General features: G+C 46.7%; 5 protein-coding genes and 1 long non-coding RNA gene across 13 annotated transcripts in view; 3 read left to right on the forward strand and 3 right to left on the reverse strand.

Annotated features, from left to right (window-relative positions):
• Positions 1 to 21200: 21200 nt before the first annotated feature.
• Positions 21201 to 26740, forward strand: LOC110505943 (enhancer of rudimentary homolog). 2 transcript variants are annotated; one of them, XM_036962852.1, is made up of 4 exons: positions 21201 to 21346; positions 25269 to 25314; positions 25528 to 25648; positions 26200 to 26740. In XM_036962852.1, the coding sequence occupies exons 1-4, from the start codon at positions 21344 to 21346 to the stop codon at positions 26300 to 26302; spliced, it is 273 nt and encodes a 90-aa protein (XP_036818747.1). In that variant the 5' UTR covers positions 21201 to 21343; the 3' UTR covers positions 26303 to 26740. The 2 variants fall into 2 exon arrangements, with proteins under 2 accessions (XP_036818747.1, XP_036818746.1); XM_036962851.1 differs by having other exon boundaries at positions 21210 to 21346; positions 25269 to 25356.
• A 1607-nt stretch (positions 26741 to 28347) lies between these two features.
• Positions 28348 to 72930, forward strand: si:ch211-168d23.3 (BRD4-interacting chromatin-remodeling complex-associated protein). 3 transcript variants are annotated; one of them, XM_036962835.1, is made up of 15 exons: positions 28348 to 28630; positions 30113 to 30336; positions 35160 to 35293; positions 35429 to 35471; positions 38704 to 38772; positions 40717 to 42353; positions 49589 to 49826; positions 50028 to 50594; positions 58066 to 59407; positions 61420 to 61652; positions 62283 to 62338; positions 62727 to 62875; positions 63208 to 63302; positions 67499 to 67601; positions 70669 to 72930. In XM_036962835.1, the coding sequence occupies exons 2-15, from the start codon at positions 30316 to 30318 to the stop codon at positions 72135 to 72137; spliced, it is 6156 nt and encodes a 2051-aa protein (XP_036818730.1). In that variant the 5' UTR covers positions 28348 to 28630; positions 30113 to 30315; the 3' UTR covers positions 72138 to 72930. The 3 variants fall into 3 exon arrangements, with proteins under 3 accessions (XP_036818730.1, XP_036818731.1, XP_036818732.1); XM_036962836.1 differs by lacking the exon at positions 28348 to 28630 and adding an exon at positions 34868 to 34978 and having other exon boundaries at positions 30118 to 30340; XM_036962837.1 differs by lacking the exon at positions 28348 to 28630 and adding an exon at positions 34868 to 34978 and having other exon boundaries at positions 30118 to 30336.
• Positions 72931 to 75603: 2673 nt separating this feature from the next.
• exd2 (exonuclease 3'-5' domain containing 2) lies at positions 75604 to 99631 on the reverse strand. 2 transcript variants are annotated; one of them, XM_036962435.1, is made up of 11 exons: positions 99513 to 99631; positions 98017 to 98684; positions 97746 to 97874; positions 94582 to 94709; positions 86491 to 86617; positions 85866 to 86194; positions 82222 to 82328; positions 81593 to 81728; positions 80813 to 80967; positions 80529 to 80739; positions 75604 to 79363 (listed from the first exon to the last, which is right to left on the reverse strand). In XM_036962435.1, the coding sequence occupies exons 2-11, from the start codon at positions 98452 to 98454 to the stop codon at positions 79147 to 79149; spliced, it is 1977 nt and encodes a 658-aa protein (XP_036818330.1). In that variant the 5' UTR covers positions 98455 to 98684; positions 99513 to 99631; the 3' UTR covers positions 75604 to 79146. The 2 variants fall into 2 exon arrangements, with proteins under 2 accessions (XP_036818330.1, XP_036818329.1); XM_036962434.1 differs by having other exon boundaries at positions 80529 to 80731; positions 80805 to 80967.
• A 7213-nt stretch (positions 99632 to 106844) lies between these two features.
• The window catches only part of numb (NUMB endocytic adaptor protein), a 109590-nt gene continuing 72255 nt past the window's right edge, over positions 106845 to 144179 (reverse strand). For 2 of the 4 annotated variants that reach the window (XM_036963112.1, XM_036963111.1), the window contains 8 exons: positions 141962 to 141994; positions 140003 to 140077; positions 130901 to 131041; positions 126856 to 127057; positions 126161 to 126469; positions 111842 to 112000; positions 109501 to 109668; positions 106845 to 107727 (listed from right to left, as the gene is read on the reverse strand). In XM_036963112.1, the coding sequence (XP_036819007.1) occupies positions 106958 to 107727; positions 109501 to 109668; positions 111842 to 112000; positions 126161 to 126469; positions 126856 to 127057; positions 130901 to 131041; positions 140003 to 140077; positions 141962 to 141994 (1857 nt within the window). In that variant the 3' untranslated portion in view covers positions 106845 to 106957. The remainder of the gene's footprint in view (positions 107728 to 109500; positions 109669 to 111841; positions 112001 to 126160; positions 126470 to 126855; positions 127058 to 130900; positions 131042 to 140002; positions 140078 to 141961; positions 141995 to 144179) is intronic. The other 2 variants (XM_036963114.1, XM_036963113.1) reach the window with 1 other exon arrangement.
• On the reverse strand, positions 132612 to 133373 carry LOC118944377. Its single transcript, XR_005039603.1, has 2 exons — positions 132876 to 133373; positions 132612 to 132830 (listed from the first exon to the last, which is right to left on the reverse strand). It is a non-coding gene; the product is annotated as an uncharacterized LOC118944377 (long non-coding RNA).
• The window catches only part of LOC110505940 (probable N-acetyltransferase camello), a 669337-nt gene continuing 659255 nt past the window's right edge, over positions 134098 to 144179 (forward strand). Inside the window, exon 1 of the mRNA XM_036963125.1 lies at positions 134098 to 134142. The gene's annotated coding sequence lies outside the window, so the exon portion shown is untranslated. The remainder of the gene's footprint in view (positions 134143 to 144179) is intronic.

The raw sequence follows: 144179 nt of genomic DNA on the forward strand, positions 1-144179 counted from the left end.
ACTGGTCTACCTGTAAATGACCACACCGCAGGTCACTGACTGGTCTACCTGTAAATTAACACCGTAGGTCACTGACTGGTCTACCTGTAAATGACCACACTGTAGGTCACTGACTGGTCTACCTGTAAATGACCACACCGTAGGTCACTGACTGGTCGACCTGTAAATTAACACCGTAGGTCACTGACTGGTCTACCTGTAAATTAACACCGTAGGTCACTGACTGGTCTACCTGTAAATGACCACACCGTAGGTCACTGACTGGTCTACCTGTAAATGACCACACTGTAGGTCACTGACTGGTCTACCTGTAAATTAACACACTGTAGGTCACTGACTGGTCTACCTGTAAATTAACACCGTAGGTCACTGACTGGTCTACCTGTAAATTAGCACCGTAGGTCACTGACTGGTCTACCTGTAAATGACCACACCGCAGGTCACTGACTGGTCTACCTGTAAATTAACAACGTAGGTCACTGACTGGTCTACCTGTAAATTAACAACGTAGGTCACTGACTGGTCTACCTGTAAATTAACAACGTAGGTCACTGACTGGTCTACCTGTAAATGACCACACCGCAGGTCACTGACTGGTCTACCTGTAAATGACCACACCGCAGGTCACTGACTGGTCTACCTGTAAATTAACACCGTAGGTCACTGACTGGTCTACCTGTAAATTAACACCGTAGGTCACTGACTGGTCTACCTGTAAATTAACACCGTAGGTCACTGACTGGTCTACCTGTAAATTAACACCATAGGTCACTGACTGGTCTACCTGTAAATGACCACACTGTAGGTCACTGACTGGTCTACCTGTAAATTAACACACTGTAGGTCACTGACTGGTCTACCTGTAAATTAACACCGTAGGTCACTGACTGGTCTACCTGTAAATGACCACACCGTAGGTCACTGACTGGTCTACCTGTAAATTAACACAGTAGGTCACTGACTGGTCTACCTGTAAATTAACACCGTAGGTCACTGACTGGTCTACCTGTAAATGACCACACCGTAGGTCACTGACTGGTCTACCTGTAAATGACCACACCGTAGGTCACTGACTGGTCTACCTGTAAATGACCACACCGCAGGTCACTGACTGGTCTACCTGTAAATGACCACACCGTAGGTCACTGACTGGTCTACCTGTAAATGACCACACCGTAGGTCACTGACTGGTCTACCTGTAAATGACCACACCGCAGGTCACTGACTGGTCTACCTGTAAATGACCACACCATAGGTCACTGACTGGTCTACCTGTAAATGACCACACCGCAGGTCACTGACTGGTCTACCTGTAAATGACCACACCGTAGGTCACTGACTGGTCTACCTGTAAATGAACACCGTAGGTCACTGACTGGTCTACCTGTAAATGACCACACCGTAGGTCACTGACTGGTCTACCTGTAAATGACCACACCGTAGGTCACTGACTGGTCTACCTGTAAATGACCACACCGTAGGTCACTGACTGGTCTACCTGTAAATGACCACACCGTAGGTCACTGACTGGTCTACCTGTAAATGACCACACCGTAGGTCACTGACTGGTCTACCTGTAAATGACCACACCGCAGGTCACTGACTGGTCTACCTGTAAATGACCACACCGTAGGTCACTGACTGGTCTACCTGTAAATGACCACACCGTAGGTCACTGACTGGTCTACCTGTAAATTAACACCGTAGGTCACTGACTGGTCTACCTGTAAATGACCACACCGTAGGTCACTGACTGGTCTACCTGTAAATGACCACACCGCAGGTCACTGACTGGTCTACCTGTAAATTAACACCGTAGGTCACTGACTGGTCTACCTGTAAATTAACACCGTAGGTCACTGACTGGTCTACCTGTAAATGACCACACCGTAGGTCACTGACTGGTCTACCTGTAAATGACCACACCGCAGGTCACTGACTGGTCTACCTGTAAATGACCACACCGCAGGTCACTGACTGGTCTACCTGTAAATTAACACCGTAGGTCACTGACTGGTCTACCTGTAAATGACCACACCGCAGGTCACTGACTGGTCTACCTGTAAATGACCACACCGTAGGTCACTGACTGGTCTACCTGTAAATGACCACACCGTAGGTCACTGACTGGTCTACCTGTAAATGACCACACCGTAGGTCACTGACTGGTCTACCTGTAAATGACCACACCGTAGGTCACTGACTGGTCAACCTGTAAATTAACAACGTAGGTCACTGACTGGTCTACCTGTAAATTAACAACGTAGGTCACTGACTGGTCTACCTGTAAATGACCACACCGCAGGTCACTGACTGGTCTACCTGTAAATTAACACCGCAGGTCACTGACTGGTCTACCTGTAAATGACCACACCGCAGGTCACTGACTGGTCTACCTGTAAATTAACACCGTAGGTCACTGACTGGTCTACCTGTAAATGACCACACTGTAGGTCACTGACTGGTCTACCTGTAAATGACCACACCGTAGGTCACTGACTGGTCGACCTGTAAATTAACACCGTAGGTCACTGACTGGTCTACCTGTAAATTAACACCGTAGGTCACTGACTGGTCTACCTGTAAATGACCACACCGTAGGTCACTGACTGGTCTACCTGTAAATGACCACACTGTAGGTCACTGACTGGTCTACCTGTAAATTAACACACTGTAGGTCACTGACTGGTCTACCTGTAAATTAACACCGTAGGTCACTGACTGGTCTACCTGTAAATTAGCACCGTAGGTCACTGACTGGTCTACCTGTAAATGACCACACCGCAGGTCACTGACTGGTCTACCTGTAAATTAACAACGTAGGTCACTGACTGGTCTACCTGTAAATAAACAACGTAGGTCACTGACTGGTCTACCTGTAAATTAACAACGTAGGTCACTGACTGGTCTACCTGTAAATGACCACACCGCAGGTCACTGACTGGTCTACCTGTAAATGACCACACCGCAGGTCACTGACTGGTCTACCTGTAAATTAACACCGTAGGTCACTGACTGGTCTACCTGTAAATTAACACCGTAGGTCACTGACTGGTCTACCTGTAAATTAACACCGTAGGTCACTGACTGGTCTACCTGTAAATTAACACCATAGGTCACTGACTGGTCTACCTGTAAATGACCACACTGTAGGTCACTGACTGGTCTACCTGTAAATTAACACACTGTAGGTCACTGACTGGTCTACCTGTAAATTAACACCGTAGGTCACTGACTGGTCTACCTGTAAATGACCACACCGTAGGTCACTGACTGGTCTACCTGTAAATTAACACCGTAGGTCACTGACTGGTCTACCTGTAAATTAACACCGTAGGTCACTGACTGGTCTACCTGTAAATGACCACACCGTAGGTCACTGACTGGTCTACCTGTAAATGACCACACCGTAGGTCACTGACTGGTCTACCTGTAAATGACCACACCGCAGGTCACTGACTGGTCTACCTGTAAATGACCACACCGTAGGTCACTGACTGGTCTACCTGTAAATGACCACACCGTAGGTCACTGACTGGTCTACCTGTAAATGACCACACCGCAGGTCACTGACTGGTCTACCTGTAAATGACCACACCATAGGTCACTGACTGGTCTACCTGTAAATGACCACACCGCAGGTCACTGACTGGTCTACCTGTAAATGACCACACCGTAGGTCACTGACTGGTCTACCTGTAAATGAACACCGTAGGTCACTGACTGGTCTACCTGTAAATGACCACACCGTAGGTCACTGACTGGTCTACCTGTAAATGACCACACCGTAGGTCACTGACTGGTCTACCTGTAAATGAACACCGTAGGTCACTGACTGGTCTACCTGTAAATTAACAACGTAGGTCACTGACTGGTCTACCTGTAAATGACCACACCGCAGGTCACTGACTGGTCTACCTGTAAATTAACACCGCAGGTCACTGACTGGTCTACCTGTAAATGACCACACCGCAGGTCACTGACTGGTCGACCTGTAAATTAACACCGTAGGTCACTGACTGGTCTACCTGTAAATTAACACCGTAGGTCACTGACTGGTCTACCTGTAAATGACCACACCGTAGGTCACTGACTGGTCTACCTGTAAATGACCACACTGTAGGTCACTGACTGGTCTACCTGTAAATTAACACACTGTAGGTCACTGACTGGTCTACCTGTAAATTAACACCGTAGGTCACTGACTGGTCTACCTGTAAATTAGCACCGTAGGTCACTGACTGGTCTACCTGTAAATGACCACACCGTAGGTCACTGACTGGTCTACCTGTAAATGACCACACCGTAGGTCACTGACTGGTCTACCTGTAAATGAACAACGTAGGTCACTGACTGGTCTACCTGTAAATTAACAACGTAGGTCACTGACTGGTCTACCTGTAAATGACCACACCGCAGGTCACTGACTGGTCTACCTGTAAATTAACACCGCAGGTCACTGACTGGTCTACCTGTAAATGACCACACCGCAGGTCACTGACTGGTCGACCTGTAAATTAACACCGTAGGTCACTGACTGGTCTACCTGTAAATTAACACCGTAGGTCACTGACTGGTCTACCTGTAAATGACCACACCGTAGGTCACTGACTGGTCTACCTGTAAATGACCACACTGTAGGTCACTGACTGGTCTACCTGTAAATTAACACACTGTAGGTCACTGACTGGTCTACCTGTAAATTAACACCGTAGGTCACTGACTGGTCTACCTGTAAATTAGCACCGTAGGTCACTGACTGGTCTACCTGTAAATGACCACACCGCAGGTCACTGACTGGTCTACCTGTAAATTAACAACGTAGGTCACTGACTGGTCTACCTGTAAATAAACAACGTAGGTCACTGACTGGTCTACCTGTAAATTAACAACGTAGGTCACTGACTGGTCTACCTGTAAATGACCACACCGCAGGTCACTGACTGGTCTACCTGTAAATGACCACACCGCAGGTCACTGACTGGTCTACCTGTAAATTAACACCGTAGGTCACTGACTGGTCTACCTGTAAATTAACACCGTAGGTCACTGACTGGTCTACCTGTAAATTAACACCGTAGGTCACTGACTGGTCTACCTGTAAATTAACACCATAGGTCACTGACTGGTCTACCTGTAAATGACCACACTGTAGGTCACTGACTGGTCTACCTGTAAATTAACACACTGTAGGTCACTGACTGGTCTACCTGTAAATTAACACCGTAGGTCACTGACTGGTCTACCTGTAAATGACCACACCGTAGGTCACTGACTGGTCTACCTGTAAATTAACACCGTAGGTCACTGACTGGTCTACCTGTAAATTAACACCGTAGGTCACTGACTGGTCTACCTGTAAATGACCACACCGTAGGTCACTGACTGGTCTACCTGTAAATGACCACACCGTAGGTCACTGACTGGTCTACCTGTAAATGACCACACCGCAGGTCACTGACTGGTCTACCTGTAAATGACCACACCGTAGGTCACTGACTGGTCTACCTGTAAATGACCACACCGTAGGTCACTGACTGGTCTACCTGTAAATGACCACACCGCAGGTCACTGACAGGTCTACCTGTAAATGACCACACCATAGGTCACTGACTGGTCTACCTGTAAATGACCACACCGCAGGTCACTGACTGGTCTACCTGTAAATGACCACACCGTAGGTCACTGACTGGTCTACCTGTAAATGAACACCGTAGGTCACTGACTGGTCTACCTGTAAATGACCACACCGTAGGTCACTGACTGGTCTACCTGTAAATGACCACACCGTAGGTCACTGACTGGTCTACCTGTAAATGAACACCGTAGGTCACTGACTGGTCTACCTGTAAATGACCACACCGTAGGTCACTGACTGGTCTACCTGTAAATGACCACACCGTAGGTCACTGACTGGTCTACCTGTAAATGACCACACCGCAGGTCACTGACTGGTCTACCTGTAAATGACCACACCGTAGGTCACTGACTGGTCTACCTGTAAATGACCACACCGTAGGTCACTGACTGGTCTACCTGTAAATTAACACCGTAGGTCACTGACTGGTCTACCTGTAAATGACCACACCGTAGGTCACTGACTGGTCTACCTGTAAATGACCACACCGCAGGTCACTGACTGGTCTACCTGTAAATTAACACCGTAGGTCACTGACTGGTCTACCTGTAAATTAACACCGTAGGTCACTGACTGGTCTACCTGTAAATGACCACACCGTAGGTCACTGACTGGTCTACCTGTAAATGACCACACCGCAGGTCACTGACTGGTCTACCTGTAAATGACCACACCGCAGGTCACTGACTGGTCTACCTGTAAATTAACACCGTAGGTCACTGACTGGTCTACCTGTAAATGACCACACCGCAGGTCACTGACTGGTCTACCTGTAAATGACCACACCGTAGGTCACTGACTGGTCTACCTGTAAATGACCACACCGTAGGTCACTGACTGGTCTACCTGTAAATGACCACACCGTAGGTCACTGACTGGTCTACCTGTAAATGACCACACCGTAGGTCACTGACTGGTCAACCTGTAAATTAACAACGTAGGTCACTGACTGGTCTACCTGTAAATTAACAACGTAGGTCACTGACTGGTCTACCTGTAAATTAACAACGTAGGTCACTGACTGGTCTACCTGTAAATGACCACACCGCAGGTCACTGACTGGTCTACCTGTAAATGACCACACCGCAGGTCACTGACTGGTCTACCTGTAAATTAACACCGTAGGTCACTGACTGGTCTACCTGTAAATTAACACCGTAGGTCACTGACTGGTCTACCTGTAAATTAACACCGTAGGTCACTGACTGGTCTACCTGTAAATTAACACCGTAGGTCACTGACTGGTCTACCTGTAAATGACCACACTGTAGGTCACTGACTGGTCTACCTGTAAATTAACACACTGTAGGTCACTGACTGGTCTACCTGTAAATTAACACCGTAGGTCACTGACTGGTCTACCTGTAAATGACCACACCGTAGGTCACTGACTGGTCTACCTGTAAATTAACACCGTAGGTCACTGACTGGTCTACCTGTAAATTAACACCGTAGGTCACTGACTGGTCTACCTGTAAATGACCACACCGTAGGTCACTGACTGGTCTACCTGTAAATGACCACACCGTAGGTCACTGACTGGTCTACCTGTAAATGACCACACCGCAGGTCACTGACTGGTCTACCTGTAAATGACCACACCGTAGGTCACTGACTGGTCTACCTGTAAATGACCACACCGTAGGTCACTGACTGGTCTACCTGTAAATTAACACCGTAGGTCACTGACTGGTCTACCTGTAAATGACCACACCGTAGGTCACTGACTGGTCTACCTGTAAATGACCACACCGCAGGTCACTGACTGGTCTACCTGTAAATTAACACCGTAGGTCACTGACTGGTCTACCTGTAAATTAACACCGTAGGTCACTGACTGGTCTACCTGTAAATGACCACACCGTAGGTCACTGACTGGTCTACCTGTAAATGACCACACCGCAGGTCACTGACTGGTCTACCTGTAAATGACCACACCGCAGGTCACTGACTGGTCTACCTGTAAATTAACACCGTAGGTCACTGACTGGTCTACCTGTAAATGACCACACCGCAGGTCACTGACTGGTCTACCTGTAAATGACCACACCGTAGGTCACTGACTGGTCTACCTGTAAATGACCACACCGTAGGTCACTGACTGGTCTACCTGTAAATGACCACACCGTAGGTCACTGACTGGTCTACCTGTAAATGACCACACCGTAGGTCACTGACTGGTCAACCTGTAAATTAACAACGTAGGTCACTGACTGGTCTACCTGTAAATTAACAACGTAGGTCACTGACTGGTCTACCTGTAAATTAACAACGTAGGTCACTGACTGGTCTACCTGTAAATGACCACACCGCAGGTCACTGACTGGTCTACCTGTAAATGACCACACCGCAGGTCACTGACTGGTCTACCTGTAAATTAACACCGTAGGTCACTGACTGGTCTACCTGTAAATTAACACCGTAGGTCACTGACTGGTCTACCTGTAAATTAACACCGTAGGTCACTGACTGGTCTACCTGTAAATTAACACCGTAGGTCACTGACTGGTCTACCTGTAAATGACCACACTGTAGGTCACTGACTGGTCTACCTGTAAATTAACACACTGTAGGTCACTGACTGGTCTACCTGTAAATTAACACCGTAGGTCACTGACTGGTCTACCTGTAAATGACCACACCGTAGGTCACTGACTGGTCTACCTGTAAATTAACACCGTAGGTCACTGACTGGTCTACCTGTAAATTAACACCGTAGGTCACTGACTGGTCTACCTGTAAATGACCACACCGTAGGTCACTGACTGGTCTACCTGTAAATGACCACACCGTAGGTCACTGACTGGTCTACCTGTAAATGACCACACCGCAGGTCACTGACTGGTCTACCTGTAAATGACCACACCATAGGTCACTGACTGGTCTACCTGTAAATGACCACACCGCAGGTCACTGACTGGTCTACCTGTAAATGACCACACCGTAGGTCACTGACTGGTCTACCTGTAAATGACCACACCGTAGGTCACTGACTGGTCTACCTGTAAATGACCACACCGTAGGTCACTGACTGGTCTACCTGTAAATGACCACACCGTAGGTCACTGACTGGTCTACCTGTAAATGACCACACCGTAGGTCACTGACTGGTCTACCTGTAAATGACCACACCGCAGGTCACTGACTGGTCTACCTGTAAATGACCACACCGTAGGTCACTGACTGGTCTACCTGTAAATGACCACACCGTAGGTCACTGACTGGTCTACCTGTAAATTAACACCGTAGGTCACTGACTGGTCTACCTGTAAATGACCACACCGTAGGTCACTGACTGGTCTACCTGTAAATGACCACTCCGCAGGTCACTGACTGGTCTACCTGTAAATTAACACCGTAGGTCACTGACTGGTCTACCTGTAAATTAACACCGTAGGTCACTGACTGGTCTACCTGTAAATGACCACACCATAGGTCACTGACTGGTCTACCTGTAAATGACCACACCGCAGGTCACTGACTGGTCTACCTGTAAATGACCACACCGTAGGTCACTGACTGGTCTACCTGTAAATGACCACACCGTAGGTCACTGACTGGTCTACCTGTAAATTAACACCGTAGGTCACTGACTGGTCTACCTGTAAATGACCACACCGTAGGTCACTGACTGGTCTACCTGTAAATGACCACACCGCAGGTCACTGACTGGTCTACCTGTAAATTAACACCGTAGGTCACTGACTGGTCTACCTGTAAATTAACACCGTAGGTCACTGACTGGTCTACCTGTAAATGACCACACCGTAGGTCACTGACTGGTCTACCTGTAAATGACCACACCGCAGGTCACAGACTGGTCTACCTGTAAATGACCACACCGCAGGTCACTGACTGGTCTACCTGTAAATTAACACCGTAGGTCACTGACTGGTCTACCTGTAAATTAACACACTGTAGGTCACTGACTGGTCTACCTGTAAATGACCACACCGTAGGTCACTGACTGGTCGACCTGTAAATTAACACCGTAGGTCACTGACTGGTCTACCTGTAAATTAACACCGTAGGTCACTGACTGGTCTACCTGTAAATGACCACACCGTAGGTCACTGACTGGTCTACCTGTAAATGACCACACCGTAGGTCACTGACTGGTCTACCTGTAAATGACCACACCGCAGGTCACTGACTGGTCTACCTGTAAATGACCACACCATAGGTCACTGACTGGTCTACCTGTAAATGACCACACCGCAGGTCACTGACTGGTCTACCTGTAAATTAACACCGTAGGTCACTGACTGGTCTACCTGTAAATGACCACACCATAGGTCACTGACTGGTCTACCTGTAAATGACCACACCGCAGGTCACTGACTGGTCTACCTGTAAATGACCACACCGTAGGTCACTGACTGGTCTACCTGTAAATGACCACACCGTAGGTCACTGACTGGTCTACCTGTAAATTAACACCGTAGGTCACTGACTGGTCTACCTGTAAATGACCACACCGTAGGTCACTGACTGGTCTACCTGTAAATGACCACACCGCAGGTCACTGACTGGTCTACCTGTAAATTAACACCGTAGGTCACTGACTGGTCTACCTGTAAATTAACACCGTAGGTCACTGACTGGTCTACCTGTAAATGACCACACCGTAGGTCACTGACTGGTCTACCTGTAAATGACCACACCGCAGGTCACAGACTGGTCTACCTGTAAATGACCACACCGCAGGTCACTGACTGGTCTACCTGTAAATTAACACCGTAGGTCACTGACTGGTCTACCTGTAAATTAACACACTGTAGGTCACTGACTGGTCTACCTGTAAATGACCACACCGTAGGTCACTGACTGGTCGACCTGTAAATTAACACCGTAGGTCACTGACTGGTCTACCTGTAAATTAACACCGTAGGTCACTGACTGGTCTACCTGTAAATGACCACACCGTAGGTCACTGACTGGTCTACCTGTAAATGACCACACCGCAGGTCACTGACTGGTCTACCTGTAAATTAACACACTGTAGGTCACTGACTGGTCTACCTGTAAATTAACACCGTAGGTCACTGACTGGTCTACCTGTAAATTAGCACCGTAGGTCACTGACTGGTCTACCTGTAAATGACCACACCGCAGGTCACTGACTGGTCTACCTGTAAATTAACAACGTAGGTCACTGACTGGTCTACCTGTAAATTAACAACGTAGGTCACAGACTGGTCTACCTGTAAATTAACAACGTAGCTCACTGACTGGTCTACCTGTAAATGACCACACCGCAGGTCACTGACTGGTCTACCTGTAAATGACCACACCGCAGGTCACTGACTGGTCTACCTGTAAATTAACACCGTAGGTCACTGACTGGTCTACCTGTAAATTAACACCGTAGGTCACTGACTGGTCTACCTGTAAATTAACACCGTAGGTCACTGACTGGTCTACCTGTAAATTAACACCATAGGTCACTGACTGGTCTACCTGTAAATGACCACACTGTAGGTCACTGACTGGTCTACCTGTAAATTAACACACTGTAGGTCACTGACTGGTCTACCTGTAAATTAACACCGTAGGTCACTGACTGGTCTACCTGTAAATGACCACACCGTAGGTCACTGACTGGTCTACCTGTAAATTAACACCGTAGGTCACTGACTGGTCTACCTGTAAATTAACACCGTAGGTCACTGACTGGTCTACCTGTAAATGACCACACCGTAGGTCACTGACTGGTCTACCTGTAAATGACCACACCGTAGGTCACTGACTGGTCTACCTGTAAATGACCACACCGCAGGTCACTGACTGTTCTACCTGTAAATGACCACACCGTAGGTCACTGACTGGTCTACCTGTAAATGACCACACCATAGGTCACTGACTGGTCTACCTGTAAATGACCACACCGCAGGTCACTGACTGGTCTACCTGTAAATGACCACACCGTAGGTCACTGACTGGTCTACCTGTAAATGAACACCGTAGGTCACTGACTGGTCTACCTGTAAATGACCACACCGTAGGTCACTGACTGGTCTACCTGTAAATGACCACACCGTAGGTCACTGACTGGTCTACCTGTAAATGACCACACCGTAGGTCACTGACTGGTCTACCTGTAAATGACCACACCGTAGGTCACTGACTGGTCTACCTGTAAATGACCACACCGTAGGTCACTGACTGGTCTACCTGTAAATGACCACACCGCAGGTCACTGACTGGTCTACCTGTAAATGACCACACCGTAGGTCACTGACTGGTCTACCTGTAAATGACCACACCGTAGGTCACTGACTGGTCTACCTGTAAATTAACACCGTAGGTCACTGACTGGTCTACCTGTAAATGACCACACCGTAGGTCACTGACTGGTCTACCTGTAAATGACCACACCGCAGGTCACTGACTGGTCTACCTGTAAATTAACACCGTAGGTCACTGACTGGTCTACCTGTAAATTAACACCGTAGGTCACTGACTGGTCTACCTGTAAATGACCACACCGTAGGTCACTGACTGGTCTACCTGTAAATGACCACACCGTAGGTCACTGACTGGTCTACCTGTAAATGACCACACCGTAGGTCACTGACTGGTCTACCTGTAAATTAACAACGTAGGTCACTGACTGGTCTACCTGTAAATTAACAACGTAGGTCACTGACTGGTCTACCTGTAAATGACCACACCGCAGGTCACTGACTGGTCTACCTGTAAATGACCACACCGTAGGTCACTGACTGGTCTACCTGTAAATGACCACACCGCAGGTCACTGACTGGTCTACCTGTAAATGACCACACCATAGGTCACTGACTGGTCTACCTGTAAATGACCACACCGCAGGTCACTGACTGGTCTACCTGTAAATGACCACACCGTAGGTCACTGACTGGTCTACCTGTAAATGAACACCGTAGGTCACTGACTGGTCTACCTGTAAATGACCACACCGTAGGTCACTGACTGGTCTACCTGTAAATGACCACACCGTAGGTCACTGACTGGTCTACCTGTAAATGACCACACCGTAGGTCACTGACTGGTCTACCTGTAAATGACCACACCGTAGGTCACTGACTGGTCTACCTGTAAATGACCACACCGTAGGTCACTGACTGGTCTACCTGTAAATGACCACACCGCAGGTCACTGACTGGTCTACCTGTAAATGACCACACCGTAGGTCACTGACTGGTCTACCTGTAAATGACCACACCGTAGGTCACTGACTGGTCTACCTGTAAATTAACACCGTAGGTCACTGACTGGTCTACCTGTAAATGACCACACCGTAGGTCACTGACTGGTCTACCTGTAAATGACCACACCGCAGGTCACTGACTGGTCTACCTGTAAATTAACACCGTAGGTCACTGACTGGTCTACCTGTAAATTAACACCGTAGGTCACTGACTGGTCTACCTGTAAATGACCACACCGTAGGTCACTGACTGGTCTACCTGTAAATGACCACACCGCAGGTCACTGACTGGTCTACCTGTAAATGACCACACCGTAGGTCACTGACTGGTCTACCTGTAAATGACCACACCGTAGGTCACTGACTGGTCTACCTGTAAATTAACACCGTAGGTCACTGACTGGTCTACCTGTAAATGACCACACCGTAGGTCACTGACTGGTCTACCTGTAAATGACCACACCGCAGGTCACTGACTGGTCTACCTGTAAATTAACACCGTAGGTCACTGACTGGTCTACCTGTAAATTAACACCGTAGGTCACTGACTGGTCTACCTGTAAATGACCACACCGTAGGTCACTGACTGGTCTACCTGTAAATGACCACACCGCAGGTCACTGACTGGTCTACCTGTAAATGACCACACCGTAGGTCACTGACTGGTCTACCTGTAAATGACCACACCGTAGGTCACTGACTGGTCTACCTGTAAATGACCACACCGTAGGTCACTGACTGGTCTACCTGTAAATGACCACACCGTAGGTCACTGACTGGTCTACCTGTAAATGACCACACCGCAGGTCACTGACTGGTCTACCTGTAAATGACCACACCGTAGGTCACTGACTGGTCTACCTGTAAATGACCACACCGTAGGTCACTGACTGGTCTACCTGTAAATTAACACCGTAGGTCACTGACTGGTCTACCTGTAAATGACCACACCGTAGGTCACTGACTGGTCTACCTGTAAATGACCACACCGCAGGTCACTGACTGGTCTACCTGTAAATTAACACCGTAGGTCACTGACTGGTCTACCTGTAAATTAACACCGTAGGTCACTGACTGGTCTACCTGTAAATGACCACACCGTAGGTCACTGACTGGTCTACCTGTAAATGACCACACCGCAGGTCACTGACTGGTCTACCTGTAAATGACCACACCGTAGGTCACTGACTGGTCTACCTGTAAATTAACACACCGTAGGTCACTGACTGGTCTACCTGTAAATTAACACCGTAGGTCACTGACTGGTCTACCTGTAAATGACCACACCGTAGGTCACTGACTGGTCTACCTGTAAATGACCACACCGCAGGTCACTGACTGGTCTACCTGTAAATTAACACCGTAGGTCACTGACTGGTCTACCTGTAAATGACCACACCGTAGGTCACTGACTGGTCTACCTGTAAATGACCACACCGTAGGTCACTGACTGGTCTACCTGTAAATTAACAACGTAGGTCACTGACTGGTCTACCTGTAAATTAACAACGTAGGTCACTGACTGGTCTACCTGTAAATTAACAACGTAGGTCACTGACTGGTCTACCTGTAAATGACCACACCGCAGGTCACTGACTGGTCTACCTGTAAATGACCACACCGCAGGTCACTGACTGGTCTACCTGTAAATTAACACCGTAGGTCACTGACTGGTCTACCTGTAAATTAACACCGTAGGTCACTGACTGGTCTACCTGTAAATTAACACCGTAGGTCACTGACTGGTCTACCTGTAAATTAACACCGTAGGTCACTGACTGGTCTACCTGTAAATGACCACACTGTAGGTCACTGACTGGTCTACCTGTAAATTAACACACTGTAGGTCACTGACTGGTCTACCTGTAAATGACCACACCGTAGGTCACTGACTGGTCTACCTGTAAATGACCACACCGTAGGTCACTGACTGCTCTACCTGTAAATTAACACCGTAGGTCACTGACTGGTCTACCTGTAAATTAACACCGTAGGTCACTGACTGGTCTACCTGTAAATGACCACACCGTAGGTCACTGACTGGTCTACCTGTAAATGACCACACCGTAGGTCACTGACTGGTCTACCTGTAAATGACCACACCGCAGGTCACTGACTGGTCTACCTGTAAATGACCACACCGTAGGTCACTGACTGGTCTACCTGTAAATGACCACACCGTAGGTCACTGACTGGTCTACCTGTAAATGACCACACCGCAGGTCACTGACTGGTCTACCTGTAAATGACCACACCGTAGGTCACTGACTGGTCTACCTGTAAATGACCACACCGTAGGTCACTGACTGGTCTACCTGTAAATTAACACCGTAGGTCACTGACTGGTCTACCTGTAAATGACCACACCGTAGGTCACTGACTGGTCTACCTGTAAATGACCACACCGTAGGTCACTGACTGGTCTACCTGTAAATGACCACACCGTAGGTCACTGACTGGTCTACCTGTAAATGACCACACCGCAGGTCACTGACTGGTCTACCTGTAAATGACCACACCGCAGGTCACTGACTGGTCTACCTGTAAATGACCACACCGTAGGTCACTGACTGGTCTACCTGTAAATGACCACACCGCAGGTCACTGACTGGTCTACCTGTAAATGACCACACCGTAGGTCACTGACTGGTCTACCTGTAAATGACCACACCGTAGGTCACTGACTGGTCTACCTGTAAATGACCACACCGTAGGTCACTGACTGGTCTACCTGTAAATGACCACACCGCAGGTCACTGACTGGTCTACCTGTAAATGACCACACCGCAGGTCACTGACTGGTCTACCTGTAAATGACCACACCGTAGGTCACTGACTGGTCTACCTGTAAATGACCACACCGTAGGTCACTGACTGGTCTACCTGTAAATGACCACACCGTAGGTCACTGACTGGTCTACCTGTAAATGACCACACCGCAGGTCACTGACTGGTCTACCTGTAAATGACCACACCGTAGGACACTGACTGGTCTACCTGTAAATGACCACACCGCAGGTCACTGACTGGTCTACCTGTAAATTAACACCGTAGGTCACTGACTGGTCTACCTGTAAATGACCACACCGTAGGTCACTGACTCGTCTACCTATAAATGACCACACCGCAGGTCACTGACTGGTCTACCTGTAAATGACCACATCGCAGGTCACTGACTGGTCTACCTGTAAATGACCACACCGTAGGTCACTGACTGGTCTACCTGTAAATTAACACCGTAGGTCACTGACTGGTCTACCTGTAAATGACCACACCGCAGGTCACTGACTGGTCTACCTGTAAATGACCACACCGTAGGTCACTGACTGGTCTACCTGTAAATGACCACACCGCAGGTCACTGACTGGTCTACCTGTAAATGACCACACCGTAGGTCACTGACTGGTCTACCTGTAAATGACCACACCGCAGGTCACTGACTGGTCTACCTGTAAATGACCACACCGTAGGTCACTGACTGGTCTACCTGTAAATTAACACCGTAGGTCACTGACTGGTCTACCTGTAAATGACCACACCGTAGGTCACTGACTGGTCTACCTGTAAATGACCACACCGCAGGTCACTGACTGGTCTACCTGTAAATGACCACACCGCAGGTCACTGACTGGTCTACCTGTAAATTAACACCGTAGGTCACTGACTGGTCTACCTGTAAATGACCACACCGCAGGTCACTGACTGGTCTACCTGTAAATGACCACACCGCAGGTCACTGACTGGTCTACCTGTAAATTAACACCGTAGGTCACTGACTGGTCTACCTGTAAATGACCACACCGTAGGTCACTGACTGGTCTACCTGTAAATGACCACACCGCAGGTCACTGACTGGTCTACCTGTAAATGACCACACCGCAGGTCACTGACTGGTCTACCTGTAAATGACCACACCGCAGGTCACTGACTGGTCTACCTGTAAATGACCACACCGTAGGTCACTGACTGGTCTACCTGTAAATGACCACACCGCAGGTCACTGACTGGTCTACCTGTAAATGACCACACCGCAGGTCACTGACTTGTCTACCTGTAAATGACCACACCGTAGGTCACTGACTGGTCTACCTGTAAATGACCACACCGCAGGTCACTGACTGGTCTACCTGTAAATGACCACACCGTAGGTCGCTGACTGGTCTACCTGTAAATGACCACACCGTAGGTCACTGACTGGTCTACCTGTAAATGACCACACCGTAGGTCACTGACTGGTCTACCTGTAAATGACCACACCGCAGGTCACTGACTGGTCTACCTGTAAATGACCACACCGTAGGTCACTGACTGGTCTACCTGTAAATGACCACACCGCAGGTCACTGACTGGTCTACCTGTAAATTAACACCGTAGGTCACTGACTGGTCTACCTGTAAATGACCACACCGTAGGTCACTGACTCGTCTACCTATAAATGACCACACCGCAGGTCACTGACTGGTCTACCTGTAAATGACCACACCGCAGGTCACTGACTGGTCTACCTGTAAATGACCACACCGTAGGTCACTGACTGGTCTACCTGTAAATTAACACCGTAGGTCACTGACTGGTCTACCTGTAAATGACCACACCGCAGGTCACTGACTGGTCTACCTGTAAATGACCACACCGTAGGTCACTGACTGGTCTACCTGTAAATGACCACACCGCAGGTCACTGACTGGTCTACCTGTAAATGACCACACCGTAGGTCACTGACTGGTCTACCTGTAAATGACCACACCGCAGGTCACTGACTGGTCTACCTGTAAATGACCACACCGTAGGTCACTGACTGGTCTACCTGTAAATGACCACACCGCAGGTCACTGACTGGTCTACCTGTAAATGACCACACCGTAGGTCACTGACTGGTCTACCTGTAAATGACCACACCGTAGGTCACTGACTGGTCTACCTGTAAATGACCACACCGTAGGTCACTGACTGGTCTACCTGTAAATGACCACACCGTAGGTCACTGACTGGTCTACCTGTAAATGACCACACCGTAGGTCACTGACTGGTCTACCTGTAAATGACCACACCGTAGGTCACTGACTGGTCTACCTGTAAATGACCACACCACAGGTCACTGACTGGTCTACCTGTAAATTAACACACTGTAGGTCACTGACTGGTCTACCTGTAAATGACCACACCGCAGGTCACTGACTGGTCTACCTGTAAATTAACACACTGTAGGTCACTGACTGGTCTACCTGTAAATGACCACACCGCAGGTCACTGACTGGTCTACCTGTAAATGACCACACCGCAGGTCACTGACTGGTCTACCTGTAAATGAACACCGTAGGTCACTGACTGGTCTACCTGTAAATGACCACACCGCAGGTCACTGACTGGTCTACCTGTAAATGAACACTGTAGGTCACTGACTGGTCTACCTGTAAATGACCACACCGCAGGTCACTGACTGGTCTACCTGTAAATTAACACACTGTAGGTCACTGACTGGTCTACCTGTAAATGACCACACCGCAGGTCACTGACTGGTCTACCTGTAAATTAACACCGTAGGTCACTGACTGGTCTACCTGTAAATGACCACACCGCAGGTCACTGACTGGTCTACCTGTAAATTAACACCGTAGGTCACTGACTGGTCTACCTGTAAATGACCACACCGCAGGTCACTGACTGGTCTACCTGTAAATTAACACAGTAGGTCACTGACTGGTCTACCTGTAAATGAACACTGTAGGTCACTGACTGGTCTACCTGTAAATGACCACACCGCAGGTCACTGACTGGTCTACCTGTAAATTAACACACTGTAGGTCACTGACTGGTCTACCTGTAAATGACCACACCGCAGGTCACTGACTGGTCTACCTGTAATTGACCACACCGCAGGTCACTGACTGGTCTACCTGTAAATTAACACACTGTAGGTCACTGACTGGTCTACCTGTAAATGACCACACCGCAGGTCACTGACTGGTCTACCTGTAAATTAACACACTGTAGGTCACTGACTGGTCTACCTGTAATTGACCACACCGCAGGTCACTGACTGGTCTACCTGTAAATTAACACACTGTAGGTCACTGACTGGTCTACCTGTAAATGACCACACCGTAGGTCACTGACTGGTCTACCTGTAAATGACCACACCGCAGGTCACTGACTGGTCTACCTGTAAATGACCACACCGTAGGTCACTGACTGGTCTACCTGTAAATGAACATGACACTAATAACGTTGAAGCAGTTAGTTAATCACTTGTTAACAGTCAGAATTTGGCACCTACATTATAGAGCAAGCCAAAAGTGTACTGTATATTTGTACCGTATAGTGTGCATTGGCTCCATTTTAAGGGTCAGTGTTTTTGGCACAGGTCAAGGCTGGCCTTGGGCCGATTCAAATGTGTAAAAGGCACAACTAGCTCATCGTCATCAGGTTAATCTACGTTGTTAACAGGTATGGATCGTCATAATGAGGTTAATCTAGGTTGTTAACAGGTATGGATCATCATCAGGTTAATTTAGTTCGTTAACAGGCATGGCTCGTTATCATCAGGTTAAATTAGGTTTGTTAACAGGTGTGCCAGTCCATTATTCTTTGAGGTGACTAATCACTTCAGTGTATTGCATTGGGACCAATGGAGTGGGTGGAGTAGAAAGTGTTGCTGGGCAAATAGATGTCAGTCCCCCAGGAAATAACACCATATATGGATTCTACAGAACCTAGTGATTAAGCCCAACCCCACTTTTACTTCTGCACCTATAATAGTTTTCTCTTTATACTGTAAGCCAATATGTATTTCATATACAGTGTATTCCCTTACGAAAAAATATTGCAGTCAGAGTGCAGTATAACTGCAGTTCAACTGTGTCTCCTGTCCTGTTAAGCATTGAAAATGTAACCAGTACTTTTTGGTGTCAGGAAAAATATATGGAGTAAAAAGTACATAATTTTATTTAGGAATGTAGTGGAGTAAAAGTAAAGGTTGTCAAAAAATATAAATAGTAAAGTACAGATGCCCCCAAAAAACAAGTAGTACTAGTAGTGTTTTTACGTAAGTACTTCACATCAATGCTTTTACTGCAGTTTTAAAACTGCAATCTTGTTGTTGTTGTTGTAAGGGTTGCATTGGGAGCATTGATTTGCCCTTGGAACATGTTTTAAAAGCCTAATTTTATTTTTTATTTTTTATTTATTTCACCTTTATTTAACCAGGTAGGCTAGTTGAGAACAAGTTCTCATTTACAACTGCGACCTGGCCAAGATAAAGCATAGCAGTGTGAACAGACAACACAGAGTTACACATGGAGTAAACAATAAACAAGTCAATAACACAGTAGAAAAAAAGAAAGTCTATATACATTGTGTTCAATAGGTGTGAGGAGGTAGGCGGATAATTACCATTTTGCAGATTAACACTGGAGTGATAAATGATCAGATGGTCATGTACAGGTAGAGATATTGGTGTGAAAAAGAGCAGAAAAGTAAATAAATAAAAACAGTATGGGGATGAGGTAGGTGAAAATGGGTGGGCTATTTACCGATAGACTATGTACAGCTTCAGCGATCAGTTAGCTGCTCAGATAGCAGATGTTTAAAGTTGGTGAGGGAGATAAAAGTCTCCAACTTCAACGATTTTTGCAATTCGTTCTAGTCACAGGCAGCAGAGAACTGGAAGGAAAGGCGGCCAAATGAGGTGTTGGCTTTAGGGATGATCAGTGAGATACACCTGCTGGAGCGCGTGCTACGGGTGGGTGTTGCCATCGTGACCAGTGAACTGAGATAAGGCGGAGCTTTACCTAGCATGGACTTGTAGATGACCTGGAGCCAGTGGGTCTGGCGACGAATATGTAGCGAGGGCCAGCCGACTAGAGCATACAGGTCGCAGTGGTGGGTGGTATAAGGTGCTTTAGTAACAAAGTGGATGGCACTGTGATAAACTGCATCCAGTTTGCTGAGTAGAGTATTGGAAGCCATTTTGTAGATGAAATCGCCGAAGTCGAGGATCGGTAGGATAGTCAGTTTTAATGCAAATGCAAAGATAGTTTTAATTTAATGCAAATGTCACTTAATATGAACAAATATGAATTATTGTTCATGTTTAGACAATTATTTTTCATACGGAATATCATGAATAAATACAGGTTAATTACACCTTTTTTTTTACTATTACGTGGGCGAGTTTTATTTTGAAATGACCGAAATTCCGTGACCCGGAAGTACTTTTTTGGCCGATACCGTTTCCTAGATAGCACAGCCACAAAGTTAAAATTTGCTTTATGTTAAAAATGTATGAAAACAAAAATAATTAGCTTTGTGGTCTTAATTTAAGGCTAGAGTTAGACATACGGTTAGCCGTGTGGTTATTAAGGTTAGGTATTAATTACAATTTTAAAAACATACATTTTTAGAAATAGGCGGGGTTTATGACTTTGTGGGTGCGGTAACTAGTGACGAGACGCTGATATCGAGTAGAACAAGATACCTTATTACGCCAAGACCTCGGTGAAGGAATTATCCAAAACATGGTTAGTTTTTGTTTGTTTTAAAATAGCATGTCTAAATTTGTGTTTAAGTGGTTTTCCAGAGTTTAAAATAAAAAAAGATTCGATTGCTAGCTAGCCTTTTGAAATGTTGCGTGCATGTCAATCAACGGATGCTAACGCGTTAGCTAGCTAGCGAGCGAAGTGTGTTGTTTTTTAAACGTCTTGGTTATAAACCAGTCTGACATATTACATGGTGTTGTATTAATCTTCAACTAGATGTTGTAGTCTGCGTGTTCATTGACATGTCTGTGTTAAATTCCGAGTTACGCCTAGTTCCAGTACAAACGTTTTTAAGTTAGCGACAACAATAATTGTATCAATGGGGGATGGTAGCGAAACAGATGCCTGGCTTTTGGTCCTGTGTTGCAGGATGATCCAGCTCATAACTTTAACTGAGGTCGTCTAGAAATATTAAGTTACTGAAATTAAAGCATTTTATTGATGCTCTTCAAAGTAATATACAGTTGTACTCGTCATTCATAGGTCGTGTTAGTTCAAAGGCCGGTAGATGGCGATGTTGAGTCGTGTCATTTAACCGTCCGAAGGGAATGTATGCAACCGGTGTATGCAGCCAACTTGATCGGTTGAAATATGACGATACCAGCGCTCACTTCAAAAAATGCCCCGTAAGCCTCACCCCAGTGGGCAGAGCTAAGCATGTTGCCCTGGGACACTTTTTAATATGGTGAACCGCATATCATTTTACAATGGGTCCGCCTTGGTTCTGTATATTCAGATTATGCTAATATATTTGAGACAAGTGTATTGCAGTTCATTTAGTTTTTGACTTAAGTCAAGTATCTGTGAGTAGTAGACCTAAACAGGGGAAACAACGGAGTCCCAGACAGTTCACAATATAATAAACCAGAGAGGGGGTGTTTACTACATAAATTATTGGGACCCTTATAAAACAAGAGAGCAGTTTTGAAAGTGCAGTAACTTCAGTCGACAGGTATTTTGAACAGACTGTAACTGTAGTGTACTGTAACTGTACTGTAGTGTAACTGTAGCTACACTACAAAATTTAATGCAGTAAAAAAAAACTTAATTTGGTTGCAGTATTTGCAGTTATACTGCACTCTGACTGGAATATTTTTCTTGTAAGGGGATCTGGTTCATCTGGAATACATTTGAAATGTAAATGGAGAGATAATTAAATGGTGTATTCTTTGAAAAGATGGGTCTGGTTGAGAATAGAACCTTCGGGTGGAGAATAGAACCTTCGGGTGGAGAATAGAACCTTCGGGTGGAGAATAGAACCTTCGGGTGGAGAATAGAACCTTCGGGTGGAGAATAGAACATTCTGTTTTCTGCCTGAGTGTGGTGGTGTTTACCACAAGTTTCTCGAAGTTCGTAATGAACCCCGTTGTCTTACCAACTACAGCAACAACTTTTATTATTTGCCCTTTTATAGAAAACCTTTTTAATGTATATTTATTGAACCTTTATTTAACTAGGCAAGTCAGTTAAGAACAGATTCTTATTTACAATGACGACCTACACCGGCCAAACCCGGACGACGTTGGGCCAATTGTGCGTCGCCCCTATGGGACTCCCAATCACGTCCGGTTGTGATACAGCCTGGATTTGAACCAGGCTGTGTCTTTAGTGACGCCTCTAGCACTGAGATGCAGCGCCTTAGACCGCTGTGCCACATTTCTTCTCATCTCAGGGATTTAACCATGGTGTAAAGTAGCTCAAGCCAATGCTTGGATATCCATGAGGAGAGGGATGGACGAGGGATGAGGCGAGGGATTGATTTCAGGGTGCTTCGTCAACAGACGGGCTGTGTCCCAATAGGGCACCTTATTCCCTATACATAGTGCACTAATGCTGACCAAGGCCCTTAAGGCTCTGGTCAAAAGTAGTACATTATACAGGGACAGTTGTAGGGAATAGGGTGCCCTTTGGAACACATTCTGCCTGTTGAGCCTCACCCAGCCTATAGGAAACCATTTCTCCATCCCATCCCCCCCAGTTAAGCAAACAAAGGGGGAGAGGCTGTGACTTAATTTAAAAAAATCTATATATATATTTTTTTTTTAAATTAAACTATCAATGACTATTTGATCAAGTTCCTTTTTTGTAGGTTTAATAAAACTGTGAATCCATCTTTTCATTGGTGGAATATTCAACGGACTGAACATTCTTGTACCAATGTGAGGAATTAGTTGCGTTGTGTTGTTGCTATTCAGCCTCGTCTAGCCTTGACGTGGAATAACGGAGTAAATACCTCTTGCCTTGGGAAATCGTTTTGGGGGAGAAAAGTAAACGCTCCCAGTTTGCACACGTCTTTATTTGCTTTGCTGTAATGACCGAGTTACAGACCCGTGTAAAAGCATACATTAAATTTCTCTAACAATGTCTTTTAATTTAAAATGTAAAGCATATTCTTCCTTCATTCACCATTTTTAATAAGGAAAGAGCAAAAGCAGTAATAATGGCCAGCAGGCTCAGACAATATCCATAATGACTATAGAGAAAGGACTAACACTGGTCAGATGGCTTTTCATAAAGACGTCATGGTCTTCATGGTTCTGGGTGTGTGGCAACTCAGTGACTTGAGGGGGAGAAAGAACCAATGGAGGCAGGTATCAGGTAGGGGGGGGGGGGGGGTATATCCAGGTGCCTGGCCAGGGTGTCCTCTGTCATGGTCCTAGTGCCTCAGCCCCCCTCCTGGAAGGGGAGACAGAGAAAGACAGTGTTGCTGTGGACACTGGATAATCTGACTCACAAACACACACACATGTTTGACCTGGCTGTGATACTGTAGTACTACTTATGTAACTTTACTGAGTCGAGTCGGGTAGCATTCAACGTCCTGCGTTTTGTGTTAACCATGGCAACCAGAATTGTAAATAAAAGAGATGTGCCTCTGTCGCCGTTAAATGTATTGTCCATGTCAGCCAGGAACATCCTTTTTCAAAGAAACACCATTTATTTAAATCTCTAGTTGAGGAAAATACGGTTTTTAGTTTTTGTTCTGATCACAAGGAAAACCTAACAAGCTGATTAAACAACAGGATCATTACACAGGTGCGCCTTGTGCTGGGGACAATAAAAGGCCATTCTAAAATGTGCAGGTTTGTCACACAACACAATGCCACAGCTGTCTAAAGTTTTGAGGGAGAGTGCAATTTGCATGCTCACTGCAGGAATGACAACCAGAGAATTTAATGTTATTTTCTCTACCATAAGCCGCCTCCAAATTCGTCCAACCTGCATTACTATCGCAAACCACGTGTCTGGCGTTTTGTTGGGAGCTAGCGGTTTGCTGATGTCAACGTTATGAACAGAGTGTCCCGTGGTGGTGGCGTATGGGCAGGCCTAAGCTACGGACCACGAACACAATTGCAATTTGAATGCATAGAGATACCGTGATGAGATCCTGAGGCCCATTGCCGTGCCATTCATCTGCCACCATCACCTCGTGTTTCAGCATGATAATGCACAGCCCCATGTCGCAAGGATCTGTACACAATTCCTGGAAGCTGAAAATGTCCCAGTTCTTCCCTGGCCTGCATACTCACCAGACATGTCACCCATTGAGCATGTTTGGGATGCTCTGGATCGACATGTACGACAGCATGTTCCAGTTCCCACCAATATCCAGCAACTTCACACAGCCATTGAAGAGGAGTGGGACAACAGTCCACAGGCCACAATCAACAGCCTGATCAACTCTATGTGAAGATGACGCTCCGACTCGGTACTGGTACCCCATGTATATAGCCAAGTTATCATTACTCATTGTGTATTTGTTCCTCATTCTTTTTTTATCTTTCTTTTTTCTCTCTCTGCATTGTTGGAAAGGGCCCGTAAATCAGCTTTTCACTGTTAGTCTACACCTGTTTGTTTAGGATGCATGTAACCAATAACATGAGATCATGTGTTGTTGTTGCAGTCTCACACGATCCTGTTGGTCCAGCCCACCAAGAGACCAGAGGGACGTACGTATGCTGACTATGAATCAGTCAACGAGTGCATGGAAGGTAAAATTGACAGCCAACTGAACTGACAGAGAAGGATATAGAACCCACATCGTCTGTGAGACAGTACTGACCCGCTGAGCAAAAAACAACAACGTGATGGAACATTTTTTAAATGCTGTTAGATGGTCAACCAGTTTAAACTTATCACTAATCTATAAATCTCTTTTCCAGGTGTGTGTAAGATGTACGAGGAACACCTAAAGAGAATGAACCCAAACAGTCCATCCATCACCTATGACATCAGTCAACTGTTTGACTTCATCGACGACCTGGCTGACCTCAGCTGCTTGGTGTAAGTCTGGGGGCGTTCCAGGAGGTGTTGCAACTTGTCTGTGTAGGCAACGTCTCCCAGTCCTAGTTGTTGTTCTTTCGTCTGAATGAGTCTGTCTGAACGATATCAAATGCCATACATTTTTTTAAATTAATTTATTAATAACCTGGTTGTTTTAATTTGCGTTAGAGTTGTTGTAAGGGTATTATGAATGCCTATAATGTCTTATAGTTCACTATAACACCAGCGTTAGATCTGCAGGTATTAAGTGAGGTGTCACCTAAGTGTGGAAACATCCTAGGGTTGAGGATTTCTATCGCCTCATAAGGCTCAATTTTGATCGGGACACTCCGTCTCTCTTTCTCCGCTAGGTACCGTGCGGACACACAGATGTACCAGCCCATGTTTTAATATATCGTTCCGTCTGTCTCCTCTAGGTACCGTGCGGACACACAGACGTACCAGCCCATGTTTTAATATATATCGTTCCGTCTGTCTCCTCTAGGTACCGTGCGGACACACAGACGTACCAGCCCATGTTTTAATATATCGTTCCGTCTGTCTCCTCCTAGGTACCGTGCGGACACACAGACGTACCAGCCGTACAACAAGGACTGGATCAAGGAGAAGATTTACGTGTTGCTGCGACGCCAGGCCCAACAGGCTGGGAAATGAGACCTACAGCCTCTAGTTCCAGGCTGACTGCACTGCGGACGCATGCCAGATAGAAACACATGTGGTTTGGTGTTTAACATGTCTCCTAACCACATCCATACAATACGGCAATCTGATGACAACTGCGTAGTCAATGACATTGGTTGATGCAGTGCGACTTATGCAATGTAGTCTGCCTGGAACGCGACCAATCTGTGACGGAAGAGGTGGGGGGGGGGGGGGGGGGGTTTGATAGGATTGGAGAAGGGTTGAATTATGTTATGAGTCCTGGATATTATACTATTTTATAAGTTGTCTCGGTGAGAACTTTTCTAGTAGGATGGGGTGAAGTGTGATTTTATTTTTTTTTTTTCTTGTTTGTATTTAAAATTGTTTCCCCCTCTTTATGAAGATGTCTTTTGTCTTTACTTAAATAAAATTAAACGGCAAGAAAAACTCTGGGTTTTTGTGTTAAATGTTCTGTACTCATATGGAGAGGACTTGTCCACTGTGGCCTACTTTGATTTCCTACTAAACTCAGAAATCAAAAAAGAAATGTCCCCCTTTTCAGGACCCTGTCTTTTCAAAGATAATTTGTTAAAATTAAAATAAAAAAAAATCCAAATAACTTCACAGATCTTCATTGTAAAGGGTTTAAATAAACACTTATCTGTGTTTGTTCAATGAACAATTCATGAACGGGCACATGTGGAACGGTCGTTAAGACACTAACATCTTACAGACTAAGCATTAAGGAATGAGCGTTACACCGAGGCCTGTACTCTGGAGCGGGATCGATTTGGAGGTGGAGGGTCCGTCATGGTCTGGAGCGGTGTGTCACAGCATCATGAGGCAATCTCATCGCTGTGCGTTTCAGGGAAGACATCCTCCCTCGTGGTACCCTTCCTGCAGGCTCATCCTGACATGACCCTCTAGCATGAAAATGCCACCAGCCATACTGCTCATTCTGTGTGGGATTTCCTGCAAGACAGGAATGTCAGTGTTCTGCCATGGCCAGCGAAGAGCCCGGATCTCAATCCCATTGAGCACGTTTAGGACCTGTTGGATCGGAGGGTGAGGGGTAGGGCCATTCCTCCCAGAAATGTCTGGGTACTTGCAGGTGCCTTGGTGGAAGAGTGGGGTAACATCTCACAGCAAGAACTGACAAATATGGTGCAGTCTATGAGGAGGAGATGCACTGCAGTACTTAATGCAGCTGGTGGCCACACCAGATACTGTTACTTTTGATTTTGACCCCCCCCCCCCCCCCCTTTGTTCAAGGACACATTATTCCATTTCTGTTAGTCACATGTCTGTGGAACTTGTTCAGTTTATATCTGAGTTGTTGAATCTTGTTATGTTCATACAAATATTTACACATGTTAAGTTTGCTGAAAATAAACGCAGTTGACGGTGAGAGGACATTTCTTTTTTTTGCTGAGTTTATATTGTAAGAACCTTAGGGATATTAACAGAATATGAATGATTGTTCACATCAATGGCCCTGTGAGAAGTTTGATGCTCACTTTGAAATAATATTTATTAGGGGGAAGTTCAATGATCTTTACTGAAATATTAATGTGCACTTATTGATGCATTATGTCAGTCATATGCCGTTTGGTTTATTGTGGGGGTAAGGCCTGTCAGTCAGTGGCTATTTGACGCTGTTTTAATTACGCTGCATGGGTCATTTATTTTCTCACCAGGCCATTTCTGGACATGTTACATTTGGAAATGTTTAAAATGTCATTGATGCCTTTTAACGAATCATTCATTGTAAATGTATGCAACATGATATGATTTTAGACCGTCGCTACTGGAATATATGAGAAATCAGACCGCTAGCTGAATTATAGGTTTATGAAAATTATATATTTTGTTTTATTTAACCTTTATTTAACTGGGCAAGTCAGATCTTTAGAGGACAGGTGTTTCCATTTGGCTTTCCGTAGTCCTCATACATGCATAATGAAATAGCTCCGAAAATGATCCAAGAGAGCTGGGATATTTAAAGCAGCGTTTGTAGAACGTCCGCATGATGACAGGAGCACACAAGAGAGAGAGAACATGCAGCGTTCCCATCTCTTCTTCACCAGTGAAGGACGTAGCGGCAGCTGGGCCACATCTCTTCTTCACCACTGAAGGACGTAGCGGCAGCTGGGCCACATTGCTGCCTTCTACTGTTTTCTACCTTTTGTGTTCTGGTCGGCTCTCTCTCTCACTCTTGTTTCGCGCACCCACCCCAGTCCCACCCCTCCTCTTAGCATCTCAAAAGACCACTGAGAGAGAATCGATGGCGCAGAGGCCCGCCTTGCTGACAGGACAATAAAACCACAAAAGAAGAAAAGGGTGAGTTTTTTTTTTCTAAGTTGAATTGCGGGAATTTTCTCTAATGGCAGAAGGAGACTGTGGACGAAGGAGTCTGTAGCTATATTTACACAGCATCCTTTGTTGTTTTCCGCTGTCCCCCCCCCCCTCCTCTCTCTCACCTCTCGAAAGAAATAAGCATCACCACCATCCATAGCAACTATCTGTACCTTATTTTAGATGTGAGATCCAACTCTCACCCCCAAAATGTACAGTGTATAGCCTATGCAAAATATAACGACAAAAACACCAGTGTATTATTTAAGACATATATAGATCAACGTTTAAATTGTGCGGGATGGTTCGAGGTCGGTCGTTTTTAATTCAATGCTCGCTGCGGTAACGTTTACCGTTTACCGCGGCGGGTGTGTGTGTGCGGGTGTGTGTGTGTGTTGTGGTTGTAAACAAAAAAAAATATGACAGATCGGTGGAGGAGGTCGGTCTATTTTAAGGGACCTCCCCTGGAAATTGAGCGAGAGGGGTAGGAAATGGAGCGAGTAGCCTAATGTTGTTACAATGTGTTATGGGTTAATTCGCACTCGCTTCTCAAGACTGCTCGCTTAAAGGGAGGGGGTCTCCACCGTTTTGGGGGTCTCCACCATAATCGCCCAGAATAATCTGTTTTCAAATAGGATACTATTTTTCTCACCTACATTTTAAAGCCCATAACATAGGAAAATGGCATATAAACAGAATCATATGAACCATTTCCCACGACATAAAAGATGATGTTGAATGCCATTGATATTGCCTGTTATTGTGTGGCTACTATTTCTACATGCCATTGATATTGCCTGTTATTGTGTGGCTACTATTTCTACATGCCATTGATATAGCCTGTTATTGTGTGGTTACTATTTCTACATGCCATTGATATTGCCTGTTATTGTGTGGTTACTGTTTCTACACACCATTGATAGGGTCTAATGGACACCCATTCATGTCTGCAATCACCCTACACATCTGTTGTACTGGGCTGTAATGTATCACATGTACATCATATAACACAGCAATGTGTTGGGGCTCCCGAGTAGATCAGCGGTCTAAGGAATGCTAGATGTGTCACTACAGACCCTGGTTCGACTCCAGGCTGTATCACAACCGGACGTGATTGGGAGTCCCATAGGGGCGGCGCACAATTGGCCCTGAGTCGTCCGGGTTTTGGCCTCGGTAGGTCGTCAGTGTAAATAAGAATTTGTTCTTAACTGACTTGCCTAGTTAAATAAAATAAAAACACAAATATTTTGGATGCAAATAAGAATCCAAGCAACACACATAATATAGTTGGTTGCTGTCATTTCTATAGAATACAGTAACCAAATGACAGATTCATTACGAGAGATGTCCTGAGAGGACTAAGCCCGGACTGTTGTGGGTAACAGACATGGGTCTAAAGCAGAGGACTGGTAAGACTTTAGTAGTGACCTTAAATAACCCCTCAACGTGGCCATGTTGTGCCCTTAGGACCTGCCTTAGTCCGCTCCGTTGTGAGATCCAGGGATGCCCCGTCAGACCGAGGACCTGCCCCAACAGTCCTGCCTCCTCAACTGGGCACCGCTTTGCTGACAGCCTCTAATCCCCTGGAGCCTCTGGAGCTTCTGAATCCTCAAACCCAAGGCAGAGGTTCCCATGAGGCCCCCCAGGAGAACTCAGCGTGACACCTCTGTATGGGGCCTCCAGCATATGCAGTAGGTCTGAATCAATCCGTGCCCTTCACACCAGATATATAGTATGTTTCACACACTGTTAAACCACTGAAGGAGGAAATGTATGGGGTGCCCTTCACACCAGAGATATACAGTACCAGTCAACAGTTTGGACACACCTACTCATTCCAGGGTTTTTCTTTATTTTTACTATTTTCTACATTGTAGAATAATAGTGAAGACATCAAAACTATGAAATAACACATATGGAATAATGTAGTAACCAAAAAAGTGTTAAACAAATCAAAATATATTTTATATTTGTGATTCTTCAAATAGCCACCTTTTTTGCCTCGATGACAGCTTTGCACACTCTTGGCATTCTCTCAACCAGCTTCATGAGGTAGTCACCTGGAATGCTTTTCAATTAACAGGTGTGTCTTGTTAAAAGTTCATTTGTGGAATTTATTTCCTCTTAATGCATTTGAGCCATTCAGTTGTGTGGTGACAATGTGGGGGGGAGGAGATAGCAGAAGATAGCCCTATTTGGTAAAGGCCAAGTCCATATTATGGCAAGAACAGCTCAAAGCAGCAAAGAGAAGTGACAGTCCATCATTACCTTAAGACATGAAGGTCAGTCAATCCGGAACATTTCAAGAACTTTGAAAAATCCTTCAAGTGCAGTCGCCAAAACCATCAAGCGCTATGATGAAACTGGCTCTCATGAGGACCGCCACAGGAATGGAAGACCCAGAGTTACCTCTGCTGTAGAGGATAAGTTCATTAGAGTTACCAGCCTCAGACATTGCAGCCCAAATAAATGCTTCAGAGTTCAAGTAAGAGACACATCTCAACATCAACTGTTCATAGGAGACTGTGTGAATCAGGCCTTTGTTGTCGAATTGCTGCAAAGAAACCACTACTAAAGGACACTAATAAGAAAAAGAGACTTGCTTTCGCCCAGAAACACGAGCAATGGACATTAGACCGGTGGAAATCTGTCCTTTTGGTCTGAGTCCAAATTGGAGATTTTTGGTTCCAACCGCCGTGTCTTTGTGAGATGCGGTGTGTGGGTGAACGGATGATCTCTGCATGTGTATTTCCCACCGTGAAGCATGGAGGAAGAGGTGTTATGGTGTTGGGCTGCTTTGCTGATGACACTGTCTGTGATTTATTTAGAAATCAAGGCACACTTAACCAGCATGGCTACCACAGCATTCTGCAACGTTGCGCCATCCCATCTGGTTTGGGCTTAGTGGGACTATCATTTGTTTTTCAACATGACAATGACCCAACACACCTCCAAGCTGTGTAAGGGCTATTTGACCAAGAAGGACCCCCGACCTCAACCAAATTGAGATGTTTTGGGATGAGTCGGACAGCAGAGTGAAGGAAAAGCAGCCAACAAGTGCTCAGCATATGTGGGAACTCCTTCAGGACTGTTGGAAAAGCATTCCAGGTGAAGCTGGTTGAGAGAATGCCAAGAGTGTGCAAAGCTGTTATCAAGGCAAAGGGTGGCTATATGAAGGATCTCAAATATAAAATATATTTAGATTTGTTTAACACTTTTTTAGTTACTACATGATTCCATGTGTGTTATTTAATAGTGTTGATGCCTTAACTATTATTCTACAACGTAGAAAATAGTAAAAATAAAGAAAACCCTTGAATGAGTAGGTGTTCTAAAACTTTTGACCGGGAGTATAGATAAACCTAATACGGCGACTGTGGTATACAACATAGAAGCTTATCAGGTTCTGATCATCTTTACCATGCTTCTTCACCTGAGATTGACCCTCGATTGCTAATCAATCAGTTCTCTATTCTCCAGGTTCCGCTTTGTCATCAAAATGGACAACCTTGCGATGAGTGCCATGTATCCATCGTGATTTTCCCTGGACTTTTACTGCTGACCTCGTTATGAGCAAAACTTGATAAAGGACTTTCCCATCTTGGCCCTAATGTCTCTGTTACATTATTATTTTTTTAACCATCACCCACGGTCCTGGTACTACGTCATGTCCCCCCCTCCTCTGGAGTTATTCCCCTCTGCCTCTTTTACTTGTCTGACTTGATTTCTCTTACTGCATTAGAAAGTTCTATTCAACAGTTCCTCCAGTGGAACATCCGGTGAAATTGCAGTGCGCGAAATTCAAATAAAATTATTACACGTGCAATAAACCAAAATTAAGCTTAACTTCTTGTTAATCCAGCCACCGTGTCAGATTTCAAAAAGGCTTTACGGCCAAAGCAGACCATGTGATTATCAGAGGACAGCACCCCATCAAACAAACACATGACAGTCATAATTCAACCCGCCAGGCGCAACGCAAAACTCAGAAATAACGATATAATTCATGCCGTACCTTTGAAGATCTTCTTCTGTTGGCACACCAATATGTCCCATAAACATCTCAAATGGTCCTTTTGTTCGATAAATTCCGTCATTATATCCCCAAAATATCCATTTATTTGGCGCGTTTGATCCAGAAAAACACCGGTTCCAACTCGCCCAACATGACTACAAATGATCTAATAAATTACCTGTAAACTTGGTCCAAACATTTCAAGCAACTTTCCTAATCCAACTTTAGGTCTTTTAAAACATAAATAATCTATAAAATTTAAGACAGAAAATACTCTGTTCAATAGCGGATAAAATGAAAGTGGAGCGAGCTCCAGGTCGCGCGCCCCAAACAAAACAGTCCACTTGGCTCGACACTCAGAAAGGAAAGGGCTACTTCTTCATTACTCAAAAGAAAAACAACAACCAATTTTTGAAAGACTGTTGACATCTAGTGGAAGCCATAGGAACTGCAACCAGATGCCTCAGACATCTAGATTCCCATAGAAAACCAATTGAAAACACAATGAACTCGAAATGAAATTTTCATCCGGACGTGAAAATACTGCCCCCTATCCCAAACAGGTTAAGCAATTCTGTAACTCATAAAATGTATGTCTGCTTTTCTCAAATCTAACGTGCCTGGTAGTGACATGGGTCGACCTGTGACGACCTCAAACCGACTCAACCCTGTTGGTTTGTTATGATTTGCCCGTGTACTACATAATACTGTAGGCAATGCATCTGGCCACGCTATCCCTTTTTTGATACATTTTTCAAAGTCTCTCTTTCAGTACTCTATTTGTGCGTTCTACCTGTCCACTCGGTTGAGGATGGTAAAGGGCAGTGTAGTTGCCAGTCTATGTTCAGAAGACGAGCTACATCCTGACACACTTTTCTTGTGTAACGAGTTCCTTGTTCCGGAAATCGAATTGTTCCGGAAATCCCCACCTGGGAATGATTTCTGGAATCAGAATTTTAGCTGTGTGTTGTGCAGTTCCTTTCTTAGTAGGGTAGGCTTCAACCCATCGTGAGAAACGATCAACAAACGACCAGCACATCTTCCTGTCCTTTACATTTGAGCAGCGTGATGTAATCAAGCTGTAGATGTCTGATGGGTCCTGTACTTTCCCTTGTCCCTTGGTGTTGTTTTCCATACACATGTTGCAATTCCCCACAACAGCTTCAGCCTCTTGCCACACACCAGGATTCCACCATTTGCCCACAAAAACGATAAACTATCTTGTCCACACCAATGTGTTCCAAAGAGTGGATCTGTGTCACCAAGTAGGGTAGGAGTGCATTTGGCGCTACACATCTCCCGGTTGTATTTCCACACACCTTCTTGATGGAGTTTGCACCCTGCAGTCATCCATTCCTACACTTCATCTTTTGGTCCACTGTTTTTGTCACGCCCTGATCTGTTTCACCTGTCCTTGTGATTGTGTCCACCCCCTCCAGGTGTTGCTTATTTTCCCCAGTGTATGTATCCCTGTGTTTCCTGTCTCTCTGTACCAGTGTATTTATCCCTGTGTTTCCTGTCTCTCTGGGCCAGTTCGTCTTGTATGTTTCCAAGTCAACCAGCGTTTTTTCCCCGTTCTCCTGATTTTTCAAATTCTCCTTTTTCTAGTCCTCCCGGTTTTGACCCTTGCCTGTTTCTGGACTTTGTACCCGCCTGCCTGACCATTCTGCCTGCCTTGACCATTCTGCCTGCCTTGACCACGGTCCTGTCTGCCACTCTTTACCTCCTGGACTCTGTACCCGCCTGCCTGACCATTCTGCCTGCCTTGTCCACGAGCCTGTCTGCCACTCTGTACCTCCTGGACTCTGATCTGGTTTTGACATTTTAGTCTGTCCAACGACCATTCTCTTGTCTACGCTTTTGGATTAATAAACATTGTAAGACTCCAAACATCTGCCTCCTGTGTCTGCATTTGGGTCTCGCCTTGTGCCTTGATAGCTTTACATGTCTATAATGTGTTGTAATGTATCCAAGGTGTATCTCCTAACCAGTTTAGGTGACAGAGGTGTTCTCTTGGCAGCTCTGTCAGCCAGGTCATCACCTTTACTCTCGTCTGTAAAGATTTTCCCCATGTGCTTTCATTTTCAAAAATTGCAACTTGTCCCAGGCGACTGGAAAGCATTCAGCAGAGTCATCACCTCTGGTACCATTCTTCACAGGAGCTCCCAGTGATGTCACGAATCCTCTGTTTTCCCATATTTATTCAGAAATCCTGGGTAACTCCGAAAGCACACCTCGAGTCTGCATAGATATTAGCTGTTTATTCCCTTCAGCCTGTTTACCTGCTTCCGTCAAAGCCACCACGGATGTTCCTGCAGGTAACGTGCCTGTCACTAACACATTATCCATTGTAGTAACTACCCAGCCTGCCCCCCCCCCCCTTCCATAATGTGCAATAAAATCTTTCTCAGCAATCACTTTCAAAGTATTATTTTTTCTACCGAATGATGAGGTGTGCTCCGATGCTGTGGCTACTTCAAAACATCTCAATGTCACCAGGTGCTGAAGATGCATCTAGAACGAGAGAGAGAACTATGTGATGTGACTTTCTCGTCCTCGTCCTCCTCCTCCTCCTCCTCTCCTTCAGTTGACATGGAGAATGAAGACGGAACCTGTCTGCTTGATGTTTTGTGGTGAGCGCTGCTGACAAGATCTTTCTGCAAAAAGCAATACAGAAATGAAATATGATATTTGGTCTGAGATAACATGTTTAATCAGCCAGTCCTGTTCTAAGAGCTATATTTAACCCTGTTCTATTTCTCCTTCAGTGATCCCCAAGCCTTAAATAACTTCCTTCATGGAACAAACGAGGTAATGATTTATCTTATTATCCAGCGTTAATCAGAACATGTATCTCAGAGAGACAATGCCAAATGTATTATTGATTTATAAATAGCTGTAGGTGTTGTTTATGGTTACAAGAACGATGAAAAGACAACTGTTGTTGTCACAGAGAACCAGAGAAAATAGCAATCAGAATACTAGCTCAGTAGGATCTCTATGGTCAGAACTGTCTGTCTGTCATCTCTATGGTCAGAACTGTCTAACTGTCTGTCATCACTATGATCATAACTGTCTGTCATCTCTATGGTCATAACTGTCTGTCATCTCTATGGTCATAACTGTCTAGCTGTCTGTCATCTTTATGGTCATAACTGTCTGTCATCACTATGGTCATAACTGTCTAACTGTCTCTCATCTTTATGGTCATAACTGTCTGTCATCTCTATGGTCATAACTGTCTGTCATCTCTATGGCCATAACTATCTGTCATCTCTACAGTAATAAATGTCTAACTGTCTGTCATCTCTATGGTCATAACTGTCTGTCATCACTATGGTCATAACTGTCTAACTGTCTGTCATCACTATGATCATAACTGTCGGTCATCTCTATGGTCGTAACTGTCTAACTGTCTGTCATCACTATGGTCATAACTGTCTGTCATCACTATGGTCATAACTGTCTGTCATCTCTATGGGCATAACTGTCTGTAATCTCTATGGTCATAACTGTCTAACTGTCTTTCATCGCTATGGTCATAACTGTCTGTCATCTCTATGGTCATAACTCTCTGTCATCTCTATGGTCATAACTGTCTAGCTGTCTGTCATCTTTATGGTCATAAATGTCTGCCATCACTATGGTCATAACTGTCTAACTGTCTGTCATATCTATAGTCATAACTGTGTGTCATGTCTATGGTCATAGCGGTCTGTCATCACTATGGTCATAACTGTCTAACTGCCTGTCATCTCTATGGTCATAGATGTCTATCATCTCTATGGGCATAACTGTCTAACTGTCTGTCATCTCTATGGTCATAACTGTCTGTTATCTCTATGGTCATAACTGTCTGTCATCACTATGGGCATAACTGTCTAACTGTCTGTCATCTTTATGGTCATAACTGTCTAACTGTCTGTCATCAATATGGTCATAACTGTCTGTCTGTCATCTCTATGGTCATAACTGTCTGTCATCACTATGGTCATAACTGTCTAACTGTCTGTCATCTCTATGGTCATAACTGTCTGTCATCTCTATGGCCATAACTGTCTGTTATCTCTATGGTCATAACTGTCTGTCATCACTACGGTCATAACTGTCATCTCTATGGTCATAACTGTCTTTCATCTCTATGGTCATAACTGTCTCATCTCTATGGCCATAACTGTCTGTTATCTCTATGGCCATAACTGTCTGTCATCTCTATGGTCATAACTGTCATCTCTATGGTCATAACTGTCTTTCATCTCTATGGTCATAACTGTCTGTCATCACTATGGGCATAACTGTCTAACTGTCTGTCATCTTTATGGTCATAACTGTCTGTCATCACTATGGTCATAACTGTCTAACTGTCTGTCATCAATATGGTCATAACTGTCTGTCTGTCATCTCTATGGTCATAACTGTTATCTCTATGGTCATAACTGTCTGTCATCTTTATGGTCATAACTGTCTGTCATCACTATGGTCATAACTGTCTAACTGTCTGTCATCTCTATGGTCATAACTGTCTTTCATCTCTATGGTCATAACTGTCTCATCTTTATGGTCATAACTGTCTGTCATCTCTATGGCCATAACTGTCTATCATCTCTATGGCCAGAACAGTCTGTCTGTCATCTTTATGGTCATAACTGTCTGTCATCACTATGGTCATAACTGTCTGTCATCTCTATGGCCATAACTGTCTATCATCACTATGGTCATAACTGTCTGTCATCTCTATGGCCATAACTGTCTGTCATCACTATGGCCATAACTGTCTATCATCTCTATGGCCAGAACTGTCTTTCTGTCATCTTTATGGTCATAACTGTATGTCATCACTATGGTCATACATGTCTGTCATCTTATGGTCATAACTGTCTGTCATCTCTATGGTCATAACTGTCTGTCATCTTTATGGTCATAACTGTCTAGCTGTCTGTCATCTTTATGGTCATAACTGTCTGCCATCACTATGGTCATAACTGTCTAACTGTCTGTCATCTTTATGGTCATAACTGTCTGTCATCACTATGGTCATAACTGTCTAACTGTCTGTCATCACTATGGTCATAACTGTCTAACTGTCTGTCATATTTATGATCATAACTGTCTGTCATCACTATGGTCATAACTGTCTGTCATCACTATGGTCATAACTGTCTTTCATCTCTTTGGTCATTACTGTCTGTCATCACTACGGTCATAACTGTCTAACTGTCTGTCATCACTATGGCCATAACTGTCTGTCTGTCATCTTTATGGTCATAACTGTCTGTCATCACTATGGTCATAACTGTCTAACTGTCTGTCATCACTATGGTCATAACTGTCTAACTGTCTGTCATCACTATGGTCATAACTGTCTAACTGTCTGTCATCTTTATGGCCATAACTTTCTGTCATCACTATGGTCATAACTGTCTGTCATCACTATGGCCATAACTGTCTGTCATCACTATGGTCATAACTGTCTAACTGTCTGTCATCACTATGGTCATAACTGTCTAACTGTCTGTCATCTCTATGGTCATAACTTTCTTTCATCTCTTTGGTCATTACTGTCTGTCATCACTATGGCCATAACTGTCTGTCTGTCATCACTATGGTCATAACTGTCTAACTGTCTGCCATCTTTATGGTCATAACTGTCTGCCATCTCTATGGTCATAACTGTCTGTCATCACTATGGCCATAACTGTCTGTCATCTCTATGGTCATAACTGTCTGTCATCTCTATGGCCATAACTGTCTGTCATCTCTACAGCCATAACTGTCTGTCATCTCTATGGTCATAACTGTCTAACTGTCTGTCATCTCTACAGCCATAACTGTCTGTCATCTCTATGGTCATAACTGTCTGTCATCTCTACAGCCATAACTGTCTGTCATCTTTATGGTCATAACTGTCTGTCATCTCTATGGTCATAAATGTCTGTTATCAGTATAATAGTATTGTAAACCTTGTGAATATGATATTGATATGATATATTATATTGTGAACGTCTCTCAGTATGATCATGGTATTGTCTCTCTGTTTCACCAGCTGCAGAATGATGACCTGCTCATTACCTGTTCCTCTGGAGAGCCCTCCTCCCTCTTCACTGACACCCCGGTGAGTGTCCTTCCCTCTCTCTCCATCTTTCTATCTCTCCCTCTTCACTGACCCACCAGTTAGTCTCTCTCTCTCTCCCTCCATCTTCACTGAGCCTGCGGTGAGTCTCCATCTCTCTCTCCACCGCGCTCTCCCTCCCTTTTCACATACCTCTCTCCCCCATCCCTCCCTCCTTCCTCACTGACCCCCTGGTGAGTCTGCCTCTCTCTCTCCCCCATCCCTCCCTCCTTCCTCACTGACCCCCTGGTGAGTCTGCCTCCCTCTCAACCTCATCCCTCCCTCCTTCCTCACTGACCCCCTGATGAGTCTGCCTCCCTCTCTCCCCCATCCCTCCCTCCTCACTGACCCCCTGGTGAGTCTGCCTCCCTCTCTCCCTCCATCCCTTCCTTCCTCTCTCCCTCGCTCTTCACTGACATCCTGCTGAGCCAACCTCTGTATGCACAGACAAACCCACACCTACAAAACAAAATATGCTATCTAGAACATAAAAGGGTCATTTGGCTGTCCCCATAGGAGAACCCATAGGAGAACCTATAGGAGAACCCATAGGAGAACCCATAGGAGAACCCATAGGATAACCTGTAGGAGAACCTATAGGAGAACCCATAGGAGAACCCATAGGAGAACCCATAGGATAACCTATAGGAGAACCCATAGGAGAACCTATAGGAGAACCCATAGGAGAACCCATAGGAGAACCCATAGGAGAACCCATAGGAGAACCCATAGGATAACCCATAGGATAACCCATAGGAGAACCCATAGGAGAACCCATAGGATAACCTATAGGAGAACCCATAGGAGAACCCATAGGAGAACCTATAGGAGAACCTTTTGAAGAAACCTTTTTGGTTCCAGCAAGAACCCTTTTGGGCGGCAAGTTGCCTAGTGTTTAAGAGCATTGGCCAGTAAACGAAAGGTAGCAGGTTCGAATCCTCAAGCCGTAGGTGAAAAATCTGTCTGCTGAATTAAATCAATTACTAAAATGTTAACTGTAAATGTTCCTTTCCACAGAGAGTTCTCTTTTTTCTAAGAGTTCAAATCAAGGACTAGCCGTTGCTCATTATTTATCCCTAACACTGTAACTCTAGGAACATTCTGATGTTCTCCTACTCTAGGAACATTCTGATGTTCTCCTACTCTAGGGACATTCTGATGTTCTCCTAGTCTAGGAACATTCTGATGTTCTCCTACTCTAGGATCATTCTGATGTTCTCCTACTCTAGGATCATTCTGATGTTCTCCTACTCTAGGATCATTGTGATGTTCTCCTACTCTAGGATCATTGTGATGTTCTCCTACTCTAGGAACATTCTGATGTTCTCCTACTCTAGGAACATTCTGATGTTCTCCTACTCTAGGATATTTCTGATGTTCTCCTACTCTAGGATCATTCTGATGTTCTCCTACTCTAGGATCATTCTGATGTTCTCCTACTCTAGGATCATTCTGATGTTCTCCTACTCTTGGATCATTCTAATGTTCTCCTACTCTTGGATCATTCTAATGTTCTCCTACTCTAGGATCATTCTGATGTTCTCCTACTCTTGGATCATTCTGATGTTCTCCTACTCTAGGATCATTCTGATGTTCTCCTACTCTAGGATCATTCTGATGTTCTCCTACTCTAGGATCATTCTGATGTTCTCCTACTCTAGGATCATTCTGATGTTCTCCTACTCTAGGATCATTCTGATGTTCTCCTACTCTAGGATCATTCTGATGTTCTCCTACTCTAGGATCATTCTGATGTTCTCCTACTCTAGGAACATTCTGATGTTCTCCTACTCTAGGAACATTCTGATGTTCTCCTACTCTAGGATCATTCTGATGTTCTCCTACTCTAGGATCATTCTGATGTTCTCCTACTCTAGGAACATTCTGATGTTCTCCTACTCTAGGATCACTCTGATGTTCTCTTACTCTTTTATCTCCCTCCCTCAGAGCCCAATGTCTCTGTTGGCAGATGACATTACCCCCCCTGCAGAATGCGTTGACCTGTCCTTCCTGGAAGAGGCTCTACTGGGGGGGTCTCCCGAGGGAGGGGGGGAGAGAAGTGGGGAGGGAGAGGAAGTGCAGGAGGAAGAGGAAGTACCGCCCTGTGACATTCTCCAGCAGAGTCTTCAGGAGGCTGACATCACAGAGCACACTATGGCTCAGGAGGCAGGGCTCGTCCAAACAGGGCCTGGGGAGGGCCACACCCTGTCTCTCTACACACCTTGCCCCCCACTCCTCCTCCCTCCTGCTGCCGTGCCGTTCCTCTCCAAAACCCTAGCCTTCCCTCACCCCCACCCTGGCCCACACACCCTGCAACACAGGGACACCCAGGCGGCGGTGGAGCCTCCCCAACCATCCCTGCTGGCCGTGGGACCAGGCTGCCCCTCGCTGAAGCCTGCTGCTCCCCAGCTGATGGGCCTCCTCCCTGGGAACATCTTCCCCGCACCCTCGCCAGAGACTTCCTTCTCCCTGACCCCTGCACAGGCCTCCAACACCTCCTTTTCCCTCATCCAGAAGGCAGTTCCTAGCCTGACAGGGCGCCCCCTACTGGCCCCAACCCTCAGAGCGGCTGCAGCTCCCGGGATCTTTCTCCAGAGAGGACCCCTGCCCATCCAGCCCAAGCTGCCTATCAGCATCCAACCCCGACTTGTTCAGATCAGCCCTAAGCCTCCTGGTCCTGGTGGGCCTGGTCAGAAACCCTCTCCAGGTCTCACCTTCCTCCCTGGGACGCCCTCGTCAAACATTCTCGTGTCCCCCCCTCCTCCCCAGCCCAAGCCTGCCCAACACCTCACCAAGCCCCATCCCCAACCTGCCCAACACCTCACTGCCCCACACCTCACCAAGCCCCAGCCCGTCAGCCTGCAGCTGGTCAACCAGGGAGGAGGCTCCTTCCTGATCCAGCCTCAAGGTCTCTTCCATGGCCAGAATCAGTTCCTCCTGCCTGGCCAATCCCCTGTCACCCTGTCCCAGCTCCCTGGCCAATCCCCTGTCACCCTGTCCCAGCTCCCTGGCCAATCCCCTGTCACCCTGTCCCAGCTCCCTGGCCAATCCCCTGTCACCCTGTCCCAGCTCCCTGGCCAATCTCCTGTCACCCTGTCCCAGCTCCCTGGCCAATCCCCTGTCAACCTGTCCCAGCTTCCTGGCCAATCCCCTGTCACCCTGTCCCAGCTCCCTGGCCAATCCCCTGTCACCCTGTCCCAGCTTCCTGGCGGTTCTGCGCGGCCCCTGTTCACCTCTGGCCACCAGGGCGCAACAGTCCAGTCTGTCCAGGGTATGACACCCTCCATGGGCCACCACCTGGTAGATGGCTCCCAGATCCTGACGGCCGTGCCTCACCACAGACAGCTCAACTTCAGCCCCCACACAGTCTTCAGCACCACCTCAACAGGCCAGCTCTCCCTCCGCCAGGGAACACTGCTCTCTGGCTCCCTGCAGCTACAGTCAGGGTCGCCTACTGTCTTCCAGATGCCAGCCCAGTTGGCGGGTGCCTACAATCCCCAGGGGTCCCAGGGGCAGGGGGGTCCAGGCCAGCATGCCACCCTGCTCCACAGCCCTGCTCTAGGGAGCCACATCACCCTGATGCAGTGAGTGTGATATAGAGCCTGAGTCCCAATTGGCTCCCTATTCCATGCAGGGCCTAGTGAATGTCTACACACCCTTTGCACAGTGGTGTTCATACTTGGTGGAAGAACCTTTGGCAGCCATTACAGCTGTGAATAATTCTGAATAAGATTCTACCGACTATGCACAACTCTTAGGGCAACATATATATCCATTGTTTTTGTCCAAATTGCTCAAAGCTCAGTAATTTTGGTTGGGAATCATTGATGGATAGCAATATTTGAACCTTGTCTCTGTTAAAAAAAATGTATATATATATTTATGTAAAATCATCCACTATGTTTACAACAAGGCCCTTAAGTAATAAGGCAAAAACATCATGGCAAAGACAATTTTTATGTCTTAAATGGAAAAACTTCAAGTTCCCTTTTGTCTGTCAGCCAATACTATGGGGATCGTACTCTCGCGACGCCTGACGAGGCCAATACTATGGGCATCGTACTCTCGTGACGCCTGACAAGGCCAATACTATGGGGATCGTACTCTCGTGACGCCTGACGAGGCCAATACTATGGGGATCGTACTCTCACGACGCCTGACAAGGCCAATACTATGGGGATCGTACTCTCGCGACGCCTGACAAGGCCAATACTATGGGGATCGTACTCTCACGACGCCTGACAAGGCCAATACTATGGGGATCGTACTCTCACGACGCCTGAAAAGGCCAATACTATGGGGATCGTACTCTCACGACGCCTGACAAGGCCAATACTATGGGGATCGTACTCTCACGACGCCTGACAAGGCCAATACTATGGGGATCGTACTCTCACGACGCCTGACAAGGCCGATACTATGAGGATCGTACTCTCGCGACGCCTGACAAGGCCAATACTATGGGGATCGTACTCTCACGACGCCTGAAAAGGCCAATACTATGGGGATCGTACTCTCACGACGCCTGACAAGGCCAATACTATGGGGATCGTACTCTCACGACGCCTGAAAAGGCCAATACTATGGGGATCGTACTCTCACGACGCCTGACAAGGCCAATACTATGGGGATCGTACTCTCACGACGCCTGACAAGGCCAATACTATGGGGATCGTACTCTCACGACGCCTGACAAGGCCGATACTATGAGGATCGTACTCTCGCGACGCCTGACAAGGCCAATACTATGGGGATCGTACTCTCACGACGCCTGACAAGGCCAATACTATGGGGATCGTACTCTCACGACGCCTGACAAGGCCAATACTATGGGGATCGTACTCTCACGACTTCAGTTAAAGGATTTACAATCACGCCTGGCCAATTAAATCTGTGCCTGGTTGGAACACCGCGCCGTCCACAGGTGATAGGAGTCTCGGATTCATTCCTTCAATTATTCCACTCTTCACCTCGGTGTGAACAGGAACGATTCACGCTATCAAAATAAACAATTGTAGCACGAGACTGTCTTAATTGCGGCAACTAAACTGTCCCTTAGTGGTAGAGCGAGCGCACCCCCTAAAATGTTTAGTTTAGAACAAATTATTATTTACAATGACGGCCTAGGAACAGTGGGTTAAACTGCCTTGTTCAGGGACAGAACGACAGATGTTTGGGGGATGACCTTGTCAGCTCGGGGATTCAAACCAGCCCAGCGCTCTAACCACTAGGTTATCTGCCTCCCCCCTCTAACCACTAGGTAATCTACCTTCCCCCTCTAACAACTAGGCTACCTGCCTCCCCCTCTAACCACTAGGCTACCTACCTCCCCCCTCTAACAACTAGGCTACCTGCCTCCCCCTCTAACCACTAGGCTACCTACCTCCCCCTCTAACCACTAGGCTACCTACCTCCCCCTCTAACCACTAGGTTACCTCCCCCTCTAACCACTAGGCTACCTACCTCCCCCTCTAACCACTAGGTTACCTCCCCCTCTAACCACTAGGTTACCTACCTCCCCCCTCTAACCACTAGGCTACCTACCTCCCCCCTCTAACCACTAGGCTACCTCCCCCTCTAACCACTAGGCTACCTACCTCCCCCATCTAACCACTAGGCTACCTACCTCCCACCTCTAACCACTAAGCTTAACAACTTAACGCTACGTGTAGAATGCTACCCAAGGAACTCCACTGTCGGGAGGCAGGAATAGCTGCGCCGCGCGACTAGGGGAACAGTGTCAGCCTGTCCGCTAGTTCTGAAACCTACTACACCCTTTAACAACACTACTACTACAACACCCTTTAACTACACTACAACTATACCCTTTAACTACACTACTACTACACCCTTTAACAACACTACTACTACCCCCTTTAACCACACTACTACTACACCCTTTAACAACACTACTACTACACCCTTTAACAACACTACTACTACACCCTTTAACAACACTACTACTACACCCTTTAACTACACTACTACTACACCCTTTAACTACACGATTACTACACCCTTTAACTACAATACTACTACACCCTTTAACAACACTACTACTACACCCTTTAACAGCACTACTACTACACCCTTTAACAGCACTACTACTACACCCTTTAACAGCACTACTACTACACCCTTTAACTACACGATTACTACACCCTTTAACTACACTACAACTATACCCTTTAACCACACTACTACTACACCCTTTAACAACACTACTACTACACCCTTTAACTACAATACTACTACACCCTTTAACAACACTACTACTACACCCTTTAACAACACTACTACTACACCCTTTAACAGCACTACTACTACACCCTTTAACAACTCTACTACTACACCCTTTAACTACACTACTACTACACCCTTTAACCACACTACTACTACACCCTTTAACAACACTACTACTACACCCTTTAACTACAATACTACTACACCCTTTAACAGCACTACTACTACACCCTTTAACAGCACTACTACTACACCCTTTAACAGCACTACTACTACACCCTTTAACCACACTACTACTACACCCTTTAACAACACTACTACTACACCCTTTAACAACACTACTTCTACTACTACACCCTTTAACAACACTACTTCTACACCCTTTAACAACACTACTACTACACCCTTTAACAACACTACTACTACACCCTTTAACAACAATACTACTACACCCTTTAACAACACGACTACTACACCCTTTAACAACACTACTTCTACACCCTTTAACAACACTACTTCTACTACTACACCCTTTAACAACACTACTACTACACCCTTTAACCACACTACTACTACTACACCCTTTAACAACACTACTTCTACTACTACACCCTTTAACAACACTACTACACCCTTTAACAACACTACTACTACACCCTTTAACAACACTACTTCTACTACTACACCCTTTAACCACACTACTACTACACCCTTTAACAACACTACTACACCCTTTAACCACACTACTACTACACCCTTTAACAACACTACTTCTACTACTACACCCTTTAACAACACTACTACACCCTTTAACAACACTACTACTACACCCTTTAACAACACTACTACTACACCCTTTAACACCACTACTACTACACCATTTAACAACACTACTACTACACCCTTTAACCACACTACTACTACACCCTTTAACAACACTACTTCTACTACTACACCCTTTAACAACACTACTACTACACCCTTTAACCACACTACTACTACACCTTTTAACAACACTACTACTACACCCTTTAACTACACTACTACTACACCATTTAACAACACTACTACTACACCCTTTAACCACACTACTACTACACCCTTTAACAACACTACTTCTACTACTACACCCTTTAACAACACTACTACTACACCCTTTAACCACACTACTACTACACCCTTTAACCACACTACTACTACACCCTTTAATAACACTACTACCACACCCTTTAACTACACCCTTTAACTACACTACTACTACACCCTTTAACCACACTACTACTACACCCTTTAACCACACTACTACTACACCCTTTAACAACACTACTACTACACCCTTTAACAACACTACTACTACACCCTTTAACAACACTACTTCTACTACTACACCCTTTAACAACACTACTACTACACCCTTTAACCACACTACTACTACACCCTTTAACAACACTACTACTACACCCTTTAACAACACTACTACTACACCCTTTAACAACACTACTTCTACTACTACACCCTTTAACAACACTACTACTACACCCTTTAACAACACTACTACTACACCCTTTAACCACACTACTACTACACCCTTTAACAACACTACTACTACACCCTTTAACAACACTACTACTACACCCTTTAACAACACTACTACTACACCCTTTAACAACACTACTTCTACTACTACACCCTTTAACAACACTACTACTACACCCTTTAACACCACTACTACTACACCCTTTAACTACAATACTACACCCTTTAACTACTCTACTACTACACCCTTTAACCACACTACTACTACACCTTTTAACAACACTACTACTACACCCTTTAACAACACTACTACTACACCCTTTAACAACACTACTACTACACCCTTTAACACCACTACTACTACACCCTTTAACTACAATACTACACCCTTTAACTACTCTACTACTACACCCTTTAACCACACTACTACTACACCCTTTAACAACACTACTACTACACCCTTTAACTACACTACTACTACACCCTTTAACAGCACTACTACTACACCCTTTAACTACACTACTACTACAACACCCTTTAACTACACTACTACTACACCCTTTAACACCACTACTTCTACACCCTTTAACAACACTACTACTACACCCTTTAACAACACTACTACTACACCCTTTAACAACACTACTACTACACCCTTTAACTACAATACTACACCCTTTAACTACACTACTACAACACCCTTTAACCACACTACTACTACACCTTTTAACAACACTACTACTACACCCTTTAACTACACTACTACTACACCATTTAACAACACTACTACTACACCCTTTAACCACACTACTACTACACCCTTTAACAACACTACTTCTACTACTACACCCTTTAACAACACTACTACTACACCCTTTAACCACACTACTACTACACCCTTTAACAACACTACTACTACACCCTTTAACACCACTACTACTACACCCTTTAACTACAATACTACACCCTTTAACTACTCTACTACTACACCCTTTAACCACACTACTACTACACCTTTTAACAACACTACTACTGCACCCTTTAACAACACTACTACTACACCCTTTAACAACACTACTACTACACCCTTTAACAACACTACTACTACACCCTTTAACAACACTACTACTACACCCTTTAACACCACTACTACTACACCCTTTAACTACAATACTACTACACCCTTTAACAACACTACTACTACACCATTTAACAACACTACTACTACACCCTTTAACACCACTACTACTACACCCTTTAACCACACTACTACTCCACCCTTTAACAACACTACTACTACACCCTTTAACAACACTACTACTACACCCTTTAACACCACTACTACTACACCCTTTAACTACAATACTACACCCTTTAACTACACTACTACAACACCCTTTAACCACACTACTACTACACCTTTTAACAACACTACTTCTACTACTACACCCTTTAACTACACTACTACTACACCCTTTAACAACACTACTACTACACCCTTTAACAACACTACAACTATACCCTTTAACACCACTACTACTACACCCTTTAACCACACTACTACTCCACCCTTTAACAACACTACTACAACACCCTTTAACCACACTACTACTACACCTTTTAACAACACTACTTCTACTACTACACCCTTTAACTACACTACTACTACACCCTTTAACAACACTACTACTACACCCTTTAACAACACTACAACTATACCCTTTAACAACACTACTACTACACCCTTTAACAACACTACTACTACACCCTTTAACTACACTACTACTACACCCTTTAACAACACTACTACTACACCCTTTAACCACACTACTACTACACCCTTTAACTACACTACTACTACACCCTTTAACTACACTACTACTACACCCTTTAACTACACTACTACTACACCCTTTAACCACACTACTACTACACCATTTAACCACACTACTACTACACCCTTTAACTACACTACTACTACACCCTTTAACTACACTACTACTACACCCTTTAACCACACTACTACTACACCCTTTAACAACACTACTACTACACCCTTTAACTACACTACTACTACACCCTTTAACTACTCTACTACTACACCCTTTAACCACACTACTACTACACCCTTTAATAACACTACTACCACACCCTTTAACAACACTACTACTACACCCTTTAACTACACTACTACTACACCCTTTAACACCACTACTACTACACCCTTTAACTACAATACTACACCCTTTAACTACAATACTACACCCTTTAACAACACTACTACTACACCTTTTAACAACACTACTTCTACTACTACACCCTTTAACTACACTACTACTACACCCTTTAACACCACTACTACTACACCCTTTAACTACAATACTACACCCTTTAACAACACTACTACTACACCCTTTAACCACACTACTACTACACCCTTTAACACCACTACTACACCCTTTAACAACACCACTACTACACCCTTTAACAACACTACTACTACACCCTTTAACCACACTACTACTACACCCTTTAACCACACTACTACTACACCCTTTAACAACACTACTACTACACCATTTAACCACACTACTACTACACCCTTTAACCACACTACTACTACACCCTTTAACAACACTACTACTACACCCTTTAACCACACTACTACTACACCCTTTAACACCACTACTACACCCTTTAACAACACCACTACTACACCCTTTAACAACACTACTACTACACCCTTTAACCACACTACTACTACACCCTTTAACCACACTACTACTCCACCCTTTAACAACACTACTTCTACTACTACACCCTTTAACAACACCACTACTACGCCCTTTAACCACACTACTACTACACCCTTTAACAACACTACTACCACACCCTTTAACTACACTACTACTACACCCTTTAACAGCACTACTACTACACCCTTTAACCACACTACTACTACACCTTTTAACAACACTACTACTACTACACCCTTTAACAACACTACTACTACACCCTTTCACTCTGTCTTCCTCAACAGCTCTGGGATGCAGCTCACCTCAACCCACCCAGACAGTCACATGACCTCGATTTCCATCCTCAACACCACCCCTCCTGCTGTAGTACAGGGCCTCCCCTTCACCCCCCAGACCTCCAGACCCCTAGGGGGTGTTACAGATGGACAGATCAGTGTTCAGCAGGCGTCTGTAGTGTTGCTGCCTGACAGAGCTGGCCATGAGGAGAGGAGGGAGCAAGCGGCGTCCCCACACCTGCCTCAGGTGAGAAGTCAACACTTGATTGACTGATTAATTAATTGGTTGGTTGGCTGATTGACTACTTGATTTGTTAATTGATTGGTGCTTAGTTAATTGATTGGTTAATTAATATATCCTCCTAAGTCAAATGCTAGGTGGATCTAGTAAACTAGCAAAACAAATGTACACCAGAACATTCTCTAATCAGTTTGTTGTTCCCCTCAGTCGACAAGGCACCTTTTCCAGCAGCATGCCTCTCTCCAACCCTCCACCGCCAGTCTCCAGTCCACTTCTCCCCCTGTAATGGCCCTCCTACAGACCCCGCTGGAGGCCCCACAGGCCCTGGACCCACCTGGTATGCTACCCAAATACCTGCTAGACCAAGTTGGGACGTTACACAAACACCTGCTGGACCAAGTTGGGACGTTACCCAAACACCTGCTGGACCCAGTTGGGACGTTACCCAAACACCTGCTGGACCCAGTTGGGTCGTTACCCAAACACCTGCTGGACCCAGTTGGGTCGTTACCCAAACACCTGCTGGACCCAGTTGAGTCGTTACCCAAACACCTGCTGGATCCAGTTGGGTTGTTACCCAAACACCTGCTGGACCCAGTTGGGTCGTTACCCAAACACCTGCTGGACCCAGTTGGGATGTTACCCAAACACCTGCTGGACCCAGTTGGGTCGTTGCCTAAACACTTGTTGCGGGACCAGACGGAGACAGGGACAAAACCAGGGGTGGAGAAAGTTTGCAGCCCCACCCAGGCCTTCAGCCATCATCTACAACAGGTCAACCAGCCTTTATGCTCTCTGTTGTGACTTTTTATTGACTTATAGGGGCAATCAGCAGCATCCATTTGTTGAGGTATAAATTAATGATACAGTGGCAAGAAAAAGTATGTGAACCCTTTGGAATTACCTGGATTTTTTTGGGGCATAAAATTGTCATCAAATTTGATCTGATCTTCATCTAAGTCACAACAATAGACAAACATAGTGTGCTTAAACTAACAACACACAAATGTTTGTATTTTTCTATATTGAATACATCATTTAGACATTAGGTAGGTTGGAAAAAGTATGTGAACCCCTAAGCTAATGACTTCTCCAAAAGCTAATTGGAGTCAAGAGTCAGCTAACCTGGAGTCCAATCAATGAGACGAGATTGGAGATGTTGGTTAGAGCTGCCTTGTCCTTTAAAAAACACTCACAAAATTTGAGTTTGTTATTCACCAGAAGCATTGCCTGATGTGAACCATGCTTCGAACAAAAGAGATCTCAGAAGACCTGAGATTAAGAATGGTTGACTTGCATAAAGCTGGAAAGGGTTACAAAAGTATGTCATTAGCCATGATGTTCATCAGTCCACGGTAAGACAAATTGTCTTGGAGAAAGTTCAGCACTGTTGCTACTCTCCCTAGGAGTGGCCGTCCTGCAAAGATCAAATCAAATCAAATGGGGCAAAACAGGATGAGTCTTCAGTAAAGACTTAAAGGTTGAGACCGAGTTTGTGTCTCTGACATGGGTAGGCAGACCGTTCCATAAAAATGGAGCTCTATGGGAGAAAGCCCTGCCTCCAGCTGTTTGCTTAGAAATTCTAGGGACAATTAGGAGGCCTGCGTCTTGTGACCGTAGCGTACGTGTAGGTATGTACGGCAGGACCAAATCAGAGAGATAGGTAGGAGCAAACCCATGTAATGCTTTGTAGGTTAGCAGTAAAACCTTGAAATCAGCCCTTGCTTTGACAGGAAGCCAGTGTAGGGAGGCTAGCATTGGAGTAATATGATCAAATTGTTGTTCTAGTCAGGATTCTAGCAGCCGTATTTAGCACTAACTGAAGTTTATTTAGTGCTTTATCCGGGTAGCCGGAAAGTAGAGCATTGCAGTAGTCTAACCTAGAAGTGACAAAAGCATGGAATCATTTTTCTGCATCATTTTTGGACAGAAAGTTTCAGATTTTTGCAATGTTACGTAGATGGAAAAAAGCTGTCCTTGAAATGGTCTTGATATGTTCTTCAAAAGAGAGATCAGGGTCCAGAGTAACGCCGAGGTCCTTCACAGTTTTATTTGAGACGACTGTACAACCATTAAGATTAATTGAGAGAGGTAAAATATATAGTAAAAACAATAGTGGTCCTAAAACGGAACCTTGAGGAACACCGAAATTTACAGTTGATTTGTCAGAGGACAAACCATTCACAGAGACAAACTGATATCTTTCTGACAGATAAGATCTAAACCAGGTCAGAACTTGTCCGTGTAGACCAATTTGGGTTTCCAATCTCTCCAAAAGAATGTGGTGATCGATGGTATCAAAAGCAGCACTAAGGTCTAGGAGCACGAGGACAGATGCAGAGCCTCGTTCTGATGCCATTAAAAGGTAACCACCTTCACAAGTGCAGTCTCAGTGCTATGATGGGGTCTAAAACCAGACTGAAGCATTTCGTATACATTGTTTGTCTTCAGGAAGGCAGTGAGTTGCTGCGCAACAGCCTTTTCAAAAAATGTTGAGAGGAATGGAAGATTCGATATAGGCCGATAGTTTTTTATATTTTCTGGGTCAAGTTTTGGCTTTTTCAAGAGAGGCTTTATTACTGCCACTTTTAGTGAGTTTGGTACACATCCGGTGGATAGAGAGCCATTTATTATGTTCAACATAGGAGGGCCAAGCACAGGAAGCAGCTCTTTCAGTAGTTTAGTTGGAATAGGGTCCAGTATGCAGCTTGAAGGTTTAGAGGCCATGATTATTTTCATCATTGTGTCAAGAGATATAGTACTAAAACACTTGAGCGTCTCTCTTGATCCTAGGTCCTGGCAGAGTTGTGCAGACTCAGGACAACTGAGCTTTGAAGAAAAACGCAGATTTAAAGAGGAGTCCGTAATTTGCTTTCTAATGATCATGATCTTTTCCTCAAAGAAGTTCATGAATTTATCACTGCTGAAGTGAAAGCCATCCTCTCTTGGGGAATGCTGCTTTTTAGTTATCTTTGCGACAGTATCAAAAAGGAATTTCGGATTGTTCTTATTTTCCTCAATTAAGTTAGAAAAATAGGATGATCGAGCAGCAGTAAGGGCTCTTCGGTACTGCACGGTACTGTCTTTCCAAGCTAGTCGGAAGACTTCCAGTTTGGTGTGGCGCCATTTCCGTTCCAATTTTCTGTAAGCTTGCTCTGTGTACCAGGGAGCTAGTTTCTTATGAGAAATGTTTTTAGTTTTTAGGGGTGCAACTGCATCTAGGGTATTGCGCAAGGTTAAATTGAGTTCCTCAGTTAAGTGGTTAACTGATTTTTGTCCTCTGGCATCCTTGGGTAGACAGAAGGAGTCTGGAAGGACATCAAGGAATCTTTGTGTTGTCTGTGAATTTATAGCACGACTTTTGATGATCCTTGGTTGGGGTCTGAGCAGATTATTTGTTGCAATTGCAAACGTAATAAAATGGTGGTCTGATAGTCCAGGATTATGAGGAAAAACATTAAGATCCACAACATTTATTCCATGGGACAAAACTAGGTCCAGAGTATGACTGTGACAGTGAGTGGGTCCAGAGACATGTTGGACAAAACCCACTGAGTCGATGATGGCTCCGAAAGCCTTTTGGAGTGGGTCTGTGGACTTTTCCATGCGAATATTAAAGTCACCAAAGATTAGAATATTATCTGCTATGAATACAAGGTCCGATAGGAATTCAGGGAACTCAATGAGGAACGCTGTATATGGCCCAGGAGGCCTGTAAACAGTAGCTATAAAAAGTGATTGAGTAGGCTGCATAGATTTCATGACTAGAAGCTCAAAAGACGAAAACATCATTTTTTTTTTGTAAATTGAAATTTGCTATCGTAAATGTTAGCAACACCTCCGCCTTTGCGGGATGCACGGGGGATATGGTCACTAGTGTAGCCAGGAGGTGAGGCCTCATTTAACACAATAAATTAATCAGGCTTAAGCCATGTTTCAGTCAGGCCAATCACATCAAGATTATGATCAGTGATTAGTTCATTGACTATAATTGCCTTTGAAGTAAGGGATCTAACATTAAGTAGCCCTATTTTGAGATGTGAGGTATCATGATCTCTTTCAATAATGACAGGAATGGAGGAGGTCTTTATCCTAGTGAGATTGCTAAGGCGAACACCGCCATGTTTAGTTTTACCCAACCTAGGTCGAGGCACAGACACGGTCTCAATGGGGATAGCTGAGCTGACTACACTGACTGTGCTAGTGGCAGACTCCACTATGCTGGCAGGCTGGCTAACAGCCTGCTGCCTGGCCTGCACCCTATTTCATTGTGGAGCTAGAGGAGTTAGAGCCCTGTCTATGTTGGTAGATAAGATGAGAGCACCCCTCCAGGTAGGATGGAGTCCGTCACTCCTCAGCAGGTCAGGCTTGGTCCTGTTTGTGGGTGAGTCCCAGAAAGAGGGCCAATTATCTACAAATTCTGTCTTTTGGGAGGGGCAGAAAACAGTTTTCAACCAGCGATTGAGTTGTGAGACTCTGCTGTAGAGCTCATCACTCTGGGAGGGGGCCAGAGACAATTACTAGATGCCGACACATCTTTCTAGCTGATTTACACGCTGAAGCTATGTTGCGCTTGGTGATCTCTGACTGTTTCATCCTAACATCGTTGGTGCCGACGTGGATAACAATATCTCTATACTCTCTATACTCGCCAGTTTTAGCTTTAGCCAGCACCATCTTCAGATTAGCCTTAACATCGGTAGCCCTGCCCCCTGGTAAACAGTGTATGATCGCTGGATGATTCGTTTTAAGTCTAATACTGCGGGTAATGGAGTCGCCAATGACTAGGGTTTTCAGTTTGTCAGAGCTAATGGTGGGAAGCTTCGGCGTCTCAGACCCCGTAACGGGAGGAGTAGAGACAAGAGAAGGCTCGGCCTCTGACTCCGACTCGCTGCTTAATGGGGAAAACCGGTTGAAAGTTTCTGTCGGCTGAATGAGCGACACCGGTTGAGCGTTCCTACAGCATTTCCTTCCAGAAACCGTGAGAAAGTTGTCCGGCTGTGGGGAACGTGCGAGGGGATTTATACTAACGTTACTATCTGTACTTACTGGTGGCACAGACGCTGTTTCATCCTTTCCTACACTGAAATTACCCTTGCCTAACGATTGCGCCTGAAGCTGGGCTTGTAGCACAGCTATCCTCGACGTAAGGCGATCGTTCTCCTGTATATTATGAGAACAGCGACTGCAATTAGAAGGCATCATGTTAATGTTACTACTTAGCTTCGGCTGTTGGAGGTCCTGACGAACCGTGTCCAGATAAAGCGTCCGGAGTGAAAAAGTTGAGTAGGAAAAACAAAAATATAAACGGTAATTAAAAAGTAAAAACCGTAAAGTTGTCAGGTAGCAAAACAGGTTGGCAACAAAACGCACAGCAACACGTAAACAAGTCTGCAAGTTGTGACCGGAAATGGCGAAGAAGAATCCTAGAGTGTCAGCTAAAGACTTACAGAAATCTCTGGAACATGCTAACATCTCTGTTGACGAGTCTACAATACGTAAAACACTAAACAAGAATGGTGTTCATGGGAGGACACCACGGAAGAAGCCACTGCTGTCCATAAAAAACATTGCTGCAAGTCTGAAGTTTATAAAAGAGCACCTGGATGTTCCACAGCGCTACTGGCAAAATATTCTGTGGGCAGATGAAACTACAGTTGAGTTGTTTGGAAGGAACACACAACACTATGTGTGGAGAAAAAAAAGACAACACACCAACATCAAAACCTCATCCCAACTATAAAGTACGGTGGAGGGAGCATCATGGTTTGGGGCTGCTTTGCTGCCTCAGAGCCCGGAAAGCTTGCTATCATCGACGGAAAAATGAATTCCCAAGTTTATCAAGACATTTTGCAGGAGAATGTAAGGCCGCCAATGGAAGCTCAACAGAAGTTGGATGATGCAACAGGACAACAACCCAAAACACAGAAGTAAATCAACAACAGAATGGCTTCAACAGAGGAATATACACCTTCTGGAGTGGCCCAGTCAGTCCTGACCTCAATTTGATTTAAAATGCTGTGGCATGACCTCAAGAGAGCAGTTCACACCAGACATCCCAAGAATATTGCTGAACTGAAACAGTTTTGTAAAGCGGAATGGTCCAAAATTCCTCCTGACCGTGCAGGTCTGATCCGCAACTACAGAAAACATTTGGTTGCGGTTATTGCTGCCAAAGGAGGGCCAACCAGTTATTAAATCCAAGGGTTCACATACTTTTCCCACCCTGCCCTGTTACATGGTGTGTTCAATAAAGACATGAAAACGTATAATTGTTTGTGTGTTATTAGTTTAAGCAAACTGTGTTTGTCTGTTGTTGTGACCCAGATGAAGATCAGATCAAATTTAAAGACCAATTTATGCAGAAATCCAGGTAATTCCAAAGGGTTCACATACTTTTTCTTGCCACTGTATGTACCCATTGATTCTTGAAGAATTTAACGTATAAATGCCTCATGAGCTTAGTTCAACTGTCGTACGAGAAGCTTAAAATATAAGTTTATAAGTTATAAGTTTTACTGTTTGTAAATAATGTACACTACCGTTCAAAAGTTTGGAAATAGAAATGTCCTTCTTTTTGAAAGAAATCAAAAAAATGTTTTTGTCCATTAAAATAACAACATCAAATTGATCAGAAATACAGTGTAGACATTGTTAATGTTGTAAATGACTATTGTAGCTGGAAACGGTAGATTCTTTCAAAATGGAAAATCTACATAGGCGTACAGAGGCCCATTATCAGCATCCATCACTCCTGTGTTCCAATGGCACGTTGTGTTAGCTATTCCAAGTTTATCATTTTAAAAGACTAATTGATCATTAGACAACCCTTTTGCAATTATGTTAGCACAGCTGAAAACTGTTCTGATTAAAGAAGCAATACAACTGGCCTTCTTTAGACTAGTTGAGTATCTGGAGCATCAGCATTTGTGGGTTCGATTACAGGCTCAAAATGGCCAGAAACAAAGACCTTTCTTCTGAAACATGTTTGTCTATTCTTGTTCTGAGAAATGAAGGCAATTCCATGCGAGAAATTGCCAAGAAACTGAAGATCTCGTACCACGCTGTGTACTACTCCCTTCACAGAACAGCACAAACTGTCTCTAACCAGAATAGAGAGAGGAGTGGCAGGCCCCGATGCACAACTGAGCAAAATGACAAGTATTTTAGAGTGTCAGTTTGAGAAACAGACGCCTCGCAAGTCCTCAACTGGCAGCTTCATTAAATAGTACTGGCAAAACACCAGTCTCAACATCATCTGTGAAGAGGCGCCTCCGGGATGCTGGCCTTCTAGGCAGAGTTCCTCTGTCCAGTGTCTGTGTTATTTTGCCCATCTTAATCTTTTCTTTTTATTGGCCAGTCTGAGATATGGCTTTTTCTTTGCAACTCTGCCTAGAAGGCCAGCATCCCGGAGTCGCCTCTTCACTGTTGACATTGAGACTGGTGTATTGTGGATAGTATTTAATGAAGCTGCCAGTAGTACATCGCGTTGTACGAAATCTTCAGTTTCATGGCAATTTCTCGCATGGAATAGCTTTCATTTCTCAGAACAGGAATAGATTGACGAGTTTCAGAAGAAAGTCCTTTGTTTCTGGCCATTTTGAGCCTGTAATCGAACCCACAAATTCTGATGCTCCAGATACTCAACTAGTTTAAAGAAGGCCAGTTTTATTGCTTCTTTAATTAGGACAACGGTTTCCGCTGTGCTAACATAATTTCAAAAGGGTTTTCTAATGATCAATTAGTCTTTTAAAATGATCAACTGGGATTAGCTGCCATTGGATCACAGGAGTGATGGTTGCTGATAATGGGCCTCTTGTACGCCTGCCGTTTCCAGCTACAACAGTCACTTACAACATTAACAATGTCTACATTGTATTTCTGATCAATTTGATGTTATTTTAAAATGGACAAAAAAAATGTGCTTTTCTTTCAAAAATAAAAATATTTCTAAGTGACCCCAAACTTTTGAACGGCAGTGTACACGTAAACAAACAATGTATGGCCTCAAAACTATAATGTTGATATCATGGATGATCAGTCCTGGCATCCATAGCTCTATGAATTTGAGTGGTCACATTTCTCCAGCCCCCTTCCCTCAGCTTTTTACCCGAAAACAGGGTAGGGTTTTGAACTGCTGATTGTCGCTCTAAAAGTTTATTGAATTAAATGTTGAAGATATTGTCTTGATTTACATAACATAACCTTATTGTTTTCCTTCGTCACACCACCATTTCTACCATAGCAAGCACTTACCCCTCCCAATCCCTCCCCATCACCTGAGGTCCTGGCTGGGACTGTGTCAGTGGAGGATCACACTGTCTCCGCTGTGGCCAGTGAGATGGAGGAGGCCCCTCCACCCATCCAGCCAGCAGTTCTAGGACATGCAGGAGCCCAGTCTGCGATGCCCCTCAGCCCTTGTGTGTTGGTGGCCTATCCAGCTTCACTACACCCAGAGACAAAGGAGACTACTCTGCTATGCCACTCTCCTACCCTGCTATGCCACTCTCCTACCCTGCTATGCCAATCTCCATCTGAGCAGGGTTTAGGGACCACACCCCCGGCTGGGCAGGGCTTATGGACCACCCCCCCGAATGGGCAGGGCTTATGGACCACACCCCCAAATGGGCAGGGCTTAATGAGCACCCCCCCGAATGGGCAGGGCTTAGTGAGAACACTCCGGAATGGGCAGGGCTTAGTGAGCACACCCTTTACTAGGCAGGGCTTAGGGTCCACACCACAACAAGACAGTTTATCTTCCCCACCAAGTGGGGCCACCTCCCTGGGACTGGCTGGGTCTGGATCTGGGTCTGGAAGTGCCGTCCCTCAAATCCAGGCTGCAGTGTTCAGAAGCCGCTCCCCTCTGCCTGTCAGCACCTCCCCCCAGCTCCAGACTGCAGTGTTCAGAAGCCCCTCCCCTCTACCTGTCAGCACCTCCCCCCAGCTCCAGACTGCAGTGTTCAGAAGCCCCTCCCCTCTGACTGTCAGCACCTCCCCCCAGCTCCAGACTGCAGTGTTCAGAAGCCCCTCCCCTCTGCCTGTCAGCACCTCCCCCCAGCTCCAGTCTGCAGTGTTCAGAAGCCCCTCCCCTCTGCCTGTCAGCACCTCCCCCCAGCTCCAGACTGCAGTGTTCAGCAATCCCAGCCCCTCTCCTCTACCTGTCTGTATGCCTCAGCAGCAGCCTGAACCCCTCCTAGCGCAGCCTGACCCCCTCCTAGCGCAGCCTGACCCCCTCCTAGTGCAGCCTGACCACCTCCTAGCGCAGCCTGACCCCCTCCTAGTGCAGCCTGACCACCTCTTAGCGCAGCCTGACCACCTCCTAGTGCAGCCAGACCACCTCCTAGCGCAGCCAGACCACCTCCTAGCGCAGCCTGACCACCTCTTAGCGCAGCCTGACCACCTCCTAGCGCAGCCTGACCACCTCCTAGCGCAGCCTGACCCCTTCCTAGCGCAGCCTGACCCCCTCCTAGCGCAGCCTGACCCCCTCCTAGCGCAGCCTGACCCCCTCCTAGTGCAGCCTGACCCCCTCCTAGTGACTCCCAGCTCCCATGGAGATCAGGCTAACCAGCAACACACAAAGCAAAGCAGTGAGTCTGATCACACAGAGTCTGCAACCCAAATGGCACCCTATTCCCTACATAGTGTCCTACTTTTGACCAGAGTCCTATGGGAATAGGGTTCCATCAGGGATGCACACAGAGTATTAATACAAATCATCATGCAACAATTCTAACAGTCCCTTTCACAGTCTTCCTAACCCACTCCTTTCACTCTGTCTCCCTGCCTCACACACATCATCACCATCATCACCACCACCATCATCAACACCACCACCATCATCACCACCACTACTACCAACATCAACACCATCACCACTACCATCATCACCACCACTACCAACATCAACACCATCACCACCACCACCATCATCACCACCACTACCAACATCAACACCATCATCAAAACCATCATCACCATCACTACCAACACCACCACCATCATCACCATCATCATCACCACCATCATCATCACCACCATCATCAACACCACCATCATCACCACTACCAACACCATCATCATCACCACTACCACTACCAACACCATCATCATCACCACTACCAACACCATCATCATCACCACTACCAACACCATCATCATCACCACTACCAACACCATCATCATCACCACTACCACTACCAACACCATCATCATCACCACCACCACTACCAACACCATCATCATCACCACTACCATCATCATCACCACTACCAACACCACCATCACCCCCATCATCATCACCACTACCAACACCATCATCACCACCATCATCATCAACACTACCAACACCACCATCACCCCCATCATCATCAACACTACCATCATCATCACCACCATCATCATCAACACTACCAACACCATCATCATCACCACTACCAACACCATCATCATCAACACTACCAACACCATCATCATCACCACTACCAACACCATCATCATCAACACTACCAACACCATCATCATCACCACTACCAACACCATCATCATCACCACTACCAACACCACCATCACCCCCATCATCATCAACACTACCAACACCATCATCACCACCATCATCATCAACACTACCAACACCATCATCATCACCACTACCACTACCAACACCATCATCACCACCACTACCAACACCATCAACACCACCATCATCAACACCATCATCATCATCACCACTACCACTACCAACACCACCATCATCAACACCATCACCATCACCACTACCAACACCATCATCATCACCACTACCAACACCACCATCATCAACACCATCACCACTACCAACACCATCATCATCACCACTACCACCACCATCAACATCACCATCATCAACACCACTACCAACACCATCATCATCACCACTACCACTACCAACACCACCATCATCACCATTATCACCACCACTACCAACACCACCATCACCACCATCAACACCACCATCATCATCACCACTACCAACACCATCATCACCACCATCATCATCACCACTACCAACACCACCATCATCAACACCATCACCACTACCAACACCATCACCATCATCACCACTACCACTACCAACACCACCATCATCACCATTATCACCACCACTACCAACACCATCATCACCATCACCACTACCAACACCACCATCACCATCAACACCACCATCATCATCACCACTACCAACACCATCATCACCACCACCATCATCACCACTACCAACACCATCATCACCACCATCATCATCACCACTACCAACACCATCATCACCACCACTACCAACACCACCATCATCAACACCATCACCAAAACCATCATCAACATCATCATCACCACTACCAACACCATCATCACCACCATCATCAACACCATCACCAAAACCATCATCATCATCATCATCATCCACACCATCATCATCACAACCATCACCATCACAACCATCATCACCATCACAACCATAACCATCATCACCATATCACCATCATCATCACCATATCACCACCATCACTCCCATCATCATCACCCCCATCATCACCCCCATCATCTTCTGTATTATAATGCTCAGAACCACCAGCTGCCTTGGACATGGATGTGGAGGGTAAAGCCTTTACTCTTGATGTCCATCCACCTTCTCCCAGACCCCAGTGGCCACCAGGCCCCCACACAGTCCAGGGGCCCAACACAGTTCGGTGGCTCCACACTGTCCAGGAGCCCCAGAACGACCAGGGGCCCCAATCCCACAGAGAGCAGGACCAGTGGCTCAGAGCAGTTCAGACAGCCCAACAGTCAAAGACAAAGGTGAGAAACATGGACCCCTATTCCCCATATTGTGCACTACTATTGACCAGGGCCCTATGGAACCGTATTCCCTATATAGTGCACTACTATTGACCAGGGCCCTATGGAACCCTATTCCCTATATAGGGAATAGGGTGCCATTTCAGATATGTCCATTCTCAGATTCTAGGCCTTCCATCCAGCATATTGGTCTGAAACCACAATGCTCTTCATTCTACTCAGACTCTGAAACCACTATACTACTCAGACTCTGAAACCACTATACAACTCAGACTCTGAAACCACTATACAACTCAGACTCTGAAACCACTACACTACTCAGACTCTGAAACCACAATACTACTCAGACTCTGAAACCACTATTCTACTCAGACTCTGAAACCACTATACAACTCAGACTCTGAAACCACTTATACTACTCAGACTCTGAAACCACTATACTACTCAGACTCTGAAACCACAATACTACTCAGACTCTGAAACCACTATACAACTCAGACTCTGAAACCACAATACTACTCAGACTCTGAAACCACTTATACAACTCAGATTCTGAAACCACGATACTCTTCATTCTACTCAGATTCTTCAATCTCCAGTAAACCTAAGGTCATATCTCATCCATACCAGGTGGCCGGTCCCGTGGCGAAGGAGAGAGAGCAGAGACTGACTGAAACGATGTGCAGGTGAGAAGCAGGACACGTCAGGTAGTCACTCTCTGATATTGACGATGTCCGTATCGCATGACGATGAAGTGCAGTACCAAAAGGTTTTCTGAGGTGTGAACGAAGGACAGATGCCCTGCTGTTTTATGGTGCAACGGTTCATCCTTAAAGGGATATTTGGCAATGAAGTCATTGCGCTAACGCTAGTTAGCATTTGCTCATTAAACTACCTCTAACTTCCTTCATATTGGATGCAGAGACATACAAATGGTATCCCATTAGTTCATCGGACTGGGGAAGTAGATAAAATGGCTTTTAAAAACTGCAGGAGCATTCACCAGAGTATCGATCCTCTGCTGACTTTTACGTTGTTTGAACCCTAAACTAGTGTCTATGATGTCACCCTCAGGCTCCAACAGCAGCTGTGTCAGGACCAGAGACCGGTCCAGAGCCCTTACATCTGTTCTCCCTTCTCCTCATTGGGGGAGGCTGTGACACACCTGTTACCATACCACACCTGTGCCGGACACCTGCCTAGTCAGGACGACTTCAACTTAGGTCAGAACACCGCTTTTAATTCACTCTGTAGAGACTGGCAGTACACTCTTAGAGAAAAAAAGGGTTCCAAAAGGAACCCTTTGTGAAAAGGGTTCTACATGGAACTCAAAATGGTTTTAACTGGAACCCAAAAGGGTTCTACAAAAAGGGTTCTACATGGAACCCAAAATGGTTCCTCAAAAAGTTATCCCATGGGGACAGTTGAGCAACCCTATTATGTTGTAGATATAACCTTGTTTTTCAAAAAATGTAGTAAAAACGGGAGCTTGATGCCATTACGAGTCTCTGTATCTGTATGTCTGATTATTGACGTGTCCCCCCTCTCTCTCCAGTGGACAAGCAGTTTGACACTGTGTCCGGGTTCCTACTGAAACGCACCAAGGACATGCTCAACAAATACAGACAGCTACTGCTCGGGGAGGCACTGGTACGAAACTGCTCTCACACATCTATATTTCCCTTTTTTTCTCCTAAATCATAAATCATAAAAAATTTACATTTTGGAGTTCCTCAAGGGTCAGTTCTAGGACCACTACTGTTTTCAATTTTACAGTTGAAGTCGGAAGTTTACATACACTTAGTTTGGAGTCATTAAATCTAATTTTCAACCACTCCACACATTTCTTGTTTCACACTTCTTGTTCTACTTTGTGCATGACACAAGTAATTTTTCCAACAATTGTTTACAGACAGATTATTTCACTTATAATTCACTGTATCACAATTCCAGTGGGTCAGAAGTTTACATACACTAAGTTGACTGTGGCTTTAAACAGCTTGGAAAATTCCAGAAAATTATGTCATGGCTTTAGAAGCTTCTGATAGGCTAATTGACATGATTTGAGTCAATTGGAGGTGTACCTGTGGATGTATTTCAAGGCCTACCTTCAAACTCAGTGCCTCTTTACTTGACATCATGTGAAAATCAAAAGAAATCAGCCAAGACCTCAGAAAAAAAATTGCAGACCTCCACAAGTCTGGTTCATCCTTGGGAGCAATTTCCAAACCCCTGAAGGTACCACATTCATCTGTACAAACAATAGTACGCAAGTATAAACACCATGGGACCACGCAGCTGTCATACCGATCAGGAAGGAAACGCGTTCTGTCTCCTAGAGATGAACGTACTTTGGTGCAAAAAGTGCAAATCAATCCCAGAACAATAGCAAAGGACCTTGTGAAGATGCTGGAGGAAACATGTACAAAAGTATCTATATCCACAGTAAAACGAGTCCTGTATCGACACAACCTGAAAGGCCGCTCAGCAAGGAAGAAGCCACTGCTCCAAAACCGCCATAAAAAAGCCAGACTACGGTTTGCAACTGCACATGGGGACAAAGATCGTACTTTTTGGAGAAATGTCCTCTGGTCTGATGAAACAAAAATAGAACTGTTTGGCCATAATGACCATCGTTATGTTTGGAGGAAAAGGGGGAGGCTTGCAAGCCGAAGAACACCATCCCAACTGTGAAGCATGCAGGTGGCAGCATCATGTTATGGGGGTGCTTTGCTGCTGGAGGGACTGGTGCACTTCACAAAATAGATGGCTTCATGAGGGAGGAAAATGATGTGGATATATTGACGCAACATCTCAAGACATCAGTTAGGAAGTTAAAGCTTGGTCGCAAATGGGTCTTCCAAATAGACAATGATCCCAAGCACACTTCCAAAGTTGTGGCAACATGGTTTAAGAACAACAAAGTCAAGGTATTGGCGTGGCCATCACAAAGCCCTGAACTCAATCCCATAGAAAGGCCTACAAACCTGACTCAGTTTCACCAGCTCTGTCAGGGGGAATGGGCCAAAATTCACCCAACTTATTGTGGGAAACTTGTGGAAGGCTTCCCGACACGTTTGACCCAAGTTAAACAATTTAAAGGCAATGCTACCAAATACTAACTGAGTGTATGTAAACTTCTGACCCACTGGGAATATGAGGAAAGAAATGAAAGCTGAAATAAATAATTCTCTCAACTATTATTCAGACTTTTCACATTCTTAAAATAAAGTGGTGATCCTATCAGACGTAAAACAGGGAATTTTTTACTAGGATTAAATATCAGGAATTGTGAAAAACTGAGTTTAAATGTATTTGGCTAAGGTGTATATAAACTTCCGACTTCAACTGTATACGCTACTGCTTAGTGATGCTATTCGGAAACATAGTGTCAATTTTCACTGATACACGGACAATACAAGGCTGCTGATACAGGCTTTATAAGTATGTGATTTGGTTGTGTTTCCGATTACTTTGTGCCCAATAGAAATTAATGGTAAATAATGTATTGTGTCATTTTGTAGTCCCTTTTATTGTAGATAAGAATAACACTTCTACATTAATGTAGATACTACCATGATTACGGATAAGCCTGAATTAATCGTGAATAATGGTGAGTGAGAAAGTTAGACGCACAAATACCACGACATGCTAACCTCTCACCATTACAATAACAGGAGAGGTTAGCATACCTCCAAGACATGCTAACCTCTCACCATTACAATAACAGGAGAGGTTAGCATACCTCCAAGACATGCTAACCTCTCACCATTACAATAACAGGGGAGGTTAGCATTTCATATCATACCCCCCAAGACATGCTAACCTCTCACCATTACAATAACAGGGGAGGTTAGCATTTCACATCATAACATTACATATCATTATTCACGATTCATTCAGGATGAACTGTAACCGTGGTAGTAGCATCAACATTAACGTAGAAGTGTTTAGAAACATTATATTCTTATTTATAATAAATGTGACTCCAAAATGACACGATACACTATTTACCGTTCGTTTCTATTTGGGCGCAAAATAATCTGAAACACAACCAAAACAAACAGCAAATGCTTCCAATATGTTTTTGTAGAGTCGAAAGCTTGATATAATCACTGCTGTGAATATGAGACCAAATACTTAACGTTTGACTATTTAAATACATGTGTAAGTGAATTTGGTCCAATACTTTTGGTCCCCGAAAATGGGGAGGGGGGGGGGGGGGCGGCTATGTACAAAAAGTGTTATAATTTCTAAACTGTTCCCCTGATATGGACAACAAAATACCCTCAAATTAAATCTGACAGTCTGCACTTTAACTGTATAGTCATTGGTTCATTTCAAATACAACATTTTGGAGTTTTATATCTTAAAAAAGAAAACATACTCCAATGTCCCAATAATTACAGAAGGCACTCTTATCACACACACTGTAGGTACCAATGTCCCAATAATTACAGAAGGCACTCTTATCACACACACTGTAGGTACCAATGTCCCAATAATTACAGAAGGCACTCTTATCACACACACTGTAGGTACCAATGTCCCAATAATTACAGAAGGCACTCTTATCACACACACTGTAGGTACCAATGTCCCAATAATTACAGAAGGCACTCTTATCACACACACTGTAGGTACCAATGTCCCAATAATTACAGAAGGCACTCTGGGGCGGCAGCGTAGCCTAGTGGTTAGAGCGTTGGACTAGTAACCGGAAGGTTGCGAGTTCAAACCCCCGAGCTGACAAGGTACAAATCTGTCGTTCTGCCCCTGAACAGGCAGTTAACCCAATGCTAACCTGTCATTGAAAATAAGAATTTGTTCTTAACTTGCCTGGTTAAATAAATGTAAAATAAAAAAAATAAAATAAACTCTTATCACACACACTGTAGGTACCAATGTCCCAATAATTACAGAAGGCACTCTTATCACACACACTGTAGGTACCAATGTCCCAATAATTACAGAAGGCACTCTTATCACACACACTGTAGGTACCAATGTCCCAATAATTACAGAAGGCACTCTTATCACACACACTGTAGGTACCAATGTCCCAATAATTACAGAAGGCACTCTTATCACACACACTGTAGGTACCAATGTCCCAATAATTACAGAAGGCACTCTTATCACACACACTGTAGGTACCAATGTCCCAATAATTACAGAAGGCACTCTTATCACACACACTGTAGGTACCAATGTCCCAATAATTACAGAAGGCACTCTTATCACACACACTGTAGGTACCAATGTCCCAATAATTACAGAAGGCACTCTTATCACACACACTGTAGGTACCAATGTCCCAATAATTACAGAAGGCACTCTTATCACACACACTGTAGGTACCAATGTCCCAATAATTACAGAAGGCACTCTTATCACACACACTGTAGGTACCAATGTCCCAATAATTACAGAAGGCACTCTTATCACACACACTGTAGGTACCAATGTCCCAATAATTACAGAAGGCACTCTTATCACACACACTGTAGGTACCAATGTCCCAATAATTACAGAAGGCACTCTTATCACACACACTGTAGGTACCAATGTCCCAATAATTACAGAAGGCACTCTTATCACACACACTGTAGGTACCAATGTCCCAATAATTACAGAAGGCACTCTATCACACACACTGTAGGTACCAATGTCCCAATAATTACAGAAGGCACTCTATCACACACACTGTAGGTACCAATGTCCCAATAATTACAGAAGGCACTCTATCACACACACTGTAGGTACCAATGTCCCAATAATTACAGAAGGCACTCTTATCACACACACTGCAGGTACCAATGTCCCCCATTTATCAATATCAACAGCAGGTGATGCCGTCGGCAGAGATGGTGATGCTGGATCGTCTGTTCCTCCAATCAGAGAGGTTTTCCCTGGGGGAGGACCGACACAGGGCCCGTAGAGACCCAGGTTAGTGCAGTGGGGGAGTGGAGATGCACTATATATATACAGCAGTATGTGGACACCCCTTCAAATTAGTGGATTCGGGTATATCAGCTACACCCGTTGCTGACAGGTGTATAAAATCGAGCAGACTGCCATGCAATCTCCATAGACAAACATTGGCAGTAGAATGGTCCTTACTGAAGAGCTCAGTGACTTTCACCGTGGCACCGTCATACGATGTCACCTTTCCAACAAGTCAGTTCTTCAAATTTTTGCCCTGCTAGAGCTGCCCCGGTCAACTGTAAGTGGAAACGTCTAGGAGAAACAACGGCTTAGCCACGAAGTGGTAGGCCCACACAAGCTCACAGAACAGGGTTTAGTGGATGCCAGGAGAACACTACCTGCCCCAATGCATACTGCCAGCTGTAAAGTTTGGTGGATGAGGAATAATGGTCTGGGGCGGTTTTTCATTGTTCGGGCCCCTTAGTTACACTGAAGGGAAATCTTAACACTACAGCATAAAATGACATTCTAGACAATTCTGTGCTTACAACTTTGTGGCAACAGTTTGGGGAAGGCCCTTTCCTGTTTCAACATGATACTACCCCTGTGTACAAAGCGAGGTCCATAACAGAATTTGTTTATTGAGATCGGTGTGGAAGAACTTGACTGGCCCACACAGAGCCCTGACCTCAACCCCATCGCACACCTTTGAGATGAATTGGAATGCTGAATGTGAGCCAGGCCTAATCACCCAACATCAGTGCCCGACCTCACTAATGTTCTTGTGGCTGAATTGAAGCAAGTCCCCGCAGTAATGTTCCAACATCTAGTGGAAAGCCTTCCCAGAAGAGAGGCTGTTATAGCAGCAGAGGGGGGACCAACTCCATATTAATGCCCATGATTTTGGAACAGGTACAGGTGTAGTGTACCTACTGGTGTACAGGTACAGGTGTAGTGTACCTACTGGTGTGTACAGGTACAGGTGTAGTGTACCTACTGGTGTGTACAGGAACAGGTGTAGTGTACCTACAGGTACAGGTGTACAGGTGTAGTGTACCTACAGGTACAGGTGTAGTGTACATACTGGTACAAGTGTACAGGTACAGGTGTAGTGTACATACTGGTACAGGTGTACAGGTGTAGTGTACCTTTATGTACAGGTGTACAGGTACAGGTGTAGTGTACCTACAGGTACAGGTGTACAGGTACAGGTGTAGTGTACCTACAGGTACAGGTGTAGTGTACCTACAGGTAAGGTGTAGTGTACCTACAGGTACAGGTGTAGTGTACCTACAGGTACAGGTGTAGTGAACCTACAGGTACAGGTGTAGTGTGTCTACTGGTGTACAGGTACAGGTGTAGTGTACCTAATGGTACAGATGTACAGGTGTAGTGTACCTAATGGTACAGGTGTACAGATGTAGTGTACCTACAGGTACAAGTACAGGTGTAGTGTACAGGTACAGGTGTAGTGTACCTACAGGCACAGGTGTACAGGTGTAGTGTCCCTACAGGTACACAGGTACATGTGTAGTGTACCTACAGGTACAGGTGTACAGGTGTAGTGTACCTACAGGTACAGGTGTACAGGTACATGGTGTAGTGTACCTACAGGTACAGGTGTACAGGTACAGGTGTAGTGTACCTACAAGTACAGGTGTACAGGTACATGGTGTAGTGTACCTACAGGTGTACAGGTGTAGTGTACCTACAGGTACAGGTGTACAGGTACATGGTGTAGTGTACCTACAGGTACAGGTGTAGTATACCTACATGTACAGGTGTACAGGTGTAGTGTACCTACAGGTACAGGTGTAGTGTACCTACAGGTACAGGTGTACAGGTGTAGTGTACCTACATGTACAGGTGTAGTGTACCTACATGTACAGGTGTACAGGTACATGGTGTAGTGTACCTACAGGTGTACAGGTGTAGTGTACCTACAGGTACAGGTGTACAGGTGTAGTGTACCTACAGGTGTACAGGTACATGGTGTAGTGTACCTACAGGTACAGGTGTAGTATACCTACATGTACAGGTGTACAGGTGTAGTGTACCTACAGCTGTACAGGTGTAGTGCACCTACAGGTACAGGTGTAGTGTACCTACAGGTACAGGTGTAGTGTACCTACATGTACAGGTACAGGTGTAGTGTACCTACAGGTACAGGTGTAGTGTACCTACAGGTACAGGTGTAGGGTACCTACAAGTTCAGGTGTACAGGTGTAGTGTACATACAGGTGTACATGTGTTGTGTACCTACAGGTACAGGTGTAGTGCACCTACTGGTGTACATGTACAGGTGTAGTGTACCTACAGGTACAGGTGCACAGGTACAGGTGTAGTGTACCTACTGGTAGAGGTGTACAGGTGTAGTGTAGGGTTAGGGTTAGAGTTGTACAGGTGACTACGAGTAGTGGTATACAGGTACAGGTGTAGTGTACCTACAGGTAGAGGTGTACAGGTACAGTTACAGGTGTAGTGTACCTACAGGTACAGGGGTACAGGTGTAGTGTACCTACAGGTACAGGTGTAGTGTACCTACAGCTGTACAGGTGTAGTGCACCTACAGGTACAGGTGTATTGTACCTATGGTGTACAGGTGTAGTGTACCTATGGTGTACAGGTGTAGTGTACCTACAGGTGTAGTGTACCTACAGGTACAGGTGTAGTGTACCTACAGGTGTAGTGTACCTACTGGTACAGGTGTACAGGGACAGGTGTAGTGTACCTACAGGTACAGGTGTAGTATACCTACAGGTACAGGTGTAGTGTACCTACAGGTACTGTAGTATACCTACAGGTACAGGTGTAGTGTACCTACAGGTACAGGTGTAGTGTACCTACAGGTACAGGTGTAGTGTACCTACAGGTACAGGTGTACAGGTACAGTGTACCTACAGGTATACAGGTGACCTATCTACTGGGCTAAAAGTGAAGCACTGTGATGTTTAACCAGAAACGTCATTTTAATGTCTTTCTTTGAAGTTAAATGAGCTCTTCTGTGAACATAGTCAGTCAGTGTTGTGTAATGTACCGATGTGTAGCGTTCCCTCCCCTTGTACCTTTATGCTTGTATCTTCCACAGAGTCCTTCCTGATGACCCTGCATGCATCTGAGTCCTCCAGCTTCGCGTCATCCCGCGTGGGGCTGGATCGGTCTGGCAGCCTCCCCTCCCCCCCAGCTTGGACCAGACTCTCCGACCGACCCCCGGGACTCAGGACCTACCACTCCACCAGCCGCGGAGGCCTTAGGCTCACCATCAAACACAAGGCTGGATCCAGGATGGTGGTTCACAACTCAGCCTGTGACACCGTGCACGCTACTGCCCCCTCTGGTCACAAGCGGTACTACACCGGCCAACTGATAAATGGGAGTGTTGATCTGACTGAGCAGGGCTCCTCCCATAGGACCTCCTGCCATCCAATCGATGAGGAGATGTCGAACGGAGCCCTGCCCTCCAAAGTAGTAGAGGACATCCCACATGGTCACCATAGTGACAGCAGGGAATCTGTTGCACAGATTCAGACAGCAGCACTGGGTTCACAATATATAAGTTCCCCAAACTCCCTTACTATGCCGAGCTTAGACCCACAGACTGCCTGTCTAGAGCCTCCCCCTTCAGACCCTGGAGAGATGAGTACCCCCAAACTGAAACGCTTCAGGCCAACACTTCCGGACCTCCCATTCCAGGCGGACAGGCACAGCAACAGGCCCCCGCCTTTTCCACAGACCAGCTACAGGCCCCCGCCTTTTCCACAGACCAGCTACAGGCCCCAGCCTTTCCCCCAGACCAGCGACAGACCCCAGCCTCTTCCCCAGACCAGCTATAGGCCCCAGCCTCTTTCCCAGACCAGCTATAGGCCCCAGCCTCTTTCCCAGACCAGCTATAGGCCCCAGTCTCTTTCCCAGACCAGCGACAGGCCCCAGCCTCTTTCCCAGACCAGAGACAGACACCAGCCTCTTTCCCAAACTAGCTACAGGCCCCAGTCTCTTTCCCAGACCAGCAACAGACCCCAGTCTCTTCCCCAGACCAGCGACAAACCCCAGTCTCTTTCCCAGACCAGCGTCAGAACCCAGTCTCTTTCCCAGACCAGCAACAGACCCCAGTCTCTTTCCCAGACCAGCGACAGGCCCCAGCCTCTTTCCCAGACCAGCGACAGGCCCCAGCCTCTTCCCCAGGCCAGCTACAGACCCCAGCCTCTTCCCCAGACCAGCGACAGGCCCCAGCCTCTTTCCCAGACCAGCGACAGGCCCCAGCCTCTTCCCCAGGCCAGCTACAGACCCCAGCCTCTTCCCCAGACCAGCGACAGGCCCCAGCTTCTTCCCCAGACCAGCTACAGGCCCGAGGCTAGTCCTAGCCCCCAACCCCCCCTGCCAGAGGACAACACCCTCAGTGAACACCTGCAGAGTGCCATTGACAGCATCCTGGAGCTGCAGCGCCTGCAGGGTCCCACGGCTGCAGCCCAGCCCCGGATTCAGGGGGCGTGCCCGGTTGCAGGCCCCGCCTCCCTACTGGACCAGGCCATCACTAGCATCCTACAAGGAAACCTCTAGAGACTCCTGAGAGGAGGGACACCTCGAAGGAAGGGGAGGGGGAAGAACTCAGCCTGTTTCAAAACGTTCGGTCTGCTTTAACCAAGCTAGGAGGACGAGGGATAAAGACTAGGCACAAAAAAAAAACAGGAAATGCAGAGAAATTTACACCAAGCATTATCTTCTAGATGGCCTTCTAGATAGTTGATTTGATGTACATGTGAGATGAAATCTAATTCAGTAGGAGATATACCGTGTCAGTGGTAGTTTGAGGATCACGACGCCGGGTGTAACCAAACCGTCATAATATTTATAAATAACAGTGAGAAACAGAGACAGGAGAGCAGCAGGCTGAGATTATTCATTTTATACTTCGTTTTTCAAAAAAGACATTCTTAAAATGTGAATTATTATTATTATTTTTGCTTTATATTACTAAGATGATCCTATAGTGTATTATTTCAATAATCTGTGCCAACTGTGTAAAATGTGATTATTGGGTTGAATAAGAGCAGGAAGGTTGTCTTTATGTGAATCTCTGTGCCTGGGTGTAGGGGGTAGATGGTGAGTCAGTGTTTTTTAGGAACATTGTGAATGACCTGATGATTCTTTCTTCAACACAACGGTTTAACCCCAAAGAAACGTATTGTTCATCTGGGGTGTATTCACTACGAACAAGCGGAAACAAGACAGGGGGCGAAACAGGGAAGCACCTACTTGACTTTTGCCCAATAGAATCTCTTGTTTCGGTTAGCAAAATGTTTTCTGTTGCAAAAAAAAAAAAAAAAACATTTTTGCTGCGGTGTGCACTAATGAATACACCCCTGAATACACCAGCAAATGGCAACATATCCCATACATTCACAGGAGCCTGTCAGGAGTCACAGCGAAAAGAGAAAGGATTTGGCGCAAGGTGTGAAAGATACAGTCCTGCTTTTCGGGGGGGAAAAAAATGGACATTTTTCCATGTTCACGCTGGATTCTAACTGTGAATGTCTTTTTTTTTTGTGGGGGGGGGGGGGTTAAAAGACGAGAACAGATCCCAAACTACTTAACAAGCAAGCAATAAGAGGAGAGGGTTTCTGTGTGAGGGTTGTGTAGTGTACTGTGTCTCCAATTACGTCCCAAATGACACCCTTATTCCCTATCGAAACGAGTGTACTAAATAGGGAATAGGACGCCATTTGGCACACACAGTATACCTGGCCTCCTAACACACCACATTACCAGCCCGGCCCCAGAGACTGGAGCTCACCTGTATCTTCTACCAGCCTTGGACCAAAAAATAAGGAGAATCATCAGCTTTATACAGTTGAAGTCGGAAGTTTACATACACCTTAGCCAAATACATTTAAAAACTCAGTTTTTCACAATTCCTGACATTTAATCCTAGTCAAAATCCCCTGTCTTAGGTCAGTTAGGATCACCACTTTATTTTAAGAGTGTGAAATGTCAGAATAATAGTAGAGGGAATTATTTATTTCAGCTTTCATCACATTCCCAGTGCGCCAGAAGCTTACATACAATTAAAATGTGGTAGCATTGCCTTTAAATTGTTTAACTGTTTCAGGTAGCCTTCCACAAGCTTCCCACAATAAGTTGGGTGAATTTTGGCCCATTTCTCCTGACAGAGCTGGTGTAACTGAGTCAGGTTTGTAGGCCTCCTTGCTCACACATGCATTTTCAGTTCTGCCCACAAATTTTCTATAGGTTTGAGGTCAGGTCTTTGTGATGGCCACTCCAATACCTTGACTTTGTTGTCCTTAAGCCATTTTGCCACAACTTTGGAAGTATGCTTGGGGTCATTGTCCATTTGGAAGACCCATTTGCGACCAAGCTTTAACTTCCTGACTGATGTCTTGAGATGTTGCTTCAATATATCCACATAATTCTCCTCCCTCATGATGCAATCTATTTTGTGAAGTGCACCAGTCCCTCCTGCAGCAAAGCACCCCCACAACATGATGCTGCCACCCCCGTGCTTCACGGTTGGGATGGTATTCTTCGGCTTGCAAGCCTCCTCCTTTTTCCTCCAAACATAACGATGGTCATTATGGACAAACAGTTCTATTTTTGTTCCATCAGACCAGAGGACATTTCTCCAAAAAGTACAATATTTGTCCCCATGTGCAGTTGCAAACCGTAGTCTGTTTTTTTTTAAATGGCAGTTTTGGAGCAGTGGCTTCTTCCTTGCTGAGTGGCCTTTCAGGTTATGTCGATATAGGACTCGTTTTACTGTGGATATAGATACTTTTGTATCCTCACAAGGTCCTTTGCTGTTGTTCTGGAATTGATTTACACTTTTCACACCAAACGCGTCTCCTTCCTGATCGGTATGACGGCTGCGTGGTCCCATGGTGTTTATACTTGCATACTATTGTTTGTACAGATGAACGTGGTACCTTCAGGCGTTTGGAAATTGCTCCCAAGGATGAATCAGACTTGTGGAGGTCTACAATTTTTTTCCTGAAGTCTCGGCTGATTTCTTTTGATTTTCCCATGATGTCAAGCAGAGGCACTGATTTTGAAGGTAGGCCTTGAAATACATCCACAGGTACATCTCTAAATGATGTCAATTAGCCTATCAGAAGCTTCTAAAGCCATGACATAATTTCCTGGAATTTTCCAAGCTGTTTAAAAGGCACAGTCAACTTAGTGTATGTAAACTTCTGACCAAACTGGAATTGTGATACAGTCAATTATAAGTGAAACAATATGTCTGTGAACAATTGTTGGAAAAATGACTTGTGGATGTCCTAGATGTCCTAAACAACTTGCCAAAACTATAGTTTGTTAACAAGACATTTTGTAGCTTGGTTGGAAAAACGAGTTTTAATGACTCCAAACTAAGTGTATGTAAACTTCTGACTTCAACTGTGTATTATTATTAATTAGGCCGTTCATGTTTACCCTGTATGTTCAAGGCTGAATAATTAAGGGAACGTGAGGAAAAAAGGAAAGCGTAAAAGCAGTTCGGCTGTTCGGCTTGACAATCTATCATTCATGTAAAAAAAAAGGCAAATTAATGTGGGGGTGGTGTCACACATTTTCAAAACTTTTATTTTATTTATTTGTTTTAATTGTGTTTTGTCTTGTTAATATGTCTGAGCATTACTCTTAAATGACCTCTAAAACGGAGAGCCCTGAATATGTGAAAGTATAAGCAATGCATTTGTGTGTTTAAACTCTTACTCCGGAAACCTTTTCAGAGAATTGGGAGAGTCACCTTTTTGGTAGTTCAGGGTTTAAAAAAAAAAATATTAATCATTACAAAACAGTTCCACTTTACTGAACAAAATGTGAATTCTGGTATGCAGTAAAATAGTACAGTGCTGCTAGGCAACGCGATAATTCAGTAGTTCATAGTAATACCAACAGGGGGAATTGATTGATCTAAGGCTTGTTCAGTAAATTCCATCTATAGAGCTGACGTGATTCTAGCTGCACGTTTCTCTACCGACCAAAAAAAATATAAGACCAACACTTGTTTTTTTATGTGTTGGTCTTATGTTTTATGAGCTGAAATACAAGATCCCAGAAATGTTCCGTATGTCGGAGTATTTCTGTCTGAAATAAAAGCTCTTTTGTGGGAGAAAAAAATCTCCCCATGTGGCTGGGCCTGGCAACCCAGTGGGTGGGTCTATCTCCCCATGTGGCTGGGCCTGGCAACCCATGTGGCTGGGCCTATCTCCCCATGTGGCTGGGCCTATCTCCCCATGTGGCTGGGCCTGGCAACCCAGTGGGTGGGTCTATGCCCTCCCAAGGCCCATCCATGGCTGGACCCCTGCCCAGTCATGTGGAATCCATAGATTTGGGCCTAAATAAATGTATTTCAATTGACTGATTTCCATTTATATATACACACACACAAAGTAAAATCATTTAACATTGTTGCATTTATATTTTTGTTCAGAATACATAGCATATTTCCATCTGAACGTTAAAAAAAAAAAACCATTTGCATCCTGCTGAACGTGCCTCACGTTTATGGTTGTCATTCCACTGTTACGTCTGCTGAGCAGCACTGAACCAAACAAATTACTGTTTGAATTGAAGAACATTTGGGGGGCAAATGAGGGAATTTCTGCTTGTTGAGACATTTTTTTTGTAATGTATTTTGCTTGTCGTTTTGACTGAACTGCGAAACTAGAAGGTGTGATTGGACTGCCCAATAAGGCCCTGGTCAAACGTAGAGCACAGGGAACAAGGGGGGTAAATTTGAGACAGCCCATGTTATACACTGATTCAAAACAACAACAACAAAAAAGACAAAACCATTTGACTAACAGAATGTTTTTAATGGCAATATCAAGAGGCCTTAACACCACAACAGTGGATTGTATAAACTTCATTAAATACTGACAACAATCCAACTGAAGACTCCTGGGAGATGAACGACATGAGAAGCGATTCGTTCCATTTACAAAATGTAAAAGGACAACGCTTTTGTACAACATTTTTACAGACTATTAAAAATGATTTTGTATTTAAAGTGTTTATTTTGTGTTTCTCTTGTTCAACTGAACTGATGGTCGTCCGCCCCCCCCCCCCCCCATCTCATTCTTGATATAAAACATGCAGACAGAACAAGAGGTGATAAAGATTAGCCAGAGATGCAACGTATTTAACTGAACACGATGATAGAAAAATTACAAGATGATGCATCGAATAAGGTTTCTCTGTACTCTCATCTGTGTGTGAGTGAGTTGGGCCTCCGGGGCTTGACACTAAGAAATTGATTTGTGATGGCTTGGCGATTAAACCTACAACCTGCATACCATAGAATGAGTTGGTGTTTGGGACCCGAGCTAGAGATGGCCTGGAGGAGTAAAACACAAACCCCTCGTTGTTTCTAAATCATCTTGGCGTCTGAGAAACACCACAAAACTCACAAGATGAACCCAAGATGGCTCGTGATGCCCCGAGCTGCAGGGGTGGGGTGGAATCAGCCATGACTAAGCATTTTTAGTGTTAGCTATATATTTAAGAAAGACCCACGGTTTCCTTCTAAGGTTATCAAACGATCAACAATGGACGGTCGTTGATCAGCTTCATTATTGCAATTCTTAAAAAAAAATCAATAAAGATTCATTGTTTGAAGAAATAACAAAACGTCTCACTTAAAAGAATTGTCCATGACAACACTACAATCCAGCCACTCTGAATAATCAAAACCAGCCTCAGAAGTAGACAAATCTGATCTTTTATTTTACAATATTAGGGAAACAGAACAGCTTCTATACATCTGGACAAATGTAAATAAAAGAAAAAGCTGCTGGTTTCTTTTAAGTTAAACAACTTCTCAATTTAAACAAAAACGCAAATTGTCGTCATGCTCGAGAACATGAAAATCTCTGCTTTGCAAAACAGGCTAGCCGCGCTGTACGCGTTAGCAGGTTAGCCGCGCTGTACGCGTTAGCCGCGGCGTACGCGTCAGCAGGTTAGTCGCGCTGTACGCATTAGCCGCGGCGTACGCGTCAGCAGGTTAGCCGCGCTGTACAAGAAGGCCATCATTCTTTACTAACCAATGAAGCTAGTCACTCTCAGGCTACCAATACATACAGGCTGGTCCTTATCTCAATGTGAAATGATTAGGAGGGGGGGAAAGGAGGTTGGACTGGAACTGTTGTAGAGGAATGAAGACGTGTCCTGATTTTAGTCTCTTCTAATGAGGGGAAGAGTCACACTAAAACATGTGACATGAGGTGTCCTGATTAGAGAGAGAGCGAGAGAACACATCCATGACCAACATAAAGTAGTGCACCATGTAGAGAATAGGGTGCAATTTGGGATGCAAGCCAGACCGTACAGGAGGAAGTGATGTCACGTCGCCAAGCGTTCTACGTTGTCCTACTGAACCTGAGAGTGACTGTGACTGAAATGGAACCTTAAATCACTATATAAAAAAAAAACGCACTGCCTTGTGGGTCCCCGTTCAAAAGGTAGTGTAATTTGTGACCCATCCAATGGCTGGTGGTCATATCATAATGTCTGATCGGTTGAAGACAAATGGGAACGTCAAATCGTGTCGTTGAATTAAAGTCACCTTTGCAAAGCAAACCGTTGACTTCCGCACATACACAAACGCATAGGAATCATCATTAGGGCTGAAAACCTGCAGGGGAAAATTATAATTTATATTTCACGAGAATTAAGAGCAGGTTTCAGCGTAGTCTTAAAATACATGATTTTCTGAAATTGGTGAAAATCACATTTCACATTTTTATTTATTGATATACATAGGGCTGGTTTACTGGCCCCAGATTAAATCTAGTCCTGGAGAGAATCTCCATTTAAAATGGATTTTTAAGACCAGGACTAGTCAATCTGTCCGGGAAACCAAACCACAGTGTTGGTTAAAAAGTGTCCATATGCAATATAATTTCATTATGAATCCTGCAGCATGGATGGTGTTCTTGATACAGACTTCCTTTACCTGTCAGAACCAAGGCAATCTTGTCCATCTCCTCGGGCTACAGCTAGGCCGTACCTCTGTCAGAACCAAGGCAGTCTGTCCATCTCCTCGGGCTCCAGCTAGGCCGTACCTCTGTCCAGCTATCTGAAATAGCTCTAGACACTACATGGTGCACCCCTGTGGGCCCTGGTCTAAAGTACTGCCCTTTATAAAGAAGAGGGGTACCATTTCAGCCAATGGTCTCTGCTAGTCTCTGGCTCTAGTTCATCGGAGGGCCTGTAGGGGACGTTTTGAGTTCAAGCGAGGGCCGTAAGTCTATATGTCTGACTCAACATGTATGTCACCATATAGGAACAGGGTGACAGACTGCCTCGTCCCAGGCGGAGGTGAGACTACCACCAGACACCGTAGGTCGGTCAGTCAGCTCTCTGGGCTCCAGTGTGGATAATGTAGCTTCTGTTTTAACTACTGAAAATACGGTGATCCAGAGAAGAGAAGAGAGAAGCTGATGGATAAATAGAGAGAGATGGAGCCTGGCTACCAATCCATTTCCTTAGACTCCTTGTCATGCCAAACTGCCTGGCCCTTTCCAGGTTAAAAAACGTAGACTGTAGTTCAGTTAAGTTGGATGGGGAGATCCTCGCCGTATTTGCGTAGGAACTTGCTGTGGTTGTGGTTGACGGACCACAGAGGAGGGAGGTAGCGCGGCGTCATGGTAGACAGGAAGTGCTGCCTCCAGTGGCGTTCTAGGCCCATTAACCCCTTCAGACCCTGCTTGGCATGCGCTTGCACCACCTTCAGCCCGTGGGGAACATAGCTCTCATTGAAGATCCTGGGAGGGGGACAGGGAGGGGTGAAGGGAAGGGGGGGGGGTCAGGGAGGGGTGAAGGGGGGGGGACAGGGAGGGGTGAGGGGGGGGGGGGGACAGGGAGGGGTGAAGGGGGTGGACAGGGAGTGGTGAAGAAAGGACGACACATTTTAATTTTTTATAAACAATCAACCAAAAAATCATAGTTTGTAATATATGCCACAGACCGATATCCAACATGACAGTACATTTACAGTATGTGCATGTGATCCCTGTGGGAATTGAACCCACAACATCGGCATTGATAGTTCCTCAACAACCTCTCCCTCCCTTGGTCTCCCCGTGTCTCCAGGCCTGTAGCCCTTTGCAGTGTGTGGTGATATCTACCTCCAGTCTAACCCCTCCCTGTCTCTCTTGGTCTCCCCGTGTCTCCAGGCCTGTAGCCCTTTGCAGTGTGTGGTGATATCTACCTCCAGTCTAACCCCTCCCTGTCTCTCTTGGTCTCCCCGTGTCTCCAGGCCTGTAGCCCTTTGCAGTGTGTGGTGATATCTACCTCCAGTCTAACTCCTCCCCATCTCTCTTGGTCTCACTGTGTCTCCAGGCCTGTAGCCCTCTGCAGTGTGTGGTGATCTCTACCTCCAGTCTAACCCCTCCCTCCCTCCCTTGGTCTCACTGTGTCTCCAGGCCTGTAGCCCTCTGCAGTGTGTGGTGATATCTACCTCAAGTCTAACCCCCTCCCCTCCCTGTCTCTCTTGGTCTCACTGTGTCTCCAGGCCTGTAGCCCTCTGCAGTGTGTGGTGATCTCTACCTCCAGTCTAACCCCTCCCTCCCTCCCTTGGTCTCACTGTGTCTCCAGGCCTGTAGCCCTCTGCAGTGTGTGGTGATCTCTACCTCCAGTCTAACCCCTCCCTCCCTCCCTTGGTCTCACTGTGTCTCCAGGCCTGTAGCCCTCTGCAGTGTGTGGTGATATCTACCTCCAGTCTAACCCCTCCCTCCCTCCCTTGGTCTCACTGTGTCTCCAGGCCTGTAGCCCTCTGCAGTGTGTGGTGATCTCTACCTCCAGTCTAACCCCCTCCCCTCCCTGTCTCCCTTGGTCTCACTGTGTCTCCAGGCCAGCAGCCCTCTGCAGTGTGTGGTGATATCTACCTCCAGTCTAACCCCCTCCCCTCCCTATCTCCCTTGGTCTCACCGTGTCTCTAGGCCAGCAGCACTCTGCAGGGTGTCTGTCGTCAGCTCCCCGTCGAGGTCGTTGAAGAAACTCCTGATGACTTCCTGCAGCTCGTCTCTCCGGGGCCCAGGGAGCCCTTCCCCCGCAGTCAGGAGGGCACGGGCTGCAGAACGAACCCTCCTGCGGTCAGAGTCCTCCAGGAGCCGCACGCCCTCCTCACAACCCTGGGGGGGTAGAAATTAATCCATACAGTTGAGTAGAGCAAAAACCCCCCCAAACCCACCTCCCTGCTCCTACCTGGGGGGCAGCATGTTCATCAGCCAGCTGCTGCTTCAGGAAGCCATCGTGGACATTGGAGGCCGCGTGACAGGAAGTGCACAACAGCAAGATGTCATGGGAGTTGTGGTCTTTCATCTCCGTGGGAAAGTGACGTCTGTACTCATGGGGAACGATGTTCTTCCTGTAGGGGTAAGAAGAGGGGGGGGGGGGGGGGTGATTAATAACAGGGGTGTATTCATTAGTGCACACACTGTAGCAAAGTTTTTGGCAATAAAAAACAATGTTGATAAAAAAAAAAAATATGTTTAGGTTATTGCCACACACAGGTTCTCCTCACCTGATATAAGAGTCGTTCTTGCCACACACAGGTTCTCCTCACCTGATATAAGAGTCCTTCTTGCCACACACAGGTTCTCCTCACCTGATATAAGAGTCGTTCTTGCCACACACAGGTTCTCCTCACCTGATATAAGAGTCCTTCTTGCCACACACAGGTTCTCCTCACCTGATATAAGAGTCGTTCTTGCCACACACAGGTTCTCCTCACCTGATATAAGAGTCCTTCTTGCCACACACAGGTTCTCCTCACCTGATATAAGAGTCGTTCTTGCCACACACCACACACAGGTTCTCCTCACCTGATATAAGAGTCCTTCTTGCCACACACAGGTTCTCCTCACCTGATTTAAGAGTCGTTCTTGCCACACACAGGTTCTCCTCACCTGATATAAGAGTCCTTCTTGCCACACACAGGTTCTCCTCACCTGATATAAGAGTCGTTCTTGCCACACACAGGTTCTCCTCACCTGATATAAGAGTCGTTCTTGCCACACACCACACACAGGTTCTCCTTGGCAGTCAGGTAGTAGTCCTGCTGGGAGTCTGGACGTCCCGAAGGCTCAAACAGCAGACGCACAATGAATGGATCCTCACTCTGCAGCACTAGAGGAGGAGAGGAGAGATGGGAGAGATAAACTAATTTAGTGTCAACTTCAAAATTCAAGTGAACTGGGGTTTTGTAAGTAGTACATTTTTAAACCACATTTAACAGTATGAATCCAACTACTATAGTAAAGAATTCCAATTAACTGTTCATTCATATGAGAATACTTGGTGGGTTTTGGGCCTGGCAGTGCTTAGGGCCTGGCAGTGCTTAGGGCCTGGCAGTGCTTAGGGCCTGGCAGTGCTTAGGGCCTGGCAGTGCTTAGGGCCTGGCAGTGCTTAGGGCCTGGCAGTGCTTAGGGCCTGGCAGTGCATAGGGCCTGGCAGTGCATAGGGCCTGGCAGTGCATAGGGCCTGGCAGTGCATAGGGCCTGGCAGTGCATAGGGCCTGGCAGTGCATAGGGCCTGGCAGTGCATAGGGCCTGGCAGTGCATAGGGCCTGGCAGTGCATAGGGCCTGGCAGTGCTTTAGGGCCTGGCAGTGCTGTATGTACCTCCTATTCCTTTATCCAGGTACCACTTGGCCTTCTTCTTGTCGCAGGTACAGAGGGGTTGTCCATCCGGGGCATGGAGGAAACAGTTGTCATAGAGAGGGGACTTCCTGTAAACAGTGACGGGGAATCCTGGTCAGTCACTACACTGGATACAGAGCTGCCCTAACGTGGTGAGAAAAAGGTCAACGGACAGGGGTAGGTTGCACCAGTTGGGTCCTAAAATTACACTCGTTTCACCACCGGGGCGTAAGCCCTCCTATGAGTTACGACTGGGACTCGAATCTACACCTAGTAGGGAACAGGTATATGGCGTTTGCATCAGATCACCTCTATAGCATGATACCCATAGAAAATAGCAGGAAGAATGCCTGAGTCATCCAACATTTTGGGAGTGTTTAGTGTCTCAGAGGCAGGTGGATGCCGAGTTAGGCGATTGGATTTTCTACTGTGTGTGAATGTGAATTGCCAATGTATCCTGTTCATATCTCACAACCTCCGCAGGCTTTTGGAGTTTCCCTATAAGCGAGTCGATAGCAAAATAACACACTTGATTTATGCTACATTGTAAACTGGGTGGTTCCAGCCCTGAATTCTGATTGGCTGACAGCTGTGGTATATCAGACGGTACACCACGGGTTTGACAAACCATGTATTTTTACTGCTCTAATCATGTTGGTAACCAGTAGCAATAAGGCACCTCGGGGGTTTGTGGTATATGGCCAATATACCACGGCTAAGGGCTGTATCCAGGCACTCCGTAACTAAGAACAGCTTTATGCCAATATTCTTTTTTGCCATTCAGTGATATTGATTGCCACAGTAATAATGTATGGATTCATCCAGTTGTGCTTAGCGTCGATCAAAACCGACAGCGTCATTGCCCAAAATGGTACGCAGCATCTGGATATGTGCGCAACAAAAGTTCAACATTCACCTCGCGCTGCCATTTCTGTCAAGCCATCTACGCATACAGTTTGACGCATACGTTCGATACAGTACGCACCACCGAACGCACCGCAACCGCAACTCTGCAATGTGAAGGCAGCGTTGCATTATAAATGGAATCTACTTCAACGAACGCAATGTCTGATCGAGGCGTTAAGAAAACGTGAATGGATAGTTGCAAGTCATTTCGCAAAGCCGACATCGCAAACTTTAGATCCAGGGTTGCCAGGTCTAGCTAAAAAGCCGATATCGTAGCGTAATGACTACTCATAACCCGCCACAAAGCATGAAACTAGCCTAATTTGTTTTCCTGCACATTTAGCCAATAAACCCATAACGTTATCGAGCGGATTAACGAGAAATAATCGACGTAACTTGTAACGATGTAAGCAGCAAAATGTGGGTTTTCCATCAAAATAAAGTATTGCGAGCTAACATAACTAAAAGGAATTTGACTATCAACAGAAATGATAATTCGCATTTAGAAATCGGCAGACCGTTTTCCATCAACGGATGTTGATTTAATTTGACTGCTGAGTGTAAGTAAATCCCTTCCCTTACACGCATGTCATTAAAACTCGTTTTTCAACCACTCCACAAATGTCTTGTTAACAAAATATAGTTTTCACAAGTCGGTTAGGACATCACTTTGTGCATGAATTAATTTAACCAACAATTGTTTAGACAGGCAGATTATTTCACTGTATCACAATTCCAGTGGTTCAGAAGTTTACATACACTAAGTTGACTGTGCCTTTAAACAGCTTGGAAAATTCCAGAAAATTATGTCATGGCTTTAGAAGCTTCTGATAGGCTAATTGACATCATTTGAGTCAATTGGCAGTTTACTTGTGGATTTATTTCAAGGCCTACCTTCAAACTCAGTGCCTCGTTGCTTGACACCATGGGAAAGTCAAAAGAAATCAGCCAAGACCTCAGAAAAAAAATGTGTAGATCCCCACAGGTCTGGTTCATCCTTGGGAGCAATTTCCAAACCCCTGAAGGTACCACGTTCATCTGTACAAACAATAGTACGCAAGTATAAACACCATGGGACCACGCAGCCGTCAATACCGCTCAGGAAGGAGACGCGTTCTGTCTCCTAGAGACAGAACAAGATGCTGGAAGAAACAGGTACAAAAGTATCTATATCCACAGTAAAACGAGACCTATATCGACATAACCTGAAAGGCCGGTCAGCAAGGAAGCTCCAAAACCACCATAAAAAAGCCTGACTACGGTTTGCAACTGCACATGGGGACAAAGATAGTACTGTCCTCTGGTCTGATGAAAATAGAACTGTTTGGCCATAATGACCATCGTTATGTTTGGAGGAAAAAGGGGGAGGCTTGCAAGCCGAAGAACACCATCCCAACCGTGAAGCACGGGAGTGGCAGCATCATGTTGTGGGGGTGCTTTGCTGCAGGAGGGACTGGTGCACTTCACAGAATAGATGGCATCATGAGAAAGGAAAATTATGTGGATGTATTGAAGCAACATCTCAAGACATCAGTCAGAAAGTTAAAGCTTGGTCGCAAATGGGTCTTCCAAATGGACAATGACCCCAAGCATACTTCCAAAGTTGTGGCAAAATGGCTAAAGGACAACAAAGTCAAGGTATTGGAGTGGCCATCACAAAGCCTTGATCTCAATCTTATAGAACATTTGTGGGCAGAACTGAAAAAAGTGTGTGCGAGTAAGGAGGCCACCATCAGTCTCCACATTACACCCAGTCCCTCTCCACCACCAGTCTCCAACATTACACCCAGTCCCTCTCCACCACCAGTCTCAACATTACACCCAGTCCCTCTCCACCACCAGTCTCCAACATTACACCCAGTCCCTCTCCACCACCAGTCTCAACATTACACCTGGTCCCTCTCCACCACCAGTCTCAACATTACACCCAGTCCCTCTCCACCACCAGTCTCAACATTACACCCAGTCCCTCTCCTACTCACTCAGCAACAGGCTGCCTCACTACCTAATCGTCTGCAGGTCACAGTGTGAAATTATTTGTTAAATAATAAAAAATAAATAAAAAAACGCACTCGCCGCCACGATTCTATTTTAAAAACTAGCCCCAAAAAAAAAAAACACAACCAATACATTTTCACCTGCTAAAAGAAGACCGCAGACATGGCAACCCGGTTGAAAACAGCAACAGTCTAGCAACGGTCGCCGCATAGCAACCATCATTATGACACGTCGTCACATCTCCAGAATGTGCTTTGCTTACGCGGGACCTGCTACGACTCGTCTTATTTTTGGTTGGTGCAAAAGATGTGAGGTTCTGAACAAAGTCGACCTAGCTTTTAAGATCAACTTTGTTGTTGTTTTTGTTGTTGTTGTTGTTGTTTGAACACATAACTGGTGCAACCGGGCCCCAGATTTCCAACACTCATGTTTCACACAACAGGTTTATAAAATAGGACAATTCATCTTTACTATGAAAGTGAGAAAATGGTAACACAAAATAACAAATTAAGAAAAATATCTGCAACACCTGTACAGGCTAGCCCACCCCCCCCTACCCACATGGCAGAGTAGCCCACCTGTACAAAGTAGCCCCCCCCCCCCCCCCCCCTCCCTACCAACCCGGCAGAGTAGCAACCCCCCTCCTACCCACCTGGCAGAGTAGCACCCCCCATCCTACCCACCCGGCAGAGTAGCACCCCCCCACCCCCCATCCTACCCACCTGGCAGAGTAGCCCACCCCGAGCGATTTTCTCTTGTTGTTCTTCCTGGGGTCTGGAACTTGCTGGTCCCCAGACTCTTGGCTTTCAAAAACAGACTGCTGGAGCTTCCTACTCCTCCTCCTCCTCTCTCGATCCACGCTTTTCCCTCCATCCTCGCACTCTCCTCCAACCCACCCCCTGAAGGGTGTGTCCACCACGCCCTGGCAGCAATTGGCCAGCTGGGAGTAGCCACTCCCAGTGTCAAGTGAGGGCGTGGTGTCTGAGTGGAGGCCGAGCAGGCGGAAGAAGAGGGCGATGGATACCTGTGCGTCTCGGGCTGCGTAGGTCATCTGAAGGTCAGGAGGGAAAGAGAGGGAGGGGTTGGGGCGTTAATGAGAAGATAATCTCTGCATGTTTTGAGGGGATCAGTTCGGGGAAGCATAAGGCACAGAATGGCTAATATTGATCACGTCAATGAGAAGTTATTTGGAATGCAGGTTGATTTGGAGATCAGTCCAACTGCAAAGCTGATCTTCAACATGGACAGTAACAACGTGTCACATCCTGTATAAACTAACACCAGTAGTGTAGACGTTCTAACGACGTGTCACATCCTGTATAAACTAACACCAGTAGTGTTGTGTACCTGTTGTAAGGTCAGCGGGTCAGCCTCCCAGTCACTACAGCGCAGCTCCAAGGATTTCTCCAGAGAGACGTTGAGCAGGTCAGCTGCCAGAGACTTCAGACTCAGACCGTTATTCAACACCACCTTCCTGCACAGAAACACAGACAGACTAGGAAAACGCACGACTCCAACACCGTCATGAAGTTCGCTGACGACACGGTGGTAAAAGCCTGGTCACCCGGCGACGATGAGACAGAGAATAGGGAGGTCAGAGACCTGGCAGTGTTGCCAGGACAACAACGTCCATCTCAACATCAGTAAGACTAAGGAGCTGATCGTGGACTACAGGAAACAGTGAGGGGAGCACACCGCCAGCCACATTGACAGGGTTCAGTAATGCAGGCCGAGAACATCAAGTTTCATCTGGGTCAAAATCACTCAAGACTTCAAACTTCTCTTGTGTTCATTGCACGCAGAGTCAGGGTATATGCAACAGTTCGGGCCGCCTGGCTCGTTGCGAACTAATTTTACGTAATTATGACATAACATTGAAGGTTGTGCAATGTAACAGCAATATTTAGACTTACGGATGCCACCCGTTAGATAAAATACAGAACGGTTCCGTATTTCACTGAAATAATAAATGTTCTGTTTTCAAGATGATAGTTTCCAGATTCGACCATATTAAATGACCTAAAGCTTGTATTTCTGTGTGTTATTATGTTATAATTAAGTCTATGATTTGATAGAGCAGACTGAGCGATGGTAGGCACCAGCAGGCTCGTAAGCATTCATTCAAACAGCATTTTCGTGCGTTTTGCCAGCAGCTCTTCGCTGTGCTTCAAGCAATGCGCTGTTTATGACTTCAAGCCTATCAACTCCCGAGATTAGACTGGTGTAACCGATGTGAAATGGCTAGCTAGTTAGCAGGGTGCGCGCTAACAGCTTTTCAAACGTCACTCGCTCTGAGACTTGGAGTAGTTGTTCCCCTTGCTCTGCATGGGTAACGGTGCTTTGAGGGTGGCTGTTGTCGATGTGTTCCTGGTTCGAGCCCAGGGAGGGGCGAGGAGGGGGACGGAAGCTATACTGTTACACTGGCAATACTAAAGTGCCTATAAGAACATCCAATAGTCAAAGGTTAATGAAATACAAATGGTATAGAGGGAAATAGTCCTATAATTCCTATAATAACTACAACCTAAAACTTCTTACCTGGGAATATTGAAGACTTATGTTAAAAGGAACCACCAGCTTTCATATGTTCTCATGTTCTGAGCAAGGAACTGAAACGTTAGCTTTCTTACATGGCACATATTGCACTTTTACTTTCTTCTCCAACACTTTGTTTTTGCATTATTTAAACCAAATTGAACATGTTTCATTATTTACTTGAGGCTAAATTGATTTGATTGATGTATTACATTAAGTTAAAAGTGTTCAATCAATATAGTTGTAATTGTCATTATTACAACAAAATATAACATTTAATAAAACCAGCCGATTAATCGGTATCGGCTTTTCTTGGTCCTCCAATAAATCGGTATTGAAAATGTTTAAATTGGTCGACCTCTAATCCTTACGTTAATTAGATATTTCTGCATTTCATTTTCAATAAATTAGAAAAAAAAAAAAGTGGGCCTCCCTAGTGGCGCAGTGGTCAAAGGCCCTGCATCACTCCGACATCGAAGGGAGGGTTTGGCTGAGTTGTCCTTGTCCCAGCATGCTCTAGTGACTCCTTGTGGCGGGTGCACGCCGACGTCGGTCACCAGTTGGACGGCGTTTCCTCCGACACATTGGTGCGGGCTGGCTTCCGGGAAAAAAAGAGCAGCTTGTCACGAAGCAGTGCGACCTGGTCGTGTTTCCCAGGACGACCTTAGCCTCTCCCGAGTCCGTACGGGAGTTGCGGCGATGGGACAAGACTGTAACTACCAATTGGATATCACAAAAAAAAAAAAAGGGTAAAAAGTTTAAAACATGTTTCACTTTATCATTATGAGGTAATTATTATTATTATTATTATTATTATTATTATTATTATTATTATTATTATTATTATTATTATTATTATTATAATAATGTATGTAGATGGATTACATATATTTAATCACCCATTTTGAATTCAGGCTGTAACAAAATGTGGAATAAGTCTGAAGGCCTCCGGAAAGTATTCAAACCCCTTGACTTTTTCCACATGTTGTTACCTTACAGCCTTATTCCAAAATGGATTAAAATGTTTTCCTCAAACTACACACAATAGCCCATAATGACATATCACAATAGCCCATAATGACATATCACGATAGCCCATAATGACATATCACGATAGCCCATAATGACATATCACAATAGCCCATAATGACATATCACAATAGCCCATAATGACATATCACAATAGCCCATAATGACATATCACGATAGCCCATAATGACATATCACAATAGCCCATAATGACATATCACAATAGCCCATAATGACATATCACAATAGCCCATAATGACATATCACAATAGCCCATAATGACATATCACGATAGCCCATAATGACATATCACGATAGCCCATAATGACATATCACAATAGCCCATAATGACATATCACAATAGCCCATAATGACATATCACAATAGCCCATAATGACATATCACAATAGCCCATAATGACATATCACAATAGCCCATAATGACATATCACAATAGCCCATAATGACATATCACAATAGCCCATAATGACATATCACAAAAGCCCATAATGACATATCACAAAAGCCCATAATGACATATCACAATAGCCCATAATGACATATCACAATAGCCCATAATGACATCACAATAGCCCATAATGACATCACAATAGCCCATAATGACATATCACAATAGCCCATAATGACATATCCCAAAGCCCATAATGACATATCACAATAGCCCATAATGACATATCACAATAGCCCATAATGACATATCACAATAGCCCATAATGACATATCACAATAGCCCATAATGACATATCACAAAAGCCCATAATGACAAAGTGAAAATAGGTTAAGAATTTTTTGCAAATGTATTAAATTCAACACAAATAACTTATTTCCATAAGTACTCAGAACTTTTGAAATTGAACTCATCCTGTTTCTACTGATCATCCTTGAGATGTTTCTACAACTTGATCGGTGTCCACCTGTGGTAAATTCAATTGATTGGTAATTATTTGGAAAGACACACACCTGTCTATATAAGGTCCCACAGTTCACAGTTCATGTCAGAGCAAAAACCAAGCCATGAGGTCAAAGGAATTGTCTATAGAGCTCAGAGACAGGATTGTGTCCAGGCACAGATCTAGGGAGAAAAGGGCCTTGGTAAGGAAGGTGACCAAGAACCCGAAGGTCACTCCGACAGAGCTCCAGAGTTTCTCAGTGGAGATGGGAGAACCTTCCAGAAGGACAATCATCTCTGCAGCACTCCACTAATCAGGCCTTTATGGTAGAGTTGCCAGACGGAAGCCACTCCTCAATAAAAAGGTACATGACAGTCCACTTGGAGTTTGCCAAAAGGCACCTAAAGGACTCTGGCCATGAGAAACAATATTCTGTGATCTGATGAAGCCAAGATGGAACTCTTTTGGCCTGAATGCGAAGCGTCATGTCTGGAAGGAACCTGGCACCATTCCTACGGTGAAGCATGGTGGTGGCACCATCCCTACGGTGAAGCATGGTGGAACTGGGAGACTAGTCAGGATCGAGGCAAAGATGAACGGAGCAAAGTACAGAAAGATCCTGGATGAAAATGTGCTCCAGAGCACTCAGGACCTCAGACTGGGGGGTGAAGGTTCACCTTCCAACAGGACAACGACCCTAAGCACACAGCCAAGACAACACAGGAGTGGCTTTGGGTCAAGTATCTGAATATCCTTGAGTGGCCCAGCCAGAGCCCGGACTTGAACCTGACCGAACATCTCTGGAGACCTGAAAATAGCTGTTCAGCGACGCTCCCCATCCAACCTGACAGATCTTGAGAGGATCTGCAGAGAAGAATGGGAGAAACTCCCCAAATACAGGTGTGCCAAGCTTGTAGCATCATACCCAAGAAGACTGGAGGCTGTAATCGCTGTCAAAGGTGCTTCAACAAATTACTGAGTAAAGGGTCTGAATACTTGTGATATTTCAGTTTAATACATTTGCAAAAACCTGTTTTTGGGGTATGGGGTATTGTGATGTCATTATGGGGTATTGTGATGTCATTATGGGGTATTGTGATGTCATTATGGGGTATTGTGATGTCATTATGGGGTATTGTGTGTAGATTGAGGGGGGGGGGGGGGGGGGAAACTATTTAATCCATTTTAGAATAAGGCTGTAATGTAACAAAATGTGGAAAAAGTCAAGGGGTGTGAATACTTGCTGCTACTCTGTTTATCATCTATCAAGACACCCTGTCCCCTATACATATCTACCTCCATCACTCCAGTATCCCTGTCCCCTTCCCCCTATACATACCTACCTCCATCACTCCAGTATCCCTGTCCCCTTCCCCCTATACATATCTACCTCCATCACTCCAGTATCCCTGTCTCCTTCCCCCTATACATATCTACCTCCATCACTCCAGTATCCCTGTACATTGTTAATATGGTACTGACCCTGTATATAGGTCACCTTCCCCCTGTACACATCTACCTCCATCACTCCAGTATCCCTGTCTTCTTCTCCCTATACATATCTACCTCCATCACTCCAGTATCCCTGTCCCCTTCCCCCTATACACATCTACCTCCATCACTCCAGTATCCCTGTCTCCTTCCCCCTATACATATCTACCTCCATCACTCCAGTATCCCTGTCTCCTTCCCCCTATACATATCTACCTCCATCACTCCAGTATCCCTGTCTCCTTCCCCCTATACATATCTACCTCCATCACTCCAGTATCCCTGTCTCCTTCCCCCTATACATATCTACCTCCATCACTCCAGTATCCCTGTACATTGTTAATATGGTACTGACCCTGTATATAGGTCACCTTCCCCCTGTACATATCTACCTCCATCACTCCAGTATCCCTGTACATTGTTAATATGGTACTGACCCTGTATATAGGTCACCTTCCCCCTGTACATATCTACCTCCATCACTCCAGTATCCCTGTCTCCTTCCCCCTATACACATCTACCTCCATCACTCCAGTATCCCTGTCTCCTTCCCCCTATACACATCTACCTCCATCACTCCAGTATCCCTGTCTCCTTCCCCCTATACACATCTACCTCCATCACTCCAGTATCCCTGTCTCCTTCCCCCTATACACATCTACCTCCATCACTCCAGTATCCCTGTCCCCTTCCCCCTATACACATCTACCTCCATCACTCCAGTATCCCTGTCCCCTTCCCCCTATACACATCTACCTCCATCACTCCAGTATCCCTGTCTCCTTCCCCCTATACACATCTACCTCCATCACTCCAGTATCCCTGTCTCTTTCCCCCTATACACATCTACCTCCATCACTCCAGTATCCCTGTCTCCTTCCCCCTATACACATCTACCTCCATCACTCCAGTATCCCTGTCCCCTTCCCCCTATACATATCTACCTCCATCACTCCAGTATCCCTGTCTCCTTCCCCCTATACACATCTACCTCCATCACTCCAGTATCCCTGTCCCCTTCACCCTATACATATCTACCTCCATCACTCTAGTATCCCTCCCTGTACATTGTTAATATGGTACCGACCCTGTATATAGTCTCCTTCCCCCTATACATATCTACATCCATCACTCTAGTATCCCTGTACATTGTTAATATGGTACTGACCCTGTATATAGTCTCCTTCCCCCTATACATATCTATCTCCATCACTCCAGTATCCCTGTCCCCTTCCCCCTATACATATCTACCTCCATCACTCCAGTATCCCTGTACATTGTTAATATGGTACTGACCCTGTATATAGGTCACCTTCCCCCTGTACATATCTACCTCCATCACTTCAGTATCCCTGTCTCCTTCCCCCTATACACATCTACCTCCATCACTCCAGTATCCCTGTCTCCTTCCCCCTATACACATCTACCTCCATCACTCCAGTATCCCTGTCTCCTTCCCCCTATACACATCTACCTCCATCACTCCAGTATCCCTGTCCCCTTCCCCCTATACACATCTACCTCCATCACTCCAGTATCCCTTTCTCCTTCCCCCTATACACATCTACCTCCATCACTCCAGTATCCCTGTCTCCTTCCCCCTATACACATCTACCTCCATCACTCCAGTATCCCTGTCTCCTTCCCCCTATACACATCTACCTCCATCACTCCAGTATCCCTGTCTCCTTCCCCCTATACACATCTACCTCCATCACTCCAGTATCCCTGTCTCCTTCCCCCTATACACATCTACCTCCATCACTCCAGTATCCCTGTCTCCTTCCCCCCATACACATCTACCTCCATCACTCCAGTATCCCTGTCCCCTTCCCCCTATACACATCTACCTCCATCACTCCAGTATCCCTGTCCCCTTCCCCCTATACACATCTACCTCCATCACTCCAGTATCCCTGTCTCCTTCCCCCTATACACATCTACCTCCATCACTCCAGTATCCCTGTCCCCTTCCCCCTATACATATCTACCTCCATCACTCCAGTATCCCTGTCTCCTTCCCCCTATACACATCTACCTCCATCACTCCAGTATCCCTGTCCCCTTCACCCTATACATATCTACCTCCATCACTCTAGTATCCCTCCCTGTACATTGTTAATATGGTACCGACCCTGTATATAGTCTCCTTCCCCCTATACATATCTACCTCCATCACTCTAGTATCCCTGTACATTGTTAATATGGTACTGACCCTGTATATAGTCTCCTTCCCCCTATACATATCTATCTCCATCACTCCAGTATCCCTGTCCCCTTCCCCCTATACATATCTACCTCCATCACTCCAGTATCCCTGTACATTGTTAATATGGTACTGACCCTGTATATAGGTCACCTTCCCCCTGTACATATCTACCTCCATCACTTCAGTATCCCTGTCTCCTTCCCCCTATACACATCTACCTCCATCACTCCAGTATCCCTGTCCCCTTCCACCTATACACATCTACCTCCATCACTCCAGTATCCCTGTCCCCTTCCCCCTATACACATCTACCTCCATCACTCCAGTATCCCTGTCTCCTTCCCCCTATACACATCTACCTCCATCACTCCAGTATCCCTGTCTCCTTCCCCCTATACACATCTACCTCCATCACTCCAGTATCCCTGTCTCCTTCCCCCTATACACATCTACCTCCATCACTCCAGTATCCCTGTCCCCTTCCCCCTATACATATCTACCTCAATCACTCCAGTATCCCTGTCTCCTTCCCCCTATACACATCTACCTCCATCACTCCAGTATCCCTGTCTCCTTCCCCCTATACACATCTACCTCCATCACTCTAGTATCCCTCCCTGTACATTGTTAATATGGTACCGACCCTGTATATAGTCTCCTTCCCCCTATACATATCTACCTCCATCACTCTAGTATCCCTGTACATTGTTAATATGGTACTGACCCTGTATATAGTCTCCTTCCCCCTATACATATCTATCTCCATCACTCCAGTATCCCTGTCCCCTTCCCCCTATACATATCTACCTCCATCACTCCAGTATCTCTGTCCCCTTCCCCCTATACATATCTACCTCCATCACTCCAGTATCCCTGTACATTGTTAATATGGAATTGGAACCGACCCTGTATATAGTCTCCTTCCCCCTATACATATCTACCTCCATCACTCCAGTAACCCTGTACGTTGTTAATATGGTATTGGAACCGAACCAGTATATAGCTTCTTACTTTCTTTTTCCTGTGTGTTTTTGTTCTCCCTTTATGCTACATTGATATCGACTACTGCATTGTTGGGGTTTAGAGTTAAGCAAGAAAGGCATTTCACAGTACTTGTGCACGTGACATTAAAACCTGAAGACGCTTTTCTCAGACAACCACTGACAAACAGTCCGTGACACACGACAGGAAATGATCAACTATAAAAACGGAGCATTACGTACTGCATGTGCCAATCAGACAGACAGAACAACTAGTATGGTACCTTTGTCGTAGTGCAAGGTATCTTAAGTCCACAGTACATCCCAGCGCCAGGCCATAGTCTCGTGTCAGACGCTTCCCGTCCTCATAGCAGCCCACACCCACCTTCAGGATGTGAGGGTCGCTGAGGACCTATATATAAAAAATAAATAACATAAATACATGCCATAAAAAAACATTTACAACAGTGAGTAGGGAAGTCTGTACAGATATATACACTACATGGTCAAAAGTATGTGGACACCTGCTCGTCGAATATCTCATTCCAGAATCATGGGCATCAATATGGAGTTGCTTGTGCGCGCTATATATTGCTGCTATAACAGCCTCCACTCTTCTGGGAAGGCTTTCCACTAGATGTTGGAACATTGCTGCTATAACAGCCTCCACTATTCTGGGAAGGCTTTCCACTAGATGTTGGAACATTACTGCGGGGACTTGCTTCCATTAATCCACAAGAACATTAGTGAGGTCGGGCACTGATGTTGGGTAATTAGGCCTGGCTCACATTAAGCATTCCAATTCATCTCAAAGGTGTTCGATGGGGTTGAGGTCAGGGCTCTGTGCATGCCAGTCAAGTTCTTCCTCACCGATCGACAAACCATTTCTGTATTGACCTCGCTTTGTACAAGGGGGCATTGTCATGCTGAAACAGGAAAGGGCCTTCCCTAAACTGGTGTCAAAGTTTGAAGCACAGAATCATCTAGAATGTCATTGTATGTTGTAGCATTAAGATTTCCCTTCACTGAAACTAAGGGGCCCGAACCATTAAAAAACAGCCCCAGACCATTATTCCTCCTCCACCAAACTTTACAGTTGGCAGTATGCATTCCGGAAGGTAACGTTCTCCTGGCATCCGCCAAACCCAGATTAGACTTCCAGATGAAGCGTGATTCATCACTTCAGAGAACGCGTTTCCACTGTTCCAGAGTCCAATGGCGGCGAGCTTTACACCACTCAAGCCGACGCTTGGCATTGCACATGGTGCTCTTAGGCTTGTGTGCGGCTGCTCGGCCGTGGAAAGCTCCTGACGAACAGTTCTTGTGCCGACGTTGCTTCCAGAGGCAGTTTGTTTGAAACTCTGCAGTGAGTGTTGCAACCGAGGACAGACGGTTTGTACGTGCTTCAGAGTTCCCGTTCTGTGAGCAGAACTCTGACAAACCGGCCTGTTGGAAAGGTGGCATCGTATGACGGCGCCACGTTGAAAGTCACTGAGCTCTTCAGTGAGGGCCATTCTACGGCCAATGTTTGTCTGTGGAGATTGCATGGCTTTGTGCTCCATTTTATACACCTGTCAGCAACAGGTGGCTGAAACTAGCCAAAAACCACAAATTTTAAGACCGTGTGTGATATGTGTTTTTACAATATCGCTGTTTAATTTTTGCGTTAGTTGGCTGTTCCAAAACGACAACGTTTTTCCTTAATAGCTGGTTCTCCATCTTTTAAATAGCTAATTAGTTTTCAGCACTTTTATTTCCATGATGGATCAAAACTGGTTCTCTCATGTCTCCGTCTCGTCCCTCTGCAGCAGACATAGTGAGCAATACGTTTGGACCAAAGCATAATAAAATCCCAGTATTCAAAATCACAATACATCTAGAATCATGAGAACCGCCACAGCGCACCCAGAGGTCCCCCAGCGTGACCGCCACAGCGCACCCAGAGGTCCCCCAGCGTGACCGCCACAGCGCACCCAGAGGTCCCCCAGCGTGACCGCCACAGCGCACCCAGAGGTCCATCAGCGTGACCGCCACAGCGCACCCAGAGGTCCCCCAGCGTGACCGCCACAGCGCACCCAGAGGTCCCCCAGCGTGACCGCCACAGCGCACCCAGAGGTCCCCCAGCGTGACCGCCACAGCGCACCCAGAGGTCCATCAGCGTGACCGCCACAGCGCACCCAGAGGTCCCCCAGCGTGACCGCCACAGCGCACCCAGAGGTCCCCCAGCGTGACCGCCACAGCGCACCCAGAGGTCCCCCAGCGTGACCGCCACAGCGCACCCAGAGGTCCATCAGCGTGACCGCCACAGCGCACCCAGAGGTCCCCCAGCGTGACCGCCACAGCGCACCCAGAGGTCCCCCAGCGTGACCGCCACAGCGCACCCAGAGGTCCCCCAGCGTGACCGCCACAGCGCACCCAGAGGTCCCCCAGCGTGACCGCCACAGCGCACCCAGAGGTCCCCCAGCGTGACCGCCACAGCGCACCCAGAGGTCCCCCAGCGTGACCGCCACAGCGCACCCAGAGGTCCCCCAGCGTGACCGCCACAGCGCACCCAGAGGTCCCCCAGCGTGACCTCCACAGCGCACCCAGAGGTCCCCCAGCGTGACCGCCACAGCGCACCCAGAGGTCCCCCAGCGTGACCGCCACAGCGCACCCAGAGGTCCCCCAGCGTGACCGCCACAGCGCACCCAGAGGTCCCCCAGCGTGACCGCCACAGCGCACCCAGAGGTCCCCCAGCGTGACCGCAACAGCGCACCCAGAGGTCCCCCAGCGTGACCGCCACAGCGCACCCAGAAGTCTCCCAGCGTGACCGCCACAGCGCACCCAGAGGTCCATCAGCGTGACCGCCACAGCGCACCCAGAGGTCCCCCAGCGTGACCGCCACAGCGCACCCAGAGGTCCCCCAGCGTGACCGCCACAGCGCACCCAGAGGTCCCCCAGCGTGACCGCCACAGCGCACCCAGAGGTCCATCAGCGTGACCGCCACAGCGCACCCAGAGGTCCATCAGCGTGACCGCCACAGCGCACCCAGAGGTCCCCCAGCGTGACCGCCACAGCGCACCCAGAGGTCCCCCAGCGTGACCGCCACAGCGCACCCAGAGGTCCCCCAGCGTGACCGCCACAGCGCACCCAGAGGTCCCCCAGCGTGACCGCCACAGCGCACCCAGAGGTCCCCCAGCGTGACCGCCACAGCGCACCCAGAGGTCCCCCAGCGTGACCGCCACAGCGCACCCAGAGGTCCCCCAGCGTGACCGCCACAGCGCACCCAGAGGTCCCCCAGTATTGAGATTTTTATAGTGAGGTCATATCGTGAGGTCCCCTGGCAATTCCCAGCCCTAATAGTGAGTGCATTCATTTTCATATTGGTGGCCCCAGCGGGAAATCTAACCTACTATACTGGCATTTTAAAACACCATTCTGAGCCACAGAGGACCACATATGAGCCTACCTCTTTCAGGGTAAGTGGCAAGTCCTGCTGGCCAGCACGGAACGGCTGCAGCCTCACCAACACACACAGACCAGAGTAGGAAGCCATCTGGAGTAAAGAGACTGTTGAAGTCTTATCCTTCACTGACACCTGGGGACAGGGGGGGGGGGGGGGGGGGGCAGGGACGGCAAGGGGGAGAGAGAGGAGGGAGAGAGATGCAGTCAGAGATAAGATAAAATAAACAGAGTACAAATGGGATGATATGTTTAAAAAACATGCAGAACAAACTTACACCCAGGGTATTAGTTTGACTCTTCACCCATTCACAGTCCAGGCCGAGGACAGGATAGACTGACAGATCCTTCTGCAGCATGGGCCACAGCTGCTCCCACTCCTTCTCAGAGCTTACCATCACCGGCTGCACCGCCAGGGCCTGGTCAACAGGGGGTAGCACAGCAGGCAGGGGGAGGACCAGACTCTGACCCGGGGATAGCTGGGTCTGCTTAGACTGGATTTGGGACTCCACTGGGTTCTTACAGTCCAGAACCACAGGCTCTGGTTCCACAGGTAAGGGACAAGAGCTGACCCTTACCTGACCCTTCAGACCCTGAGCAGAAAGCTGTTGCTTCTTTGTCCTTATGGCTCTCTGTCGCCATAGCAACAGGCCACCCAAGGTGGCTCCCAACAGGGTAACCACGGCAGCAGTTAGGGCACTTTGTCTAGAAGCCATCTTGGGTTTCAGAGGTGCAGAGTTTATTTGGTTAGGGCTGGTTGGTTGAGAAGTGTTGTAAATGAGCTTAGGTAGGTAGACCTACATCCAAGTTGCAGACCGATTTGAAATTTGGTCATAGAGACTTTGGGGATACATCGTCAGCATTGGGGCACATCCTTCGTTTGTTGATGTCTTTATCCGTGTGAAGAGGCTATTGGTTAGTAGGCTCTGGGCAGACACCGTATCCCCTAGGAGACAATCAGCAATAACGTTTACATTTACATATCAATCTGAACCAACACAAACTGTCGACAACACATTGTCCATAGGATGAATGGCAAAGCAGTAGACTCATAACTTCACTTGTCCAACAATGCCACGTTATATTATATGTTTGCTGCACGTTTGAGTGTCACAGCAGAGCATATGATAACTAAGACAGCATTGCGCAATTCACTGCCATTGTTTACAAGCGAGGCTAACTAGCTGGTGCTAACGAGGTTGTTTGACATGTATGTTTAGCAGCTAACTCTGATAAGCATAACTAATTGACATCCGGATGTTTGCGACCACTGGACGACTGACGCCGCTAGAAAGATAATGTTCTGAAAATGAGATGAGAGTCAGTCAATATCGCTAACTAGGTACTATAGTTAGCAAGCAAACACCAGGCTGGCTAGCTAGCCAACAGCTAATGCAGCTTCACGTCGAGGCCGAGGAGCTAACGAGCAACAACTAGCCTAACCACGTAGCCTGCTAGGTACCGAAAGTGAGGCGCACAATCTAAATTGTAAATCACAATTCCTTTGTTGTTGATGTTGCGGGGGGGGGGGGGGGGGGGGGGGGGGTGTCACTGGCTAGCATGAGTTTTATATATAGCGCACACCTTCCTCAGTTAAATTTAGCTTAACGTGATAGCTAACGTTAGCTTGATACAATAGCTAGCTAGATTGACTAGCCAACTAGCTACCTAACGTTAGCCTACGTCAGTAACGTTAAACAACGTGAGTGACATTTACAATTTGTTTCCCGCATGACTTTCTGCGTACTATACTTATTTCAAGCCTTTTACCTACCTTGGCATTTCACGTCCACACTATAACCCTGTGCTGTGTCTGCATATGTCCACTGGTTGATTTCTAGGTGTTGACGTTCTGCTTCCGGCTCTATTTATGACGATGGGAGGACGTTGTCATGGCGCCCCCACGCAGTGTCAGGGAGGTCAGAGTTAATACGTCAATTAATTAACCAATTAATTATGATTTATTATCCAATCAAACACAATTTGGAAATAAATAAATAAATAAAAAAATGCAATTCCCTACAATTTCCGATTGATTTAGTTATAGTATTTGTGATGTTTTGCATGCATATATTTAATAATTAAATCCGTCTTCTGGGGGAAAAAAGCTCCTTCTGATAAAAATACAAAAATCTGTTCAATCATATGGCGTCTTTACTCCAATATTGCAGTGTAGATGTTACATTTTTACCTGGTAAAGTTGCTGTCTCATTATATGAAAATCACTTGCGGAGTCAGATATAAGATGGTGCTGCAGTGGAGAGTAGCCATCTTACGTACATACGACAAACCTTTTTTTTGTACATAATGTCTCCGACATCATTTCCTATGACCCGAAAACAGCATCTGGATATCAGAAAAGGGATCACTAAACCTCAATTTGTATGAACATTTTTACTTCAACGAAGGCAGCGATTCTGGACGTTCTGCTTAGCCCGGACCAGGTCCTAATCACCCGGGACTCAAAAAAGAAAGCGGCGGCATCCTGGCGAGACTCCGTCGGTGAACAAATAGAACAGAGGGCATTGGAAGTCTATTGGCGAAAGTGTAGTCACTGGAGAATAAACTGGATGAGCTCCCTTCGAGACTATCCTATCAATCACTGGAGAACAAACTGGATGAGCTCCATCAGAGACTATCCTATCAATCACTGGAGAACAAACTGGATGAGCTCCCTTCGAGACTATCCTATTAACAGGACCTGAAAACCTGTAATATTCTATGTATCTCAGAGTCGTGGCTGAACGAGGACGTGGTTAATATACATGTCTCATTGTTCGGAAGGCAGACTCGGATAAGAAAAAGGGAGGAGGGGTGTGTCTCTTTGCTAACAACAGCTGGTGTGCGATCTCCAATGTTACGGAAGTCTCAAGTTTTTGCTCGCCTGAGGTAGAGTATCTCATGATAAGCTGTAGACCACACTATCTACCAAGATAGTTTTCATCTATATTTTTCATAGCTGTTTATTTACCACCACAAATGCTGGCACTAAGACCGCACTCAACGAGCTGTATAGGGTCATAAGCAAAAAAGAAAATGCACATCCAGAAGCAGTGTTTCTCGTGGCCGATGATTTTAATGCAGGGGGACTGGAATCAATTTGACCAAACACACATTTTTTTTTTCCTGAGGTCTTGGCTAATTTCTTTCGATTTTCCCATGATGTCAAGCAAAGAGGCACTGAGTTTGAAGGTAGGCCTTGAAATACATCCACAGGTACACCTCCGATTGACTCAAATGATGTCAACTAGCCTATCAGAAGCTTCTAAAGCCATGACATAATTTTCTGGAATTTTCCAGAAAAGGCAGTCAACTTAGGGTATGTAAACTTCTGACCCACTGGAATTGTGATACAGTGAATTATAAGTGTAATAATCTGTCCGTGACCAATTGTTGGAAAAATTACTTGTGTCATGCACGAAGTAGATGTCCTAAACAACTTGCCAAAACTATAGTTTGTTAACAAGAAATTTGTGGTTGTGGAAAAACTAATTTTAATGACTCCAACCTAAGTGTATGTAAACTTCCGACTTCAATTAATATATATATATACAGTGGGGAGAACAAGTATTTGATACACTGCCGATTTTGCAGGTTTTCCTACTTACAAAGCACGCAGAGGTCTGTAATTTCTATCATAGATTCACTTCAACTGTGAGAGACGGAATCTAAAACAAAAATCCTGAAAATCACATTGTAGGACTTTTAAGTAATTAATTTGTATTTGATACATCAGAAAAGCAGAACTTAATATTTGGTACAGAAACCTTTGTTTGCAATTACATAGATCATACGTTTCCTGTAGTTCTTGACCAGGTTTGCACACACTGCAGCAGGGATTTTGGCCCACTCCTCCATACAGACCTTCTCCAGATCCTTCAGGTTTCGGGGCTGTCGCTGGGCAATACGGACTTTCAGCTCCCTCCAAAGATTTTCTATTGGGTTCAGGTCTGGAGACTGGCTAGGCCACTCCAGGACCTTGAGATGCTTCTTACGGAGCCACTCCTTAGTTGCCCTGGCTGTGTGTTTCGGGTCGTTGTCATGCTGGAAGACCCAGCCACGACCCATCTTCAATGCTCTTACTGGGGTTGTTGGTCAAGAGGCTGTTGGTTGTTGGTCAAGATCTCGCGATAAATGGTCCCATCCATCCTCCCCTCAATACGGTGCAGTCGTCCTGTCCCCTTTGCAGAAAAGTATCCCCAAAGAATGATGTTTCCACCTCCGTGCTTCACGGTTGGGATGGTGTTCTTGGAGTTGTACTCATCCTTCTTCTTCCTCCAAACACAGCGAGTGGAGTTCAGACCAAAAATCTCTATTTTTGTCTCATCAGACCACATGACCTTCTCCCATTCCTCCTCTGGATCATTCAGATGGTCATTGGCAAACTTCAGACGGGCCTGGACATGCACTGGCTTGAGCAGGGGGACCTTGCATGCGCTGCAGGATTTTAATCCATGACGGCATAGTGTGTTACTAATGGTTTTCTTTGAGACTGTGGTCCCAGCTCTCTTCAGGTCATTGACCAGGTCCTGCCATGTAGTTCTGGGCTGATCCCTCACCTTCCTCATGATCATTGATGCCCCACGAGGTGAGATCTTGCATGGAGCCCCAGACCAAGGGCGATTGACCGTCATCTTGAACTTCTTCCATTTTCTAATAATTGCGCCAACAGTTGTTGCCTTCTCACCAAGCTGCTTGCCTATTGTCCTGTAGCCCATCCCAGCCTTGTGCAGGTCTACAATTTTATCCCTGATGTCCTTACACAGCTCTTTGGTCTTGGACATTGTGGAGAGGTTGGAGTCTGTTTGATTGAGTGTGTGGACAGGTGTCTTTTATACAGGTAACACGTTCAAACAGGTGCAGTTAATACAGGTAATGAGTGGAGAACAGGAGGGCTTCTTAAAGAAAACCTAACAGGTCTGTGAGAGACGGAATTCTTACTGGTAGGTAGGTGATCAAATACTTATGTCATGCAATAAAATGCAAATTAATTACTTAAAAATAATAAAATGTGATTTTCTGGATTTTTGTTTTAGATTCTGTCTCTCACAGTTGAAGTGTACCTATGATAAAAATTACAGACCTCTACATGCTTTGTAAGTAGGATAACCTGCAAAATCGGCAGTGTATCAAATACTTGTTCTCCCCACTGTGTGTGTGTGTGTATGTGTATGTGTATGTGTATATATATATATATATATATATAGTATCTTTGGAAAAGGACCCGTAAGTAAGCATTTCACTGTTAAAGACGCTACATTGTCAAGCCATTATCTGCATTGGCCGTGCAGCATTTCCAGTGATATGGCCTCTGCATTCATACTTCTGGTGCTTCACGACGCAGCGCAGAGCTGTGGTCAAGGAAGGGAGTTTGTGTTTATACAGGACTTCCCGCCCACACCTACAATCAACCAATTGTGTCAATTCTGGGCGATATGGAACCCTCCGCATTGTTCCAAAAAATTTGGGAGGCGCACATGGATGCAGTACGGAGCTCAAATTTAGCCTCGGCGTTCCCCACCGGAGGCTCCGTAATTTCGTCACACCCGCCCATACAGACCCACCCCACCACATTTTCGCATCAACCATAAATTGGATTTTTAGTCTACACCCTTATTTAAAAAGCATGTGACAAATAACATCTGATTTGAAAGGCCTCACATTAAAGAAGCCAAAAGAACCCAGAAGCTTGTCGTTTCCATCACCATCAATTTATTAAATCTGTTTTAGCTTAAATTGTTCTGGAAAGAAAATGGAATAAAAAAACAATGAAATAATTACAAAAAAAAAATGGAAAATAAAAACTTGATCAGATAACAGATCATATTCACAGGCTTGATTAAAAAAATAATAAAGTGTGTCAGATGAGAGTGAGAGAGACATTGTATTCCCTATACGGTGCACTGCTTTTAAACCAGAGCGCTGGGAGGTTACGGCTTACAGTATAGATCGAATAGGGTTTCCATTTTGTGACACACAAACAGATCAATGTCTCGTTCTACTGCAAAACCACTGGATTCAGAACTACAGTTCGATTTAAAAACAAACAAACAGTTCAGGACACCCAGGTCATTTTGTCACAGATAAGGCTGGAAGGAGGATTCCTGGATTTCCTGTTTATTACCTTTTAAAAATTCCAAGAGTTTTCCCAACCAGGATTTCTGGAACCCGGGTGATTTATAGACCGTCACTGGAATTTTGCAATCCTCTGGGGAGGAGGAGCCACAAATATCCATTACTATAGCTAGACCCATGACTGACCCATCCATACATTACCCACAGCCATGACCTGTGGTACCATCATTCATCACTGTGGTCAAATTATCACCTACTACAGTGCTTGTGCAACAAAAAACAAAAAAAAAATGGGAGATCTGTCAAGCAATCATTTTCATTGAAAAATATAATTTAAGGAGAAAAATTAGGAGATGACACTGTCCAAAGTGATAAAAATACAAAATCAAAAAATATTACCAGAAAAATTAAACAATGACAATGAAGAAGACAGAGAAAGTTGAATGTGTACTAACAAGTACTATCGAGTACTAACAAGTACTCATGAGTACTATCGAGTACTAACAAGGACCATTGAGTCCTATCGAGTACTAACAAGCACTATGGAGTCCTATCGAGTACGAGACCAGTACTATTATAGCAAGGAGACTTGAGAGAGCAGAGCTGTAGTAAGCAGAGGCAACCTGGGGTGTAATTCATTAGTGGAACATCGTACCAAACATTTGCTTCAAACGGGGGAAAAAAAAATAAATATTTTTTTTTGCAAATCGAAAATGAGTTTCTATTGGACAAATTCAGGTAGGTCCTGCCCAGTTTCCGTTCGGTTCCTAGTGAACACACCCTTGGATATCCCTCGACTATCAGCTCCATCACTGCTTCTGCCCACTGGATCCACATTGAATTGTTGCTGCAATGAGGATTGACTATTTACAGTGAGATGCACATCCAAGCCAGTCAACCGACAAGACGACAGAATTCCTTTTAAAAATAAGAAGTAAAAACAACTGTCCATTCAAACAAAAACACATCGTCATGAAAATCAGACTCCTGCCGTGAGCTGTGTTGCTGTGTATACTCCTATATTCTTAATAGATATATGTTATCTATAACACAATTGCTTGTATACACGTTACACATCGACTCATTCTCATTGTAGCTAGCTAGTAGCGTCTGTGCCTCTGGCAAAAAAAAATGACATACAACTCTTCTGTTAAGATTTCCAAAGCTATTTAAAATATACCTTAATGCATAAAAATAAAGATTTTGGCATTCTGTCACTTCTGATTTTGAAGTTTTATATGAGAACCTCTGGTCTGGAGGCTCAGTTCTCTTTCAGTGCTGCAGTCCTTCTGCCTGACAGGTGGCCGGGAGAGCAGGTCATACTCCAGCCACCTGGGGGCGCTGTGAGCTGGACCAGGAGAGGGAGGCAGGGGAAGGAGCCGTAACCCCTACTACAGTCATTATGGTCTCTCCAGAGCTGGGAGGGCTAGTTGGGTCTGAGGCGGAGCTGGTTGGTTGGGGCTTGGTTGAGGCTGACTGGGTTGAGCTGGGTGGCTGGTTGGGGCTGACTGGTTGGGGCTGACTGGGTGGCTGGTTGGGGCTAGGCTGACTGGTTGGGGCTGACTGGGTGGCTGGTTGGGGCTAGGCTGGCTGGTTGGGGCTATTTGGGGCTGGCTGGTTGGGGCTGGTTGAGGATGACTGGGTTGAGCTGGGTTGCTGGTTGGGGCTGGTTGAGGCTGACTGGTTGGGGCTGGTTGAGGCTGACTGGTTGGGGCTGGTTGAGGCTGACTGGTTGGGGCTGGTTGAGGCTGACTGGTTGGGGCTGGTTGAGGCTGACTGGTTGGGGCTGGTTGAGGCTGACTGGTTGGGGTTGGTTGAGGCTGACTGGTTGGGGCTGGTTGAGGCTGACTGGTTGGGGCTGGTTGAGGATGACTGGGTTGAGCTGGGTTGCTGGTTGGGGCTGGTTGAGGCTGACTGGTTGGGGCTGGTTGAGGCTGACTGGTTGGGGCTGGTTGAGGCTGACTGGTTGGGGCTGGTTGAGGCTGACTGGTTGGGGCTGGTTGAGGCTGACTGGTTGGGGTTGGTTGAGGCTGACTGGTTGGGGCTGGTTGAGGCTGACTGGTTGGGGCTGGTTGAGGATGACTGGGTTGAGCTGGGTTGCTGGTTGGGGCTGGTTGAGGCTGACTGGTTGGGGCTGGTTGAGGCTGACTGGTTGGGGCTGGTTGAGGCTGACTGGTTGGGGCTGGTTGAGGCTGACTGGTTGGGGTTGGTTGAGGCTGACTGGTTGGGGCTGGTTGAGGCTGACTGGTTGGGGCTGGTTGAGGCTGACTGGTTGGGGCTGGTTGAGGATGACTGGTTGGGGCTGGTTGAGGATGACTGGTTGGGGCAGGTTGAGGATGACTGGTTGGGGCTGGTTGAGGATGACTGGTTGGGGCTGACTGGTTGGGGCTGACTGGTTGGGGCTGACTGGTTGGGGCTGACTGGTTGGGGCTGACTGGTTGGGGCTGACTGGCTGGGGCTGACTGGCTGGGGCTGACTGGTTGGGGCTGACTGGTTGGGGCTGGTTGAGGATGACTGGTTGGGGCTGGTTGAGGATGACTGGTTGGGGCTGACTGGTTGGGGCTGGTTGGGGCTGACTGGGGCTCTAGGACTCCACAGGGTCCACCCAAAGAAACTAAACCCACAATATGCCTGTTAAGCAGCAGCACCTCAATAATTCCATCTCTCCATGACCTCTCAGTGCTGCCAGCAGCTTCACCCCAACTTATAGATGCACCCATACATTTCCCTCCTCCTCCCTCAAGTCCCCCCACAAAGCCAGACCAGGCGGATGGAGAGACAGAGAGAGAGGCTACCTCCTTCTCTCTCCCCAACCTGAACAATCAACAGAACAGCCTCCTTTCCTCTCCTCCCCAGTCGTCATCCTCCCTAGTCCACCTCCCCCAGTCCTCCCCAGTCCTCCTCCTCCACCAGTCCTCCCCAGTCCTCCTCCTCCACCAGTCCCTCCTCCTCCACCAGTCGTCATCCTCCGTAGTACACCTCCCCCCAGTCCTCCCCCTCCACCAGTCTTCCCCAGTCCTCCTCCTCCACCAGTCCTCCCCAGTCCTCCTCCTCCCCAGTCGTCATCCTCCGTAGTCCACCTCCCCCCAGTCCTCCCCCTCCACCAGTCCTCCCCAGTCCTCCTCCTCCCCAGTCTCTCAGTCTCTAGAGTTGGATCTCAAAGGTTGTGTGGAGCTCGGAGGAGAAGGGGTTAGTGGGCGACGGCGTGGTGTGCTGACGGGACCGACTCTCCAGGGAGGCCCACTTGGCCTCGAAGGGGTCGGCCGCGGGCTGGAGCTGCGAGGGAAGGGGAGGGGCCGGGGAGGACTGAGGGGGCAGGGGGGGAGGGGCCGGGGAGGACTGAGGGGGCAGGAAGGGAGGGGCCCAGCTGTCAGCTCTGCCCCCATTGAAGGCTACACTCCCATTGGGTGGCTGAAGGGGGACAGGCAGGGGCATCGAGGGCTGCTGATGGGGGTTGTTGTAAGGATCATACTGGGGGATGGGGTACGCCTGGGTCTGGGGGGTTGAACCAAACAAATAGGCTACCATCTGAGAGGAGGTGATGCCCACCACCGGCACACTGGGCTGGGCATAGGGCAGCCCGTTGGACATTGGGTAGGCAGGCTGGCGAGGGGGCAGGGAGGACATGAAGGCCACGGGAGCAACAGATGGCACAGGCATGGGGGCAGAGAAGGGCTGGCCTGTGGGTAGTGTGGTTGAGAATGCCTGGGTTGGGGTGGTGGACAAGGCTGGCGGGTTGGGGGTGAGGAACGGTTGGAAGGGGGGTGTGGACGCGGGCTGCAGAGCGCAGATAGACTTGGTGACCTCCTCGAGCCAGCGGTCAGCCTCGGACGGCGTGCGGCGGTGGGATGGGTGCGATGGGGACGCCGTGGTGGAGGGTGGAGCTACAATCACTGGGGTTGTCCAATCAGCTCCTGTTGGGAGGAAACACCAGAGAATGTTTGGGAGAGACTAATTAACACAGAATTGTAGATATAATTGTGCATTTAACACTGTGACAACAGATATAAAAAGAGCATCATCAATAGATTTGTTTGACGACAACAATTGCTAACTTGCTAAACACTCGTCTCATGTCAGACCTGCTGTGGAATCCTGTCTGTCTGTGGTCTGGTGTCTCAGTCCATAGAAACAGAACCAGTCCGTCTGTGTTCTGGTCTGGTGTCTCAGTCCATAGAAACAGAACCAGTCTGTCTGTGTTCTGGTCTGTTGTTGTCTCAACCCACAGAAACAGAACCAGTCTGTCTGTGTTCTGGTCTGGTGTCTCAGTTCATAGAAACAGAACCAGCCTGTCTGTGTCCTGGTCTGGTGTCTCAGTCCATAGAAACAGAACCAGCCTGTCTGTTCTGGTCTGGTGTCTCAGTCCATAGAAACAGAACCAGCCTGTCTGTGTTCTGGTCTGTTGTTGTCTCAACCCACAGAAACAGAACCAGTCTGTCTGTGTTCTGGTCTGGTGTCTCAGTCCATAGAAACAGAACCAGCCTGTCTGTGTCCTGGTCTGGTGTCTCAGTCCATAGAAACAGACCCAGCCTGTCTGTTCTGGTCTGGTGTCTCAGTCCATAGAAACAGAACCAGCCTGTCTGTGTTCTGGTCTGTTGTTGTCTCAACCCACAGAAACAGACCCAGACTGTCTGTGTTCTGGTCTGGTGTCTCAGTCCATAGAAACAGACCCAGTCTGTCTGTGTTCTGGTCTGGTGTCTCAGTTCATAGAAACAGAACCAGCCTGTCTGTGTCCTGGTCTGGTGTCTCAGTCCATAGAAACAGAACCAGTCTGTCTGTGTTCTGGTCTGGTGTCTCAGTCCATAGAAACAGAACCAGCCTGTCTGTGTCCTGGTCTGGTGTCTCAGTCCATAGAAACAGAACCAGCCTGTCTGTTCTGGTCTGGTGTCTCAGTCCATAGAAACAGAACCAGCCTGTCTGTCCTGGTCTGGTGTCTCAGTCCATAGAAACAGACCCAGCCTGTCTGTTCTGGTCTGGTGTCTCAGTCCATAGAAACAGAACCAGTCTGTCTGTGTTCTGGTCTGGTGTCTCAGTCCATAGAAACAGAACCAGTCTGTCTGTGTTCTGGTGTCTAAGTCCCCAGAAACAGAACCAGTCTGTGTGTTCTGGTATCTCAGTCCATAGAAACAGAACCAGTCCGTGTGTTCTGGTATCTCAGTCCATAGAAACAGAACCAGTCCGTCTGTGTTCTGGTCTGGTGTCTCAGTCCATAGAAACAGAACCAGTCTGTCTGTGTTCTGGTGTCTCAGTCCCCAGAAACAGAAACAGTCCGTGTGTTCTGGTATCTCAGCCCATAGAAACAGAACCAGTCTGTCTGTGTTCTGGTCTGGTGTCTCAGTCCATAGAAACAGAACCAGTCTGTCTGTGTTCTGGTGTCTCAGTCCCCAGAAACAGAACCAGTCCGTGTGTTCTGGTATCTCAGTCCATAGAAACAGAACCAGTCCGTCTGTGTTCTGGTCTGGTGTCTCAGTCCATAGAAACAGAACCAGTCCGTCTGTGTTCTGGTCTGGTGTCTCAGTCCATAGAAACAGAACCAGTCCGTCTGTGTTCTGGTCTGGTGTCTCAGTCCATAGAAACAGAACCAGTCCGTCTGTGTTCTGGTCTGGTGTCTCAGTCCATAGAAACAGAACAACCACAGTAGTAGCCAAACACCAAGGGTCCGGAGGCTTCTATGCTCTAGTCCTTACCTGGGTGTGCAGAGGTAGAGGCAGCTGAGGTATGTTGCCCTGCTTGGCAGTGGGGGCTCGGGGTCTTGGCCCAAGGGTTAGTGTCTCGAGCAGGTAGTGGAGGGGGCAGTGCTGGAGAGTTAGCAGCAACAACAACAGCAGGAGGGAAGGCAGGACCGGTACCGTTCCCTACGGCAGAGTGAATAGCAAACAGGACAGCAGAGAGAGAGGAAATAACAGTAGTATGAGAAGGGCAGGTAGACGTGGTGGTATTAGATGGACAGGTAGACGTGGTGGTATTAGATGGACAGGTAGACGTGGTGGTATTAGATGGACAGGTAGACGTGGTGGTATTAGATGGGCAGGTAGACGTGGTGGTATTAGATGGACAGGTAGACGTGGTGGTATTAGATGGACAGGTAGACGTGGTGGTATTAGATGGACAGGTAGACGTGGTGGTATTAGATGGACAGGTAGACGTGGTGGTATTAGATGGACAGGTAGACGTGGTGGTATTAGATGGACAGGTAGACGTGGTGGTATTAGATGGACAGGTAGACGTGGTGGTATTAGATGGACAGGTAGACGTGGTGGTATTAGATGGACAGGTAGACGTGGTGGTATTAGATGGACAGGTAGACGTGGTGGTATTAGATGGACAGGTAGACGTGGTGGTATTAGATGGACAGGTAGACGTGGTGGTATTAGATGGGCAGGTAGACGTGGTGGTATTAGATGGACGTGGTGGTATTAGATGGACGTGGTGGTATTAGATGGACAGGTAGACGTGGTGGTATTAGATGGACAGGTAGACGTGGTGGTATTAGATGGACAGGTAGACGTGGTGGTATTAGATGGACAGGTAGACGTGGTGGTATTAGATGGACAGGTAGACGTGGTGGTATGAGATGGGCAGGTAGACGTGGTGGTATTAGATGGACAGGTAGACGTGGTGGTATTAGATGGACAGGTAGACGTGGTGGTATTAGATGGACAGGTAGACGTGGTGGTATTAGATGGACAGGTAGACGTGGTGGTATGAGATGGGCAGGTAGACGTGGTGGTATTAGACGGACAGGTAGACGTGGTGGTATTAGATGGGCAGGTAGACGTGGTGGTATTAGATGGACGTGGTGGTATTAGATGGACAGGTAGACGTGGTGGTATGAGATGGACAGGTAGACGTGGTGGTATGAGATGGACAGGTAGACGTGGTGGTATTAGATGGACGTGGTGGTATTAGATGGACGTGGTGGTATTAGATGGACGTGGTGGTATTAGATGGACGTGGTGGTATTAGATGGACGTGGTGGTATTAGATGGACAGGTAGACGTGGTGGTATTAGATGGACAGGTAGACGTGGTGGTATTAGATGGACAGGTAGACGTGGTGGTATTAGATGGACAGGTAGACGTGGTGGTATTAGATGGACAGGTAGACGTGGTGGTATTAGACGGACAGGTAGAAGTGGTGGTATGAGATGGACAGGTAGACATGGTGGTATTAGATGGACGTGGTGGTATTAGACGGACAGGTAGACGTGGTGGCATTAGACGGACAGGTAGACCTGGTGGTATTAGACGGACAGGTAGACGTGGTGGTATTAGATGGACAGGTAGACGTGGTGGTATTAGATGGACAGGTAGACGTGGTGGTATTAGATGGACAGGTAGACGTGGTGGTATTAGATGGACGTGGTGGTATTAGATGGACAGGTAGAAGTGGTGGTATTAGATGGACAGGTAGACGTGGTGGTATTAGATGGACAGGTAGACGTGGTGGTATTAGATGGACAGGTAGACGTGGTGGTATGAGATGGACAGGTAGACGTGGTGGTATTAGATGGACAGGTAGACGTGGTGGTATGAGATGGACAGGTAGACGTGGTGGTATTAGATGGACAGGTAGACGTGGTGGTATTAGATGGACAGGTAGACGTGGTGGTATTAGATGGACAGGCAGACGTGGTGGTATTAGATGGACAGGTAGACGTGGTGGTATTAGATGGACAGGTAGACGTGGTGGTATTAGATGGACGTGGTGGTATTAGATGGACGTGGTGGTATTAGATGGACGTGGTGGTATTAGATGGACAGGTAGACGTGGTGGTATTAGATGGACGTGGTGGTATTAGATGGACAGGTAGACGTGGTGGTATTAGATGGACGTGGTGGTATTAGATGGACAGGTAGACGTGGTGGTATTAGATGGACGTGGTGTTATTAGATGGACAGGTAGACGTGGTGGTATTAGATTACTTTTACGGATGGATACTAACACAGACAGCCCGAGTGTCACAAGCACACACACAGTAGTAGTGTAATTTTGCATAGCAACAGTTAAATCTGTCAGTGTAGTTACCTGGCTGAGCCCCTAGGGGCGCTACAGGTGACTGTGGGGAGGAAGCTGGTCGGGGCATGGGGGCCTGGGAGAAGGGGTCTTCAGGAGGACCACTGAATGCTGAGGCGATCTGGGTACACAACGAGCTGATGCTGTCCCCCTCTCCCTCCATCTCCGGGACTGAAACACAAGAAAATAACATTTCAAAATTTTACCTGACCGCCTTTTACCTGACCGCATTTTACCTGACCGTATTTTACCTGACCGTGTTTTACCTGACCGTGTTTTACCTGACCGTGTTTTACCTGACCGTGTTTTACCTGACCGTGTTTTACCTGACCGTATTTTACCTGACAGTATTTTACCTGACCGTGTTTTACCTTTACCTTTAGCTTGTTAATTAGTCATGTCAAACATAACAATAATAATGTGGTAGGTGTTTCTATTTGTCCCATTTCACACGTTTGAATTAGAAATTGTGTTTTGTTGCACACCCCAAATGCCTGAGACACCTGTCAGTCATTATCAAGGGTCATGGCCTTCACTGGAGCAATTAAAAGTTAAGTGCCTTGCCCACACCAGCCCCGGGATTCAAACCAGCAACCTTTTGGTTAATGGCCAAGTGCTCTAACGTCTCGATCACACCGCCGACATTGCGTTTTGGTACACCAGACAAACATTAATTTCCAACGGAACGCTGCATGTACCTTGCAGCGTTACGTTGCAGTGGGTTCTGTGTGGTTGTATGCGTAGACTTGACAGAAATAGTAGCAGAAGGTGAAAGTTTAAGCGTTGGACACATACCCACTAAAAATGTGGGATGACATCATGAACAAGATGGCGCCGAAGAACATGGCTGACGGTGATCCACACCTTTTGCGTGAAGAAAAGAAGCAGGAAAAAAGGGAACGCAGATCGGGTTGTCTTCTGAGAATCCGTAGGCGAGCGAGTAAACTCCCATTGCCATCCGTTCTTCTTGCTAACGTGCAAACATTGGAAAATACAAATTGATGACCTACGATTAAGATTATCCTACCAACGGGACATCAAAAACTGTAACATCTTATGTTTCACCGAGACGTGTCTGAACGACGATTACGGACAATATAGAGCTAGCGAGATTTTCCATACACCGGCAGAACAGAGACGCTCCCTATGGTAAGACGAGGGGTGGGGGTGTGTGTCTATTTGTCAATAACAGCTGGTGTGCGATGTCTAATATTAAAGAAGTCTCGAGGTATTGATCACCTGAGGTAGAGTACCTTATGATAAGCTGTAGACCACACTATCTACCAAGAGAGCTCTCATCTGTATTATACATAGCCATCTATTTACCGCCCCAGACTGATGCTGGCACTAAGACCGCTCTCAAGCAGCTCTATTTGTCATGTACTGTCATGTTGTGTCTTGTTTCTGCCCTTTCCCTTCACCCTGCTGGTCGTTGTTAGGTTACCTTTTCTCCCCCTCTTTTCCCCAGCTGTGCCTTGTCTCCTCCTAACTACCTCGTCACCCCTTTTCCCACCTGTTCCCTTTTTCCCTCTGATTAGTCCTCTATATCTCTCTCTGTTTCTGCTCCTGTCTTTGTCGGATTCTTGTTTGTGTTGTTCATGCCTGAACCAGACTATCGTCATGTTTGCTGCAACCTTGTCCTGTCCTGTCGGAACCTGCCGGTCCATCTGAGCCTACGTTTTGTTTTGTTATTAAAGAAGCTCTGTTTACGTTAATTCGCTTTTGGGTCCTCATTCACGCACCGTAACAGAAGAATCCGACCAAGAATGGACCCAGCGACTTCGGATCCTCTCCACTCAGCCGTCGAGATCCAGGGAGCGATGCTAGGCAGACACAAGCAGGAATTGTCTGCTGCTCGGCATGCCGTTGAGACCCTGGCCACCCAAGTCTCCAACCTCACAGAACAGGTTCACCATCTCCGCCTCGATCCACCGGCCACTTCCAGGGCTTTCGAATCTCCGGAGCCCAGGATCAATAACCCGCCGTGTTACTCTGGGGAGCCCACTGAATGCCGCTCGTTCCTCACCCAGTGTGATATTGTGTTTTCTCTCCAGCCCAACACTTACTCCAGGAGCACTGCTCGTGTCGCCTACGTCATATCTCTCCTTACTGGACGGGCTCGTGAGTGGGGCACGGCAATCTGGGAGGCAAGGGCTGAGTGTACTAACCAGTATCAGGACTTTAAGGAGGAGATGATACGGGTTTTTGATCGATCTGTTTTTGGGGAGGAGGCTTCCAGGGCCCTGTCTTCCCTATGTCAGGGTAATCGATCCAGAACAGACTACTCTATTGAGTTTCGCACTCTTGCTGCCTCCAGTGGCTGGAACGAGCCGGCTTTGCTCGCTCGTTTTCTGGAGGGTCTCCGCGCAGAGGTAAAGGATGAGATTCTCTCCCGGGAGGTTCCTTCCAGCGTGGATTCCTTGATTGAACTCGCTATTCGCATTGAGCGACGGGTTGATCTTCGTCACCGAGCTCGTGGAAAGGAGCTCGCGTTCTCCGTTGCCCCCCTCTCCGCATCACTACCATCTTCCTCTGCCGGCTCGGGTGCTGAGCCTATTCAGCTGGGAGGTATCCGCATCTCGACTAAGGAGAGGGAACGGAGAATCACCAACCGCCTCTGTCTCTATTGCGGTTCTGCTGGTCATTTTGTCACTTCATGTCCAGTAAAAGCCAGAGCTCATCAGTAAGCGGAGGGCTACTGGTGAGCGCTACTACTCCTGTCTCTCCTTCAAGATCCTGCACTACCTTGTCGGTCCATCTACGCTGGACCGGTTCGTCAGCTTCCTGCAGTGCCTTAATAGACTCTGGGGCGGAGGGCTGTTTTATGGACGAGACCTGGGCTCGGGAACATGACATTCCTCTCAGACAGTTAAGGGAGTCCACGGCCTTGTTCGCCCTGGATGGTAGTCCTCTCCCCAGGATTCAGCGTGAGACGCTACCTTTAACCCTCACTGTTTCTGGTAATCATAGCGAAACCATTTCTTTTTTAATTTTTCGTTCACCTTTTACACCTGTTGTTTTGGGCCATCCCTGGCTAGTTTGTCATAATCCTTCCATTAATTGGTCTAGTAATTCTATCCTCTCCTGGAACGTCTCTTGTCATGTGAAATGTTTAATGTCTGCTATCCCTCCTGTTTCCTCTGTCTCTTCTTCACAGGAGGAGCCTGGTGATTTGACAGGGGTGCCGGAGGAATATCACGATCTGCGCACGGTGTTCAGTCGGTCCAGGGCCACCTCTCTTCCTCCACACCGGTCGTATGATTGTAGTATTGATCTCCTTCCGGGAACCACTCCCCCCCGGGGTAGACTATACTCTCTGTTGGCTCCCGAACGTAAGGCTCTCGAAGATTATTTGTCTGTAGCTCTTGCCGCCGGTACCATAGTCCCCTCCTCCTCTCCCGCCGGAGCGGGGTTTTTTTTTGTTAAGAAGAAGGACGGGTCCCTGCGCCCCTGCATAGATTATCGAGGGCTGAATGACATAACAGTGAAGAATCGTTATCCGCTTCCTCTTATGTCTTCAGCCTTCGAGATCCTGCAGGGAGCCAGGTTTTTCACTAAGTTGGACCTTCGTAACGCTTACCATCTCGTGCGCATCAGGGAGGGGGACGAGTGGAAGACGGCGTTTAACACTCCGTTAGGGCACTTTGAATACCGGGTTCTTCCTTTCGGCCTCGCTAACGCTCCAGCTGTCTTTCAGGCATTAGTCAATGATGTCCTGAGAGACATGCTGAACATCTTTGTTTTCGTTTACCTTGACGATATCCTGATTTTTTCACCGTCACTCCAGATTCATGTTCAGCACGTTCGACGTGTCCTCCAGCGCCTTTTAGAGAATTGTCTTTTTGTGAAGGCTGAGAAGTGCTCTTTTCACGCCTCCTCCGTCACATTTCTCGGTTCTGTTATTTCCGCTGAAGGCATTAAGATGGATCCCGCTAAGGTCCAAGCTGTCATTGATTGGCCCGTCCCTAAGTCACGCGTCGAGCTGCAGCGCTTTCTCGGCTTCGCGAACTTCTATCGTCGTTTCATCCGTAATTTCGGTCAGGTGGCAGCTCCTCTCACAGCCCTTACTTCTGTCAAGACGTGCTTTAAGTGGTCCGTTTCCGCCCAGGGAGCTTTTGATCTCCTCAAGAATCGTTTTACATCCGCACCTATCCTTGTTACACCTGACGTCACTAGACAGTTCGTTGTCGAGGTTGACGCGTCAGAGGTGGGCGTGGGAGCCATTCTTTCTCAGCGCTCCCTCTCTGACGACAAGGTCCACCCTTGCGCGTATTTTTCTCATCGCCTGTCGCCGTCGGAACGTAACTATGATGTGGGAAACCGCGAACTGCTCGCCATCCGCTTAGCCCTAGGCGAATGGCGACAGTGGTTGGAGGGGGCGAACGTTCCTTTTGTCGTTTGGACTGACCATAGGAACCTTGAGTACATCCGTTCTGCCAAACGACTTAATGCGCGTCAGGCGCGCTGGGCGCTGTTTTTCGCTCGTTTCGAGTTCGTGATTTCTTATCGTCCGGGCTCTAAGAACACCAAGCCTGATGCTTTATCTCGTCTCTTCAGTTCTTCAGTAGCCTCCACTGACCCCGAGGGGATTCTCCCTGAGGGGCGTGTTGTCGGGTTGACTGTCTGGGGAATTGAGAGGCAGGTAAAGCAAGCACTCACTCAAACTCCGTCGCCGCGCGCTTGTCCTAGGAACCTTCTTTTCGTTCCCGTTCCTACTCGTCTGGCCGTTCTTCAGTGGGCTCACTCTGCCAAGTTAGCCGGCCACCCTGGCGTTCGGGGTACGCTTGCTTCCATTCGCCAGCGTTTTTGGTGGCCCACCCGGGAGCATGACACGCGTCGCTTCGTGGCTGCTTGTTCGGTCTGCGCGCAGACTAAGTCCGGTAACTCTCCTCCTGCCGGCCGTCTCAGGCCGCTTCCCATTCCCTCTCGACCGTGGTCTCACATCGCCTTAGATTCTGTCACCGGACTGCCTTCGTCAGCGGGGAAGACTGTTATTCTTACGGTTGTCGACAGGTTCTCTAAGGCGGCTCATTTTATTCCCGTTGCTAAGCTTCCTTCTGCTAAAGAGACGGCACAAATCATCATCGAGAATGTTTTCAGAATTCATGGCCTTCCGTCAGACGTCGTTTCGGACAGAGGTCCGCAATTCACGTCTCAATTTTGGAGGGAGTTTTGCCGTTTGATTGGGGCTTCCGTCAGTCTCTCTTCCGGCTTTCACCCCCAGTCTAACGGTCAAGCAGAACGGGCCAATCAGACTATTGGTCGCATCTTACGCAGTCTTTCTTTTCGCAACCCTGCGTCTTGGTCAGAACAGCTTCCCTGGGCAGAATACGCCCACAACTCGCTTCCTTCGTCTGCGACCGGGCTATCTCCTTTTCAGAGTAGCCTCGGGTACCAGCCTCCGCTGTTCTCATCTCAGTTCGCCGAGTCCAGCGTCCCCTCCGCTCAGGCTTTTGTCCAACGTTGCGAGCGCACCTGGAAGAGGGTCAGGTCTGCACTTTGCCGTTATAGGGCGCAGACTGTGAGGGCTGCTAATAAGCGTAGAACTAAGAGTCCTAGATATTGTCGCGGTCAGAGAGTTTGGCTCTCCACTCAGAACCTTCCCCTTAAGACCACTTCTCGCAAGTTGACCCCGCGGTTCATTGGTCCGTTCCGTATTTCTCAGGTCATTAATCCTGTCGCAGTTCGACTTCTTCTTCCGCGATACCTTCGTCGCGTCCACCCGGTCTTCCATGTCTCCTGTATCAAGCCCGTTCTTCGCGCCCCCGCTCGTCTTCCCCCCCCCCCCCCCCCATCCTTGTCGAGGGCGCACCCATCTACAGGGTCCGTAGGATTTTGGACATGCGTCCTCGGGGCCGTGGTCATCAGTACCTAGTAGATTGGGAGGGGTACGGTCCTGAGGAGTTGGATTCCCTCTCGGGACGTGCTGGACCGTGCGCTGATCGATGATTTCCTCCGTTGCCGCCAGGTTTCCTCCTCGAGTGCGCCAGGAGGCGCTCGGTGAGTGGGGGGGTACTGTCATGTACTGTCATGTTGTGTCTTGTTTCTGCCCTTTCCCTTCACCCTGCTGGTCGTTGTTAGGTTACCTTTTCTCACCCTCTTTTCCCCAGCTGTGCCTTGTCTCCTCCTAACTACCTCGTCACCCCTTTTCCCACCTGTTCCCTTTTTCCCTCTGATTAGTCCTCTATATCTCTCTCTGTTTCTGCTCCTGTCTTTGTCGGATTCTTGTTTGTGTTGTTCATGCCTGAACCAGACTATCGTCATGTTTGCTGCAACCTTGTCCTGTCCTGTCGGAACCTGCCGGTCCATCTGAGCCTACGTTTTGTTTTGTTATTAAAGAAGCTCTGTTTACGTTAATTCGCTTTTGGGTCCTCATTCACGCACCGTAACACTATTAGGCCATAAGCAAAGAAGAAAACGCTCACCCAGAATCAACGCTCCTAGCAGCCGGGGACTTTAATGCAGGGAAACTTAAATCAGTTTTACCTCATCACATACCAGCATGTTAAATGTGCAACCAGAGGAGAAAATCCAACCTAGACCACCTTTACTCCACACACAGAGACGTGTACAAAGCTCTCCCTCGCCCTCCATTTGGCAAATCTGACCATAATTCTATCATCCTGATTCCTGCTTACAAGCTAAAACTAAAGCAGGAAGTACCAGTGACTGTGTTTTACTAGCACAGACTGGAATATGTTCCGAGATTCATCCAATGACATTGAAGATTATACCACCTCAGTCATCGGCTGCAACAGTAAATGCATCAACAACAACATCCCCACACAGTGACTGTACGTACATATCCCAACCAGAAGCAATGGATTACAGGCAACGTCCGCATCGAGCTAAAGCTGCTGCATTCAAGGAGCGGGAGACTAATCCGGGCGCTTATAAGAAATCCTGCTATGCCCTCAGACAAACCATCAAACAAGCAAAGCGTCAATACAGGATTCAGGTTAAGATCGAATCCTCCTACACCGGCTTGGACGCTTGTTGGATGTGGCCTGAAAACTATTACGGACTACAAAAGGAAACACAGACGTGAGCTTCCCAGTGATGCGAGGCAACCAGACGAGCTAAATGCCTTTAATGCTCGCTTCGAGGCAAGCAACACTGAAGCATTCACGAGAGCACCAGCTGTTTTGGATGACTGTGTGATAATGCTCTCGGTAGCTGATGTGAACAAAACCTTTAACCAGGTCAACATTCACAAAGCGGCAGGGCCAGACAGATTACCAGGACATGTACTCAAAGCATGCATGGACCAAATGGCAAGTGTCTTCACTGATATTTTCAACCTCTACCTGTCAGAGTCTGTAACACCTACACGTTTCAAGCAGACCACCATAGTCCCTGTGCCCGAGGAAGCGAAGGAAACCTTAAATGATTACCGCCCCGTGGCACTCACGTCGGTAGCCATGAAGTGCTTTGAAAGGCTGGTCATGGCTCACATCAACAGCATCCTCCCAGACACCCTAAACAAACATTGGGGCCCCTCAGGGGTGTGTACTTAGTCCCCTGCTGTACTCCCTGTTCAACCATGACTGCGTGGCCAAACAAGACTCCAACACCATCACTAAGTTTGCGGACGACAACAGTGGTAGGCCTGATCACCGACAATGATGAGACGGCCTATAGGGAGGAGGTCAGAGAACTGGCAGTTTGGTGCCAGGACAAGAACCTTTCCCTCAATGTCAGCAAGACAAAGGAGCTAATCGTGGACTACAGGAAAAGGAGGACCGAGCACGCCCCCATTAACATCAAAGACTCACCGAAGTTATAGACTGTTTTCTCTGCTACCGCACGGCAAGTGGTACTGGAGCACCAAGTCTAAGACCAAAAGGCTCCTCAACAGCTTCTACCCCCAAGCCATAAGACTGCTGAACAATTAATCAAATGGCCCCCGGACAATTTACACTGACCCCCCCCCCCCCCCCCCCCCCCCCCCCTCCCTTTTGTACACTGCTGCTACTCGCTGTTTATAATCATCATCATGCATAGTCACTTCACCCCCACCTACATGTACAGATTACCTCAACTAACCTCAACTAACCCCGCACCGGTACCCCCTGTATATAGCCTCCACATTGACTCGGCACCGGTACCCCCTGTATATAGCCTCCACATTGACTCGGCACCGGTACCCCCTGTATATAGCCTCCACACTGACTCGGCACCGGTACCCCCTGTATATAGCCTCCACACTGACTCGGCACCGGTACCCCCTGTATATAGCCTCCACACTGACTCGGCACCGGTACCCCCTGTATATAGCCTCCACACTGACTCGGCACCGGTACCCCCTGTATATAGCCTCCACACTGACTCGGCACCGGTACCCCCTGTATATAACCTCCACATTGACTCTGTACCGGTACCCCCTGTATATAGCCTCCACACTGACTCTGTACCGGTACCCCCTGTATATAGCCTCTACATTGACTCTGTACCGGTACCCCCTGTATATAGCCTCTACATTGACTCTGTACCGGTACCCCCTGTATATAGCCTCCACATTGACTCTGTACCGGTACCCCCTGTATATAGCCTCCACATTGACTCTGTACCGGTACCCCCTGTATATAGCCTCCACATTGACTCTGTACCGGTACCCCCTGTATATAGCCTCCACACTGACTCTGTACCTGTACTCCCTGTATATAGTCTCCACACTGACTCTGTACCGGTACCCCCTGTATATAGCCTCCACACTGACTCTGTACCTGTACCCCCTGTATATAGGCTCCACACTGACTCTGTACCGGTACCCCCTGTATACAGCCTCCACATTGACTCTGTACCGGTACCCCCTGTATATAGCCTCTACATTGACTCTGTACCGGTACCCCCTGTATATAGCCTCTACATTGACTCTGTACCGGTACCCCCTGTATATAGCCTCCACATTGACTCTGTACCGGTACCCCCTGTATATAGCCTCCACACTGACTCGGCACCGGTACCCCCTGTATATAGCCTCCACACTGACTCGGCACCGGTACCCCCTGTATATAGCCTCCACATTGACTCTGTACCGGTACCCCCTGTATATAGCCTCCACATTGACTCTGTACCGGTACCCCCTGTATATAGCCTCCACATTGACTCTGTACCGGTACCCCCTGTATATAGCCTCCACATTGACTCTGTACCGGTACCCCCTGTATATAGCCTCCACATTGACTCTGTACCGGTACCCCCTGTATATAGCCTCCACATTGACTCTGTACCAGTACCCCCTGTATATAACCTCCACACTGACTCTGTACCGGTACCCCCTGTATATAGCCTCCACATTGACTCTGTACCGGTACCCCCTGTATATAGCCTCCACATTGACTCTGTACCAGTACCCCCTGTATATAACCTCCACACTGACTCTGTACCGGTACCCCCTGTATATAGCCTCCACACTGACTCTGTACCGGTACCCCCTGTATATAGCCTCCACATTGACTCTGTACCGGTACCCCCTGTATATAGCCTCCACACTGACTCTGTACCGGTACCCCCTGTATATAGCCTCCACATTGACTCTGTACCAGTACCCCCTGTATATAGCCTCCACATTGACTCTGTACCGGTACCCCCTGTATATAGCCTCCACACTGACTCTGTACCGGTACTCCCTGTATATAGCCTCCACATTGACTCTGTACCGGTACCCCCTGTATATAGCCTCCACACTGACTCTGTACCGGTACCCCCTGTATATAGCCTCCACATTGACTCTGTACCGGTACCCCCTGTATATAGCCTCCACACTGACTCTGTACCGGTACCCCCTGTATATAGCCTCCACATTGACTCTGTACCAGTACCCCCTGTATATAGCCTCCACATTGACTCTGTACCGGTACCCCCTGTATATAGCCTCCACACTGACTCTGTACCGGTACCCCCTGTATATAACCTCCACATTGACTCTGTACCGGTACCCCCTGTATATAGCCTCCACATTGACTCGGCACCGGTACCCCCTGTATATAGCCTCCACATTGACTCTGTACCGGTACCCCCTGTATATAGTCTCCACACTGACTCGGCACCGGTACCCCCTGTATATAGCCTCCACATTGACTCTGTACCGGTACCCCCTGTATATAGCCTCCACACTGACTCTGTACCGGTACCCCCTGTATATAGCCTCCACATTGACTCTGTACCAGTACCCCCTGTATATAGCCTCCACATTGACTCTGTACCGGTACCCCCTGTATATAGCCTCCACACTGACTCTGTACCGGTACTCCCTGTATATAGCCTCCACATTGACTCTGTACCGGTACCCCCTGTATATAGCCTCCACACTGACTCTGTACCGGTACCCCCTGTATATAGCCTCCACATTGACTCTGTACCGGTACCCCCTGTATATAGCCTCCACACTGACTCTGTACCGGTACCCCCTGTATATAGCCTCCACATTGACTCTGTACCAGTACCCCCTGTATATAGCCTCCACATTGACTCTGTACCGGTACCCCCTGTATATAGCCTCCACACTGACTCTGTACCGGTACTCCCTGTATATAGCCTCCACATTGACTCTGTACCGGTACCCCCTGTATATAGCCTCCACACTGACTCTGTACCGGTACACCCTGTATATAGCCTCCACATTGACTCTGTACCAGTACCCCCTGTATATAGCCTCCACATTGACTCTGTACCGGTACCCCCTGTATATAGCCTCCACATTGACTCTGTACCGGTACTCCCTGTATATAGCCTCCACATTGACTCTGTACCGGTACCCCCTGTATATAGCCTCCACATTGACTCTGTACCGGTACTCCCTGTATATAGCCTCCACATTGACTCTGTACCGGTACCCCCTGTATATAGCCTCCACATTGACTCTGTACCGGTACCCCCTGTATATAGCCTCCACATTGACTCTGTACCGGTACCCCCTGTATATAGCCTCCACATTGACTCTGTACCAGTACCCCCTGTATATAGCCTCCACATTGACTCTGTACCGGTACCCCCTGTATATAGTCTCCACACTGACTCGGCACCGGTACCCCCTGTATATAACCTCCACATTGACTCTGTACCGGTACCCCCTGTATATAGCCTCCACATTGACTCTGTACCGGTACCCCCTGTATATAACCTCCACATTGACTCTGTACCGGTACCCCCTGTATATAGCCTCCACATTGACTCTGTACCGGTACCCCCTGTATATAACCTCCACATTGACTCTGTACCGGTACCCCCTGTATATAGTCTCCACACTGACTCGGCACCGGTACCCCCTGTATATAGCCTCCACATTGACTCTGTACCGGTACCCCCTGTATATAGTCTCCACACTGACTCGGCACCGGTACCCCCTGTATATAGCCTCCACATTGACTCTGTACCGGTACCCCCTGTATATAGTCTCCACACTGACTCGGCACCGGTACCCCCTGTATATAGCCTCCACATTGACTCTGTACCGGTACCCCCTGTATATAGTCTCCACACTGACTCGGCACCGGTACCCCCTGTATATAGCCTCCACATTGACTCTGTACCGGTACCCCCTGTATATAGTCTCCACACTGACTCTGTACCGGTACCCCCTGTATATAGTCTCCACACTGACTCTGTACCAGTACTCCCTGTATATAGCCTCCACATTGACTCTGTACCGGTACCCCCTGTATATAGCCTCCACATTGACTCTGTACCGGTACCCCCTGTATATAGTCTCCACACTGACTCTGTACCAGTACTCCCTGTATATAACCTCCACATTGACTCTGTACCGGTACCCCCTGTATATAGTCTCCACACTGACTCTGTACCGGTACCCCCTGTATATAACCTCCACACTGACTCTGTACCGGTACCCCCTGTATATAGCCTCCACATTGACTCTGTACCGGTACCCCCTGTATATAACCTCCACATTGACTCTGTACCAGTACCCCCTGTATATAACCTCCACATTGCCTCTGTACCGGTACCCCCTGTATATAGTCTCCACACTGACTCTGTACCGGTACCCCCTGTATATAACCTCCACACTGACTCTGTACCGGTACCCCCTGTATATAGCCTCCACATTGACTCTGTACCAGTACTCCCTGTATATAACCTCCACATTGACTCTGTACCGGTACCCCCTGTATATAGTCTCCACACTGACTCTGTACCGGTACCCCCTGTATATAACCTCCACATTGACTCTGTACCGGTACCCCCTGTATATAGTCTCCACACTGACTCTGTACCGGTACCCCCTGTATATAACCTCCACACTGACTCTGTACCAGTACCCCCTGTATATAACCTCCACATTGACTCTGTACCGGTACCCCCTGTATATAACCTCCACATTGACTCTGTACCAGTACCCCCTGTATATAGCCTCCACATTGACTCTGTACCGTAACACCCTGTATATAGCCTCCACATTGACTCTGTACCAGTACTCCCTGTATATAACCTCCACATTGACTCTGTACCAGTACTCCCTGTATATAACCTCCACATTGACTCTGTACCAGTACTCCCTGTATATAGTCTCCACATTGACTCTGTACTGGTACCCCCTGTATATAGCCTCCACATTGACTCTGTACCGTAACACCCTGTATATAGCCTCCACATTGACTCTGTACCAGTACTCCCTGTATATAACCTCCACATTGACTCTGTACCAGTACTCCCTGTATATAACCTCCACATTGACTCTGTACCAGTACTCCCTGTATATAGTCTCCACATTGACTCTGTACTGGTACCCCCTGTATATAGCCTCCACATTGACTCTGTACTGGTACCCCCTGTATATAGCCTCCACATTGACTCTGTACCGGTACCCCCTGTATATAGCCTCCACACTGACTCTGTACCGGTACCCCCTGTATATAGTCTCCACATTGACTCTGTACCGGTACTCCCTGTATATAGCCTCCACACTGACTCTGTACCGGTACCCCCTGTATATAGCCTCCACATTGACTCTGTACCGGTACCCCCTGTATATAGCCTCCACATTGACTCTGTACCGTAATACCCTGTATATAGCCTCCACATTGACTCTGTACCGGTACCCCCTGTATATAGCCTCCACATTGACTCTGTACCGGTACCCCCTGTATATAGCCTCCACATTGACTCTGTACCGGTACCCCCTGTATATAGCCTCCACATTGACTCTGTACCGGTACCCCCTGTATATAGCCTCCACATTGACTCTGTACCGGTACCCCCTGTATATAGCCTCCACATTGACTCTGTACCGGTACCCCCTGTATATAGCCTCCACATTGACTCTGTACCGGTACCCTCTGTATATAGCCTCCACATTGACTCTGTACCGGTACTCCCTGTATATAGCCTCCACATTGACTCTGTACCGGTACCCCCTGTATATAGCCTCCACATTGACTCTGTACCGTAATACCCTGTATATAGCCTCCACATTGACTCTGTACCGTAATACCCTGTATATAGCCTCCACATTGACTCTGTACCGTAATACCCTGTATATAGCCTCCACATTGACTCTGTACCGTAATACCCTGTATATAGCCTCCACATTGACTCTGTACCGGTACCCCCTGTATATAGCCTCCACATTGACTCTGTACCGTAATACCCTGTATATAGCCTCCACATTGACTCTGTACCGTAATACCCTGTATATAGCCTCCACATTGACTCTGTACCGTAATACCCTGTATATAGCCTCCACATTGACTCTGTACCGTAATACCCTGTATATAGCCTCCACATTGACTCTGTACCGTAATACCCTGTATATAGCCTCCACATTGACTCTGTACCGTAATACCCTGTATATAGCCTCCACATTGACTCTGTACCGTAATACCCTGTATATAGCCTCCACATTGACTCTGTACCGTAATACCCTGTATATAGCCTCCACATTGACTCTGTACCGTAATACCCTGTATATAGCCTCCACATTGACTCTGTACCGTAATACCCTGTATATAGCCTCCACATTGACTCTGTACCGTAATACCCTGTATATAGCCTCGTTATTGTTATTGTGTTACTTTTTATTATTACTTTTATTAAAATCATGTGTATGTGACAAATAACATTTTATTTTTTATTTTAGTCTACTTGGTAAATATTTTCTTAACTCTTCTTGAACTGTTGGTTAAGGACTTGTTCGTAAGCGTTTCACTGTAAGGTTGTTGTATTCGGCACATGTGACTAATAAAGTTTGATTTGATTTTACTACAGAATTTCATAACGCAGCATTATAATGGAATGACGCTGTCTGATGGGAGGCGGTAACCTGGAGGCTACCTGCTACATGGAACAATGCCTATGTAAAAGGGGCAGTACCTGTGTTCTTCATGGGGAAGTCAGACTTCCTCTGCATGGTAGAGGGAAGATCGTTCATCCTGAGGGACAGCTGCCGTTTGAAGGGAGAGGAGTTGTTGTTGAGGGCAGGGAACCCTCTGAAGGAACCCTGTCTGGCCAGGGCCTCCACTGGGGCGTGTCTGCGGGGGATAACCTGGAGGCCCAGGGTGCTCTCCATGCCCAGGGGAGGGGAGGAGGAGGGGGACCCTGGTAGAGGGGCCACAGCCTGGTTCACCACACCCACACTGGGACCCGAGGAGAGAGGCATTGCGGACTTGACATCACTCTCCGCTGTGGGAAGAGGAAGAATGTAAAAGGTGACAAAATTAGATCCATCATGTAGACCAGGGGTCGGCAACAGGCCCCAAAAGTTAATTTCAGTTTTTGGTAAAAAAAAAGACAGTAAAAATCTCCATGTATTCAGCTAAAAATGTATGTTTAAGTAGTCCCACGAATTAAAAAAAGAGACATATGTGATCAAGTCTGAATGTACTCAAGGTGTAAAAATTTTTAAATTTGAAAATAAAATCTATTTTTTGGCTTAGTTATTGTTATTTGCAGTGTACAAATTAATATAATTATGTTCCAGCTCCCTGACCATCGGCTCCAACAGTGGAATCTAGTTGCCTGCCCCCGATGTAGACGCTGGGCAACGATAAGTACACACACACACACACCTTTCTTGTCCTGCAACTGCCTCATGACCTCTTCTCGCTCCGCCGCTTCCGTCGCCGTGGTAACTCGGAACGAGCCCTCCCTGGTGAAGGTGGTTCTGTTGGCGTCGAAGGTTGCTGTGACACCACACTCCTTCTCTCGCTTCTGTTTTCTCTCCAGACAGGCAGCGAAGGCACAGCCCACTGCGTGGCTCAGACGCTCTCCCTTAACACCACGTTAACACAACGTTAGGGTTAGGGTCTGGTTTTGTGGTTAGGATAACAGGTTAGGGCCTGGTTTAGGGGTTAGGATGTGGGGTTTAGGGTAAGAGTTATGGGCTGGTTTAGGGGTTAGGGTAACAGGTTAGGGTCTGGTTTAAGGGTGGAGGGTAACAGGTTAGGGCCTGGTTTAGAGGTTAGGGTAACAGGTTAGGGTCTGGTTTAGGGGTTAGGGTAACAGGTTAGGGTCTGGTTTAGGGGTTAGGGTAACAGGTTAGGGTCTGGTTTAGAGGTTAGGGTAACAGGTTAGGGTCTGGTTTAGGGGTTAGGGTAACAGGTTAGGGTCTGGTTTAGGGGTTAGGGTAACAGGTTAGGGTCTGGTTTAGGGGTTAGGGTAACAGGTTAGGGCCTGGTTTAGGGGTTAGGGTAACAGGTTAGGGCCTGGTTTAGGGGTTAGGGTAACAGGTTAGGGTCTGGTTTAGGGGTTAGGGTAACAGGTTAGGGTCTGGTTTAGGGGTTAGGGTAACAGGTTAGGGTCTGGTTTAGGGGTTAGGGTAACAGGTTAGGGCTTGGTTTAGGGGTTAGGGTAACAGGTTAGGGTCTGGTTTAGGGGTTAGGGTAACAGGTTAGGGTCTGGTTTAGGGGTTAGGGTAACAGGTTAGGGTCTGGTTTAGGGGTTAGGGTAACAGGTTAGGGTCTGGTTTAGGGGTTAGGGTAACAGGTTAGGGCCTGGTTTAGGGGTTAGGGTAACAGGTTAGGGCCTGGTTTAGGGGTTAGGGTAACAGGTTAGGGTCTGGTTTAGGGGTTAGGGTAACAGGTTAGGGTCTGGTTTTGGGGTTAAGGTAACAGGTTAGGGTCTGGTTTAGAGGTTAGGGTAACAGGTTAGGGTCTGGTTTAGGGGTTAGGGTAACAGGTTAGGGTCTGGTTTAGGGGTTAGGGTAACAGGTTAGGGCCTGGTTTAGGGGTTAGGGTAACAGGTTAGGGTCTGGTTTAGGGGTTAGGGTAACAGGTTAGGGTCTGGTTTAGGGGTTAAGGTAACAGGTTAGGGTCTGGTTTAGGGGTTAAGGTAACAGGTTAGGGTCTGGTTTAGGGGTTAAGGTAACAGGTTAGGGTCTGGTTTAGGGGTTAGGGTAACAGGTTAGGGTCTGGTTTAGGGGTTAGGGTAACAGGTTAGGGTCTGGTTTAGGGGTTAAGGTAACAGGTTAGGGTCTGGTTTAGGGGTTAGGGTCTGGTTTAGGGGTTAGGGTAACAGGTTAGGGTCTGGTTTAGGGGTTAGGGTAACAGGTTAGGGTCTGGTTTAGGGGTTAGGGTAACAGGTTAGGGTCTGGTTTAGGGGTTAGGGTAACAGGTTAGGGTCTGGTTTAGGGGTTAAGGTAACAGGTTAGGGTCTGGTTTAGGGGTTAGGGTAACAGGTTAGGGTCTGGTTTAGGGGTTAGGGTAACAGGTTAGGGTCTGGTTTAGGGGTTAGGGTAACAGGTTAGGGTCTGGTTTAGGGGTTAAGGTAACAGGTTAGGGTCTGGTTTAGGTGTTAGGGTAACAGGTTAGGGCCTGGTTTAGGGGTTAGGGTAACAGTTTAGGGTCTGGTTTAGGGGTTAGGGTAACAGGTTAGGGTCTGGTTTAGGGGTTAGGGTAACAGGTTAGGGTCTGGTTTAGGGGTTAGGGTAACAGGTTAGGGCCTGGTTTAGGGGTTAGGGTAACAGGTTAGGGCCTGGTTTAGGGGTTAGGGTAACAGGTTAGGGTCTGGTTTAGGGGTTAGGGTAACAGGTTAGGGTCTGGTTTTGGGGTTAAGGTAACAGGTTAGGGTCTGGTTTAGAGGTTAGGGTAACAGGTTAGGGTCTGGTTTAGGGGTTAGGGTAACAGGTTAGGGTCTGGTTTAGGGGTTAGGGTAACAGGTTAGGGCCTGGTTTAGGGGTTAGGGTAACAGGTTAGGGTCTGGTTTAGGGGTTAGGGTAACAGGTTAGGGTCTGGTTTAGGGGTTAAGGTAACAGGTTAGGGTCTGGTTTAGGGGTTAAGGTAACAGGTTAGGGTCTGGTTTAGGGGTTAAGGTAACAGGTTAGGGTCTGGTTTAGGGGTTAGGGTAACAGGTTAGGGTCTGGTTTAGGGGTTAGGGTAACAGGTTAGGGTCTGGTTTAGGGGTTAAGGTAACAGGTTAGGGTCTGGTTTAGGGGTTAGGGTCTGGTTTAGGGGTTAGGGTAACAGGTTAGGGTCTGGTTTAGGGGTTAGGGTAACAGGTTAGGGTCTGGTTTAGGGGTTAGGGTAACAGGTTAGGGTCTGGTTTAGGGGTTAGGGTAACAGGTTAGGGTCTGGTTTAGGGGTTAAGGTAACTGGTTAGGGTCTGGTTTAGGGGTTAAGGTAACAGGTTAGGGCCTGGTTTAAGGGTTAGGGTAACAGGTTAGGGTAACAGGTTAGGGTCCGGTTTAGGGGTTAGGGTAACAGGTTAGGGTCTGGTTTAAGGGTTAGGGTAACAGGTTAGGGTAACAGGTTAGGGTCCGGTTTAGGGGTTAGGGTAACAGGTTAGGGTCTGGTTTAGGGGTTAGGATAACAGGTTAGGGTAACAGGTTAGGGCCTGGTTTAGGGGTTAGGGTAACAGGTTAAGGTAACAGGTTAAGGTAACAGGTTAGGGTCTGATTTAGGGGTTAGAGTAACAGGTTAGGGTCTGGTTTAAGGGTTAGGGTAACAGGTTAGGGCCTGGTTTAGGGGTTAGGGTAACAGGTTAGGGCCTGGTTTAGGGGCTAGGGTAACAGGTTAGGAGGTAGGTGTTAGGGGGTTAGGGTCTGGTTTTGGGGTTAGGAGATGGGTGTTTGGGGGTTAGGGTAATAGGTTAGGGTCTGGTTTAGGGGTTAGGGTAACAGGTTAGGGTCTGGTTTTTGGGTAAAGGTCTGGTTTAGGGGTTAGGGTAACAGGTTAGGGTCTGGTTTAGGGGTTAGGGTAACAGGTTAGGGTCTGGTTTAGGGGTTAAGGTAACAGGTTAGGGTCTGGTTTAGGGGTTAGGGTCTGGTTTAGGGGTTAGGGTAACAGGTTAGGGTCTGGTTTAGGGGTTAGGGTAACAGGTTAGGGTCTGGTTTAGGGGTTAGGGTAACAGGTTAGGGTCTGGTTTAGGGGTTAGGGTAACAGGTTAGGGTCTGGTTTAGGGGTTAAGGTAACAGGTTAGGGTCTGGTTTAGGGGTTAAGGTAACAGGTTAGGGCCTGGTTTAAGGGTTAGGGTAACAGGTTAGGGTAACAGGTTAGGGTCCGGTTTAGGGGTTAGGGTAACAGGTTAGGGTCTGGTTTAAGGGTTAGGGTAACAGGTTAGGGTAACAGGTTAGGGTCCGGTTTAGGGGTTAGGGTAACAGGTTAGGGTCTGGTTTAGGGGTTAGGATAACAGGTTAGGGTAACAGGTTAGGGCCTGGTTTAGGGGTTAGGGTAACAGGTTAAGGTAACAGGTTAAGGTAACAGGTTAGGGTCTGATTTAGGGGTTAGAGTAACAGGTTAGGGTCTGGTTTAAGGGTTAGGGTAACAGGTTAGGGCCTGGTTTAGGGGTTAGGGTAACAGGTTAGGGCCTGGTTTAGGGGCTAGGGTAACAGGTTAGGAGGTAGGTGTTAGGGGGTTAGGGTCTGGTTTTGGGGTTAGGAGATGGGTGTTTCGGGGTTAGGGTAATAGGTTAGGGTCTGGTTTAGGGGTTAGGGTAACAGGTTAGGGTCTGGTTTTTGGGTAAAGGTCTGGTTTAGGGGTTAGGGTAACAGGTTAGGGTCCGGTTTAGGGGTTAGGGTAACAGGTTAGGGTCTGGTTTAGGGGTTAGGGTAACAGGTTAGGGTCTGGTTTTTGGGTAAAGGTCTGGTTTAGGGGTTAGGGTAACAGGTTAGGGTCTTACCGAGTCCTTGATAGCCATGAAGCAGTGGCAGATCCAGCGTCTCGTAGTTCCATCTCTACAGATGTAGGAGAACGCTCTCTCAAAGTTCCTGTCCGGAGCGCAGAACGATACTTTCTCTATTGTCTGGTCTAGGATCAGGTCCTACAGAGACATGATCATTACAACATTATCACATTACAACATTATCACATTACAACATTATTACAACATCACCCCATTACAACATCACCCCATTACAACACCACCCCATTACAACACCACCCCATTACAACATCACCACGTTACAACATCACCACGTTACAACATCACCACATCACAACACCACCCCATTACAACATCACCACGTTACAACATCACCACATCACAACACCACCCCATTACAACATCACCACGTTACAACATCACCACATCACCACACCACCACATCACCCCATTACAACACCACCCCATTACAACACCACCCCATCTCCCCATTACAACACCACCCCATTACAACACCACCCCATTACAACACCACCCCATTACAACACCACCACACCACCACATTACAACATTATTACAACACCACCACATCACAACACCACCCCATTACAACATCACCCCATTACAACATCACCCCGTTACAACATCACCCCGTTACAACATCACCCCGTTACAACATCACCACATTACAACATCCCCACATCACCCCATTACAACACCACCCCATTACAACATCACCACATTACAACACCACCCCATTACAACACCACCACATTACAACACCATCCCATTACAACACCATCCCATTACAACACCACCACATTACAACACCACCACATTACAACATTATCATTACACTGACTATTTCAGCATTACCTAAGGGGTGTATTCATTAGTTAGAAACCGGTTATTCGAAACGAAAAAATGTTTTGCTACGAAAACTAGACATTTTATCGGACAAATTCAGATAGGTCCTTCCCTGTTCCGTTGTGTCTGGTTCCTAGTGAAGAAACATTACCCTGACTAACACAATACCCTGACTGTCATTACAACATGATCAAACACATCCTGTCCAGATGTCCTATCTACGTTCCTTTTCATTGAAAGTACATGTGAGTGATGTTACAAGTATCAGCAGGGTGTATGGCTACAACTATCAGCAGGGTGTATGGCTACAAGTATCAGCAGGATGTATGGCCACAAGTATCAGCAGGGTGTATGGCTACAAGTATCAGCAGGGTGTATGGCTACAACTATCAGCAGGGTGTATGGCTACAACTATCAGCAGGGTGTATGGACACAAGTATCAGCAGGGTGTATGGACACAAGTATCAGCAGGATGTATGGCCACAAGTATCAGCAGGGTGTATGGCTACAAGTATCAGCAGGGTGTATGGCTACAAGTATCAGCAGGGTGTATGGCTACAAGTATCATCAGGATGTATGGCTACAAGTATCATATGGATGTATGGCTACAAGTATCATAAGGATGTATGGAGTGTTAGTTACTTCATAATGCTTCTGGCTTGACACAATAAGTCTCCATGTAATATTGGCTTCATCCAGCAGGTGGCAGCAGATCCCACAGTTGAATAGGGACATGCCGTGCTCATGGTCCACCAAGGACTTTTCTATAGCAGGTGTACTGGAGAATATAACCAGCTACAAAAAAAATAGATACTGTTGGGTCGACAAACGGTCAGTAGACCAAAACGTTACTAGTTCATCATTTTTTTTTTTTTTTTAAGTGAAACTTTTGCAAGTCAATGGGGGTGTAAGAATTTCCTCTTTTCAAGAAAGCCAAACTTCCACAAAGCATTTCCTCTGGCTGAGTTTTAACACATTGTGGCGGTCACAAATTTTAGTCAGCAGGTGATTGTCAAGACAATAACTGGTCGGTCTCACGGCAATTAACATAAACACATTTAGAATCTCCTGGCTTCCAGACCTTTTAATTAATATAAACACATTTAGAACCTCCTGGCTTCTAGACCTTTTAATTAATATAAACACATTTAGAACCTCCTGGCTTCTAGACCTTTTAATTAACATAAACACATTTAGAACCTCCTGGCTTCTAGACCTTTTAATTAACATAAACACATTTAGAATCTCCTGGCTTCTAGACCTTTTAATTAACATAAACACATTTAGAACCTCCTGGCTTCTAGACCTTTTAATTAACATAAACACATTTAGAATCTCCTGGCTTCTAGACCTTTTAATTAACATAAACACATTTAGAATCTCCTGGCTTCTAGACCTTTTAATTAACATAAACACATTTAGAATCTCCTGGCTTCTAGACCTTTTAATTAACATAAACACATTTAGAATCTCCTGGCTTCTAGACCTTTTAATTAACATAAACACATTTAGAATCTCCTGGCTTCTAGACCTTTTAATTAACATAAACACATTTAGAATCTCCTGGCTTCTAGACCTTTTAATTAACATAAACACATTTAGAATCTCCTGGCTTCCAGACCTTTGGAACATCTACATTTTTAACAAGTCTTAATAAATCCATGTAATATATCCTACACCTTCACAATAAATCCATTATTTATTTTAGACAGGTCTAAAGAAACATGATATGAAGAAAATGTAGTCTATTTCAGAAGAACATACTCTGACTTGTCCTTATGTTAGGCCCTGATCTGGCTGTGCCAAATGGCTGTGGGCTACACTAGTTCATTTAACAGACAAGATCTGCTTAGAATTCCGTGGCATTATTTTAAATTATAGTATGATTTGAGGGAGTGTGCACATGGGGCTATTCTGTGTTGAGTGGTTAGGTACTCCTATATGCTTAATTTAGAAATATAAATTAATGTAACTTTAGTTGTTCTATAAACGTTGGGCTATATGTTTGGATTTTTAATACATTCTACGGCTCCACGATGAGACTAATGATGATTTGAAAAAAGTCGCTTGAAACGCATGAGCTCTGCTTTCTTTTTTTGTGCAGGCTGTACACACTTCATCAGTCTCTCACTCATAATTTGACAAGCACTTGATAATGCCGCAAATTTCCCGGCGGCATCCCCTTTGTGTGGCCGTAATGCACCCCCCCCAAAAAAAATCCATGCCTTTTCCGGGCTAGTGGTCACTGTACGTTTCTACCCGAGTGCTGCCTGCTCCGAAGCACCTCTCATCTCACTCGGCTCTCCATCACGTAATCGGGTCATTCTCACAGGCTACAAGTGAAGACAAACACACCGGGGACGCAACTGTGCCCATCCTCATCCAATTCCGAGGTGCATATTGAAGATATTGGAAGAACTGTCCACATTTTACTTTTCGTCAGCCAACAAGATGAATAGGCCTAACAAACAGCAAAAGCACTAGCCTATGTCAATCTACTATCCCCCATAGTACATAAGTTGACCCATTCTATTCTGTGCGAGAAATAAATATTCCAAACATTAGTCTGGGACAGTTGTGGGATGCGATAGATCTCAAATTAATACAACCACTAGCTGACGCGTACAGATCAGAACGTTTAGGTTAAAATGCTGATTAACTATTCGGCTATTTCTTCACATTATGAACGCAGAAATGCGCACAAGGCAGTAGGGTATAAGCGCAAATGTTCCAATAGCAGAAAAACACCATTCTCAAAAGTTACCACAAATGCAATTAAATGCTTTTATTATAAAAGGTGCATTTTTATGGTGAAAATTATCTTCCCCAAACATGAAACTCACGCGCTGCATTCGGAAAGTATTCAGACCCCTCGACTTTTTCCTCCTTTTGTTAAGTTACAGCCTTATTCTAAAACGAAATTTTAAAAATCCTCAATCTACACACAATAACCCATAATAAATGTCACACCCTGACCATAGTTTACTTTGTATATTCTATGTTGTGGTTGGTCAGGGTGTGATCTGAGTGGGCATTCTATGTTACATGTCTAGTTTGTCTAGTTCTATGTTCGGCCTGATATGGTTCTCAATCAGAGGCAGGTGTTCGTCATTGTCTCTGATTGGGAACCATATTTAGGTAGCCTGGTTTTCACTGTGTGTTTGTGGGTGATTGTTCCTGTCCTTAGTGTTAGTTTGCACCAGTTTAGGCTGTTTCGGTTTTCATTACGTTTATTATTTTGCACTGTTTGTATTTAGATTCGTGTTGCTATAGTCACAATAAACATGGATCGTAATCTACACGCCGCATTTTGGTCCGACTCTCCTTCTCATAAAGAAAACCGTTACAGAATCACCCACCACCAACGGACCAAGCAGCGTGTCAACAGGCAGCAACAGCAGCGAAAAGAGGAGATATATAGTAAGGATTTCTGGACATGGGAGGAAATCCTCGACGGGAGAGGACCCTGGGCTAAACCAGGGGAGTGTAGCCGCACCAAGGTGCAGCAGGAGAAGGAACAGAGGCAGCAGCAGCAGGAGCAGCTGCAGTGGGAGAGGCTGCACCACCTGGAGAAATGGACATGGGAGGAAGAACTGGACGGTAAAGGACCCTGGGCTCAGCCTGGAGAATATCGCCGCCCCAAGGAAGAACTGGAGGCGGCGAAAGCTGAGAGGCGCAGATATGAGGAGGCAGCACGACGTAGCGGATGGAAGCCTGAGAGGCAGCCCCAAAAATTTCTTGGGGGGGGGCTAACAGGGAGTATGGCTACGCCAGGTAGGAGACCTGGGCAGACTCCCTGTGCTTACCGGGGGGCTAGAGAGACCGGACAGGCACCGTGTTATGCAGTGGTGCGCACGGTGTCTCCAGTGCGGGTGCATAGCCCGGTGCGGTATATTCCAGCTCCGCGTGTCGGCCGGGCTAGATTGAGCGTCGAGCCTAATGCCATGAAGCCGGCTCTACGCAGCTGGTCCCCAGTGCGTCTCCTTGGGCCGGCTTACATGGCACCAGCCTTGCGCTCGGTGTCTCCGGTTCGCCTGCATAGCCCAGTGCGGGCTATTCCACCTCGCCGCACTGGCAGGGCGACCGTGAGCATTCAACCAGGTAAGGTTGGGCAGGCTCGGTGCTCAAGAGCTCCAGTGCACCTGCACGGTCCGGTTTTTCCAGTACCACCTCCACACCCCAGCCCTCCGGTAGCAGCTCCCCGCACCAGGCTTCCTGTGCGTGTCCTCGGCCCAGTACCACCAGTGCCAGCACCACGCATCAGGCCTACAGTGCGCCTCGCCTGTCCAGCGCTGTCGGAGCCCTCCTCCTCTCCAGCGCTGTCGGAGTCTCCCGCCTGTTTAGCGCTGTTAGAGCCTTCCTTCTCTACAGCGCTGCCGGAGTCTCCCGCCTGTTCAGAACTGCCAGTTAGCATAGAGCTGCCAGTTAGCATAGAGCTGCCAGTTAGCATAGAGCTGCCAGTCTGCAAGGAGCTGCCAGTCTGCAAGGAGCTGCCAGTCTGCATAGAGCTGCCAGTCTGCAAGGAGCCGCCAGAGCTGCCTGTCTGCAGGATGCCGCCAAAGCTGCCAGTCTGCAAGGAGCCGCCAGAGCTGCCAGTCTGCAAGGAGCCGCCAGAGCTGCCAGTCTGCAAGGAGCCGCCAGAGCTGCCAGTCTGCAAGGAGCCGCCAGAGCTGCCAGTCTGCAAGGAGCCGCCAGAGCTGCCAGTTAGCATGGAGCAGCCAGGGCCGCCAGTCAGCATGGAGCAGCCAGGGCCGCCAGTCAGCATGGAGCAGCCAGGGCCGCCAGTCAGCATGGAGCAGCCAGGGCCGCCAGTCAGCATGGAGCAGCCAGTCAGCATGGAGCAGCCAGAGCAGCCAGTCAGCATGGAGCAGCCAGAGCTGCCAGTCAGCATGGAGCTGCCAGTCAGCATGGAGCAGCCAGTCAGCATGGAGCAGCCAGAGCTGCCAGTCATCATGGAGCAGCCAGTCAGCATGGAGCAGCCAGAGCTGCCAGTCGACCAGACTCTTCCAGATCTGCCAGTCGACCAGACTCTTCCAGAGCTGCCAGTCGACCAGACTCTTCCAGAGCTGCCAGTCGACCAGACTCTTCCAGAGCTGCCAGTCGACCAGACTCTTCCAGAGCTGCCAGTCGACCAGACTCTTCCAGAGCTGCCAGTCGACCAGACTCTTCCAGAGCTGCCAGTCGACCAGACTCTTCCAGAGCTGCCAGTCGACCAGACTCTTCCAGAGCTGCCAGTCGACCAGACTCTTCCAGAGCTGCCAGTCGACCAGACTCTTCCAGATCCGCCAGTCGACCAGACTCTTCCAGATCCGCCAGTCGACCAGACTCTTCCAGATCCGCCAGTCGACCAGACTCTTCCAGATCCGCCAGTCGATGAGACTCTTCTAGATCTGCCAGTCGACCAGACTCTTCTAGATCTGCCAGTCGACCAGACTCTTCTAGATCTGCCAGTCGACCAGACTCTTCCAGATCTGCCAGTCGACCAGGATCTGCTAGATCCAACTACCTGCCTGGGCTTCCTCTCAGTGCTGAGCTTCCTCTCAGTGCTGAGCTTCCTCTCAGTGCTGAGCTACCCATCAGTCCTGAGCTACCTCTGTCCCGAGCTGTCCCTCTGTCCCGAGCGGTCATTAAGGAGGGTAACCTATCTAGGGACGCAAAGGAGGTGGACTAAAACGATTATGGAGTGGGGTCCACGTCCAGCGCCAGAGCCGCCACCGCGGACAGATGCCCACCCAGACCCTCCCCTATAGGTTCAGGTTTTGCGGCCGGAGTCCGCACCTTGGGGGGGGGGTACTGTCACACCCTGACCATAGTTTACTTTGTATATTCTATGTTGTGGTTGGTCAGGGTGTGATCTGAGTGGGCATTCTATGTTACATGTCTAGTTTGTCTAGTTCTATGTTCGGCCTGATATGGTTCTCAATCAGAGGCAGGTGTTCGTCATTGTCTCTGATTGGGAACCATATTTAGGTAGCCTGGTTTTCACTGTGTGTTTGTGGGTGATTGTTCCTGTCCTTAGTGTTAGTTTGCACCAGTTTAGGCTGTTTCGGTTTTCATTACGTTTATTATTTTGCACTGTTTGTATTTAGATTCGTGTTGCTATAGTCACAATAAACATGGATCGTAATCTACACGCCGCATTTTGGTCCGACTCTCCTTCTCATAAAGAAAACCGTTACAATAAAGTGAAAACAGATTTATAGATTTTATTTTAAATGTATTAAAAATAAAACAGAATTATTCAGACCCTTTGCTTTGAGGCTCTAAATTGAGCTCAGGTGCATTCTGTTTCCATTGATCATCCTTGATGTTTCTACAACTTGACTGGAGTCCAGCTGTGGTAAATTCAATTGATTGGACATGATTTGGAAAGGCACACGCCGGTCTATAAGGTCACCCAGGTGACAGTGCATGTCAGAGCAAAAACAAAGCCATGAGGTCGAAGGAATTATCCGTAGAGCTCCGAGACAGGGTTGCGTTGAGGCACAGATCTGGGCAAGGGTACCAAAAAATGTCTGCAACATTGAAGGTCCCCAAGAACACAGTGGCCTCCATCATAATTAAATGGAAGAAGTTTGGAACCACCAAGACATCCTGGAGCTGACTGCCCAGCCAAACTGAACAATCAGGGGAGAAGGGCCAAAAACCCCCATGGTCACTCTGACAGAGCTCTAGAGTTCCTCTGTGGAGATGGGAGAACATTCCAGAAGGACAAACATCTCTGCAGCACTCCACCAATCCGGCCTTTATGGTAGAGTGGCAAAACGGAAGCCACTCCTCAGTAAAAAGCACATAACAACCCACTTGGAGTTTGCCAAAATGCACCTAAAGGACTCTCAGACCATGAGAAACGAGATTCTCTGGTCTGATGAAACCAATATTAAACTCTTTGGCCTGAATGCCAAGCGTCACGTCTGGAGGAAACCTGGCACCATCCCTATGGTGCATCATGCTGTGGGGATATTTTTCAACAGCAGGGACTGAGAGACTAGTCAGGCTTGAGGGATAGATGAACTGAACAAAGTACAGAGAGATCCTTGATGAAAATCTGCTCCAGAGCTCTCAGGACCTCAGACTGGGGTGAAGGTTCACCTTCCAACAGGACAACGACCCTAAGCACACAGCCAAGACAACACAGGAGTGGCTTCGGAACAAGTCTCTGAATGTCCTTGAGTGGCCCAGCCAGAGCCCGGACTTGAACCCGATCGAACATCTCTTGAGAAACCTGAAAATAGCTGTGCAGTGACGCTCCCCATCCATCCTGACAGAGCTTGAGGGGGTCTGCTGAGAAGAATGGGAGACACTCCCCAAATACAGGTGTTCCAAGCTTGTAGCATCATACCCAAGAAGACTCGAGGCTGTAATCGCTGCCAAAGGTCCTTCAACAAAGTACTGAGTAAAGGGTCTGAATATTTATGTAAATCAGTTTTTATTATTATAAATTCACAAACAAAAAACATTTTTGCTTTGTCATTATGGGGTATTGTGTGTAGATTGACGAGGAAAAAAATGTAATTAGTCAATTTGATAATAAGGCTGTAACTTAACAAAATTTGGAAAAAGTCAAGGGGTCTGAAAACTTTCCGAGCCAGTTAGGCTCTACACCCGTTGTGAAGCAGATGAATGTGCTTAATTTTAAGACGTTATTTGGCCACTTCAGTTGTGATACAAACCTCATCAAAACATATAGGCCAGGCTACATGAGATGTGCGACTATGATTAGAAAAAGTTGCCAAAAAAAAAAAAGGCATACATTGCTTCTTGCCTTACTCTGGGCTAATATTGTCACCCATCAGACTATTCTTGACTTAATCTTGTATTTGCATAAATTATTTAGTGCATGTGTGAAATTTGTTTGGATTTAGAATGGACCATTATCATGCACCTGTCTCGAAACAGGGGCAGCGAGAAAATGTAATCTATGCACTTAAATAGAGACTGGAGGATGCTTTTCCCGTGGTTCATTTTCATGGTAGCCAGGTAGGCTATACTCTCGTTGTAAAGAGAAGCAATGTGCTTAATATTAGGAAAGTTGAGAAATAAATAAAGTAGGCCTATAGAAAGCTGATGGGATCCTACTCTTTTTATTAGAGGCCATCACTCTGTTTTCTCTCGCAATTGCATAGCCTACAGAACTGTTGCACAACATGAGCTCTCAAGAAGTGCTTGATTAGATTTCCAATCAAACACTATGTCTGTGCCACGCGGGTGTGTGACCTAGCTGTTCAGACAGCATAGCAGGAGATCCCTTACCTTAGTTTTGTCATCTACTACTCGGAGACCGTCTGCTGAGACCCATAGCACCGCTCTCACTGCCTTCTTCCCTGCCTGCAGACAAAAAGACACACACAGATGACAGAGACAGAGAGATGACAGAGAGACAGAAACAGAGATGAGAAAGAGACAGAAACAGAGATGAGAAAGAGACAGAAACAGAGATGAGAAAGAGACAGAAACAGAGATGAGAAAGAGACAGAAACAGAGATGACAAAGAGATGTGAAAGAGATGTGAAAGACAGAAACAGAGATGAGAAATAGATGAGAAAGAGATGAGAAAGAGACAGATGAGAAAGAGACAGATGAGAAAGAGACAAACAGAGATGGGAAAGATACAAACAGAGATGAGAAAGAGACAAACAGAGATGAGAAAGAGACAAACAGATGAGAAAGAGACCGGGAGAGTTACAGAGATGAGAGAGACACACATATGTCACGCACACAAACACAAATCCCAACCTGGAAACAGAGGAAAAACAACTGAAAGTCAAACATTGTAAAGGAAGGTTAGGAGAGAGTAATGAGTAGGTGTTGTGAGTACCCAGACTGGAATGAGGACGAGAGAGGAACTCATGAGTAGGTGTTGTGTTGTGAGTACCCAGACTGGAATGAGGAAGAGAGAGGAAGTCATGAGTAGGTTTTGTGAGTACCCAGACTGGAATGAGGACGAGAGAGGAACTCACGAGTAGGTGTTGTGTTGTGAGTACCCAGACTGGAATGAGGGAGAGAGAGGAAGTCATGAGTAGGTTTTGTGAGTACCCAGACTGGAATAAGGAAGAGAGAGGAAGTCATGAGTAGGTTTTGTGAGTACCCAGACTGGAATGAGGAAGAGAGAGGAACTCATGAGTAGGTGTTGTGTTGTGAGTACCCAGACTGGAATGAGGAAGAGAGAGGAAGTCATGAGTAGGTTTTGTGAATACCCAGACTGGAATGAGGAAGAGAGAGGAAGTCATGAGTAGGTTTTGTGAGTACCCAGACTGGAATGAGGAAGAGAGAGGAAGTCATGAGTAGGTTGTGAGTACCCAGACTGGAATGAAGAAGAGAGAGGAACTCATGAGTAGGTGTTGTGTTGTGAGTACCCAGACTGGAATGAGGAAGAGAGAGGAAGTCATGAGTAGGTTTTGTGAGTACCCAGACTGGAATGAGGAAGAGAGAGGAAGTCATGAGTAGGTTTTGTGAGTACCCAGACTGGAATGAGGAAGAGAGAGGAAGTCATGAGTAGGTTTTGTGAGTACCCAGACTGGAATGAGGAAGAGAGAGGAAGTCATGATTAGGTGTTGTGAGTACCCAGACTGGAATGAGGAAGTCATGATTAGGTGTTGTGAGTACCCAGACGAATGAGGAAGAGAGAGGAAGTCATGAGTAGATGTTGTGAGTACCCAGACTGGAATGAGGAAGAGAGAGGAAGTCATGATTAGGTGTTGTGAGTACCCAGACTGGAATGAGGAAGAGAGAGGAAGTCATGAGTAGGTGTGAGTACCCAGACTGGAATGAGGAAGAGAGAGGAAGTCATGAGTAGGTGTTGTGTTGTGAGTACCCAGACTGGAATGAGGAAGAGAGGAAGTCATGAGTAGGTGTGAGTACCCAGACTGGAATGAGGAAGAAAGTTGACTACAACAAATCAACTGAAACAGTGGCCAACCAGTTCCTTAAGTTAAATAACACACCGAGACAGAGACAATACACACAGGACAGGCTAAGTTATTCACACAGGTCTCGTCTTGATCCTTCTCTGATGGAAGAAGAGCTGGTGAGGCACACACACACTCACACTCACACTCACACGTCTCCAGGTAGTTTGTTGGTGAGGTCCCAGACAGTTCCTGGTGGCCTGGCCCAGTAGTACAGTCAGCCATAATCAGAGAGTGAGGGGGTTATATTAAGGGCAAGGAAAGAGACAGGCACTTGGCCTTCACACACAAAAGCACAACTTACTTTAGTAAAGAAGCCCTTGAAGAATTTCCTGTCCTGTTGTGGGATTGGTACAGGAGAAGGTGGGTGGGGGGAGGGGGGGGGGACAAGGACGCACAATGTTACCGATGACCGATGGCTACATTTAGAATGTCCAGGTGAGGGTATAGGTGTGTGTGTGTGTGGGTGGAAGACAGGTGTGTATGCCTTTGTTTATGGGGGGAAAGGAGGGGTTGGAGGAGTGAAGCTTGATTAGGAATGAGTGAGTGAGTGAAGCGATAGATGGATGAAGAGGGATCCAGTTTGAGGGGAGTAAGGTGATTAAAATTGTAAGGTGAATCATATTGGAAGGTGATTCATCTGGGATTCATATTGGCGTTGAGGAGTTTACCACAGTCACTGGCTTCATTAATAAGTGCCTCGAGTCATCCCCACAGTGACCGTACATATCCCAACCAGAAGCCATGGATTACAGGCAACATCTACACTGAGCGGGACAATAAGTCTGACACTTATAAGAAATCCCACTGCAACCTGATGCTCGTCAGATGTGGCAGGGCTTGAAAACTATCATGGATTACAAAGGGGAACCCAGTCGCGAGCTGAACAGTGACGCGAGCCTACCAGACGAGCTAAATGCCTTCTATACTCGCTTCGAGGCAAGCAACACTGAACCACGCATGAGAGCACCAGCTGTTCCCGGACGACTGTGTGATCACGCTCTCCGTAGCCGATGTGGGTAAGACCTTTTAACAGGTTAATATTCACAAGACAGATTACCAGGACCCACGCGTACTCAGAGCATGTGCTGACAGCTGGCAAGCGTCTTCACTGTCATGTTTCAACCTCTCCCTGTCCGAGTCTGTAATACCAACAAACAGACCACCATAGTCCCCGTGCCCAAGAACACCAAGGTAACCTGTCTAAGTGACTATGGCCCCGTAGCACTCACCTCTGTAGCCATGAAGTGCTTTGAAAGGCTGGTCATGGATCATATACAGATAGATTAGATAGTATCGCATGAATCCCCTGGAGGGGAAATGTGACTGCAACAATCAATATCAGTAAATAGACCATAAAAAAAAAACATGTACACAGTTTTTTTGTATATACATTGATGTGTCTAAGTGTTTGTGTTAAAAAGCCTCATGGTAAGAAGGATCGGCGCAAATGTTCCGTTTTGGCCCTGTGTAAAATAAATCTGTCATCGCACCGCGATGCTCCAGGCAGGTACTGTGGAGGAGGTGACTAGTGTTGGTTATAATCACTGTGACTAGTGGTGGTTATATCACGGTGATGCTCCAGGTACTGTGGAGGAGGTGACTAGTGGTGGTTATATCACTGTGACTAGTGGTGGTTATATCACTGTGATGCTCCAGGTACTGTGGAGGGGCTGGCTAGTGTTTGCCACCATAATTCTAATCTCTTTGAGGACCAATTATCCAGCACGGGCTCTAGTTCGTCCTGCTTGGTGCCGATGGTAGATCCAGCGTTCTTGATAATTTTGCTTCATCCTTCATCGTGATGTTACACCCCCCCCCCCCCCCCCCCCTAGCAGATTGCAATGTAAAACAGGACACTAAGCCACAACACTATTAAAAAAAAACACGGAGCATTTCTTAGCAGACTGTCGACGGATCGGAGCTACCTTAAGAAGAATAGCCTTTGCTGAGCCTTCTTAAAAACCACGGTGGTGTTCTCTGTCCATGGATCCTAGACTTCCTGACGGGCGGCCCCCAGGTGGTGAAGGTAGGCAACACCACATCCGCCATGCTGACCCTTAACATGGGGGCTCCTCAGGGGTACGTGCTTAGGCCCCTCCTGTACTCCCTGTTCACCAACGACTGATTGGCCGTGCACGACTCCAACGCCATCATTACATGTTGTTGGAGATAAGCCTGATCACCGACAACGATGAGACAGTCTATAGGGAGGAGGTCAGAGACCTGGCAGTGTGGTGCCAGGAGAACCTCCTCATCAACGTCAGCAGGTTAAAAGGAGATGATCGTGGACTACAGGAAACGGAGGGCAGGGCACGCCACCATTCACATCGACAGGGCTGTAGTGGAGCGGGTGGAGAGCTCCAGCATCCCAGAGTCGCCTCTTCACTGTGGACGTTGAGACTGGTGTTTTGCAGGTACTATTTAATGAAGCTGCCAGTTGAGGACTTGTGAGGCGTCTGTTTCTCAAACTAGACAATAAAGTACCTCTTGCTCAGTTGTGCACCGGAGCCTCCCACTCC

The sequence above is a fragment of the Oncorhynchus mykiss genome, chromosome 25 (genome assembly GCF_013265735.2).
Source record: "Oncorhynchus mykiss isolate Arlee chromosome 25, USDA_OmykA_1.1, whole genome shotgun sequence".
Lineage (NCBI taxonomy): Eukaryota > Metazoa > Chordata > Actinopteri > Salmoniformes > Salmonidae > Oncorhynchus > Oncorhynchus mykiss.

What these genes read in the sequence shown, in the direction of transcription:
- LOC110505943 (XM_036962851.1), top strand. An exon ending in AGTCAACGAGTGCATGGAAG is followed by an intron (nt 25,357 to 25,527) that starts GTAAAATTGACA and finishes TCTCTTTTCCAG; the next exon opens with GTGTGTGTAAGATGTACGAG. An exon ending in GCTGACCTCAGCTGCTTGGT is followed by an intron (nt 25,649 to 26,199) that starts GTAAGTCTGGGG and finishes GTCTCCTCCTAG; the next exon opens with GTACCGTGCGGACACACAGA.
- si:ch211-168d23.3 (XM_036962835.1), top strand. Translation starts at nt 30,316, where the DNA reads ATGGGGCCTCCAGCATATGCA. An exon ending in TGTCTGCTTGATGTTTTGTG is followed by an intron (nt 35,294 to 35,428) that starts GTGAGCGCTGCT and finishes TTTCTCCTTCAG; the next exon opens with TGATCCCCAAGCCTTAAATA. An exon ending in CCCAACAGTCAAAGACAAAG is followed by an intron (nt 61,653 to 62,282) that starts GTGAGAAACATG and finishes CATCCATACCAG; the next exon opens with GTGGCCGGTCCCGTGGCGAA.
- exd2 (XM_036962435.1), bottom strand. Translation starts at nt 98,454, where the DNA reads ATGGCTTCTAGACAAAGTGCCCTAACTGCTGCCGTGGTTACCCTGTTG. An exon ending in TACCTTGCACTACGACAAAG is followed by an intron (nt 86,618 to 94,581) that starts GTACCATACTAG and finishes GTTTCTGTGCAG; the next exon opens with GAAGGTGGTGTTGAATAACG. An exon ending in GGGGTGGGCTACTCTGCCAG is followed by an intron (nt 82,329 to 85,865) that starts GTGGGTAGGATG and finishes CACTGTTTACAG; the next exon opens with GAAGTCCCCTCTCTATGACA.